This window comes from Eleutherodactylus coqui, chromosome 8 (assembly GCF_035609145.1).
Source record: "Eleutherodactylus coqui strain aEleCoq1 chromosome 8, aEleCoq1.hap1, whole genome shotgun sequence".
Lineage (NCBI taxonomy): Eukaryota > Metazoa > Chordata > Amphibia > Anura > Eleutherodactylidae > Eleutherodactylus > Eleutherodactylus coqui.
In genome coordinates this window covers 60,741,450-60,861,670 of record NC_089844.1, presented here as the reverse complement: position 1 = coordinate 60,861,670, position 120,221 = coordinate 60,741,450, and the positions used below count along the sequence as shown (strand labels likewise).

At 44.6% G+C, this 120,221-nt stretch overlaps 3 protein-coding genes across 5 annotated transcripts; 1 reads left to right on the top strand and 2 right to left on the bottom strand.

Moving 5' to 3' along the window:
* Positions 1–3,275: 3,275 nt before the first annotated feature.
* Positions 3,276–44,060, bottom strand: ICA1L (islet cell autoantigen 1 like). Of its 2 annotated transcripts, none has more exons than XM_066575696.1 (14): positions 43,969–44,060; positions 39,449–39,583; positions 34,321–34,602; positions 32,257–32,329; positions 31,023–31,146; positions 29,218–29,416; positions 24,303–24,428; positions 22,860–22,958; positions 20,803–20,882; positions 19,160–19,209; positions 18,593–18,652; positions 12,292–12,516; positions 8,652–8,732; positions 3,276–3,811 (listed from the first exon to the last, which is right to left on the bottom strand). In XM_066575696.1, exons 3-14 carry the CDS (start codon positions 34,480–34,482, stop codon positions 3,696–3,698), a joined length of 1,395 nt encoding a protein of 464 aa, XP_066431793.1. In that variant the 5' UTR covers positions 34,483–34,602; positions 39,449–39,583; positions 43,969–44,060; the 3' UTR covers positions 3,276–3,695. The 2 variants fall into 2 exon arrangements, with proteins under 2 accessions (XP_066431793.1, XP_066431794.1); XM_066575697.1 differs by having other exon boundaries at positions 34,321–34,489.
* A 4,174-nt stretch (positions 44,061–48,234) lies between these two features.
* On the top strand, positions 48,235–75,313 carry TMEM237 (transmembrane protein 237). Of its 2 annotated transcripts, XR_010786366.1 has the most exons (14): positions 48,235–48,357; positions 59,766–59,797; positions 59,902–59,921; positions 60,011–60,073; positions 63,224–63,316; positions 65,620–65,737; positions 66,126–66,286; positions 67,746–67,869; positions 67,941–68,132; positions 68,237–68,310; positions 70,756–70,849; positions 72,250–72,371; positions 73,206–73,278; positions 75,096–75,313. XR_010786366.1 is itself a non-coding variant. In XM_066575695.1 (13 exons), the coding sequence occupies exons 1-13, from the start codon at positions 48,343–48,345 to the stop codon at positions 75,158–75,160; spliced, it is 1,173 nt and encodes a 390-aa protein (XP_066431792.1). In that variant the 5' UTR covers positions 48,235–48,342; the 3' UTR covers positions 75,161–75,313. The 2 variants fall into 2 exon arrangements, 1 of the variants encoding a protein (XP_066431792.1); XM_066575695.1 differs by lacking the exon at positions 73,206–73,278.
* Positions 75,314–78,985: 3,672 nt separating this feature from the next.
* On the bottom strand, positions 78,986–119,110 carry NME9 (NME/NM23 family member 9). The gene is made up of 16 exons (XM_066575694.1): positions 119,021–119,110; positions 117,082–117,139; positions 114,449–114,552; positions 110,905–110,976; positions 107,895–108,011; positions 105,883–105,958; positions 102,660–102,742; positions 101,394–101,486; positions 93,355–93,506; positions 90,760–90,956; positions 90,109–90,253; positions 89,896–90,003; positions 87,210–87,361; positions 81,628–81,772; positions 80,940–81,172; positions 78,986–79,100 (listed from the first exon to the last, which is right to left on the bottom strand). Exons 1-16 carry the CDS (start codon positions 119,051–119,053, stop codon positions 79,066–79,068), a joined length of 1,803 nt encoding a protein of 600 aa, XP_066431791.1. The 5' UTR covers positions 119,054–119,110; the 3' UTR covers positions 78,986–79,065.
* Positions 119,111–120,221: the final 1,111 nt, after the last annotated feature.

Sequence of the window (120,221 nt, the reverse complement as noted above, 5' to 3'; positions counted from 1 at the left end):
ACACAAGTGTGATGTGAGGTTTTCCATTGGCAAGTGTTTTCCATGGTTTTCAATCTTCTGACGCGGTTCGCTACTTTACTAAAGTGTTGGGAAGCGGTTCTGACAAACTCCTCGTGTCAGCGTGAAAACACCGCTGGCAAGCGTGATATCTGGCAGTTTCTCGGCCCAATGTTGTGATCGCCCGTGTGTAGGTTGCCTAAGGCTAATGTCACATGGGTGAGTGTGATATGGGGCTGTGAATCCTGCCCCCATATCACGTTCCCCACCATGTGAAATACCAAGGCTGTGAGGTGTTTTTATGGGAAAACAGCCTCATCACTTCAGGGATCCTCTGGCACGTCTGTCACTGCTGTGGCAGAGGATCGCAGAGTTTCTCCCATTGCATTCAATGGGGCCGGCGTTGGCTTCGCCGAAGGCCCCATTGAAAATAGTGGTGCTGCAATGCGAGATCACACAGCCAGAACATGCCACGACTTGATTCCCGCATTGCAACACTGTGCCATGCAGGAAAACATTGCTCATGTGTATGACCCCATTCAAAAAGACAGACAAACTGGAGTAAGTTCAGAGAAGAGTTACCAGGATGGCGAGCGGTCTGCAAATCATGTCCTATGAGGAACTGTTAAAGGATCTGGGGATGTTTAGCTTGCAAAAAAGGCTGCGAGGAGACTTAATAGCTGTCTACAAACATCTGAAGGGCTGTCACAGTGCAGAGGGATCATCCCTATTCTCATTTGTACAAGGAAAGACTAGAAGCAATGGGATGAAACTGAAAGGGAGGAGACACTAGATAGTAGAACAAAACTGACAGGGTGATCAATGAGTAGAACATGTTACCACAGGAGGTGGTGAGTTCTCCTTCCATGGAAGTGTTCAAACAGAGGCTGGACAATATCTGTCTGGGACAATTTAGTGATCCTGCACTGAGCAGGGGGTTGGACCCAATGACTCAGGAGGTCTCTTCCAACTCTACCATTCTATGAAATGAATGGGGTTTATATTTGTGCGTCTCAAAACGCACATCTTGCTAGATTTTGTATTGCCTGCGTGAAGCCAGCCTAAGGCTACCTTTTACACAGGGACGCCTGTCGGACCCAGTCTTCTCAAAAACCATTTCTCCTCTGCTTCCACAAAGGAGTGAGTTGCTCAATAAATGGAGGCAGAGCGCTCTAGAGCTCTTCTGACTGTCCACCTTCATTCACTCTGAATATGTAGTCGTTAAAAGACTGAACAACTGTTTGCATTGAGCGAGAAGTTGCTAGTCCCCTCATTACAGCGGGCTGAATCAAAGCACCTACTGAGCGGGTTCTCGCTCGCTGTCCTGTCTGTGTCCACGGTACGAGTCTAGTGCGGTTTCAAGTGATTTGGGAAATAATTGTCTCCATGTAAAGGTAACTTTATTTTCAGCTCTCTTCTCTCCTGTACGTTCTTGGCATCTAATTTATGACAAGCGTTCTTTGTTGTGTTCATACATTAACTGATATGGGATGGCTTTGAGCATTTTTTTTTAATGGCTGATAGTTGTTTAAACAAGCAGTTTGGTTTCATGTTTAAACAGGGCAACCATTGCTGCAGACAGGCGCCTGAGCAAGAAATTGTTTGTCAGCTGAAACCAAAGCGGCCACTGAGCAAAGACTAGCGAAGACCTCGCTCAGTGTAAACAGGCAGTCGTTTTTAGTCCTATTTGAACAACTGCCTGTTCCCAATGAATGGAATTACTATTGACATTGACAGACTTGTCCCGGCCGGCAGGAGAGGCTGCAGCGGCCAAAGGTCCCCGATGTGTTGCGCTTTGCAGTCAGGTGAGATTTCTCCCTACACTCATTCTGTTCCTTACGCTCCAAGATTTCTACATCAGGCCCTTTTTCACAATGACTGGAGGCGGGCGGCCATAAGTTCTCTGGCATTTACTGAACAACAGCACAGGAGTGATAAGTTTTGGGAACAGTTCATCAATTCATGCTCCTTGTGCCAAATTCTGACCCACCAGCATGGTGCAACAGCAATCTAGATTCATTTGACTAGGTGGGTTTTCTCCTGCTCATCGATCCAATTTGTGCTCTTTTGCCCACTGAAGGCTTGCCTGTCTGGCGCTGGAACTGGTAGTTTGCTGTTCTATCCCATCCGTGCTAATAATGGTTGTGCATATGCATACACTAACTCAGGGGCCCCCAACTCCAGTCCTCAGTGCCCCCAACAGGTCGTTTTCAGGATATCCTATGGTAAGAACACCTGTGGCAATGTCTGAGGCACTGACCATAATTACATCACCTGTGCAACACTGAGGAAATCCTGAAAACGTGACCTGTCGGCAGTCCCTGAGGACTGGAGTTGGAGAACACTGGTCTAACTGATGTACCAGCTTTGTATTTGGCTGCACCGTCTGTTCATCAGACAGATACTTGACATCTTGATGTGTCTATGACTGACAATCCATTCCACACCTCTGAACAAGATCCTTTCAGATAAAGGGAGAGACCCAGAAACTTCTGCACCCAATCCATTGTGGGGGGGGGGGGGGGAGGGAATTTTCATTTCCACTTTTAAAGTCTTATTTTTCTGCTAACTGCCATTTGAGGGCTTCTTTTTTGTGTGGCAACCTGTAGTTTTTATTGTTACCTTTTTTTTTCCTTTATTCAAATCCCCCCCCCCCCCTTTTTTTCCCCCTCCCATGGATAGAACTCTATCACGGATTGTTTTTTGCGTGGCGAGCTGCAGTTTTCATTGGTACCATTTTGGGGTACATACAACACTTGATCACTTTTATAAAGTTTATTTTGCCTTTTTTTTTTAGGTGTGCAAAAAAAAAAAAAGCTATTTTACATTTTTCTCTAAAAAAAAAAGAGTATTATTGTCCCTGTAGAGGACTTTAACTATAGCTACTATAATAATGTGCTGCAAGCGATAAGGCACTGCAGTACAAATCATAGGCAATGGCAAGCCAGGACACCAGTATCTGGCGATTACATCCCAGGGCTGATGATGGCATAGACTGTGGCATGGAGCGGTTAACGGTGGATTGCTGTTCTTGTCTCCCCACTATTGTAGCAGGAGGCCAGCTATAAGTATCAACCGCCTCCCACTGCAGGCTCAGCTTCTGTGCCACCCATAGGATGTAAGTTTACGTCCTGTTGCATTATGTCTGGTAGCGGTGAGGAGTTAAAATGAGGACTGCAATCTCTTTGTTATGGCCCTCTGCTCTGTTTTCCTCTGCAAACCCTTTTTTTGTGTGTAAGTGCAATAATGACAAAAAAAAATCACCTCTTACTCTCCTTGAATATTTTATGGACACTGGAACACAGTGACTTCCAGACTTTTCCCTTGAATTCTCACAATTTAACTGTAGTCATAAATATTCTGTTACCGAGTGTAAAATAAGTGATGACGCTGAATAACCACTCTACAAATGCAAGTGAGAGATACAGAAAATAGTGAGGACAGCTTCTGCAAGCATTTCTCTGAAGCTCAAATGCAAACTTGCAGTAATACTTGAGGAATGTCAGGAACACCTGTAACATTAAACCTGCCTTGTAAGATGTGATCAAACTACAGTACTGAATACTGCGGAAGGACAGGAACTTCATTAGAAAGCACTTGAAGTAGTTTGTTAATATCCTACAGAGTTCAAAAAGTATTCTCCTCTCGGAGTTAAAGGCTCCACTGATCCTTCTGTGTCACCTTGATCGGCTCTTCTGTCACGCACTGAAAAGTTCATTGTCTGAGTGGCTGGTGGCACCAAGGCTTGCAAGCGGGTCAAGATCTGCAAACATATTTAGCCATGCTGACATGTCTGAGTTTCCTGCCTTCGGGTCTGTAAGAAAAAGACAAAAAAAAAAATTACCAGCACGATCGCTGCCCATCCACATTCAACAGCCGTGTCCCACGACTGTCCTACACACATTTGACCCAAGTGAATGTTCATGTGTTTAGAGAAGTCAACTGCAGGCAGACTGCTCTGGTGCTGGATTATCTCTTAGGGGTAAAAAGAAAAGAGCCGGGTGTTGAAAGTCAACGTCCCTGATCCCCAACATCAACTGTCAAGGAAAACTTGAGCGGGTCCCATTCATATTGGAGAGTCTTGCAGCCTTGACTTAAAAGGAGTTACCTGGGCAGTGGGCTCTGGCGTCAGGGCAAAAGCACTACTCCGACCCCTATGTAGCGACCGACGCTCATAATTGCAAGGGCAGCTCTCACAGAGATCAATGGTGGCTGCGCTTGTAATTGCAGGAGTAGTTCCCACTGAGAGGTGGGCTTGCATTTATGAGCACCGCCTGCTACACAGGTTGGAACAGTGCTGCCCCTCCGACCCTGGTGGCCGCTGCCTGGATCAACCCCTTTAATGGCTGGTTTGGACAATTAAAGTCAAGTGTGTATAGGAACCCTATAGGAAATAATTGTGCTGTTTGCACTGTCGAGTAGTTACCCACATCCTCAGACAAGATCAAACTGGTGACTGCTTAATCCAGCGATGTAGTAGGTGCATTAACATCTAGTTGCCAACTCCTAGTTCTACCTTTTTTTTTTTGCAAACTCTATTTGTTATATAACTGTAAATTAAAGGTGTTGTCTGGCGAAAGCAAGTGGGGTTCAGCACTTCTGTATGGCCATATAAATGCACTTTGTAATATACATCGTGCATTAAATATGAGCCATACAGAAGTTATTCACTTACCTGCTCCGTTGCTGGCGTCCCCGTTTCCATGGCTCCGTCTAATTTCGGTGTCTTCTTGCTTTTTTAGACGCGCTTGCGCAGATAGATCTTCTCCCTTTGGCTCGGCAGCAGCAGCGTTTTGGCTCAGCCCCTTGTACACGTCATCGTGTAGCTCCACCCCCATCACGTGCCGATTCCAGCCTCCTGATTGGCTGGAAGCGACACATGTGACGGGGCGGAGCTACGCGATGACACGTACAAGGGGGCGGAGCCAAAACGCCACTGCTGCCGAGCTGAGCCGAAGGGAGAAGACCCATCTGCGCAAGCGCGTCTAAAAAAGCAAGAAGACACCGAAATTAGACGGAGCCATGGAGACGGGGACGCCAGCAACGGAGCAGGTAAGTGAATAACTTCTGTATGGCTCATATTTAATGCACGATGTATATTACAAAGTGCATTAATATGGCCATACAGAAGTGCTGAACCCCACTTGCTTTCGCCAGACAACCCCTTTAAATAAATAGATCAATAAATGCATGTTCAAAACATTAAGTCCTCCTGTCCACGGGCGTAGGGATATCGCACGGCAGATCATCACCGCTGGGGAGAGCTGACAGCTCTCCACGCTGAGCCTATCTGACAGATAGGCTCACCACGGCAAATCGCAGCTTGCTGCAATTCGAGTCCCGCGAGTGGAAAATCGCCATGAGTCTCCGCTCATGGACAGCGGGGCTGTGGAAAGCGTTCACTGCGTTACTCGCGGCTGGATTATCGCTGCTGCTAACGCTGTGAACAATCACCTGTGGACAGGAGCCTTAGCATAACTTTTTGCATATTAAATAAATGCTAGGTTGCTCTTAGTGGGGGTGGGGGAGGGAATAGTAAGGGTAAAAAAGGAAAGAATTTCTTTTTTTTTTTTTTTTTTTTTTTTTAGGAAGGAATCCTCCTACAGGGTACACCTTGATGAATCAATATGGATAATTTACACAGGACTGCACATATACGAACTTAGAGATTGTTTAACAAAGAAAGCATTCTATTACTTCTAAAAGCTTGTACAGGATTAGATCAGTTTAGTCTGTAGGTCCCGGGTAACTCTGAATTTTTCATGGGTTCTATTAGCCCAACTTGTTAGTTCAAGTCTCCTACTTTCATTTAGTTTAGCCACCCATTAGTTATATGTAGGCGCCTCGGTCTGCTTCCACATGGTAGGGATCTAGTATTTTGCAGCAGAGATTAAGTGGGTTATGAGGTTAGACTTCGAGGGTCTATAATTTGAAGAGGGTTTACATAATATCACACATTCTTGGGATAGTCTGAAGCTAATATTTGATATGATGCGTATGGCTTTTTCAGTCTGTTCCCAGGGAGGGACATGATTGGGAAAGTGACCATTCTGTTAATTGTGTGTTCCCCTTGTGACACTGTATCCAAATATCACATACCATTTTGGATAGGGAACTTATAATTTGGTTTTTGAAGGTTTTATTAGTTCCAACCGCCTATTGAGTTGGATTGTCTTGCAATATTGAACCTGGTAGATTGATCTCGCCATTCTCCCTCCTCTGAACCAACAAACGATAAGCTATACGGGGTCTCTTATGTTTCCAAATGTGAAGAGTGATTTAATGTTGCTGAAAAAGGAGTAGGGTAAGGGTATCGGAATCATTTGTAGTTTATGGAGTATCTTTGGGACAATGTATGTTTGCAGAAGGTTTTTTGCGTCCAAACCAAGAAATGACTGGGAAGTTGGATGCATTTAATAGAATTTTCACTTTGACCTCCCAGTGTCCCTAGAGGAACGGACCTCAATACTTAATAGCTTCCCACAACATAAAAGCCCAGACCAGATAGTCTCCCGTTAGCCTACCACAAAAAAATGTCAAAGTAATATTAGCTCACCTGGTCCTTTCATTTAATGCTGTAATGGAAGGCAGACACCTACCTGAGCAATCCCAGGAGGCTTATGTCACACTCATCTACAAGAGGGAAAGGATCCACTTCTACGCACCAGTTACATGTCTCTACTAAACTTAGATATTAAGATGGGGACAAAGCTCCTCTCTAGACAGATCAACAAGATTATTCCAAGACTGATAATGAGGAACAATCAGGGTTTGTAGCTTGGAGAGAGGGAAGAGATAACTCCAGGTGTGTTAGGATGGATTAACATAGGCGTATGCATTTTTACGGTGGCCCGCCGGCAACGTAAAAACACAAGAATGGGCACACAAATCTAATGTTTCTGCGCCCATTTAGACAGCAATGGGTCTGGCGCATATACGGCAAGCCCACAATGTTGTTGGGCAGGAAGAGACAGTTTAGTAGAGCTAAACAGTCTCCCCCTTCTCTCGCCGGCTTTCTTCCGGTGGGAGCTAGGGTGCTAAGATCCCACTCCTTGTTGGCAGCCAGCAATGGGAGGGAGCAGGAGCTTAGCAACTAGCTCTGCCCCCACCCATTGCAAACAGCCGGCAAGGGGCAGAGAGGAGGAGGGAAGGGGGTGGGAGTTTAGCAGTCACACTGTTAAACTCCCTCCCACCTCCCTTCTCTGGCTCCCATAGGAGTCTATGCAGCTGCTGTCGTGAAAGCGCACGGCCGAAATGCACTATCTTGGCCGGCCAGGCGCTTTTACACTGCGAGAATATGCCCATGTGAACTGATGCATTGTAAACGAATGCATCAGAGGGGCAGTGTATATAGGCCGGGCGTGAAAGCGCAGCCAATATACGCTCATGTGAATCCAGCCTTACATGCAATAAGACATGCTCAGAAAAAAAAAAAATCACCTATGATACTATTAAGTATAGACGCAGAGAAAGCCTCCGACGGTGGATTGGACCAACCACACCCCAAAATTAAAGTAAATGGCCCTTTCTATATTACGAATGGCACCCGACAAGGTTGCCCTCTCTCTCATAGTCTTTACTCTTTCTCTAGAAATACTCCTCCAAATGGTCAGGCAGGACGGAGACATACGGGGTTTGGAGATAAACAATCGCTCACTCCAAACTATAGCTTTCGCAGACGACATCCTTTTCATTTTATCTAATCCAGAACAAAGCCTTGGAAAGCTTAATAACATCCTAAAATTATATGGCACATTGTCAAACGTTAGGGTAAACTTTTACAAATGTGCAATACTCTATTATTCTTCCATCAGACATTGCAAATAAACTTAATAGTTCTACTTTGGGAAGGACTGTTCTATTGGTATTCTGTTGAGTCTCTGGTTAATTCTTATTTATAGGTTTTAGGCCTCAAGCACTGGGGGGCATATTACGGAGTTGTACAGAGCTGAATACAGCACTCATAGATGTTTATGGTGCCCTACTGTACCTCTGGATGCCTCGAATTTCATATGGAATCCAACAGATTCTGGAGGTATTTTTAAATGTATTTTCCAGGAAAATACTATTGATGATGTGTCCTCAGGATAGGTCATCAAGAGTGAATTGGCTGAGGTCTGCCGCTTGGGCGCCCACTGTCAGTGCGGCAATACACATGTTAGACAAAAAGCTACTGCTCTGACCCCTGCGTAGTTGCCGATGCTTGTAACTGCAGGCACAGCTCCCATTGATTTTAATGAGTGCTGTGCCTGCAGTTACAACGGCCGGCCACTGCACTGGAGTCTGAGCGGCAGCTTCTACTCAGACCCCTGTGTATTGCGTCGCTGACAGCTAAAAAAAAAAATCGGCCAAGGTTCTGAGTGGCAGACCCCAACCAATCAACTCTTGATGACCTATCCTGAGGAAACATCATCAATAGTATTTTCCTAGAAAACCCCTTTAACCAAGAAGCCTTTCTTTTAGAGGTCATCTCTGTAATGTAGTGTGCTGCAGAGGCACCATAAAGCAGCACATGGAGTGCTTATGGCTCCATGATATAGAGACATAGGAATTTGGTATGAGACTGTTTATTTCTTGTAGGGAAGTTCGAGTTCGATGAAACTTTCTGTGGAAGGCCTACCAGTGTTGTGGTAATAATAAAAACTTGTACTTACTCTGGGCTGGAGGGTCAGACGGTTTATGTAGCGGACAGTGAGACTTGCTGCCATTAGAAGGCAAATCTGGGATTGTCCAGTCTAAGATTAGAGAACAAAATCTAAATCAGTTTAAACTAGTAGGAACATTTTACCTGCTGTTATAAATATCAGTATGGCTTACATTAAAAAGGCACCAAGTTAACATTATACATCATATAATGTTATTGGAGGACATGGTTGCGGAAGTACGGGTGGCTGGGACCTTGGGAGGCAGTGATCATGCAATCCTTGAATTTGGGATAAAAAGGGGAGGAAGATCTGAGAAAACTCAGACCTCAAGGTTGGATTTCAGAAAGGCAGATTTTAATAAACTCAGAAAGCGGATAGGAAGAATCCAATGGCGGAATGTTCTTAAGGACAGAAATGTCCAATAAGTTTGGGAAATATTGCGAAATGAGATTCTCAAAGCACAATCGTTAACAATCCCTAAAAGAAGGAAGAATGGGGAGCATTTAGAGACCAGAATGGATGAACACAGAACCTGAATACATGCTAAACGGAAGAAAAATATGTTTAGCAAATGGAAAGAGGGGGGAAATATCTAAAGAAGAATATAATGCGGTCTGCAGAAACTGTAGGGCAAATGTCAGAAAAGCTAAAGCTAATGAATTGAGGCTTGCAACAGAGGCCAAAAGCAATAAAAATGGATTTGGGGGTATGTCAAAAGCAAAAGAAAAGTCAAAGATGCTATTGGATGCTTACAAGATGAAAATGGTGAATTGGTTAAGAATTATGTTGGGAAGGCCGAACTTTTAAATTCCTATTTTGTATCTGTTTTCTCGCAGTAGATGAAACATCAACTGATCTTCCCTATGATACTGGGGGAATAAAAGAATGCAGGCTATCTTTAAGCAGAGAGATGGTGAGGGAACACTTAGCTAACTTAAATGAATTCAAGTCTAAAGGTCCAGATGAATTACATCTTAGGATACTAAAGGAAGCAGCAGCGGTACTTGCTGAGAACATGAGAAGTTCCAGAAGATTGGATAAGGGCAAATGATGTTCCTATCTTAAAAAAAAAAAGAGAAGAAGGTGGATCCAGCAAATTACAGGCCTGTGAGCCTGACTTCTATACCGGGAAAGATCTTTGAACAAATTATTAAACAGCATGTATGCAAGTACTTGGATAAAAATGGAGTAATTAACCAGAGCCAGCATGGGTTTGTGACAAACAAGTTATGCCAGACACAACTAATTTCCTTCTACGACAGAATCACTGACTGGGTTGATCAGGAAAATGCGGTAGATATAGTATATCTTGACTTTAGTAAAGCATTTGACAAAGTATCTCATACCATACGCATTGAAAAAATGACCAAATTTGAGATTGACAAGGGAACTGTTAGGTGGATTCACAACTGACTGAGTGATCGTACTCAAAGCGTGGTCATAAATGGCTGCACATCCAAGTGGGAGAATGTATCAAGTGGGGTACCACAAGGCTCTGTCCTAGGCCCAGTGTTCAACGTTTTTATAAATGATCTGGAGGAGGGAATTAATGGGAAACTGATCAAATTTACCGACGACACAAAGCTAGGAGGGATAGCTAACACTAGGGAAGAGAGAGAGTATTCAAAAAGATCTAGAAAAGCTTGCACAGTGAATAACAGAATGGTATTTAACAAGGAGAAATGCAAAGTCCTACATCTGGGCAAGAAAAATGAAAAAAAGCATATACAAATGGGAGGAATTGGGCTCAGCAGCAGCACATGTGAAAAAGACTTGGGTATACTAATAGATCACAGACTGAACATGAGCCAACAAGGTGATGCAGTAGCCAAAAAGGCAAACATAATTCTGGGATGTATTAAAAAAAGCATAGAGTCTAGATTACGTGAGGTAATTATCTCCCTCTACTCTTCCTTAGTCAGACCTCATCTGGAATACTGTGTCCAGTTCTGGGCACCCCACTTAAAAAAAAAAAAAAGACAGACAAATGAGAGCAAGTTCAGAGAAGAGTTACCAAAGATGGTGGGCGGTCTGCAAATCATGTCCTATGAAGAACGGTTAAACGATCTGGGAATGTTTAGCTTGCAAAAAAAAAAGGCTGAGAGGAGACTTAAAGGGGTTGTCCCGCGCCGAAACGGGTTTGTTTTTTTTTCAATAGCCCCCCCGTTCGGCGTGAGACAAACGCGATGCAGGGGTTTAAAAAGACCGGAGAAGGGAGAAGACCGGACTGCGCAAGCGCGTCTAATCGGGAGATTAGACGCTAAAATTAGACGGCACCATGGAAACGAGGACGCTAGCAACGGAGCAGGTAAGTGAATAACTTCTGTTTGGCTCATATTTAATGCACGATGTATATTACAAAGTGCATTAATATGGCCATACAGAAGTGTATAACCCCACTTGCTTTCGCGGGACAACCCCTTTAATAGCAGTCTACAAATATCTGAAGGGCTGTCACAGTGCAGAGGGATCAGCCCTATTCTCATCTGTACAAGAAAAGACTAGAAGCAATGGGATGAAACTGACAGGGAGGAGACACAAATTAGATAGTAGGGTGATGAATGAGTGGAACAGCTTACCACAGGAGGTGGTGAGTTCTCCTTCAATGGAAGTGTTCAAACAAAGCTGGGCAGACATCTGTCTGGCATGATTTAGTGAATCCTGCACTGAGCAGGGGGTTGGAGCCGATGACCCTGGAGGTCCCTTCCAACTCTACCATTCTATGATTAAACTAGGTTTTTGCATTAAGACATAACGATTATCGTGCATTTTTGTTTGTTTGAACAAATTTTGTGCGATAATAGTCCCATGTAAAGGTCTCTTAAAGGGGTTTTCCAGTGAGATACTATTGATGACCTTTCATCAGGATAGGTCATCAATAGTTGATCGGCTGGGGTCTGCCACTCAGGACCCCGACCGATTAGCTGAGCAGGCGTATGCTGTGAGCCCTGCAACAACACATAGGGCAGACCAGAAGCCTCCGCGCCGACCTCCCATGTAGTGGCCGGCGTTTGTAACTGCAAGCACGGCTCCCATTGATTTCAGTGAGAACTATGCCTGCAGTTACAAGCGCCGGCCACTACACGGAGGTCGGTGCGGAGGCTTCCGCACAGACCTTTGTGTTACTGCAGCGCTGACTGCATGCACTCATTCAGCTGATTGGTCGGGGTCCTGAGCGACGGACCCCGGACGATCAACTATTAAAGAGCTATCCCTAGGTTAGGTCATCTGTGTTATTGCAGTGCTAACAGCAATGCCCTCTCAGCTGATCGGTCAGGTTCTGACTCTACCCTCAACTACTGATGACCTATCCTGATGATAGGTCATCAGTAGTATTTCTCTGGAAAACCCCTTTAAGCTCCTGAGACAGTCTAATAGAAATCTTGCACAGAACGCAGGGTGTTAATTCCCTCCTAATACCAGCCATCTGATGGGAGATCAAGTGTCAATGTGGGAGAGTAGTGGGGGGAGGCTCCTGCTTCAGCCAGCTGCCTTACAGCCAGAGACCGGAGGACCTGAACTCTCAGGAATGGGCAAATAAATTACCTCCTGCAAGAAATAGGAACTATTTCCTTTCAATTTTATTGAAATTGTATATATTAAATATACGAACGCCATTTTAAATGCCACAATGAACACATTTACTCACTGCTGAGTCGGCCCCCAGACTGAAGCCCCATATCAAGCAGCTGTGAAGGAAGATATCCAGACAAATTCTCTGACTGTTTTGTCCATGAACTTGATTCACCACACTCAAAAATATCTGCTTCTTCCTGTGAAAATGCTGGAGACATAGGGGGCTGCAAACTTAGGAAGGAAAACTCCTGATCAAAATCCTCCCCCTCGATACCGTCCAATAATGGGAGCTTCGGGTCTGAAAAGAAAACAGAAAATTACTTTCTTCATCCTGTAATAGGGATGCAAATATGAGATAAACAAAGAGCAAATGGGCAGCAGGTCTTCTTCTACAGACACAGTGGGGCATATGTATTATTTTCTTGCACACCAGTTTCCTGGCATGCAAAAGTTGCAATTTTGGCACTTGCATAAAACTTCACAAAAGTGTCACTTTTCATGCAAGACTGTCACTTTTCCACAACGTGGAAAGTCTAGTGTTAGGGGGCAGAGCTGCACGTAGCCCATCAGATTTACTATAAATTAGTCCAAAATCCATTATAATTTATAGCCGAAACCTACGCCGGCTTGTAACTGGAGTAAGTTTCAGTCAGGAACGCAGAGGTGCCACCAGATGCAACAGAAGTATTACGAAATGTGTGCCTCTTAGTAAATTCATTGCACCGATATCAGCGTATAGTTTAGTTAGATCAGCGTATGAAACAATGGTCTAGGTAAATATATCCTATTGCATGCAGAAAATATGGTCCTGTACAGAGGCTCCACCAGCAGCAGATCAAGTAGTCAAGTACTATGGATTCTAGTAGACTTTTTCCACATTGCAGGTACGTAGAATTGCGTGTGCATTAGCAAAAAAAAAAAAAAATCAGACTTTTTAGGTGAGACAAGGGTCTCTTGACAATAAGATCATAGAGCGTCTTACTGCTGGCACCCTCAGCGACCAGCTAAAATCTGTAAGCACCACAGGGAGAGGGGATTTCCCATGACTTAAAGGGGTTGTCCCGAGGCAGCAAGTGGGTCTGTACACTTCTGCATGGCCATAATAATGCACTTTGTAATGTACATTGTGCATTAATTATGAGCCATGCAGAAGTTATAAAAAGTTTTATACTTACCTGTTCCGTTGCTGGCGTCCTCGTCTCCATGGTGCCGACTAATTTTCGCCCTCCGATGGCCAAATTAGCCGCGCTTGCGCAGTCCGGGTCTTCTGCAGTCTTCTATGGGGCTCCGTGTAGCTCCGTGTAGCTCCGCCCCGTCACGTGCCGATTCCAGCCAATCAGGAGGCTGGAATCGGCAGTGGACCGCACAGAAGAGCTGCGGTCCACGGAGGAAGAGGCCATCTTCAGCGGTGAGTAGAGAAGTCACCGGAGCGCGGGGATTCAGGTAAGCGCTCCGGTGAGCTTTCTTTACCTCCCTGCATCGGGGTTGTCTCGCGCCGAACGGGGGGGGGGGTTGAAAAAAAAAAAAACCCGTTTCGGCGCGGGACAACCCCTTTAATATTGCTACACAACCACTCTGTCCCTCCTGGTTGCTACTAACCAGAACATGTGACTGCTGTAGCCAATCACTGGCTATAGAAATTCGCTGCTGTGGCCAGTGATTGGCTGTAGCAGTCACATGGCCTGGTTAGTAGTAAATTGTTCAAAAAAGTGATATTTCCGGAACTAGTGAATTTCCCATTTCGGTGAGACCGAGCCTTAATCTGTAGTGAAGCTCAACAATCATGCTGAGTGTTTGCCAAAAAAGGGTTGTCTAGTTTAGAAAACTCATTTCTATATACTCTATTAGAGAATTCTGCGTTTATACGGGATCCCTCTGTTCAGATGCCTGATCTCTTGGACAGAGAAGAGAGCGGTTAGAAAGCAGGTCTTTCACTCTGGAGAACTAGCTCAGTTCTAAATTGTACAGAGAACCAATTGATTCCAGTGGGACCTGTATGGTGCGTTAAGGGGTTTTCTCTTTAAACACATTTGAATAGGACTCAAATCAATGAACAAAAAAAAATCAGCGTTTTGCATCTCGATTTACCAGAAATGGTAAAACGGACAGTAGTATGTAAGGATGGGCATCGTTCACATGTTTTTGTGTGTTTCACGAAAACTGTAAAAACTGATCATTTATTGCAACATAAAGTCACTGAAGTTATTTTAGTCATTTCATCCATCTCAGCCGAAGGTAAGGGCTGTAGCAATCCAATAAGCGGGAAGCCTAGTATGCACATTGTCCCTCCGTCCGACGAAGAACCCACCACTTCACCAACAGGAAGAATAACCAGAACGCGCTACAGATTTTGAAAGAAAAAATTATATGTGGCCAAAGCCACACGTGGTTTACAGTTACATAGGGGAGCCTAATGCAAATCACGTAACAGTGACTCCCATGTAAAAGCATGGAAATGCATGGGCCTTCACTTGGCCAGCCAGAGGCTAGTTGAGCTGTCCCCAATGGACTTACCTTCAACCCGCTGTGACCCCAGCTGTGTCCCAACATGGTCCTCTCTTTTTCCTATCAGCTTCCAACTTGCCCCTCATTAACCACAAGTTTAGCATCGGCTCTTCAAGACTCACCCGAACGCCTGCATACCTTTACCTGCAGGTAAAAAGCTCTGCCGCTGACAGCAGTACTGCCCTGTCCTTGTGAGGACCTCTTAGTTGCTTCATCCAGGAAGAAGTACCACAATGCCGCCTCGTGTAAGCACTGCATTACAAATTTGCAGGAAATGCAAATAAGCAAATGCACGCAACCCAGGGGACCTGCAATGATCTGAGCCTCACCAACCCTACCTGCACCACTTTATCTGCCTATGAAGGGTCAGCCTCACTTTCGCACCTTCTATCTTCCTCCCTGGTACATAGCCATTCTGCAATTTGCCCCTCTGCTCCCACACAAAGGTTCATATAAAAGGCTCCTGCCCCTAGGGCTTGTAACCCCTGCCATCTTGGCTGTCTTTTTGTTCCTGCATGCAGAGGGTCTCGCCAATGGCACATTACCCCACATGAGCCTAGCTCAACTTTTGCCTCTGTTTTATCAACCTTTTACAGGTCAATTTTTTTTTTCTTTACAAAAAGTGCCCACATTTTTTATTTTATTTTACAAAAGTGGTAACATTTAGGCCACAAAAAAAAAGTAATGATCCCATTTGGGAACATTGGCATGTAAAAAGGTTTTAATGGCCTATCTGCATGACAGGTCATCAATAGTAGATCAACATGTGTCTACCGCCTGGGACCCCTGGCAATGAGTTGTTTGCGGGGCCAGTGTGCTTCTAAATGGAGTGGATTTCTGCAGGAAGCAGACAGCTCCATTTCTTACTAAAATGGTCAGGCTTGGTATTACAGGCAAAGTTTCCACTGAAGTGAATAGGAGCTTTGCATGTAATACCAAGTCTGGACACTACAGTGAGAATGGAGCTGTCTGCTTCGTACAGAAATCAGCTCAGTGCATAAGTGCGACAGCCAAGCGAGCAGCTGATGCCATATGGCAGAAACTTGCTGATCTTCTATCGATGGCCTATTCTATATCTAGGCCATCAGTAGTTTATAACTGGACAACCCCTTACGTGGGTCACTGAAGGTATGCATTTATTGACTCACCACTGGGGGTAAATCAGCAGCATCCTCCCAAAACCTCTGCACATCTTCATCTCCCACTCAATAAGTTTTATTCAACTTAACGGATACCCGATATGCCCGATGCAATAATCGGCTTCTTCCTTACCGCTCAAGCAATGCCTTTTATTAAATAACCTTCCCAGTGGTAATGCAATTTTCTGCCATAATAGAAACCTGTGGTGAAAGCAATGCGTCCAGTCCAGGCTGTGGTTACAGTGGCTGGTTTCATATTCCCATGTCTGCAATCGGTCTGGTGCTTCATTTAATAGAGGTAATAATGCTTGAATTAGTCAGAGGCATGCTGGAGGATAGGTTTAAGCGCTCGCTGTGAAAACACGGGGATTACCGGACAAAGCCATGAATTTAGACTTCTCAGCAGAGTTAGTAAAATTCTTGCAATTTCAAAGTGAAAAACAACAAATGGTCTGGTAGAAAAGATACAGTCTATGGCCGGCTGCTATGGAGGCACATACACAGTATATCCTCAGGGAACACAAAGGCACTCAGAATGGAGACTCCTCTTTAGTTTCCCACAGCCCGACTCTAGCAAAAGCCGCTTATTACAAATGCATCCCTCAGGTTCCTTTATATGCAACGACCTTTGACACTGCTGTTGAACAATTGGTGGATTGAAAATTTGCAATGAACTGACATTTTGATCATTCCGATATTCGGAGACAGATGACGGACATCATTGCTGACTAGGCAAGGTTCTTGCTAAGCACCGGTGCTTATTCTAAATGTAAATGGCAGTATGGGTAGTGGCACGAGAGATCTGGATCAACCATGAATGAATTTTAGCTTTTCTGCATTTACACAATTGTTGTTATAACTGCTCAGAAAAACAAGAGAATCGGGGCAAATAATTGGCCGGTGTAAAGGATCCTTATACCGGAAGGAGGTTTACCCTTAAAGATGTGGTGCACATTTCCAATGTGGAAAAAACATCTTCCCCAAGCCCAAGTGATTTCTCACATTGACCGTGTCTTATCAAAAGTGAAAAGAAATGGGTTTGGTACTGTGTGGAGGTGCATTTAGACTGCATTTAGGTGCATCTGTTCAGGCAAACGAGAATCGTCCGTGTAAAAGGGGCATTGGCCAGTAAAGCTACGTGGGATTGTTCTCAGTAAGAGAAAGAAGATAATGCTGTGGATATGATGCCTTTAATGACTAATAGAAAGAGATGTTACAGAAAACTTTTGACCCTAATTAGGGTTCTTCCTCAGGCATATAGGAATGATCTGAAGAAGGGTTGGGATTGTTATCTGTAGGTTGCAGGGAGACCCTCAGGTCTGGGCCTTTTCCTTGCCACCCACTTCTGAGGCTTTATCATCTGTGGAGAAATTATTTGCTCTTTTGGGGTTGATTTATGATGACCCCAATGAGATATCTCGGGCCGATATCTTAGGCATAATAAGACTGATCTGAAATGCCATGATTCGAAGAACAGTCTTGCCACCTGGGATCCCACAAGTGGTTCTACTCTTGGCCCAAAAAAGGCTCTCAGAGGCTACTTGTGTCTAGTGGACCTCTTTTTCCGCTTGCGTAGAGCTTGTTGACCACTAGACATGCATCTATGATGTAATTGAAGAGCTTTTCCCTAGTTAGGGTATGAGAGGGGGCGCATTATTGGACTCAGCGAGCTGGGTGGTTGTATTGACGAACTGCCCGCCACCTGGGCCATTCTGATCAGACTGTGAGGAGGTTTTGGGACCACTGGATACGTTAGGGCATGCACACAAGGACGCCCTTGACAGACCACCAGTAGAGAGGATCATCTGATTGTCCGACAAGCATGAGTAGCTCCAACTGTTCAGTTGTCTACCGTACAGAGACAGGGGGTACCATCATTACAGTTCTCTGTCGGAACCATTTCCAGGCAGTTGGCTGAAAGACATTTAGTCTCACGGTGCCCATTACATGTACTGTCTTTGACACCCACCCAGCGTTCCCTCTGTTGCAGAGGTGTCGTGAATGACAAAACTGGACTTCTGCAGAGTGAAACCAGGTTGTCTTCAGCGACAAATCCAGGTTTAGATAGGGTTCTGATGACGGCCATGTTTGTGTTTGCAGATCTATCCTGACGAAGAACCCCAAGCAGGTTCGAAAGCTTTCTGTAACATCATTAGCCAATGAAAGGTATCATATCTACAAGATTACTTTGTTTCTCATATGGAGAACAATCACATTTTTATGAAAAGCAATACATGAATGGTCCATATTTGTTCCACTGCAGATATTCTCTGATGAATTACGAACCCAGTCTTAACTAAAGAAATATATAGACTTAGTACTTAGAGATGGGAAAAAAAGGTTTCCCATTTATTTCACATGCTACTCTCCTTGTTAGGCCAGCTTCACACAACCGTATGCGAGTTGTGCCCAAAGAACTTGGAAACAACAAGCATCAGACAGCACATAGATACCAGTTCATGTACTGTCCAATCCCAAAGGACCCGGCACGTTGCATATGCTATTCTTGTCTGTGAAAAGGACTTGCATGGACTGTTTTCACATGTACCAATAAAAAATCATGCATGTGTATAGCCTCATAGGCTATTAGGGGCTGCGTGCTGTCCGTGGAATACACAGGCCAAATATATGCCCGTGGGAAGGCACCCTTAAATGTGGAATTGCTGCTACAGTTTATTCACAATACAACACATCTATACAATATTATTTACTACCGATAAATACACTTACCATTCTGACTATTATTCTTTTCCGGATCCCTCAAGTCAAATAAGTTGCTATTCATATTATCTGTAGGTGCAGATATATTAGATAGTAAGCATAACATGAAACGCTAGGCTATGATACTGTAGAGTACAATCTGAAGGGTGCGTTCACACATCACTGATTTGCTGCAGATCCGCAGAAGATTTCACCCCTTCAATTTGAATTCAGTCGAAAGGGTGAAATCTGCACCAACATCTGCGACCCAATCTGTAGCAAATCAGCGACATGTGAACGCACCCTGAATGCGATCAGTGACCTTTACATCCTTCTTTCTGTGATTCAGAAGGTGGAGCTGATCGTCTTATATTTTGGGTGTATACATCTCAATAGGACCGTGAAATGGAAATACACACTTGGCTGTATAAACACTGCATTGCAGAGACTACTCATAATCTACGCCCATTAGATCGTGCGTCCAGATCTTATCACCTGGCTGGTCTTATAGAAGAGGAAGTACCCAGTTAGTGCTTCGCCCAACATTGTAAGGATTTCCAAAAGTCAGCAATGAGAAGGCTGATGAGATGCACTCACCGGATATTGCTTCGGAGTTGTTTAGTGTTTCTCCTTGTAATGTAAGCAGCCTACAGGTTAGAACGCAGGGAAGAAAAAGAAAAAATAACCTAAATTAAAATGAAATGGACCTGTCTGTACCCTGCAGAGCTCACAAGATCAAAGACATGATGTATCACATGGACATTGTGTCAAGAGCCTCTTAAAACATTTTATACCTGGGGGTCTCTGAATTGTGCTGCTAGTATAAGGGGGAGAAAGACACAAAAGCCTGAAATATCTCAAAATGTGTGATTGAAAAGGTTACATGCTTAATAGGCAGCACTGGGTATAGAGAACTTGTGCCATGCTTCAAGGACTTTTAAAGGGTTACCCCCATCATAGGCATTTACAGCAAATCTATAGGATATTCCATAAATGCCTGAAAGCTGCAGATCCCACCTACGGCTCAACACTGCTAGAATGTTGCCTGGTTTGTGCTTCTTTAAAGATCCTCATGACACTAGATTAGGACTCCTGACCCTGGCGTATGACAATGACTAATGCCCTTTTTACATGAGCAGAGAATCTCACAATTCTCGTTTGCCCGAGGAACTGAACTGGTGACGTCATCAGGAACGTGTCCGCACTCGGGCGGCCCATTTAGATTGCATGATTCTCGTTGAGAATCGTGTAGTCCTCGTATACTAATCGTTCCTATGTGTAACACTGGCCGATCAGTGTTTAAACTGCATGATAAATGCACAAGCCGGCGCCAATTTTAATGCCGCCTGAAACTGAACTGTGAACAAGAAGCGCAAGATTCTCATTCGTCGTTGGCTGCGTTTAAACTGAATTATCAGTCAATTTTGCTCGTTTGAATGATTTTCTGAACGATAATTGCTCTGTGTAAACGCAGCATAACTTGGGTTTGCCTGGTTTCATAGGACTTAAAGGGGTTGTGCCAACTAACAAAATGCAGGGCCAAGGGGCAAACAGCTGAATTTGTTGAGAGAAGCTACAGCCGGCCAAACATTTCCCCTGCAGAAGCTGCTGCAAGGGAAATGTAGTATTACAAGATGGCCATTCACAAGAATGGCTGCTTCGTGATATAATGACACCATAAGGTGCCCCACATTTCTTTATCAATTTATATCCATTCAATGCAAATGCCCCGTAAGCACACACACTGTGGCACATTGCGGATTGGCCTTTTTATTGACATAGGGTGTGCTTATTTCCTGGAAGATAAAGGCCCATTTACACGCCAAGATAATTGTTCAAACGTTCGAAAGATTGAAAGCTTTAGCGATCTTTTTGCATAAAGTGTTAAGGGACATTTCATTTGCATGTAAAAGGGCCTCCAGGAGCAGTTTGCAGAGCCCAGCCAGTGACTAATCGCACACCCTGCTGTGCAAACAGCTGCATTGTTCTCTTCATGGTTGCCAGCAGAATACAATGTAATAGTCAGGCTCCCGCAGAGAACACAGCATGCGGTTTGTAGAGAGACCTTAAAATCAACGTTCAGACAAAAAGTGCATGATGGGAGCGTTTAGATGTAAAGATTATCGCTCATTTTCGGTCATTTGAACAACTTTTGAGTGAACATACTCAACATGAAATACAGCTTCCCAGCTAAGTGATACAAATAGTGGACATTTTACCCAATGCAAATCTGTACTCACATGTGATTATCCACCAACTGATCATCCCCAGAACTTCCCGTCTTCTCTACATTATCCTGTTCAGAGTTTTCTTTTGGAGCCTGCAGAAGAGTATTTACAATGTAATAGAACTGACCAATCCACCTGATTGGACAGTGGAGTGGCGCTATATACATCATTATAAATACAAGAAAACCTGTTTACCAAGACCAACGCGAGGGACTCAGGCACAGCCAGCTAGGTGAGTACTGAGGGTTTGTTTTTTTCCCATGTAGTTTAGCTAGGGCTTATTTTCAGGGGTGCTTGTATTTCCAGCCCCCCACAAAATCGTGGAGGGCTTATTATCGGGGTAGGTCTTATCTTGGGGAACTACGGTAGTAGAAAAACTCCGTAAATGCCAAGAGACATGGAACCTGAATCTGTGTGAGCAGTTCTCAGTACATTCATTTCTAGCTTTAAAGAGGATTTTCTGAGCAAGAAATGGTGGGGAAAAAAATGCAGTACTTACCTCTTAAATGGTCCTTTGCATCTACTCTGGTCCTCATCTCTCTGGTCCCAGAAGAAGCTGCAGTGGTCCCATGCTGGTAACTGTACCCATGACCACTCAGCTAATCACAGTTTTCAGTAGTAATCCTGCATGTATCCATGAAAGCCAGTCATTACTTGAAATTCTGAAAGCCCATGTTTACAATGAACGGCACATGACCGCTGTGGCTTCTTCTGGGAATTGGCTGTGCTGGACCAGGATACTATTTAAGAGGTGAGTATAGTTTATTTTCCATTTCAAAGCCGCTTAGGCCACTCTTACACATAGCATTGGCAAAACGCTGTGATTTTACTGCTGTTTTCGGATGCATTGTGATGGGTGACGATATGTGTTAAAAAGCGCAAAAATGCAGCAAAATAGAGCAGACAGCGCTGGAAAATTGCAGCATTAAAAAACGCCATGTTCGAGCGCAGGTCTGCACGGCCCCATTGAAATCAATGGGAGCATTCTACCACAGCATTTAAAACACAGTGGTAATCGTGGTAAAAAGCGCATACGTGAGAGCGGCCTTAGGCTGTGTGCAGACAAAAAGCAGCGGAAAGGTTTACTATTAGGGCTCGGTCAGAAAAGCGTGTTTTACACACTGCTGCAGCAGCATGTAAAACCATGCTTCTATAGCAACCAATAGGTTGCTATGGAAGTGCTCACACAGACCCTTTTTAAAAGCACAGACTCTGCGCTTCTAAAAAAGAACAGACAGCGAGTGTAGACTTGCCTGTCAGCTCTGTGGTGTGCGCTGTCCAGGGTGCTTAACATAGGCTCCTATGGGAGCCGTGGAAGCAGGCTGCCCGAACCACGGATGTGTGAACAGACTGCTTCGTGGAACTAGAGACAGCCCGGTTGCGTGATCTTTTCCTGCATGTCAGGAGCATGGTTTCACACGTTGCTTAGCAGCATGTAAACCACGCTCCTCTGACCGGGCCCTTAAAGTGAATAGGATTAAAGCAAATCCTTTTCACGCTGCAGATTTTTTTACTGTAACTGTACTGGAACTCTAACCTGCAGTTTTGCTGCATTTCCACAACAGGTGAACACAGCCTTAGGCCGGGCTCACTCGAGCATATGATTACCGTATATTACGTGCGCGTGTGATATGCAGTAATTTGCAGACAATCAAATACGTTGCCTTAAGCAGTTCTAGTCACATTAGCGTGCAGGAATTGCGTAATACGTGAGCGCAAAAAAGAACAAAGCATGTTCTATCTTGTGGTGTATTACATGTGAGAGAGAGACCATTGTTCTCTATGGGTGTGTAATCAACGCCGCCCATACGCAATAACATTGTGTATGGGCGGTGTGTACACGCGCTGTTGAAAAGTGATGCTGTGGGAAATAAAAGCAAAAAAAAAAAAAATAGGTGGATTGTGCATGACAGTATGCGTGAAATACACTGTCATGCACAGTACAATTTTGCAGTGATAGGCCGAGCCACCGGCGGCTCCACAGCGTTTTATGCTTACGGCCATGTGTTCCCGGCCTTAAGAAGAGGCCATACAATAAAATACAGTATAATACAAAAAATGTGCTAAACCTTTAGATAACATGGGGTATATGGAGGCATCTCATGAAATTCCTTCTGTATTTCAGACATTAGATGGGCTGTCTTCTTCCAAAAGTGCAAAAGTGTAGTCTGTGAAAACAGAGAGAATTTATAGAATGAACTACGACCATACAACAATAATCAAGTATCTAGTAAAGAGATATTAATAGTGGCATCACAGCCATTTTTGGGTCATATGCATGTGTGGATGACATCTGGAGCGAAGGTCTATAAGTGCTGTCACAGACTGCAACGTTCTGATCTGAAGATTAGACAAAAAAATAATTTTATATATATATATATATATATATATATATATATATATATATATATATATATATATATATATATATATAATTGTTGTAATATCATTACTGAGTAGATAGCACTGGACTACATTTCTAATAATAAGCAATAAAACATTAGGCCAATTGCCCATATGTAATGTCATGCTTGTATCTGACATAAGGTCAATGTCATGAGGCCGAATCTCATTTAAACTACAGTATCATTAGTATTACTATTCGGCATCCCTCCAAGAGATAGGTAGTGTAACAATTATGCACAATCACATTTATAGCACACTTAGAAAGTGTCTGCTTGGCAATGGGGTTCAGGGACTCCACCTACAGGGGTGAGAATTAGCTATACTCATCTCCCTTAACTCTTTCCAATCCAATTTGTATCCTGGTTTTCCTAGGGGGCTTGCTCTTTTTCTGCCGTTATACAACGGCGCTATATGCTGGCTAAAGCCAGTACTACATGGGGTGACATGTTGGATAGGCTCTGACAACAGAGAGGCTGGCAATATACAGTAAGAGAACCCCGACGGACGTCTCCCAACATCAGAGCTGTACAGCCTTAAATCGTTATATCTTAAGACGTCAGACAGTGGAATGGAAAGGGTTAGTCACCTCTTCCTTATGGCCCTTTTACACGAGCTGACAATTGAGTAAACGACTGCACGAACGCTGATGTCACCGCTAAGGTCGTTAGCGCTCATGCAGAGCGTCTACACTGACAGACTTCACGCCTGGATCGCGGGCTTCTCACTCAGCGCTTCACCTTGTATGTGTAGGGTTGAGCGGGGAGTGTTTTCACTGAACGACAACCCACGATCCAGCGCTTGTTTTTATGCTGAATGAAAGTTAGCAATAAGAACCTGCGAACGAATAGAGAACGATTTTTGTGCATTTACATGGCATGTATATCACTCTAATTCATTCATTTGAACACATTGTGAGCGATGATCTTCCAGTGTAAATGGTCCATAACACCGACACTCGAGTTGATGCGGAAATCGAGAAGGGACAATATTGATGTCTCCACCAATACAAATGGAAGAGGCCATCAAGGAACATATTACTAGACTGTTAATGTGTGTTTGATCATTCTATACATTTTGGTCCTATTACAAATACCAGAGTGCTTTACCTGATAGGAGGCAAGTGAATGGGATAGCAGATTGCAGCGGCTAGCTCCGAGAAGATCTACTTTCTGGCATACATCCATTTTAGTCTTGTCGAAGTGGCTCTTAGTATTTCTTACTTGAATTTGCACCTAGAGAAAAAGATCAATATGAACTAGGATCTCCTTAAGCTGAATATTGGCACAATTTATGTAAAGTCTACGAAATTCTGTGACAACATATGACAGAAAATGGCCATACTTACTGATACAAGCAGGATGCAGACAGGGCATAATGTTATATGAGGGATGTCACACAGGTGTAAAAACAACAGCATAGGGGGGCTGACAACTTATAGAAACTTTATTTGTGTGCTTCTCATAGGTGACAGGCATACTGTTCTCAATATACTATGTGTGTATATTATAAATTGTATATGCTGTATGTGTAATATATATTATATACATACACAGTATATAGAAAATGAATGGCAGTTCTCAAATTTTATAATGTGCTTTATGCCAGGTCAACATTTCTGAATTGAAAGTGTGGCAGCAAATGGAAACTGATCTATCTGAGTCAGTAATTCGAACTAATGTCACTATAAAAGCTTTTCTACTAGGAGCTAAAAATAAATATGGACTTAGTATTCAATTTCTAGCACAGCCATATGCTGGAGCTCCTGCAGAAGTGCTACCTGGGTGATATATTGATCCTCTACAAATTAGTACCAAACAGAAATTAAAGAATTGCGTCATACGGAAAAGCTCCATCAATAAAAAATTCCAATTATATTATAGATTAATTACATAACAGACCTCAGAAAGACAACAATTACATAGGCCAACAGCGGCCGATACAGTACATTGATAACATCAAGTAGAATTCTCTATTAACCCTTTCCAATCCACTGTCTGACTTCTTTCAACACTCTGATTGAAGGCTGTACAGCTCTGATGTTGGAGGCCTCTCCAGCATGTCCGATACTGCAGTACTGGCTCTAGCCAGCAGATGGCACCATTGTATAATGGCAGAAAGAGAGAACCTCCTAGGAAACCATGATTCCAAAATTGGATTGCAAAGGGTTAATATGCTTGGCAGTACATTTTCATAAATATAGGGTTTCTTGCATAGATTAGCTAGTTTGTGGTTTTCAGTGTTCAATGCAAAAGATACATTCAAATGCTGCAAATTGAAAAACAATGATTGCACATATTTTGCATTCCACATGTGAGTGGCACGCAGACCGACACGCCAGAACTATCATCATGTAGGGCCCCCTCTAGCCCGGGAAAGCACAGCAGCTCAACGTGACATCGATTCCACAAGTGGATGGATGAAGTCTAGAGGGATGTTGAGGCACCAGATAGCCGTGTGGCATTTGTGGGTGCAGGATCTCGGGTGTGAATGGATCTCTCCACCATAGCATCTCTCCTGACCCTCCTATCTATCGCATCTCTAGGAACCTCCAGTCTGTTCGTACTAAACAGTTTGCCGAAACTATTCAGTCCTCCCTATCGCCTATCTCTCGCCTCCCCTGCCCTAACCTGGCAGCCGAATATTACCACACCACCCTCAGCCGTGCCCTGGATGAAGTGGCACCGCCTGTGACGCGAGCCGTCAAACGCAGACCACGGCAACCCTGGCTCACATCCCAAACGCGCTTCATCCGGCGGTGCTCTAGGTGCGCCGAGCGGCTGTGGAGAAAGTCAAAGCTGCCAGCAGACTTCCTCCACTTCAAATTCATGCTTAAAACGTATAACCTAGCCCTTCACCATGCCAAACAAGTTTATTTCACCTCCCTTGTCTCCTCACTATCCCACAACCCCAAAACAACTCTTTGAGACCTTTCACTCCCTCCTCAGCCCCAAGGAACAGGCCCCTGTGACCCACCTGACTGCTGGAGAACTAGCTGCCTACTTCAAAGAAAAAAAAAAAAAAAAAAAAAAAAAAAAATCGGCAACATTCGAAAAGAAATCTCTGAAAGCTGCATGGTTAGCCCTGATCCCAGTTTCATCAGCACTGCACCCAGCACCTACTCACTATCTACGCTAGAACCAACGACAGAGGAAGAAGTCTCCAGGCTCCTTTCCGCTGCTCGCCCCACCACCTGCGCTAGCGACCCTCTCCCCTCTCACCTCCTCCGCTCCCTTTCCCCAGCTCTCATTACTCACCTTACCACAATCTGCAACCTCTCCCTAACCTCTGGCACTTTTCCCTCCTCATTCAAACACTCCATTATATCCCCTCTGCTTACAAAACCAACCCTGGACCCGACTAATGCTGCCAACTACCGACCCGTCTCAAACCTCCCCTTTATCTCCAAATTACTGGAACGCCTGGTCTACTCCCGCCTTACCCGCTTTCTCTCTGACAACTCACTCCTTGATCCCCTCCAGTCTGATTTCCGCTCTCTACACTCGACCGAAACTGCCCTTACAAAAGTAACAAATGACCTGATGACTGCAAAGTCGAGAGGTGATTACTCCCTACTAATCCTCCTTGACCTGTCTGCTGCATTTGACACTGTCGACCATAACCTCCTTCTCACTATGCTCCGCTCTATTGGTTTAAAGGATACTGCTCTCTCCTGGTTCTCTTCCTACCTCTCTGACGGCTCTTTCAGTGTTTCCTTTGCTGGTTCTATCTCTGCTCCACTTCCTCTCGCTGTTGGGGTACCCCAGGGCTCGGTCCTTGGTCCCCTTCTTTTCTCTATCTATACTGCCCCAATTGGACGAACCATCCACAAATTTGGCCTCCAATACCATCTCTATGCTGATGACACCCAACTATACACCTCCTCTCGTGAGATCTCTGGACCATTCCTCCAAAATATCACCGACTGTCTGTCCGCAGTCTCTAACACTATGTCCTTCCTTTTTCTCAAACTAAACCTCTCTAAAACTGACCTCCTTGTCTTTCCACCTTCTAACCGACCTCCCCTCAACATCTCCATTCCAGTGTCTGGCACCATCATAACCCCCAGACGGCATGCCCGATGCCTTGGGGGTCACACTGGACTCTGACCTCTCCTTTGCCCCCCATATCCAATCTCTGGCCCAAACATGCCACATGCACCTCAGAAATATTGCTAAAATACGTCCGTTCCTAACCACGGACACGCTAAAGACGCTCGTGGTTGCGCTCATCCACTCCCGGCTTGACTACTGCAACTCGCTACTCATTGGCCTCCCCCGCACTAGACTCGCTCCACTCCAATCCATACTAAATGCAGCAGCTAGACTCATTTTTCTATCCAGTCGTTATTCAGACGCCTCTGCATTATGCCAGTCGCTGCATTGGCTGCCCATCCACTGCTGAACTAAATTTAAACTGCTATACCTCACCCACAAAGCTCTGTATGGCGCCGCGCCACCATACATCGCCTCCCTACTGTCAGTATACCACCCAGCCCGCTCACTCCGATCGGCTAACACACTCAGACTAAACACCCCTGTAATACGAACCTCACATGCTCACCTACAGGACTTCACCAGAGCAGCACCCATCCTCTGGAATGCTCTACCCCAAGGCATCCGGACAATCCCTGATGCACGAAATTTCAGACGTGCCTTAAAAACGCACCTCTTCAGGGAAGCATACCAAATCTCCTGACCTAGTCCCCCGCCCCTCCCTATGGTGCTCCACCCTGTTTTGCCTTCTGATAAATGATCTGTACATAAAATTTCCTATTGCCTGTGTTCCCCAACCCCTGCACCTCCTGTACCACCCTCAACCCATTTGTGTCTAACCCAATGTATCTCACATTGTAATTGTTGCAATTGTTGTATTGTTTTGCATTTATCCATGCCTGAAAGCGCTGCGGAATAAGTTGGCGCTATACAAATAAAGATTCTTATTATATTATTATTATCCCATAAATGCTCAATTGGGTTCATGTAGGGCTGATGTGCGGGGCACGCCATTCGTAAGAACTTTGCAGAATGCTCCTCGAACCAATTCTGGACAACATGGGCACCAAGTGTATTATCTTGCTGGGATATCCCATCATTGTGGGGGTGTATGAAGTCCATGAAGGGCTGTAAATGTTCACCAAGTAGTGAAATGTATTCCCGGTCCACACATGACACTATGGATAAAGGAATGTTAAATGTCCCCACAACTTTAGAAATGAAATGTCCCATCTGTCTGGCACCCACTACCATGCTTTGTTCGAGCTCTGATAATTCACATCACCTTGCCATGAGCCCGCTGGCCAGTGGTCAATCTCACTCACAAGATAGCACCTCACAACTTAGGGTGGTTTCACAGGGACGAGAAAAAAAAAAAAACGCATGATTTTGACTTAATATGAAAGTCAGTAAAAAAGCAGATCATGAATCCAAAGAGTTACAATGGTTTCCTTCCTATTAGCGATGTTTTCACTCATGCGATGTGGAGTTTTTCCTATCTTCCTGCGTTTCTTTATCTCCCATGTTTCCCTATGAAGCCTCCTTTTTATCGTGTTGCATTGCGCTGCGATGTGATTTTAACATTAGAAAGTTCTCGACTTGCTGGTAATTTTAGAACGGGCTGCAATAGTTAGGACTAGAGATGAGCGAGTATACTCGCTAAAGACAATTGCTCGAGCGAGCATTGCCTTTACAAGTACCTGCCCGCACGAGACGAAAGGTTCAGGTGCCGACGCGGGGGTGTGGTGAGTAGCGGCTGTCAGGAGGAGGGAGGAGAGAGAGAGACAGAGACAGAGAGATTTCCCCTCCGTTCCGCCCCGCAGCTCCCTGCCCGCCACCGGCACCCGAACCTTTTGTCTCGAGCGGGCAGGTACTCGCTCATCTCTAGTTAGGACATTAAATGCTAACTTTTTTTTTCCATATCTAGTACCATATCTAATAACGGTCTGCATTCTTACAATCCGGGGGCACAAAGCCTGTGATTTTTTTTCTTTTTATTTCAGATGCAACACTTTCCTAGTTTTCTAACCTTTCTGAATTTCTCCATCTGCTTATAGGTGTCGGGGTCTAGTTCTTGGGAGACATCCTTCATCCACAGCAAGGCTCCCCTGTACTCAGTCCGTGCTTTTTCCATTTGGTTGATGGTCAATAAGGTATCGGAGACCGCTCGGTTAGTAAAGGTGGCCATTTCCTGCTGAAGCCGTGAAAGCGGAGTACACAGGGCTAACCTGAAAAGGAAAAAATAAGGTGAAATGAGCTTAAAAGGGAATCTGGGACCTAAGAAAAGTTACAGCAAATGTAATGATATAAAAAAAAAGGAAAACCATAGTACTCACTACTTAAAGGGAACCCGTCAGGTCCTGAAAGCACCATGAACTAAGTTATAGTATGTAGAGAGAAACAATATATCTCACACTCATAGGAACCAATGCAATATACACATATGCAGAAAGACTTACCTCCGTGGGAGGTCCCTGTCCTTGAGACCTCCCTAAAACGTCATATAGCAGAACAAGGTAGAGGATTTCCCATAAAGAAATGGAGGATCCCCCAAGTCTAACGGCAGGATTTATTTTCTCCAAAAAAAATACATTTACAAACTTGACAGATGGGTACAGAGGTGCGGTGCAACGCGTTTCGGGGCTCTACTATGGCCCTTTTATCAAGCATGCTACTGGCGACTCTCCACCCTTCATGGATGTACTTACGGTAGTACAGAGGACTTCAAGACATTGATTGGTCTTTGGTACGTTTCCTTGACTTAGAAAACCACAAGCCTCTGGCGAGTCCCCCTTCTGCCTTTTAATTGTGATTTTGCGTTTTACCCTGAGCGTTGCTCCTAAATATTGATAAACTAAGTTATGGTGCTTATATGACAGGGAATGTGGAGTCTGGGGGTGTATTTTTCATACTTACCCGGCACCCCGTTCCCGTTTTTTCAACCCTGGAAGTCGGTGCTCAGTCTATGACTCTTTTCTTCAGTAAATGCGTTTGCACTCCCACTGTCCTCTATGGGAGTGCAAATGCAAGAAAACAGTCATGCTCATAGACCAAGCGCTGACTTCCAAGCGTGACAGAGTGAGAATGGGGAGCCTGGTAAATATAAAAATTAACCCTTGGACTCCATGATCCCTGTCCTATAACACTATAAAGGTGACTATCCACTACAGTTCTTTTTCACAGCGAAATTCGCAGCGTTTTTTTTCCTCCAGGGGTCTATGGGAATTGGTAATGTTAAAATCGCGATCGCGCAAAATCGTGATTTCGCGGTAAATTGCTGGAGCATTCTTTAGCTCCTAAATAGGAAAAGTATAAGGGTCACGACTTGATTATTCAATGCTTAGTGCAAAAGTAAGTGCACTCCTATGTAATGTAACTTCCCAGTGTCGTACAAGTGTGAAATTTGGCATGAGCATTCTTTAGGTCCTAAATAGGAAAAGTGTAGGGGGGGTCACAACTCGATTATTCAATGCCAAGTGTAAAAGTAAGTGCACCCCTTTGTAATGTAACTTCCCGGTGACCTACGAGCGTGAAATTTGATGCGAGCATTCTTTAGGTCCCAAGTGAGGAGAGTGGGAGGGGTGACATATTCTGCAGAGGGACATTGGTACATGCAGTCTGAGGAGAATCTAACGCTCCTCTATGTGTATACATATTTTATTCCTCGGTTCCTCTAATGTAGCCACAACTTCATAAAATTTTCTGTGCCAACAACACATAAACACTTGCATCAAATTAACTCGGGTGAAGCCATGTATATCAGCTAATAAAATATAATTTACAAAGTTTGTTATGCAAAGTATGTTGGAAGAGTAGATAAAAGTAAGGGTATACCTCTGGCCAGCAGATGAGCATAAAGCATTGCCAGTGACTTTCATCATTTTCCCAGCTCGTGTGCTGTTTTGCTGAGCATGTACTTTCAAATGCAAACCAAAGTCATTTTCTTCCAATGATAGCGCTGTAAAACGCATGAGGTTATTAAAATTTACATTGTTAGCTTTAAAGGGTAAGAAAGTTGATTGGTTATATCCATTTCGTATATTACATACACGTGTATAAACATAAATACATACATATACACACATATAACAACCCTGCATACAATATTCTTCCCTCTGATTAAAACATCAATAACAGGTATTATGCATTGCGGTATGGGAGCTTACGGTATCCTGTGCCTGGGTGTGCATCTAGGTCGGTGCTATATATGGTATAAGTAGGTTAAATGTTTATTTTGCGTTGCAACATGTGACTGCTATTAATGCATTCTGATATGATGCTGGTTATACATTGTAACACACATATGGGACATCAATCATTATACTAATGCATATTTGACTGATGTACTGTTTTTGTGTGAGGGGCTTTCAGTAATTAGTGGGTGCTTGAGATGGGTTCAGTGATCTGTGCCCCCTACTCTCTGCTGATTGACCGACATACTCTGTATACGTGTATCCCTTAGTTCTTTTAAGCTGGGTTCCCACAGGTCGTATTCTCGGCAGAACTCTCGCAGTTTTGCCGCAGTGAAAAACCGCGAGATTTCTGCCAGAAAAGGGCAGCTTCAAAACCCGTGGCACGTAGCCGCAGGTTTTGGAGCAACTTCGCCGTATGCTTTTCTGTTGTGGCTGGCTCTCCCTTAGGGAAGAGCGAGGCCGCAGCATAAGAAAAAAAAAAGAATGGACATGCTGCGTCCTGGGAATCCACGCTGCAGCGCCGGCTTCGCCACGCCATGTGGACGAGATTTTTGACAAATCTCGTCCACATGGCTGGCTAATCCCGGAATTAGCGGCCGCAAGTGGATTTGCTGCAGTGAATTTACACATGAAATTACGCGGCAAATCCGCCCCATGTGAACCCAGCCTAACTACGCTCCGTTTCCTTTTTTCTGGATTTTACTGTAATTACGGTATACTATGCTGTCATGAGGTTTTAGCTCCCTTATTATTTGTGTAGGAGTCTGTATCGTTAATGCTTCGGCATGTTGTTTACCTTTCAGTAAAACGAGGTTGAAAAATAAATAAATACAAGGTATTATCCATATGTGATGATAGGCACGCTCTATACATACCATTGAGAGCCTGATGATATTTTTCAATAATTTTAAGCAATTCGGATCCGGTTGTTTGAACTGAATGAAATATCTGGAGATTACAGAGAAAGAACACTTGTAAAGTCATACATCACAAACTACATAAAACACCAGTAAATAACTAAGAAACAGATTATATTGAACAGAAGTCATGATATACATCTGTAATCGTACAGCAAAATTTGGTGACATAATCAAGAATTATGGAAATATCCAAAATGATATTACTGCAACCCTCCGGTTTCAGCACAAAATTCTGTTCTGGGACCGGAGGGGTTGTTGGCATACTACTTGCAGTTGTTCTTCTCTGCCGTCCCTCCGATTCACAAATTCTGGTCCTTGATTTCAGCCGTCCAAGATGGCCACTGCAATTTTTTATCTACCAAACTGCGCACTGTTCTCTGACTGGCTAGTGCTGACCATGTGAACAGCTCTGGCCAATCAAAAAGCATGTATATTGCACTGGTAATCTAACACTACCAATGCACTGTGAGGATTAGGTAGTCTGAAGATCGCATCCACCTACTCTCTTCGGTCCTGGGATAGAATTTTTGCCCAAAACTACGATATGGAACTGAAAGGTCAGGGAATGTGGAGTCCGGGCAGCGCGGTTTTATACTCACCAGGCGCCCCGTTCCTGCGCTGTGTCTCCGTGAAGTCCGTGCGTGCCAGCTGTGTGACTCTGTGCACATGCTCTCTCTATGTTATGGGGCTCAAAGGCCAGGGCAGGTTCCCAGTAAATACTTTGAGGTAAATTAAAAGTAATATAACATGTCTTTAACAATTAGTTACTTTTTAAATATCTCCCTTACTTCATCAGTATACATTATGTAAGTTCTTGTCAAGTTAAACTAAATGAACTTTTAAGTGTTACTTTTTTGTGGATTTTTTTATGCTTCGTGTTTACGCAAAATCTAAATTTTTCGAAACATGAAAAATGGATGTAAATAGATGAGGAGTAATAATAATAGAATAATAATCTTTATTTGTGTAGCGCCAACTTATTTCACAGCGCTTAAGTGCTGAGCTAAGCTAAAAGCAGTCCCCACCAATGGTTTATAACCCTAAGGTCTCAGGCCCACGTCCATGGCGGACTCTGCCAGTGAAATATCGCTGCGGAGTCCGTCACGGCGCTCCCAAAAGACCCCATACTCACCTCTCCAGATTCGCCGCTCGAATCCCGTCCAGTGATGGGTAATCACGCAATACTTCCGCCCTGCTCACAGCAGAAGTATCGCGTGATGGACGGTTTCCATTGACTACAATGGAAGCTGGCCATGTGTTTTCCCAGGGCAATTAGAGCATGCCACAGTTTCTTTCACGCTGCGGAATTCCGCAGCATGAACATTGAGCTATTAGATTCAATAGAACCTAATAGCTGCGGGATAACACCGCGGATTTCCGCCACGTGAGGCGCGGCAGAAATACGGCTGTGGGAATTAGCCCTAAAAAAAAAAAAAAAAAAGTTAATAAGAATGAGAAGGTTGCTGGGCTATGGTGATTGAGGGGACGACAGCCAGAACTGGCAATCCACTGTAGGGAGAAGCAGGACAATATGTCAATATACATGCAAATGGGACAGATCATAGACCAGCAGACATCAGAAACTGATGGAAAAGTGCTTTTGGAGGACTGCAGAGGTCTCTGCTAGAATAACTTTGTAGAGGGATTCCAAAGAACAAAATCTGGTTTTCAACTAGGATCCCATTATGAACCAATGCATTTACTGCACGGGAGAAGCTGGACGTTCTGCTGCAAAAGGCAAATATCTCAAATTGCTATGCCCTTAAAACCCCTTCCCACTCCATGACGTATAGGTACGTCATGGAGCGGCGGGGTATGTATGCAGAGAGGTCGCTGAACGACCTCTCTGCATACAGCGCGGGCGTCAGCTGTTTAATACAGCTGACACCCGCAGCTATTAACCATTTAAATGCCGCTGTGAATTCTGACAGTGGCATTTAAATCTCCCAAACAATGTTCGGGGGTCCCGCACGGCTCCCCCGCGGTGAAAAGAAGAAGGTGACAGCACTATTTCCCTACCTCCAATTTGGCATCCAGCTCAGCATCTGACGCAACCACATGCTCATCTTCTTTCTTCCCCGTAACCTTGATTAACACTTGTTTTGTTTCCCAGAACTTCTTCTGCATGCGGCTGACCATTGATCGGTCCTCTCCTGCCCATAGCTGCCCGCTGCTGTACATGGAAGAGCTGCGAGGAATCCAAGAATGAATTATATCGTCCTCCCCGGGGAATCTCTTTCTGCTTACGCCAGACCACGGGACGCTGCGCTCAGTTTAGTCTTTCTGATGTCACCAAGTAACCTTCATGAATAAATAAGAACCTCATCAAGTGGCAGATTGTGGTCAGAAGCGGATAAATAAAACATTAAAGCAGTTTATGGTTGTAGTGCAATTTGATCAGGATGCCCAATAAGCTCTCCTAACCGTCTGCTATATCTAGCAATCACCTGGCAGAAGACACAAAGAATATGGATAGTTGCTCAATTCATTTACAAGCTGTGATATAGAATAGATTCCAAGTCGCTGCAGGGTCATCGGATACGCACGGGAGCAGAGGCTTCTAAATAGTTCAAGAAATGGGCATCTAATAACAGATACATTACATAGCAGTTGTGGTTTTATGCCGCAGACATTTAACCCCTTCCTGCTGCAGCCCTTTTGCTTTTTTTTCCCCCATTTTCATTCTGTTCTCCGCACTTTCAAAAAAATCATAACTTTTAATTTTTCCTGCCATATAGCTACACGAGGCTTTGTTTTTTTTTTTCACGGGCTGAGTTGTATTTCTAAATGGTACTTTTTAATATACCATATAAGAAAAAAAAACGTTAAAATTTATAAGTGGAACGAAATGAAAAAAAACCCCACAATTGTGACTTTTTTTTTTAAGGGGGTACGGTGTTCAGAGTGCAGTAAAATCGACATGTTCTCTTTATTTTGTGGATCAATATGATTTATGTGAAATGTATATCGTTTATTTAAGGTAGTACTGCTTAAAAGGATAAAACACTTTTTTAAAATTTTTTTATTTGCTTTTCGTTGCCCTTTTTTGACCCCTTAACTTTTTATCATTGCAGCCATGTGAGGGCTTGTTTTTGCGAGGTGACCTGTAATTTTTATAGGTACCATGTTGGGGTACATCCGACTTTTTGTTTGCTGTTTATTAATTTTTTTCTTCGAGACGCAGCGACCGAAAAAATGTGCACCGCTGCATTTTTTGTCTGAAGGCAATGACCATGTGGGATAATTGGGATTTTTATGGACACAGCAGTTCCAATTTCTAAATCTGTAAAAAAAATTAAAAAAAAGTTTGATGCGACGACTTGGAAAATGTTTTTTTCTTTTTGAACTTTTAATAATTATTTTGTGTAACAATCATTTTTTTGTAATCTTAATATTATTTTACTTTTTTTTTTTTTTAGTCCTCTTAACCCCTTGAGTGGCGGGTTTCCTACCACCCTGTCGTGCCCACCAGGGCAGGTTTTTTAAAATGGTCTAATCATTGAATTTCAACTAATTTTGCAGTTGCGTCTCAAGAGCCATAACTTTTTCATTTTTCCATTGACACGGCCATATTAGGGCTTGTTTTTTGCGGGACAAGTTGTGATTTTTTTAAACAGGGGGGAGGAAAAAAAGAAATGGGGAAAAAAGAAAAAAAGGGGCCATGTCATTAAGGGGTTAAATAATGTATTAACTTCCTTCTCTGGGTCATTACGACGCATGGATACCACATGTGTGATTGTATTTTTGATTTTTTACAAAGTAAAGGGAGACAAGTGTTTTTATTACTTTTTTTAATAATTTTTTTCCTTTTTTTTCTTTTTTTTTTTTTCTTTTGTCCCTTTAGGGGACTTCCACAGGGACCCATCAGGACCCCTGATCACATTCCGGGGGTCCGATGGTGACAGCCCTTTACATGCTGCAGTGACAGCCCTTTACATGCTGCAGTCACATAGACTGCAGCATGTAAGGGGTTAACACAGCAGAGATCGGAGGTTTTCTCTGATCTCTGCTGTAAGAGCTAGTACCTAGCTGTCCTCTGACAGCTAACAACCAGCTCTCCCTGCCACAGAGACCATCTGCTTGCTTCTGACAAGCCGATGGTCTCTATGGCAACCTGTAAACAAACCAGTGCAGGAGATTGCAGGCATATCGGCAATATCTTCTGCTGGTTTTTCAAAGCCCTTGCTTTGTTCTCTGTGGGTCTGTGCAAGCAGAGCACACTGTCACAGCTTGTGGCATTGTGCTCTGCAGCTCCCATAGTGATACATAGCCCGGAAATCTTCCGGGCTATGTTGCTATGAGCAGTAGAGCTCGTCCCGGAAAATTTCCGGGCGTGCCACTCAAGGGGTTAAGGGACTTAAACTTGCGATCGTTTGATTGCTTATACAGTAAAATGCAATACTATACTGTAGTACTATAGTATAGTAATATACTATACCATATACTGGTATATGGTATAGTACATTATAATGCAATACTATATTGTTGCCTTATACTGTGTGCTGACTGGCAATCTATTCGGACATGTCACAGGCACGTCTTAATAGGCAGTCATTCATCGCAGCCATAGGTGCCTTCAGAAGGCCCCAGGCAGACATGACGCTCAGATGGCACCCCGCAACCTCATCGCAAGGAGGCCGTCCAGGGCATCAGAATTCCGATAGAGAAATTTAAATGACACTGTCGGAATGACACTGGCATTTAAAGAGTTAACAGCTGCAATCTGTATTCTAACACCCGACGCAAACAGTACATGCACAGCGCACGTCGGCGAAGGGTTCAAGATGAGGCTACCCTAAGGCAAGCGCTCTTATACCTGGCTTGTTCTCCATTCACTTCCATTGCTGTAAGCAGCACATCAACCAATGACACGGGGAGATGTGCTGCCAACAACAATGGATTTCTCATGTTCTCATTCATCCGCCAATCACTGTCCTCCTTACACAGAGCAATGATTGGGTGAAATACAATCCTAGTGAATACTTGTTTATGATCATTCGCCTGTGTAGAAAGGCCCTTGCGGGGCAGAGGGAACTAAAGGTGCTCATACATATTAGACGAAGGTTAATGAAGGATTTCAACCAATCAATCATTTGTCAGGTGAAATTTGACAAGGACGGATGACCTCTGGAAGAAAGTTGGCTGCTAGCCCTAGTTCATCTGCCAGTCCCAGAAAGATTAATTGTCTGCTATATATAGCAATCGTTAGTTGCACAATTGTAGCAGCCAATCTGGACAAAATGTACATTGTTGCTGTTGCCTCTGAAAAAAAATAGTACACGAGGCGAATATTCAATCATCACCCTATCTAATGTGCATTGCCACCATGATAGAGCGATAACCATCTATGTACAACACCACTGAATGTGTTGATGCTGTATAAATATTGCTGTGTATACTCAGAGAAGAAATTAAACAAGGTAGGCAATAAAGCAGTATAGACAGAATCAGTCGCACGTCTTTCAGTTTTACGTCAGGGTGTAAGTCTCAAATAGTCACCGTTTCAAAGAAGTCTGCATAAGGCCTCCTGTCCACGAGCGATTCTTCATTGCGTTATCCGCAGCAATAATGCGCACGTGGATAACACCTGAAATGCTTTCCACAGGATAACTATGGAAAGCGCAGCCTGATGTAAACGAGTGGAAATCTGACACGATTTTTCGCTCGCATATAAAAGTCCCAGCATGCCACGATTTTCTGCAATGGACCCATCATAAGGATAGGTTCATCGCGGAAAATCACAGTGACTGTAAGTGTTCTCCTGCGGCAGAAATCCGCCCATGGACAGGTGGCCTTAATAATAATAATAATAATAATCTTTATTTGTATAGCGCTAACATATTCCACAGCCTTAGGCCCCCTGTCCACAGGCATTGCGAAGTCCCATGGTGAATCTCCGCCACGGGAGCCGCGGCCTGAGAGCAGGACCCGGCAGATGAATCTCCGCGGTCAGCCTATCTGACAGATAGGCTGACCGCGGAGAATCGCGGCAATTCGCATGCTGTGAATTGCCGGCCGAGAGCAGAGAATCGCAATGATTCTCTGCTTGTGGACACGGGGCCCGCGCTTTCCATAGCAACACTATGGAAAGCTTCAGATGGCATGATTCGCCGGCAATTTACTGCCGGTGAAATCACATCCGTGGACAGGGGGCCTTAATCAGTAGAACAAGCGAACAGAAGCAACTTTGAAATATATCTTCCTATACCCAATTCCCTGCGGCACTGATCATTCTCTCTCTCTCTCTCTTTCTCTCATGCTGCTGCTTCTTCTGAGTCTGTGCTACAGAGAGATAGAGGAGCAGGATCCCCTGTACTTTCATTGTGCAGTGTATGGGAGACATTGTAGTAGCTAGTTTCCACCCACCAGCTAAGAGAGAACTGAGAATTAGAGATACAGTCTACAGAGGAAAATAACTGGTGGTACATGCAGAATGTAAGTCATATACTGGTCAGAAATACTGTTAAATCGGAATGTACATGTTGGCTGATTCTTAATTGTCACCTGAAACAACAATTAAACTTTAAATACCGACCCTGTAGTAAATGAGCGTACTTAGATGGCTATTTGCTGAAAATTAAAAACATGTTCCTCTTTGGTTAGCATTATTGCCTTGTACCATGAGGGTTCGGGATTAACAGTGACATCTGCTATATACATCAGGTATGTTGTTAGCATGGTAAAAGGGCTATGTTTGACAACTCGAACTGATTGCCATTGACTTCACATGATGCCATATCTAATTATTGCTGTACAATTAGATAAAGCAATATGCCCGCTTTCCCATCTGGGTGAACACTGGGTCCAAAAGGTGTTGGAGTATAAACTGTACAGGATAAGATTCTAATAACTAGAGATGAGCAAGCACACTCGCTAAGGCAAATTACTCGAGCGAGTAGTGCCTTATTCGAGTACCTGCCCGCTCGTCTCTAAAGATTCGGGTGCCGGCAGGGGGCGGGGAGCGGCGGGGGAGGACCGGGGGGGGGGGTTGGGGGTAGATATCTCCCTCCCCCCCACAACTCACCTCTCACCCGCGCCGGCAGCCGAATCTTTAGAGACGAGCGGGCAGGTACCCAAATAAGGCAATACTCGCTCGAGTAGTTTGCCTTATTGAGTATGCTCGCTCAACTCTACTAATAACGCATACCTTATATATCTTTATAGTAAGTCCAAAATAATCCACGTCTTGTTACAAGGGGCGAGACGATTTATATTTTTCTTGCCATTGCTCCCTTTTCTTTGCTTGTCCTTGAATTAATACTGCTGGATGGACCTTAAAATGCTGCAGACAAGAATAGAAAGTTACTAAGAAATTCAGTCTAATCTACAATATGGTGATAGTAAGCAAAGCATTCCAGACATCTGATTAAACTGAAGCCTATGGGGAAATATAACTATATATATATAATAAATGGAAATTGTACTCCAAGCAGTTCCCTCTCTGGCTTCCTTTATAAGCCGTGTAATAATTTATGTAATACAGCGAGGAAGCCGCAAAGTACATCAGATTCTCCTTGGCTGTCCTTCAAGCAGTGTTCTGTAGAGCAGAGGGGTCTGAGCTGCAGGTTTATAGGGATTGGTCCACAAAAATAAGTTAGTCCCGGTGCACAGGGTGGGATATAACTAGCTGATCGCTGAGTGTCCAATTGCTGGTACCCCTGCTGCTTGGCAGAACGGGGATCTGGAGCATGCCCGACTAAATGTAGAAAGAGTAGCACATGCACACCACTGTTTCATTCATTAAAGGATGCTTCAGACCCCATTCGTCTGATTGGTGGATGAACCAGTGGTCAAATCCCCAATGATCAGTCATCTGTGGATCTGGAATAACTCCATTTAGTGGGACAACCCCTTTAACTGCCATATAATACAAGCCAAGTCTCCCAGTGTACACTAGCTGACCATGGGAGGGAAGGGGTCCCAGTAATGGACTATCTTGTATCACTTGAGCTTTCAGATTGGCTCATCCAAAATAAAGGACTGATTCATTCCTACTGAATTATCACAGAAAAAGGCATCTACCCCAAAATAACCGGTTAATTAAAAATCCCAAAAAGGAAATTACTAGTATATTGTATTATATGTCAGAAGTGAGCAAATTAATGCCCTGGAATAGCTGGGAAAACCGGATGCTGAGCATGGCTGTCTTGGGCCCTATAGAGCGAGAGATTCTCTTTCCCACAATGTTTGCTAATACCTACTGTTCTATACATTTTTTGTCAGATATGTTACCCTCCGACAGTTTTGGAGGAGCTCTAATCGTTCTGCAGGAAAAGGACACTACAGTTTTGGATAAACAGAGCTTGTTTTACTTTAAGAGGCTGTAGATCCAATTCTACGAACAAGCTTTTGGAGTCACTTCAAAGCTAAGATTTTTAGTTTTAAAATGACACCAAAGAAATGCGAGTAGCACCAATAGAACCGGAGCTGCAGCCGTCTGAAGTGGAGCAGCGAACACTGAATTTACAGCTGTCATTTTCAGTCTGTGTGTGCAGAGCAGAGAGGGAGGAGAGACCAGCCGGCAGCAGGGAAGATCTGTGATCCTCCTCCTCTCCCTGTCCCAGAGAGAGGGGGCGACATGGGTATTAGTGTATCTTGACGCCACCAGGAAGTCCTGGTGGAGTCAAGATTAACAGGGAGTGACGACCCCTGTACCTGATTGGCTGCAGAGTTGGTGAGCCTTCAGGTTCTGGAAGCCCACTAACCTTTCTTTGCAAAAGCATACAGCGGTGGACACTTGCGCCCCACAAGGAGGAACCACAGTCACTGAAGAACCGCAGAATGTCCTGGGCACCTTTCCTCTAAATGCCCGCAGCTTTGGTAGCTGTGAGCGGCGGAGCGCCGTCATCACCAACGTTCCAGCACTTAGGCAGTGCCCGGGACGGGCCTACAGATGCAAAGTGGGAGCGCCGGTCATACAGCAGTGATACAGCAGCGGCCGGCACACACAACTTAAAGCACAAAGGCGGCTGGTGAGACAGAGCCTCCACATGGAACGGCATTGGGGTACCAGCGGTGACCTATTACAGAGCCAGTGGATGCCAACTACCTGACAGCAAAGAGCCCTGCAGGCTTCGGGTGAGGGTAACTTTGCTTCTTTGCCTTAAATTATAAAATGTAAATGCTGGCATGTTACAGGCCAAACATGGCAGCATTTACAGCTACTCATGTCAGCTCTTAGGACCTTCTGCTCTTGACCCTATCGGGAGCTGGGGGTGCGACAGGGGCGTTCCTCCTGTCAAACCCCTAGCTTCCGGTGGCGTCAAAATACACTAATACCGGTGACATGAACTCTTGTTAATACTATCACCTACCCCCCCATCAATCAAAAAGCAGATTTTCTCTCTCACTGTCAGGGGTCTTTTCTCTCAGAAAAGAAGTGAAAAGATGAGCACTTACTCATCTAAAAACTTCTCTACATCAGGGGTCCCCAACTCCAGTCCTCAGGGACCCCAACAGGTCATGTTTTCAGGATATCCTATGGTAAGAACACCTGTAGCAATGTCTGAGGCACCGACAATAATTACATCACCTGTGCAATACTGAGGAAATCCTGAAAACATGACCTGTTGGGGGGCCCGACGGCTGGAGTTGAGAAACACCGATCTACACCATTTAGCTTTGAAGATGCCGCAGTCATTGCTGACCGTGCCATCCGAATGGGGTTTTTTTTCAGAAAAAAACCATTATAAAACTTTTTTCCCGCTTACACAAGGCTTTAAATATTGAAAAAATAAACCATAAAAGTTTACATAATTAGTATCGCCACATCCATAACAACCCGACTAGAAATTCTGTTAGAATAGCTGTTTTCTATTCATCATGCTTTCCCAAAACAGGAATAAAAAGTAATCAAAAAAGTCACATATACCCTAAAATGGTCCCAGTAAAAACTACAAGTTGTCCCACAAAAAACAAGCCTGCTCACAACTCCGGTCTTGGAACGTGGCGCTACACAAAAAGTCTTTTGGAAAAAAAAAAAGTGTTTATATTGTGCAAAGTAGAAAAACAGACTAAAATCTCTATAAGGGTGGATTCAGACAACCGTATATCGGCTCGGTTTTCACGCCGAGCCGATATACGGTGTCCTCATCTGCAGGGGGGCGAGGATGGAAGAGCCAGGAGCAGGAACCGAGCTCCCGCCCCTTGCCATTATTTGCAATGGGAGGGGCGAGGCGGGGGCAGAGCTAAGAGATGAGACTTAGCTCCGCCCCCTCCTATTGCAAATAGTGGCAAGGGGCGGGAGCTCGGTTCCTGCTCCTGGCTCTTCCAGCCTCCCCCCCCCCCCCCCCGCAGACAAGGACACTGTATATCGGCTCGGCGTGAAAACCGTGCCGATATATGGTTGTCTGAATCCACCCTAAGGCCGGTCTTAGGCGACCGGATTTCAATTGCAGAATCCGTGATTTGCGTCCGTACGGAGGAACCGCAGCAAATGGCGTGCATTGAAAGGTAGGTTAAAAAAATAAATAATCGCTTTTTCCTTCACATTCGTAAATTAATTGCGCATTCTGTAATTGGAGGAAAATTGCAACATGTCAATTGTAAATGGGCTGTCTGACCCGCAGCTCATCCACAATTAACATTGCAGATAGGCTGCAGTTACCTGGGTCATCGCCTAGCGACGGCATGGGGAAAACAAAAAAATCTGTGAAAACAAGGACAGTGCGTGCCCGCCGTCATCCGCAGTACAGAAATAGAAGGTACGCGGGGTCACAGTCAGATTCTGCTATGGGATCCTGCATGCGGAATCCGGATCATTCGTGTGAGCGCGGCCTACATTTGGTGTTGTGACCCGCAAAATGGACTTTACATAATACTTATATCGCATAGAAATAATTAAAATGATTTAAAAAAAATGTAATTACTACAAGATATTAAAGGGGATTCTGGGACATTTCTGTTTTCTATTGAGGACCGGACGGTCATTAAAATACGATAGGCAGGAATCCCGCTGATCCCTGGAGCCGCTGCCACTACAGTCAGCGCAGGGGCAGAAAGCGCTCACCACAGCGCCGCGGCCAGGCTGGTATGGCCGATGCAGCGCCCGCTGAATTCAGCGGCCCGGGAATTAGCAGAAAGACCAGCAGGCAAAATTAGATCGATCAATCCATATCACTGCTGCCTCGTGCTGATGGGAGGTCGTAATTTGGATGAACCCTCAGAACCTGCATCCGATTTACAGCAGAAGCTTCCTGTCCGCAGGGGCCAATATTCCTGCAGAACGATTTCATCACCTGCTGGCGGTTCTGAAGGTCGAAGGAGGACAAGGCGCGACTATACCGGGCTAATAAAGGGGCCGCTCAGAGTACTTTGTTGCATTATTGTATCTTTTTACTCTTCAGACATGAAGCTCCAGCATATAACAGCAACAAAGTATCAGTCTGACAATGGCGCTACGCATTATGGTATACGGCGCATTCGCCTGTGAGCTGAAGACACCTGGTGTGATGGCCGCCCCTCAGCTATGAGGGTATATACAGGTATATTCCCCTCCACCCTGGTAATAATGGTGACTGCGCCGAGGGAGGGACAACCTTCCTCCATCACCAGCTGCATCCCTCATCAGTTGCCATGACAACCACCCCGAGTACCAGCAGGGGAATGGTCGGCAGCGTACAGCCAGCAATAAGACATATACAGTTAGAGAAGACGAGAGGGTCTCACCGGCGGGTCTGCGGGCAGCCTCTGCTCATCCGAGAAGACACACCTGTCAGCCGCTGCGGGATGAAGGGGAGCGCGGAGACGCAGAACGCGCATGCGCCGCTGTCCCTAGTCGGCCACCGTCCGCTAACAGGAAGTAGCTGAACTGTAGTCCATAGCAACCGGAATGTAACCCTAAACACTGACGGGAGAACCGGAGGAGGGGGTTCAGAGAAACAAAGGGGGTTCGGGTGTGCATTAATATGTAACTATACAAAAATGAAGACGACGTGTGAGGAAGGCATATTCTGCGGCCTATAATCATTAGCAGCCTACATTTCCTATTAACCCCTTAAGGACACAAACCTTTTTTTCCCCGGTATTTCCAAAAAAAAAAATCCTACCTCTTATTTTTTCTTGAGGTAGCAGCCTGAGGTTTGCTTTTTGCAGAGGCGCATTTATAATGTAATATTTAGATTATTTATACATTATATGGCTCTTATTTTTATGGCATAAACACTGCGGCAAAAATGGCTTTATTATGCGAGTTAGTATGATGTACCACAATAATACGAATCAGCTTTAGGCCTAATGCACACGGGCGGATTTTTGCTGCGGAATCCAATGGCGGGCATCTGCACGCGGGTTCCGCAGCAACGTAGGGTGCAATGCAAAAGTGATTGTTCCACGCACGCGAGCAGAAATCAACTAGCGGAGGAAAAATCGCAGCATGCTCCTTTCTGGAGCATTTTCCGCACGGACGGCTCCCATTGAAGTCAATGAAAGACGTCTGATCTACGGCCTCTCCGGGATGATAATTCCTGAAAGGTCGCCGGACCCACATCATCGCCTAGCGCCGGCACTGGGGAATCTGTACTGCGCATGTGCAACGGCAGGCACATCCGCAGAAGAAAGAAGCCATGGACAGATGTGTAGGGTTACCGGCCGCGGGCGGATTCTGTGAAGGATTCCCCATGTGGAATCTGTGCGTGCCTGTGTGCATTCAGCCTTAGGCCGGGCTCACACGAGCGCAATTACACCACATGTTAGGCGGTGAATGGAGTCCATAAGAAGTACATTTATTTTCATTATACATTCACACTTGCGAATATTTATTGCGTATAATATGTACGCAAAAAGAACGCAGCATGTTCTATTTTGCCACGCATTAAGCGCAGTAGAGCTCATTGTTCTTTATGGGATTGTAATAAACGCTGTATGTACGCAATTGTAAAGTGACAGAGTAGGAAATTTAAATGTAAAAAAAAGAAACCAGGAAGATTGCGCATTACAGCGAGCGGTTTACGCTTCGGTCACGTGAGCCCGGCCTTATATAGCGCGTGCATATTACGCAGCACTTTACATCACATGATATCGGGTTCTGTCTCTATTGGGGCTCACAATCTATATTTCTCTATTTGTATGTTTTGGGGGTAAGGGAGGAAATCGGAGTATTCAGAGGAAACGGACACAAACTCAAAGGTTTTGTCCTTCGTGGGATTTCATCCTAGTGCTGCAGTGACAACAGGCTAATCACTGTACTACTTAAAAAAAATTAAATATATTTTAAAAAATTACTCTCTTGTCGCTTTCTTCTGACTGCCATAACTTTTCATCTTCCATCGGTGAGGCTGTGTGAGGGCTTATTTCTACAGGACCACCTGTGGTTCCTATTGGTGCCATTTTAAAGTGCATACAACTTTTTTATCACTTTTAATTACATTTTTTTTCATGGAGACAGGGTGACCAAAAGAAGCGCAATTCTGGCATTGTGTTTTTTTTCTGATGACGTTCGCTGTGTGGGATACTAGCCTAAATACAGGAACATGTTCTTTTTTTAATTTTAATATCCTTTATTTTTTACAGTTACAATTTTTAAAAAACTTTTTTTAATACTCATAGGGGATTAATCGTTTGATCGCTTATACTATATGCTGCAATACTTCAATATTGCATTATATAGTATCTCTGCATGCATTCTATTAAGACAATCCACAGGCCTGTCGTAATGGGCAGAAAAACATGGCAGCCCTGGACTGCCGTGATAACTCAACGACACCTTGCAATCTCATTGTTAGGGGAGCTTTCAGGATTCCCAAATACCAATCAGGGCATTTAAAGGGTTAACAGACATGATCATTACAGCCAGCAGGCAATGTGTATGGAGCATGCTTGGCATGGATCTATAGAAGGTACAGAGGTCTAACTGAAGGCACACCAGGCTGGCGGTGTGGTGACCTGTCCTCAATCCAAGCCAGTCCTCACTACACCAGATGAGTGTTGTTTCTGTCTTTTTTACCCATAAATACTTCACCAATCAGAGCGCAGACCATTTTTCCCCCTTGATTATATATATCTAGACTACATGCGTCAAACCCAAGAGGGTGAATCCAGCCTGCCACGTCACATTATGTGGCCCGCGACAAGGTCTGGACGCAGAAGGACTGACTCTCCACTTTCCCCGAGGACGCAGCCAGTGCTAGACAGAAGGGGCGGCTCCAGCACATGGAGCAGATGCCATCTTAGATTCTGAGCTCCCGCACGTACTGCCACACCGTTCTGTTCAGTAACTCGCAGGTGGTGGCACAGCGCTGACAGCCCTACCCGGGCACCCTAGCCATTCTCCAAGGTAGGAAGATCAGTGATAGAGAGGTAGAAGGGGAGAAACACCATTATAGTGCAAGAGCTCCACAGCCATGTCAACCCCCAGTGACCACCCACACGGTTTCACATCCTGGGTGTCTGGGCTTTATTCTACAGGGCTGTAAAAACATGCTGGCCCTTTAAAATAAAGTCCCGGGGTTGCGGAGTGTGACAGCTCTCTGCTATTGGCTACCGGAAGCAACCAAGAGCCTGGAGCTGTCATCAGGGGCCGTGGTGTGCAGTCCCCCACTCCTTGCATAAAAGTTTTTAAAAAGTTAGGGTTTGATCTCCCCTCACGGATCCGATCTGTGAGGGGAGACGAAACTACTCACCTTTGGTCTTCGCGATGTCCTGCAAGGACCTTTCCCCGGCTTCGGTGCATGTGTGCCAGCGGTAAATTGACAGCGTGCATGCGCAAAAGACTGGAAATCAAAAATCTTCCTACCGAAGGGGGGCGTAATCGTGTAAAAGTAAAAAAAGTTTTAAAAAAGTTAAAGTTTCATCTCCCTCATGGATCTGATCTGTGAGAGGAGATGAATCTACTTCCATAAGGCCTCTGGCGATGTCTCCCGACGTGATCTTCCTTCACGATCCTTCCCTGGCTTCTGTGTATGCGCCCGCAGGCAAAATGGGAGGAATAGGTGAGTATAGAATTTTTATTTTCTTCTAATGACAGAACACCAAAAGGATTGTTTCCATCTCAGCTTTTTATAGCTAAGAAAACCCAGTACTCTGTCTTGAGCACCTGCTGGAAGGAGCTGAGCACTTCAGCAGAGCGCTGTTTCCATAGTTCTCAGTGAAGTGGAGCTATGGGAACAGTGTAGGGTGCTCGGTTATGTTTCCATAGCTCCCATGGGCTTCAATGAGAGCTACGGAAATAGTGCTTGGCTGAAGCGCTCGGCTCTTTCCGCAGGTTCCGGCTGGGTGGCTACAAAAAGCCGTGATGTGAACAATCCTTTAGGCCACTTTCACACGGGCGACAAAATTGCGCGATTTTTTCTCTTTTACAAGGATCCTTTCATATGGTTTGAGTCGTGTAACAAGTGCTGATTGGTGGGTTTGGCGCTTCTTTACATGCGTTTCACACAGGCCAACTCTGAATTACGGGTAGACAATTATTTGCAAGTCTCATCAACAACACACGCCTGTTCATATGGGGGATGTGCTGCGCAAAATATGAGGTCAGCCGCCAAACAAGCGTTTTCTTGTTCACTGGCTGAAGGGGCGCAGCTTCACACTGCCCAATTATTGGCCAACGATCTTGCCCTAGCCTCGGCCATGTAAAAGGACCTTAGGCCAGTGTAGTTGGAAGTAGTTGTGCTGCGATTTGCTGGTCACAGTCGAGGCCATTTACAAGCCGGAATGCAGCTGATTTGTGTTACTTTACAATGTCGCTCGGCTACACTTTGCTCTCTGGTTGTGCAGCCCGTGTCACAGCCAAAGCCGCCATGTAGTTCTAGCCTACGTTGCTATAAACAGCCTCCTGCTGCTCATAAATAAGTTATGATTTAGTCGCTGCGTAAGAGGAGTCCGACAGGGAGATACGGAACTCGGAGCCCCGTGCCACTGTACACCGGGGGCTGATATCTCTGCAGCACAGTCACACAACGCCGGCCAATCACAGCGGAGCGGAAGTGACGTAGACGCCGGAAGTAGTCGCTGTGCTTGCGTTCTCATGACAACGGCTTAAATGCTCCTGTGCTGCAGCCTGTTACCTTCCTCTACCAGCGGCCGGGTGTAGGCAGATCTCCCACTATGGACGGGACCCGGGTGAGCGATGTGCCTGCCCCGTAGTCACCCTACGTGATACCTGACTGCAGTAACCGTTATTGTAGTGGGTTATACAGCAGCAGATAATGGAGCACTCAGTGTATGAGTCCAGCCCCTGCAAGATACGGGATACGTCACCTGTGTCCCATCAGACGGGAGCCCTCCCATACTGTTGGTTACTATCATATTGGTGGGGTTCCCCAGAGGGGCAGCAGCCACAACCCTCACTTCTTCAACAAAGTCCCCCCAATTCTTGCCCATTGGAATGAGCGTCCGTGAACAAATAGTAGTTTGTACACGGACAGATGACGACATGTATGGGGTGACGCTTGTTACCGAGGAGCCCATTGTAACCACATTCAGTGTTTCCTCCATTGCAGCAGAATTACCGCTTCTAGCGCTTCCCTCGCAGGACAATAACTGCATCCAACACCCCGCCTTCCAGTGGAATAACCTCCTTTATCACCCTCCCCCTCACAGGGCTATGGCCTCCCCCCAGCGCCCGTCTCCACAGGCCGCCATGGCCTTCCCCGGCGCCCGTCTCCGCAGGGTGACGGCCTCCCCCTGACACCAGTCTTTGAGGGCGATGGCACCCGTTACCTCAGGGCGATATGGCCCGCCCCCGGCGCCCATCTCTGCAGGGCGATGGCCTCCCCCTAGCACCCTTTACCTCAGGGCGATATGGCCTCCCCCCGGTGCCCATCTCTGCAGGGCAATAGCCTCTATTTTGGCCCAATAAAAACACAATTTTTAAAAAATATTTTCAGGTGTTGCTGCATTCGAAGACCCACAATATTCTGACTTGCCCATCCACGGAGCTGTGCGACGGCCTGTCTTCTGCGTGACAATTTGTAGTCTTGGGTTTTTAGTCACTCTATTAGGTTTTATGGGAGGAAGAATGAGTAGAAAGCAGTATTTTGGCTTTGTTTTTACCGTGTTCACTGTGCAGGATAAATAGTGCTTGTTTTAGTGTTATAATGTGATGAGACCTAATGAGAGAAAAAAATTGGGGGTCTCAAGGACCCACTAGTGTTAAATTGTAAGCAATCTCACCAAAGCCTTTGCTATAAGCTGAAACCCTCAACTTTTATTGATATGTAATAAAATATATTAGAGTAGCAATAAATTAAAAACATCAGAGTCTCAATACCAGGGCCACACCTATAACACTTGCTGCAAAAGGTGCGCGCTACCCTGCAGCAGTACACTGCTATAGACTGAAGATTCAGCAAGTGATTAGATCCCTGCATGAACTGCCAGCATGTGTAATAAATGCTGCCAGGTAAACTAAGGCCTCATGCATGCGGATTTCCGCAGCAGAAGACCTGCGAGTCACTGCAAAAATGTTTTAAATGCTTGCCGGCGATCGCGGATGCACAGCTGATGATCCGTCTGGGAAAAAAAATTTGCAAGCCCAAACTGCCTTCCCCCTCCTCCCTGCTTGGTCTCCAAGCAACCAGAGAGGTATCTGCCGGTACTGGTGTACCTTGTTGACACCGGAAGTGACAGCCAGGTGACGCCCCCTGTTCCTGATTGGCTGGATGGTCCTCAGTGTCTTAGGTCCTGGCACTCCAAGCACTCTGTTCTCCCTTGTCGCTCTTGGCGGTCCTCAGGCTCTCAGGTCTGCCGTCTCGCTCCTCCCGTTCACTGCATCTGTGGCTGAAGGGCTGCGACACCAGAAACAACTGGGGGACGGGGCACACTGCATGGCATCATCGAGCTCTCAGGTCTGCCTTCTCACTCCTCCCGTCCTCTGCCTCTGGGGGACGCTCTCTGCATCTGTGGCTGGAGGGCCGCGGTGGCGGGGGGACCGTACAAGCTGTCTGCATGGCCCCAGTAACAACTTTACGGTGGCTGCCCGGGTGGGGGGCAAGGATCTTACACGGGTGGCTATCTTCTGGCAGCGTGGGGATTCATTTTTGCCTGGGATGGATGGTTAGGATTAGTTTTAGTGTTAGGCTTAAATTATTTGCTGTAAATCCCTCCATGTTACTGCAGCCCCGCTCTCACATGGAAGCATTTACAGCTAGAAATTTAAGCCTAACACTGAAACTAATCCTAACCCTCCATCCCAGACAAACATGAGTCTCCACGCTGCTAGGACCTTGCTGCAGGCAACCAATCAGCAGCTTGGGGGGCGTACACTGGGCGGATACAACCCACACAAGGTCTCCACCCATACTTGTGGTGGAGACAAGATAAACCAGTACCACATCTGCCTACAAATCCGCAATTTAATTGTGAATGCATTTCGGATCACTTGCTTCCATGGGCTTAAAGGGGTTATCCCGAGGCAGCAAGTGGGTCTATACACTTCTGCATGGCCATAATAATGCACTTTGTAATGTACATTGTGCATTAATTATGAGCCATACAGAAGTTATAAAAAGTTTTATATTTACCTGCTCCGTTGCTGGCGTCCTCGTCTCCATGGTGCCGACTAATTTTCGCCCTCCGATGGCCAAATTAGCCGCGCTTGCGCAGTCCGGGTCTTCTTCTTTTCTGAATGGGGCTCCGTGTAGCTCTGTGTAGCTCCGCCCCGTCATGTGCCGATTCCAGCCAATCAGGAGGCTGGAATCGGCAATGGACCGCACAGAAGCCCTGCGGTCCATGGAGACAGAGGATCCCGGCGGCCATCTTCAGCAGGTGAGTATGAAGACGCCGGACCGCCGGGATTCAGGTAAGCGCTGTGCGGGTGGTTTTTTTAACCCCTGCATCGGGGTTGTCTCGCGCCGAACGGGGGGGGGGTTTAAAAAAAAAAAAACCCGTTTCGGCGCGGGACAACCCCTTTAAGTCTTAGATCAGCTTTTGCAGGATAGACTCCATGAGCCTCTGTGCTAAAAGACCAACACCATAACATGTTTCACCAGGACTCTGGCATAATCAGGTGTATAGGAGCTATACTTATAGCCCAGCTTCTGGCAGGAAATAATAAAGCTGGAAGGCGGGTTCAATAGTAGCCAATGAAATGTCATAATGTCATAGTGACTCAGGATTCTTTCTCTGACATACTGCTATCACAGCCAATCACAGCAGATATTTGTGACAGACAATGAGACGACATCTAAGAAACACCATCACAACAGTTGCACGTGTGCAGTAGCAGAAAAGTGTCTGATAGACCACAAAGGCTGCAGAAACCCCCCTGGAAATGTGCTGCAAATACCTGCACAAGGATGTCCGCGTTATGTCCCCACATGCACGCCAAATGCACTTAGTATTATAGAGAGTTAAGAAAGTGCAATAATGCAACGGGCCCTAAATATACCGCAGGGGCTATAGAAACACATTAAAATTTGCCAAAATTGCCTGCATACAAATATGAATGTCATGCTCCCATATTTACCAAATCCTGTCAATATTCCGAACATATAGGTTTGGAATGATGGGAGGTTATAGAGAATAAGGATAACTTCTCTCTCAAGATTGAATATCTCAATTTGGTAATTAAGCGGCATAGAAAAACCAAAACATTGTTTTTGCATATGCAATCAAATGGCAGGCTGACCATATATTTATTTAATTGCCATATCTTTAGCACATAGCGGTGTACTGCTGCATGGTAGTGCCATTTTCAGCAAGTATTGGTCGTGACCCTGATATTTGTGCATAATCAGCAAGGCAGGATATTCTTTCTCTTAGGCCCCCTGTCCACGGGCGTTGTGAAGTCCCGCTGCGAATCTCAGCCACGAGAGCCGCCGCCCGGGAGCAGGAGCCGCTGCCGAATCTCCGCCGGTTAGCCCTATCGAATAGATAGGCTTGCCGCGGAGAATCGGGGCAATTCACAGCATGCTGCGAATTGCCCGCCACGAGCGGAGAATCGCAATGATTCTTCGCTCGTGGACAGGGGCCGGCACTTTCCATAGCAATGCTATGTAAAGTGTCGACCGACATGATTCGCCGGCGGTTTACTGCCGGCGAATACACGTCCGTGGACAGGGGGCCTTAGAGCGGTTTTGCCTATTGTATTACATTCACTCACACTACATTGATACTCTGATCTTTTTAATTCATTGCTACTATAATATATTTTATGACATATCAATAACAGTTACTTTTTAAGGGGACCCAACTGTGGGCTTCAGCTTATGGCAGAGGCTGTGGTGGGATTGGTTACGATACCTAATGAGTCATATTTCTTTTTAATTATTTTTTTCCCCACTAAAATAAGGAACTAAGTTAAAAAGTTGTTTTTTTTTTGTTTTTGGGGTTTTTTTGGCTTCATTTGAAATTTACCATTTCATTTTCAATTGTTCACTTGATTCTGTGATCATTCATATAATACACTGCAATATGTCTGGAGGGCTATGTATTACTGTTACTGCAGATGTGATTGGCTTAGTAGGCTTTGAAGCTGCTGTTAGGTATCTGGAGACCATGGAAGCACATTAACCACCCCCACCACGCTTCCGTGCAATCACATAACAGACGACCGATGGACTGACAGAGGGCCTCCTCCACCTCTGTTAACCACTTAGATGCTGTGGTGAGCATGTAAGCAGTTAAGCAGCCTCGTTTAGGTGATCTGTATCTCATCATTAGAGATGAGCGAACGTACTCGTTTCGAGTACTTACGCACCCGAGTACCGCCATTTTCGAGTACTTCAGTACTCGGGTGAAAAGATTCAAGGGGCGCCGGGGGGCGGGGAGAGGCGTGGCGGTGCGGGGGGTAGCAGCGGGGAACAGGGGGGAGCCCTCTCTCTCTCCCTCTCTCCCCCACTCCCCACTGCTACCCCCCGTGCCGCCACGGCACCCCCCGAATTTTTTCGCCCGAGTACGGAAGTACTCGGAAATCGCGGTATTCGGGCGAAAAAGGGGCGTGGCCGAGCACGTTCGCTCATCTCTACTCATCATGTATCAAGGCTAGAGGCTGTACAACAGGGTACTAGAGCCTCCATGGCCAACTGTATCTCATCATGTATCCAGTATGCGAGAAAGACGAAAAAGATCCCGCGCCGTGGAAGAAACAATTTTCTTTTTAATGTAGCAACGCATTTCGACAATCTCTGTCTTTGTCAAGCTTACATATGTCAAGCTGACAGTTGGCCATGAAGGCTCTAGTACCCTGTTGTACCGCCTCTAGCCTGGATACATGATGAGATACGGTTAGCCATGGAGGCTCTAGTACCCTGTTGGACCGCCTCTAGCCTGGATACATGATGAGATACGGTTAGCCATGGAGACTCTAGCACCCTGTTGGACCGCCTCTAGCCTGGATACATGATGAGACACGGTCAGCTATAGAGTCGTACAGGTTCTGTATGTTATCCTGCAGTACAGTTGATCACAGCTACCATATCCCCTAAACCAAACCCCTCTGTACTCCGCCTGATAACATGCTCCCTGTCCTGCTGACTGCAATCCCTGCTAGCCGTACTCAACCGCCCCCTTCAGTCATACCGATTCAACCACTATTTGGCTCAATTTGACCATTGTCTATCGGGCTTCCCCAAAAATAAGACACTGTCTTATATTATTTTTTTGCCCCAAAAGAGGCACAGTGTCTTATTTTTTTTTTGGGGGGGGGGGGGATCTTATACTCACCTGGCCCGCAGTGTCCCGATGGTCCCCGGTGGCCCTGTGGAAACCTTCAGGGTCCTCCCCGTCTGCCTTTTCAGCTTTATTGGGAACGGGGCTTTGAATACCCCGCCTCCAACAAAGTGAGCGCTGTGATTGGCCAATCACAGCCACTCAGTGAATGTTACCTAGGTCCTATTTTCGGGGGAGGCCTTATATTTTAAGCCTCCCCAAAAACCCAGTAGGTCTTATTATCGGGGTAGGGCCTACTTTCGGGGAAACGCCTCGCTGTACCATGCACATCTCCACTAACTATCTAGCAATTAGGAAGGTGGGGAAAAGGTTGGGAGGCGGGGTTGCGTATTTTTTACGCGTGTATGAGTTGCAGCGCATCCGCTAACCCAATGGTGCCTTTCCCCACCTCCCTGTCTGGTCGCCAAGCAACCTGAAAAGTATCTACCTACAAATCTGAAATGTAATTGCTGATTAAACGCTTCCATAGAGATCAATGGCGCGGTCCGCACGGAACCTGTGCTAAAGTGGGGCATGCTGTGATTTATTTCTTGCTCGCAGAATCCGTAAATCAAATCCGCATGTGTGCTCGGAGGTGAGGACGCTTCATGCTTTCCTATGGGGGACATGAACAGCGGATTCCCCATGTGGGTGCTGATTGCAGATTCTGCAATTGAAATCTGCCCTCGTGCATGAGGCCTGAGGACTATTTCACACCTGCGCCCGGGATTCAGCTTTCCCGCTCCATTTGGGGAGCAGGAAAGGGGAATCCCCGAACGGACTATGATGGGGTCCGTTTGGCTTCTGCTCAGCTGCCCGGATTTTAGATGGAAGTAATGCATCGCTTTTTCTTCCGGTATTTTGAGCTGCGGCGGCACTTCCAACCGGAAGATGTGGACCCGGCCTAATGCACCTGCGCAGCACCATAAGGCTGGGTTCTCACAGGCCGGATTCCCGGCTGAAATCTCGCGGTTTGGCCGCAGCGAGATTTCCGCCAGGAGAAGCGCTGGTTCAAAACCTGCTGGTTTTGAAGCAGCCTGGCCGCTCGCTCTTCCCCTGCGGCCGGCGCTCCCATAGAGGAGAGAAAGAAACATGAATTGTGGTGATGTAGGTATTACTCTGCGAGCGGTCTACTGTGTATTCGGCGGCGGTCCGCAGGCCGTGGCACCTGTACAAGTCATCGGCGTCCCGCAGTCTCTGTCTTGTATATAAGCTCTGACCTATCCGTGAAGGACAGAAGGTTCTATGTACTGTGTATTCGGTGGCGGTCCGCAGGCCGTGGCACCTGTACAAGTCATCGGCGTCCCGCAGTCTCTGTCTTGTATATAAGCTCTGACCTATCCGTGAAGGACAGAAGGTTCTATCTACTGTGTATTCAGCGGTGGTCCGCAGGCCGTGGCACCTGTACAAGTCATCGGCGTCCCGCAGTCTCTGTCTTGTATATAAGCTCTGACCCATCCGTGAAGGACAGAAGGTTCTAACCTTTATAATCCGCCAGTTTATCTGAGGGATATTGCTGTGGGGGAATTAAGGAGATCTGCGTTAGCAGTGTTGTGTAAAGGGACTCTCCTGCGCCCTACATGAACACTGACTTTTGATGATGGGGAAGCGGCAGCGGGTAAGTAACTATATTATTTCATAGATAAGGACCGTGCCGGACAGAAAGTGACCTGATATCACAGTCATTACTATATGAATAATAGGTGTATGTATCATTGGTCACACCGGATGATGATGCCTAGTAGTATCACTGCATATCGTAGTCACACTAGTGTGTGTGTGTATATATATATATATATATATATATACACACATTAGTGCAACTACAGCGAAGCCTGCTCTAGAACGTTGCAGTGGTTTGTGTGGTAACAGCCTTATAATAGATGTGGGTGCTGTATTTACATTCAGTACCAGACTGCGGTACCTTTACACGGAGCAGCAAGCGTCATTCAGATAGTCGCTCAGAAAAGTCATTGAAAAGTACGAACGACAGTCGTTTGTTTTTACACAAAGTGATGATTGTTTATTAGTCATTTGCTGAGATATCATTCGTAGAGGAGATCTCCATGTAAGTTTGTTTGCAGGTTGTTCTAGTAGGAACGACTGACTTTACACCAGATAACTTTTGATCAACCAGCGACTATTTTTTGGTAAGCTGAAAGGAACCGACTAGAGATGAGCGAACGTACTCGTTTCGAGTAATTACTCGATCGAGCACCGTGATTTTCGAGTACTTCCGTACTCGGGTGAAAAGATTCAGGGGGGGGGGGCGGGGGGCGCCGTGGTGGAGCGGGGGGGTAGCAGCGGGGAACAGGGGTGAGCGCTCTCTCTCTCCCTCCCCCCCCCCACTCCCTGCTGCAACCCCCCACTCACCCACGGCGCCCCCTGAATCTTTTCGCCCGAGTACGGAAGTACTCGAAAATTGCGGCGCTCGGGTGAAAAAGGGGCATGACCGAGTATGCTCGCTCATCTCTAGAACCGACTGATCACTCGTCACCGTGTCTGTGGCCATGCTTACACTGAACGACTATCGTTTGACTTTGCTCTTTTAAGTGATTATTCAGCCGATAGGTCCATGTAAAAGTACCTTTATACTGGATCTATACATAGGAAATGTGTCCAGGTAAGTACACACAACTGGTGATCTTTCATTGCCCTTTTAATCTCTACATGGACGCAATGGGCACAAGTTACTCTGTGCGCTGTGTGAGGCAGCCGGCTCAATACATTTTACTTAAAGGCAATGTGTCATGAAAAAGTGACCTATTGTGTTTATCAAGTTTTAATGTTAACCCCTTAGTGACGGAGCTTTTTTGCTTTTTTCCCATTTTCATTTTTTTCCTCCTCCCTTTAAAAAAAAAAAATCATTACTCCTTTATTCATCCATCGATGTCGATGTATGAGGGCTTGTTTTTTGCGGGACCAGTTGTATTTTTCAATGGTACTATATATTGTACCATATAATGTACTGAAAAACTTTTTAAAAATCGTAAGTGGAGAGAAACGAGGAAAAATAATGACATTCCGCCATCTTTCGGTGCCTACTGTCTCCACGGCGCACAAACTGCAACAAAAATGACCTGATAACTTTATTCTATGGGTCATTACGATTACTACAATACCAAACTTATATAGTTTTTTTTGCTGTACTGCTTGTATTTTTTTTTAAAGATATTTAAATTTTTTTAAAATTATTTTCTGTCTCCATTTTCTGCTCACAATAACTTTTTTATTTTTCTGTCGATATAGTTGTGCAGGAGCTCATTTTTTGCAGTATGTCCTGACGTTTCCGATGGTAACTTTGAATACAAACAAATTTTTGATCGCTTTTTATTACATTTTTTGTTGGAGATAGGGTGACCAAAAAAAGCGCATTTCTGGCATTGTTTGTTTTTTTTTTCGGACGTCGTTCACCGTGCGGGGTAAATGATGCATTACCTTGATAGGTCTGACTTTTACTGGCGCAGCGATACCAAATACGTATTTTTGCTTTATCGTTTAGATTTTTTTTATTGCAAATATGGCAAAAGGGTTTTGGTTTTTTTTGGAATTTCTTTTTTTTTTTTTTAATAAGTAAAACTTTATTGCTTTTATTTTTACACTTTCTTTTAGTCCCCAGGGGGGAACACAACCAGCGATGCTTTGATTGCTCCTGCAGTATGATGCAATGCCATAGCATTACATCATACTGCATTCTGACAGGCAGCCTACCAAGCTACCCCACGGAGACGGCTTGATAGGCAGTCTGTCCAGACAGCCATGGGGGCCTTTCAGAAGGCCCTCGGCTGCCACGACACCTGCACGGCTCCCCCGATCTCACTCGGGGGGGGGGCGTACGAGACCCCCAAACATCGGTCGGGGGATTTAAATGCTGCTGTCAGAATTGACAGCGGCATTTGAAGGGTTAACAGCCGCGATCCGCCGTGTGGCCGATTGCAGCTATTGGCTGCGGGTGTCAGCTGTAATAAACAGCTAACGCCTGCACTGTATGGAGGGAGATAGTCGCGCTATTTCACTCCATACACGTCCTGCAATAACAGCACGTAAAAAGACTATTGGACTATATTAATAAAAAATCCTAAAATCCTGCAGTTTTCACACTGACCATAGCCTGACATTTGATGTTGATCACTTTTTGGCAGTCATCTCGTTTTCCTCACAGCCAGGCTTATAATGGAATAAAACCTATATAAATAATCCAGGATCCACCATTCACAATAGATGTTGGTCACAGCGCACCTTCTCCTGCTCCCGCACAGGTCACAGAGCATGCCTAGAACACTCCTATAGAAGTTCATGGGTCCTTTCCTTTCTACTGTGTCTACAATCCATGAGGCTGCTGTAAAGCATCTCTCGAAATGCTCTTATCTACAGCCCATGCACGATGACCGCTCCGATAGTCACGTATAGCCAATAAAGTTAGAATATCTACAATCAGAAAACAAAAATGGAACATCTAGTTTTAATTAGTTAAAAATGTAGGTGGTGCATTCCCTTCAAAGCAACCCTCTGGTTCCAGGAAAAGCTCTATCCCAGCACTGGAGGGAGGGGTGTAATGTATTACCCGTAGTTGATGTTCCTCTAGTCCGTCAGTTCCAGTTCCCGTTTTTGGCCATCCAAGTGGCCAATGTAATGTTCAGACTACCTAATCCCCACAGTGCATTGGTAGTGTTTAGGAGGACATTAGGGCTCATGTCCACTGCGTAGTACATGTGCGATGCACGGCCGCATACTACTTGGTGAATGGAATCAATGAAAGTCAATGGACTTTCATTGATCCATACACATGAGTGTGTAGATAGGCACAAGAAATAGATCACAGCATGCTCTATTTCTCTGCGGACCATGCAGCGTGAGCCCTATACATTGGTATAGGCAGCATATGAAACGCTCTCCATACGTAATACAGGGGATTAAAAAAAATTAGTCACACAGCGTGTGATATGCGTCAATGCGCAGTGCACTCGCACCCATACACGGTCTCTGCCGCCAGACCCGCTGTTTACAAAATCAGTAAAATACAGCGTTTTAGCAACACGGCTGTGGATATGAGGCCTCACTGCGAAAATTAGGTTTATAATAATATGATAATACGATATTGTTCTGTGTTATTACTGCATGATCAATACCAATTAAATCATATGCACAAAACAAAGCAATATGGAAGAAAATCATCTTTATTATCACAAATCAATTAAAACCTCAGGTGGTACATTATCCTAGATAAACCAGCAATACACCGATGGGGCGCGTGTTACTCAATATAAACCTGCCAAATACTGTGGTAAGGGGGGGTACACTTGCCTCGGGATCGCTGACCTCTCGTACCAGATATGGCGCACCACACGGGTAAACACGGCTCAGGGATAGCGTACCTCTTTGTCTGGCTCCTGCCAGCCTTTATTTTACAGCACGTCACATCACGTCAGTAAGCACCCCAACTTGGGTGGGAGTCCAGGGGAGTCATCCCTGTCGGACTCTTGCCTTTTCAGGCCACCAGCCTGCAGCACCTTCCTATGCTGCGCTGGTCCTCTCTCTCCCTTGTCTTTGGCAGGAAACGGCCTTTTATTTGGTTCCTGCTCTACCCCTTGGTTAACCCTCGCACCAGTAGTCCTGTCTCTGGCCCTCTACAGGCCCTTCTGTGCACTGCACTGCTACAATACATACAAATGTTACGATAACCTAAACACTAACCTATACATGTATACAGAGCTCTGAGTCATTGCACCCCAACGTGTGGTTCACCCTCCGCCTCTTCTGGGTTATTTTAATATTTGTACCTATTTGTGTATAAGATATAATTGGTGTTACTTATGAGTACATGCAACATACCGTCTCCTAGTATTTTAACATTTTATTTCTCTTCTTGCCAATCCCAGGCACCACCACGTGCCCTCCCGCCAACACCGAGGTAAATGGCATTATACCAGCATTTGTACTAATGGCATATATTGCCTTTGATTTTGGTTGACTTTATTTTTTTCTTCTTCATGTGTTCGCATGGAAACCTTCTAGTTTTTTAAGCACATATCAAGGTAAGTAGGATTATTTGTTTTACCTATTTAGAATTTACTTGTGAATTTGTTGAAAATGGTTTTCTTTAAAATTGGTATTTTCTCTTCAGAGGATGAAATCCCAATTAGCCGTTCAAAAAAGAAAAAGGTCAAGTCATCTACTAATGCATTAGGTAAGAGCCATGTTCAATTCATACCTAGTTTTACACATACATCTCCTTTCACATCTGCTCCGGCACAAAATGCTGGACAGAATAGTACAGCATGCTGCACTGTCTTGTCCAGGAATATGGCCGAGGGCTGGAGGGAAGCCAGATGGACCCTATTATAGTGAATGTGGGGCCTTCTAGGCGAGCCAATTCCCGTTTGAACTAGCGAGTGACGTCACTGCTAACTCTTTGCACTTGTGCAGTCTGTTCAGACAGGCAAACGCGTCGTTGGCTCGTTCAAACGGGAATCGTTCAGACCCTGTATGAGCAAAGAAACTGACCGCTAAGTGAACGAGCCAACGGTGAACTTTATGTCTGCATGAGATGAACGATGAACGAAAAGCGAATGATTCTTGTCGTCGTTCAGTCATTGGCTGTGTTTAGGCCGAATTATTATCCTTCACTTTCGCTCGTTTGAACAATTTTTTTGAACAATAATCATTCTGTCTAAAAGCACCTTTATACCGCCTTCACACAGGCGAGAAAATTGTGCGAGATTTGTGTGTTGCGCATATATGAACCCCATTCTTTTGAATGGGATCATACACATGAGCGATGTTTTCCCGCATGGCACCGCGATGCTATGCAGGAAACAAATCGCAGCATGTTCTATCTTTTTGCATGCTCTTGCATCGCAACCCCATTGTTTTCAATGGGGCAGCAGCAGCATTGTGAGGTCTCCCATTGAAAACAAAGGAAAAAGCTCAGCCCTGTTGAAGGTTTGCTTCTTCCCCGAAGTGCTGCAAGGCTGTTTTGACATGAAAAAGCCTCGCATCCTCGGGGTGTTCACATGGTGTGAAGCGCGATATGGGGGTGGGAATCATGGCCCCCGAATCGCACTCGCCAGTATGAGGTTAGCCTTAGGCCGCCTGCAGACGGCCTGGTCAGATCCCGCTGTGAGAATTCTCACAGCGGGACCCGACCCAAGCCCCAACAGAGAGCAGCGCGTCACTCACCTGCTCCCACGGCCCCAGATCTTTCAAGTGCCGGCTGCCGCCCAGCCGGCGCATGCGCAGACCAGAGCCGGCGACCGGGGAGTGACATGCTGCGACTTGTTTTCTGCGCGGGATTTCGCGCAGAAAAATCGCAGCTGTCTGCATAGGATTGCATGTTGTAATGCAATCCTATGCAGGCGTGTACGGGCAGAAATTCTGCGGGGGAATCCTGCCGTGGAATTGTCTGATGGCATTTATTTCCATCATAGGACATAATCCGACATTCCCTCTTTTTGCTCCTGTGATAGATTGCCGACTGCTGGTGTGAACAGTCTAAAACGGAAATATCTAATCCTAATGCTTAAAAGTCCTAACTTAATTTCTTAATAAACAGAGTGACTAATTCATAAGACGTATTAAGAAGAATTAATTATCCCGGGAATTAATTTTAGAAGGCGATCCTCTGAGCTCGGATTGGAACATGAAAACATGATCTCATTACAGTAATATAAATTCCGGCTCTTCCCCATAATAAGGGTATCCGTCACCATTTACATGCTAGGATAATGAAATTATATAGCAACAATCCACGAGCCAAACTAATATCTATTGCCAAGGACATGTATGTACATAAATAAAACTCTAGACTAACCTCTAGGGGAAGCATCGTAGAATAATCCTTTACAAAACCCATTTACTTTGGAAATTTCAAAAATGAAATCTGTGAATGGATCAGTGCCATTTTCACAGTAACCTAGCATGTAAGGCCGAAAAAAAGACACATGTCCATCCAGTTCAGCCTATTACATCCCAATGTTGATCCAGAGGAAGGCAAAAAAACAAAACAAACAATGAAGTAGAAGACCATTTTCACCATTTAAGAGCTGATGATCAGTGTATGTATTCAGTGCAGTGTATAGATTGCTTTTATATCACAGGAGCCAATAAACGCCTTGGAAGACCCCCGTTGTGACTTCACAGAGTGCGTTTCTAGCTCAGCCTGCATGTTTGTTTCACAAGGGAGTGAGTGATACGGTCCTGCCAACCACGGATTATCTCCTGGAGCAACAAAGGCTCAGGCTGGTGTAATCTAGCCCGTCCAATCCTTCCTTCTCTCAGTGTCTGCTGCCGTGGAACATTTATGCTGCCTCCACGCACATTAAAAGTGTCTGCCGAACCTGTCGAAATCAGCAGATTGTGCCAGATTTTATCAAATCTGCATGACCGGCTTAACCTTCTCAACGTGTTCTCTAGATCTGAATGACCACAGGAGAATTCTATATCTTGCTACAACTGAATATATCGAGCCAGTATGATGTAGGACTGCGGGTTTTTCCAGATAAGGTCTCCTTCACACAGGCGACACCGCATCACTGCGAGTAAATCACTGACATATCGCATCGCTGCACCGTATGATATGGCTGCGATTTTTTTCGCAGCAATACCGCGATTTTGTAGCGCTACAAAATCGCATGTGACGCTACAAAATCACGCAACTTTGTAGCATCTGCTACTGTCAAAGTCGCATTGCATCCCATGCAAACCGCGTTTTCGTGCAATGCAATGCAACAGAGAGGAAGGCTCCCTAGAGGAACATGGGCTACAAAACCTCGCGTGTCGCGGGCATATCGCCAGACTTGCGAGGTTTGTGTGTCGTTTTGTAGCATGCTACAAAACATCTCATGTGTGAAGGAACCCATAGGAAAGCATGGGCTTCTCATACATGCGATTTGTAGCATCGTAGCAATGATACAAAATCGCTCGACTTAGTCGCCAGTGTGAAGGAGGCCTAAAGGTAAGCAAATAACAGGAAGGTCTAAACATCTATTGGTATTCGTCCACTACTACTGTGTTTGAGCTAATGCTGGATTATTGGAATTTAACCGGTCTTTCCAATCTCCCTGCATACAAGACTGATTTTTTTCTAACAAGATTTAGCCATTTTTTGTATATGTAGGCCAACAAATGAAAACTTTCAAAAGGAAAAAAAATCTATATACTGTGTATCAATTACTATTGCTTTCTTAATTAAAGATATAGCAGTACGTTCAGATATGTGCCGGCTTGTGGTGATAGTGATGGACAGCGGTAACAAATGTTTTATTTTTGCTTTGTACTTAGCCTTGCATTACATGAATGTTTTATCTTTATGTATGTTGACGACCTGCCTTGCTTGCAGATGATGTTGTACAGGAAACAGCTTTAAAAACTTCAGAAAGTAAAGAACCTCTTACACCTGAAAGACGAAAAAGGAAAAGAAAGAAGCCTGCAGGTAAATTGGATAATATGATATAATACGGGACTGTTCAGATATTTAAAGGGTTTGTCTAGTTGTAAACTATTGATGGCCTATCGTCAGGATAGGTCACGAGTAGTAGATCTGAGGCGGTCCGTTGCCAGGTACTCCATCAATCAGCTGTTCTATGGGCCTTTGTGCTCCTGCGCTATGATGATTTTTGCAGGAAGTAGACAGCTCCGTTCCCACTGCAGTGGCCCAGCTTGGTATTGCATGCCAAGCTCCCATTGAAATCAATGGGGGAAAAAAAAGAAAAAGGAGGGAGATAAGTGTAGGGATCCCAAATTCAATCTCCTCTCATATGATGCAAAGGATGAGAGAGATAAGGTCAAAGAGTAACGACTCACGTGACAACCGCAACACGTCTAATTCAAGCGAGTCTCTCCTAGTCCTAATGCTGAAAAACAAGGAGACCTGATGTGATGTTTCAGTGCAGGATCTCCCTCTATAGGTTAGATTAAATCGCCCAATAATCCAAGGCCGTATAGGAGAAGTGTAGTTCATATGAATTTAGGTAGAAGGTAAGGATCCTCTAACTCACTAATCAACGTATGTGAAAGAGTACTATCACCCTCTGTGGTACAATCACACTCTATTAATTCGATCTAAAATCAATGGATCTTCTAAAATATAGTCTCAATTGATTCTATATTGGTTCTATTATTCACAGAGGCAGAGGGATACAAAGGAAAGGCTTTTCAACAAATATTCACTGGGTGTATCCCTTAAAATATAACTTTTATTGACAAATATATATAAAATGTTTGGGCCTCACAGATTTTTTATCGGTTCTTTTCCAGGGTTCTATCTACTGCTCTGTTTCTGTTTTGTTTTGTTTTGTCTGTTTTTTGTGAGGCCCAAACATTTTATATATATTTGTCAATAAAAGTTATATTTTAAGGGATACACCCAGTGAATATATATTGGTTCTATTAGTTCAACGTGTTTCCCTGGAGAATAGAGTTTATCAGGAACCAAGTTGCTCCATAAATGGAAAATAGCTCCACTCATCTGTCTGTAGGTGCTTGCAGGCTAGGTCTCATGCTAAAATCCCAGTGCAGCAAATCAAATTATGTCGCAGATGATAAGATAGTATCTGGTTACATGCCTAATCTAAGGGAAATATACCTGCCAAGCCGTTAAAACTCCAGAAAAGCAAAAAATCTATCTAGGTTCCAATCCCTCCGCCTAGAGAACCATATAAAGGTAAATAAAAAAGGAGCAAAACCACCAGACCAGATGGTGGACTGATGGTGAACATTTGTTCTGGTAGCAAGGGGCTGAGCATTGTGCATAACCAGCCAGTCTAATGGGCTTCTTTCTGGTGATTCCAATATCCCCAGCAAGCAGTAGCTTGATGTCCCATGGATAAGGAGGGGCCTGGAACACATCTGTTACCCAAAGGTCTGTACTTGCCTGGCTACAGCCTAGTGAAGCTGAAAGAATTTGGCTACTTATCTCTCTGTTTGGTGACACACTGACCCAACGGAAGTGGTGGTCACTGGGCAGCTCCGTTCCAGCTTCTCTACGGTCAGTCAAAGTCACCTACCCAGCTAAGCTAGATTGACAGGTTATATTTGCATTTAGGCAGAGACTTGCCAGTCAAGCCAAACCATGCAGTAAGAAGTCAAAGGGAAGCCTTTCAGTGCACACCTCACCAAGTGCCGAGCTCTTCTAAAAAAATAAACACATTTTGGTGCATGTCATATTAGTCTCATAATTTGCGACTTTCCTTGCCTCTCCCCACTTTTAAAAAATGGTGGGGAAAAGTGGATGGGTTATTTGGTAGAGGTGTATGGTCTCTACCGGTCCAACAGATTGCCTGTTACTTTCAACAAAAATTGGAGCAAATTCTAGCACAAATCTACTCCATGCCCTATTTGCACATAACGTAAATGTGCGATAATCGTTGCGTCTAAACTCGAAGCCATTGTGCACTATTCGTTTGGTTTTCGTTTGTTGCTTGGTTTCAGCCTGCATAAAAATCATTGTTGGTTTGCTCACTTCTCGCTACGTGTAAACACATAGAATGTGAAGCACTGAGTGAGAAGTTAGCGATTCTCAGCGATGTTCTGCATGAGTGCTATTACCTAGCAGTGACGTCATGTACTCATTCAGACGACAGTTGTCCCATGTAAATGGGGCATTAGCAGGTGTAGATTTCAATTTTTGATATGAGAGCAGCCAAAAATGGGGCCACTGTAATTTTAATAAACTCTGTTCTATAATTCTAATAACTTCATAAAAAGTTTCTTTTTCTTGTATTCTTTTTATTGTAGAAGCTGAGACCTCTTTCATCAAGCAGAACCTTAATACTTCCATTACCCAGAATGGTGGTAATGTAGACTCCCATCCTCCAGATGAAGGAATTGTCCGCAAACCTCGCAGAAGAACAAAGTAAGTTCTGTGGTGGTGTAGTGTACCGTGTAGCTAACTGCGAATACCTAGTTATCTGAAAACCTGTTTAGGTGAGTTCATAGCTATCAAATCACCTTAAAGTCAGTTATTTACATATGATCACCATATTTAGCACAAGGTTTTTACTGTTGATCAAGAAAATAAATTCTTGACTGATCTATTTGCAGTCAATTCAGCACCATAAAATGTATCTTCTCTACTAGGAAAACTAGTTAAAAGTTTCACATATCTGCGGGAGTGCTGGAAGATTTTTGCAACTTTTCTCGTGTCTGCTGTTGGAGCAGCTTTCTCTTTCACTGCACCGTCTTGTAATTCACAAGTTTTGGATCAGGTGGTGGTGAGCCGGTCTGCCTTTTTTTATCACTAGGAAAGCTAGGCCTGTAGAACATGGATTTCCTAATGACCTGGGTGTAGAAGATGAAGATATCGTTCCAGATGGACAAATAAGACTCCCAGAACATCATCCTGTGTTCATCGTACCATCCCTGACAAGTCAACCTGTAGGCAAATTATTTGTGGAGAAGAATAGTAAGTTCAATTTATAAGTACGTTTCCTTAAGAAAAGAGAAGTTAGGGACCATGGCATCTCAGTCGTTGGGGCTCCCTCTATTGCTTATTGCCTACCACACAATGCTTTATCTGTTAATGATGGGACACCACGGCAGCCAATGGCCTCTGTGTCTGCCATGTACATTAGTCTGAGGTTCTGCCCGAGTCAGGATCTAATAGACTAGCTGTCTATATGTAGTAGTGGCATGGTACACTGTAGTACATGAGTAGTGTAGTCTTATTATTCAAGCGATCAAACGATCGCATCTCCAAATGCTGTTATGGGGCTAAAAATATAGTAAAAAATGTTAAACAAACTGCTAGTTTTAAAAATCGCAATCTTTTGCAGTGAGTGCTGTAAAATAAAAACAATTTACAACTAAACCCAAAATTGCTGTTTTTGTTTGTTGACTTCCTTAAAAACAGAAAAAAAAGGAATTAAAGTCTTATATACCCTAAAATGGTACCAAAAAAACTCCCAAAACTCATCTAGTAAAGAACAGGCCATTGTAGAGCTCCATCAACAGAAAAAATAAGATGTTAAAATCTGATATCTCCTTAATTGTATGAATTCTCCGAATAAATTTCTTATTTATGTAAGCACCATAAGAAAAATAGCAGAATTGCTGTTTTTTTTTTCTTAATCTCACCTACGAAAAAAAAAAAGGGATCAAAAAAATTACATGTGTACGAAAATAGTACCATTGAAAACTACGTGTCCCGCAGAAAACAAACCCTCATACAGATCTGTCAACGGAAAGGTAAAAAATGTTATGGGACTTTGAATGGGGTGGCAGGAAAACAAATTTGTTTTGTTTAAGTTTTTTTTTTAAGCGTTTCTTATGCAAAAAGTTGTTGTTAGCTGTTTAGTCATTCACGACCCTCGGCGATCCTAAGGGCTCATGCTCACGGCCATGACGGGCTCCGCAAGCGGAATACCGCAGCGGAGTCCGTCACGGCGCCCCCCTTCACCCCAAAGACCCCATACTCCCCTCCGGATCCACTGCGCATCTCCCGCATCACGCGCCGGTGCGCATGCACAGTACAGCGCATAGCTCAGCCGGCAGTGTCATATGACGCAGACAGCGGTGGGCGGAGCACCTATTCACACTATACTTCCACTGTGCTACAGCAGAAGTTTAGCGTGAAGGCCGGCTTCCATTGACTACAATGGAAGCTGTCCGCACGTATTCCCGCGGCAAATAGGACATGCCGCGGGTTATTTCACGCTGCGGAATTCCGCGGCATTAACATTGAGCTATTAGGTTCAATAGAACCTAGTAGCTGCGGTGAAACGCTGCGGAAACCCGGCCGTGGGCATTAGCCCTAAAGGCGAGCTCCGTCTATGTTATGTGAAGCTTAGCAAATCCTAAACATAACTACATAAATTCGCCTTAATCATAGAGATTCCTATGTTGTCATTTATTGTATGTTTTAGGAAAATTTCAAGCTGCAGATCGTTCTGCGATCATCAAAACCACAGAACATGTGGATGATTTCCTGGATATTAAACCTACATGGAGCAGTATGGATGTATCTCTCACTGTGCATCGCAGCTTTAGGTACACACACACATCAGGAGATATTGCGGGTATGCGGTCTCTTACTTTCTAACATTCCCGCTTCTTTTCAGGATAATCGGGCTGTTCTGCAGTGGCTTCTTATCTGGGTACACATTGTGGAACGTCGTGGTGATTTACATCCTTGCCGGCAGCCAGTTGACTTCTCTACCTAAGCTGCTTGAAGTTTACAAAGATTTGGCATATCCATCTCAGTGCTTCCTGTATTTGCTGTTGGCTCTCAGCACCGTTTCTGCATTTGACAGGTACTACAGTCCATAAATAATTCCAAGTTACCTTTTTGGTTACTTTTATTTCACTGTTTTTTATTGCTACTGCAAATGATTCAGCTTTTTTTTTTTCCTACTAGGATTGACCTAGCTAATGTGGCAAATGCAATTCGAGGTCTTGTTACACTGGACCCATCAGCCGTGGCTTCATTAAGTAAGTAATACTAGTTTATTAATTTAGCGCATCCCTAAGAACACAACTGCTATGCATGCTTCTTCCGTCTTAGGGCTAATGCCCACGGATGGATTTCTGCCGCGGTCCCCACGGTGGAAATCCGCGATGGAATAATGCAGCTATTAGGTTCTATTGAACCTAATAGCTTTTCTGTCTGTCAGTGCTCACATGCGTGAATCTGCCACAGATTTCCACTGCGGGAAAAAAATTGCAGCATGTTCTATTTCACCGCTTTTTTCCACAGTGGAGGTCTCCATTAATATAGTATTAAGGAGAGCACGGAAAAACGCGTGTTTTTCCCGCGATCACAAGCGAGGACTTTTTGTTTACCACCACGGTACTCTGGCAGCGTAAATCCACGGGCGTACCCTGCTCCGTCCGTGGGCATGAGCTCTAAATGTGATGTGATGCAATCACAATGATCCCACCTGAATACAACTTTATACTTTATATTTATAAACAGATGATACTTCTTATCCTAGTTCTTTGAGTATATATCTCATATGCAGACCTATGTGTCTCCATGGTTACATAGTACAAACTGTATAGTAGTTCTTTACTATGTACATGATCAAGAATTGGGAGACAGATGGGAGTATAGAACTATACAGGCTTTGTTTGTAATCCTTGAGACATATAGGCCATATTGGATCTGTAGACATGAAACTTAAGGCAACTTATTGCAAGTTGCTTCATATTTTTCAAGTTTATATGCAATTAGTTATAAAGGTGAGCAGAGTCTTTAACCCTTTGCAATCCAATTTTGGATTCAGGGTTTCCTAGGGGGCTTTCTCTTTCTGTCATTATACAATGGTGCCGTCTGCTGGCTAGAGCCGGTACTGCGGTAAGGGACATGCTGGAGAGGCCCCCGACAACAGAGCAGCCAGTAATATACAGTAAGAATACCCTGCTGTACATCTTCTGACATCGGAGCTGTACAGCCTTCAATCAGAATGTCTTCAGACGTCAGACAGTGGATTGGAAAGGTTTAAAGGGTGGTTCTCCCTTTTTACTTTTGATGGCCTATCCTCAGGATAGGTCATCAGTACAAGATCATCGCTTATTAGCTGATCCTCCGGTCTGCTGTCAGTGAAGCAGAGCTGGACGTCTGCATCAGTGGTCAGGGTCAGAACTGTAACAGGTGGCTTCACACCCATTGAAATTAATAGGACAGCCTCAGGGGTCTCATGCCATTCCTGCTTGCATCACCGCTGAGGCCAGTGATCAGCTGCAGTGGTTATGTAGATATACGCTACATCATCACTGCAGGCAAAAAAGCTAAGATATGTGGGGACCAGACGTGGATTGTACAGGTATGTTATGATTGTTTTTATTTCTTATTTTATAACATTTTCTGCTGTTAGGTCAGTTTCTTCAAACAACTCCTTTAAATGGATGTCTCACCCTGCAGTATCCACCCTTAACAATTTTAACACTTTCTGTCATTAGTAATTATCTGCAGATAGTTGTGATACTGGTGCATCTTGTCTCCACCCGAAATATGGGTGGAGACCTGCAGAGTGACAGGTAACGCCTTGTTAACGCCCTATTAACGCCCCCCTCAGCTCTTGCATCCTTTTGTGACATGGCCCTGGCAGCTAACACACGTCGCCGACGGACTTCCATCTGTGCTTGCTTTACCCCGGCGCCGATGACTTCCATCTGGGCTTGCTTTGCCCCAGCGCCACACTCATACCTCTCCTCCGCTCCGTTCCCCCTGCAGCCGGGCACGCTGTCACTCTCCTCCCCACTTCGATGCCCCGCTCACACCTATGCTTCTCTACTGTTCCCCCTGCTGCCTCTGCAGGTGGGCCGGGCTGTCACTCTCCTTCCCTGTCGTGCCGCTCACTGCAGCTTTTCCCCGCCGGCTGGGACAGAGGGGACATGTGTAAGCTGGCAGGACCATGTCACAGAGGAATGCGGGAGCTGAGGCTGCATACTCCGCCCTTCCCTGTGGCTCTCGCCAGCGGCTGCATACTCCGTCCTCCTCTGTCAGTGTCTCCACACACAGCAGCAGGGACCTCAGCGAACACAGTTACAGCAAGGCCGCCTTCTGATGCTGTGTCGGTGGGGGGGACATGGACGTTGAGAGCGGGGAGTCCGGCTGGGAGATATGTGACCTGGGAAAGGGGAATGGGCTGTGCATGTGGGGAGGTGTGTGTGCGCCAGCCAATCCCCACCTCTGGCTATCACCTAGACGTACTCTCTAACTCGGGACTCCCAACCCATGTCTCCACCCATATTTCTCGTGGAGACAAGATGCACCAGTACCAATAGTTGTTTTCATCTAGAGACTTTTTTATAAACTTAAAGACACTGCTTAAGGTCCTGCCAGAATAATAGACAATCAATATATGCAGCTAATGTATATATTAGTGATTGCTCTTGCTCGTCATCCCTAAATGTAACATCCTCTGTTTTCAGTGTATTTTGTTGCTCTTTTTCTTGCACTGAGTCAACAAATGACAAGTGACAGGATAAATTTCTACACACCTCCAACGCAGAATGGCAGCTTGTGGTAAGATCTTACTTTTGGTATTACTCATTCTGATAAGTACATTTTAAAGATTATTTACTGCCATGGCTTAAACGGCTTTTACCACTAAAGACCCTTTTCCCCTATCCAGTGTATGTTTGTTGGGGTTTCTACCGTTGGAACCCTCCCATAATCCTGAGACTGGTGCACTTGAATACCCCATGTGAATGGAGCGGTCGCACGCATGCTTTCCCTCCACTCCATTCACTTCTGAGGGATGGAAAGAGATTGTCAATCTCCACCTGTTCTATAGAAGTGAATAGAGTGGCGGTTAGCATGCGCACCAACTCTCCATTCACATGGGACATTCAGGTGCGCTGGTCTCAGGATTACGGGAGGGTTCCAGTGCTCAGACTCAAGCAATCAAGCATTTATCCTGTGGATAGGGGATACATGTCTTAATGGTAAAATCTCTTTAAAGGGGTTTTCCAAATAAAAACTATTGGTAACCTAATCTCAGGATAGGTCATCAAAAGTTATTTGCCAGGGACCTGTCACTCTGGTTTCCAAGCGATGAGCTGATAGGCTCGTCCGACTGTCAGTGCAGCGGATCAGACATGTGTCATAGGGGACAAGTGCCGTAGCTGTCTTCATTCCCATTGAAATCAATTGGAGCTAAAGCTGGCTATTACACTTCCGCCTCCAACACCGAGGAAGCACACTGAAGTGAAGCCAGCTAAAGCATTTCCACTTCCGTTCCTTATGACGCAGATCTAGCCTGCTGTTTGACAGCAAATCAAGTGATCATCGGGGAATCCGAAAAGCGGGTCTCCATTGATTAACTATTGATGACCTATCCTGAAGAAAACCCATTTAAATGCATTTATATGAACTTAAAACTATGTTTATCAGATATGTTTTCCGTGTGTGTCTTTAAAGCTGGATTATAATTGGATCTGAAGGGGCTATAGGTCTTGGCCCTGGCTTATCCCAGTCCTTGTGGCCCTGCTGAAAATAGATACACTAAAAAATAGTTATCAGTCCAGCTAGATAATTATATTGGACCTTTTAAACAGGTCGATAATTAAAGCGCTCTGATCAGTATGTGATCACTCCAGCCAATCACTGGCTGCAACAGCCATGTGCTGCAATCCCCGACATTACCACTGGGGCCAGTAATTGGCTGGAGGGGTACGACATGTATATTACTGCACAACTTTAGCCAATGTAAATGCAGACTAGTGCGAGAATATTAACCAACAGTAGTGCTGAGCTGCTAGGTGATTCTGTAGAGAAGACCCCTTTGATTTTTAAGATTTACAATATATGTTGGATGGTTTAAGATATCGTTTCTTCTCGCATTTTGTTTATAGTACAGATTTAATCCTTCTGGATCAACTAAGTAAAAGTCTCCCGTCTGCTTGTTTGTTTTATAATTCTAGGCAGGAAGATACAGAGACTGAGATCCTTCGGCCTTGGATTGTTGTCAATTTGGTGGTAACTTTGCTGGTCGGACTTGCCTGGCTATTTCTTTCATGCCGGCCAGACGTGGATCACAGTGAAGGTACAGTCTTTTTTTTTTTTTTTTTTAAGGAAACGTTTATTGGGTATTCTCATACAATACAAACATGCATAGGAAGAGATATCAGCAGTGTTTTGTAAATTTCAGTAATCAGACCTCTTGTAGTCTTCCTTTGCTTTGTAATTACATATACCCTTTTATTTATTTCCCCTCAAGATTCCGAACCTGGGAAATAGTAACTAAAACATAAAAACAAGGTTTTACCCTCGACACGACCGTCATCACAGCAAGCATTCAATATCCTTGGGCATAGTGAGGAGTAGAAAAAGAAAAACCTCCACACTTCCTCCTGGCCGAGAAGCTAGCCAGATGCGCCTGATGCAGTATTAGGGCAGTCAACCCACTGGCCTAATACTTCTACCTAATATCTTAGCAAATTTGGCAGGGCAGCCTCATGCCATATATGTCATCTTATATAGAGGGATGACCCCATTCACTTCATGCTGCCAAGCAGCCCTAGTAGGCTTTTTTGGATGTTTCCAGTTAAGCAATATAACTTTTTTACTATAAAAGAGCAGCGATTTATATAAAGTACGTGTTACTGCGTCAACCGGAATGTCCTCCACAAGGCCAAAGAGACACATTTTAGGATGCAGGATGTGCAGGGCCCCTAGGTGCGCTTCCATAAACTTGAGGACATCTCTGCAATAGGTCTGCAAAACATGGCATTCCCAAACCATATGCATGATTGTGCCCGCACTCATCAAGCATCTTGGGCAGTCTGCATTGGGGATTAGGCCCATAGTACACAAACAGGTGGGAATAGAGTAGATTCTATGTAGGAACTTGACTTGGATCAACCTGTCTCCTGCACAGATCAAGACCGGCCCTGAGCTGGCCAAAAGGCCATCCGAGTCTAGGTCCGATATGTCCAAGCCCCACTTTTCAGGTACAGTCTCCTTTACAGAACTAGAGAACAAAATAAAATTATGCATGCTAAAAAATATATGATTTATCAGTGTGGTCCTATGTGACTGCATTAAAGGTGTACTCATGGCAGCTGTCATTAAAGGAGAAATCCAGTCAATAGGATTCTCTGATGTCACACATACGTGTGAAAGATTATATACTTTATGGCCAAAACTATATGGACAGCTGTCCACATTATTGAGCTCATGGCACATAGTAAGGGCATGTAGTAATGCCCTATCCTTTGCATCACTCACTACAGAGTTCCAAACTGCCTCTGGCAGAGACATCAGCACAAGAACTGTGTCAGGAGCTCCATGAAATGGGTTTCAATGGCGGAGAAATTGCACATAAGCTTAAGGCTACCGTGTGCATAGTGAATGGTGTAAAGCACGTCACAAGAAGAGGTATTGTATTCTCTATTGTGATCAATCACATTTTACTATCTGATAGATAAATCTGGGTTTGGCAACTTCTGGAAACCGCTAACTACTAGAATGTGCCAACTGTAAAATTTGGTGAAGGAGTAATAATCTATAGGCCTGTTCTTTGTCCCAGTGATGTAGTGCTGAAGCTCCAACAGTGGTCCTGGTTTTGGTTTACAAGTGGGCAGCTCGTGGCCACCACAGCCAAACTACTGGCATCACCTTTCAGTGAAGGGAGCCATGATGCCAGAGGTATGGCACATGATTGCTAAAACCACTGATTGTACTGCAGCCAAAGCCTCACTGTTCAACAGACTGGGGGAAGACCACTGGAGCTGCAGCACTGAATCACCAGGGCAGAGAACAGTGACTATAGTAGAAAACCAATAAATCTTTCAATATAGGTACCGGTCTCATATTCTTTTACATCGATTCTCTTCACTGCTCTATTGTTTATAGCCTGTGCAATACTACCGCCACAAGCAGCAACTAGCCACCTAGTCTCAGGATGTTCCCAAGATCAGTTATTTACTGTATAGGTTCATAGGTATCAGAGCCAGGACCTGAGTCACTGTAGGTAGTGGGAATAAAAGTGAAGTTTGTTTTTCAGTTAATTCCTTTTTAGAGCCTTTTTTTTTAATGGGGCATTCGAGCAGCCGCAAGTGATGGCATATAACTTGCTAATTAGTACAAGTCCCAGCAGTCAAGCCCATACCAATCAGCAAGTGATGACATATCCTAATAATCTGCTGTCACTTGCTGTAGCTGGTATACTCCTTTAAAACTGTTTTCCCAACTTAGTTATAACCACATCATAAGCCACAAACATCCATTAGGTTCCTGTCCCATCTCTGGCACCTATGCGTATATTGATAACAGGGGTTCCCTGACCCATCTGGTGAGGTGGCCATGTGTGCGCATGGATTTCTCGATTCACTTCTAGGATGTTACATATGCTGCTGGGATCTGTTGTTCTAGGCTTCCTAGCAGCACAGACCTCACTTGGTTAATTGATTGAGCTGGATGGGTGTGGTACTTCCTGCTAGCCAATCTCCTGGGTCTGTGCTCACATATAAACCCTGTGAGGTCTGTGCTGCTAGGAAGCTTAGAACAACAGATCCCAGCAGCACACGTAACATAGGAGAGTTATGGCCGACCCTCCATTTGTTCTCCATTTTGATGTGGCAGCTGTTTTACCCAGTGGGTTGACAATGGATCCCAGAGGTGAGAGCAGCACCCATTTGGCATTCATGGTATATATATTATGTGATTATGTCATAAATGTCCCCTTATATAAATATGGACATGGAAATGTTTTCTTGGAGTATTTGTTGTTTTTTTTTAAGGATAACATTTTAATTTATCTTTTTAGATTCCATATTCCTCCCAGAAGAAAACTACCCAGACATGGAGAGGGGGATGACAATTCATGCATGAATTGTGCTCAGACATCATCATCAATGCCTTTGTGTTTTTATACTACTTTGTACACATTTTATACACCTTTTCTATCTTGTTTTTATACTTTTAGAAAATAATATATATTTTTCAATTGTACTTTCAGAATTGTACATTAAATATATTTCGATACGTTCCTTTTCTGTGTACTTGCTTGATGGAACTCAACATTGTGGAAACATTCGCCAAAATATAACAAATGTATCTGAATTGATTAGAGCTCTATAGATTGTACATACGTGGTGTGAAGTGTTACTAAATAGTTAAGTAACGCTGCATTCACATCTACGTCAGAGGTTCAGTTCAGAGGCTTCGGCGCAGACCTGGCATTGAATGGTAGATTAAAAACTTGAGCATGCAGGATTTTTGCGTCCACTAAAAATGCCAGATAGGTGCAGAACCATTATGAGACGGATCCGTTCATCCAAGGGATTCAGTTTTCCTGCTCCGATAACAGAGCAGGGAAGCGGAATCCATAGCGCAGATGTGAATTTAGCGTAAAGTAGGTTCAACCAATGGCTGTAATTACCTAAAGTTTAGTTTAGAGCGGTTTCATATAGAGTTTTTATGTTAGATGCAGATCAACAGGGAAATGCAAATAATGCATTTTTGATGGAGTTTTTTTCTTTTTTTCATTTGTGTATTTTTTTGTAGATGCTGTAGGATTGGTATTTTTTTTTAAGTGTTTTTTTTTTCTATGTGCAAATTTTTCTATAGGTAAATCATTATACTGCTGTAAAATTTCCATTCTGGCTTCCACATGACTCTTCACCTATCCAGTATATACATAATACCTTATGAAATAATGTTAAAATAAAGGGTGCCTTCCCATGGGCTGTAAACCCTACAGAAATTACAGGTTTTACAAAATACTGCAGATTCAAAACCTGCAGCATGTCTATTTATGCTGGAGATCTATGCTGAGAAATTCAACTGTTGAAGTACAAGGGTTAAATCCTGCAGCAGATCTGCAATAAAAAAACGTGGCCAAATCGGCACCATTTGAGTGTGGAGAAGGTCACTGCAGATTTGGTATATATTGCTGCAAATTTTCCGCTGTGAATACGCCACTTGTGAAGGTGGCCAAAAACTTCTAGGGATTTTTAAAAATAGGACAAAGAACTGCCCACTATGAGAAACTTTTAAAGGACCATTCCGGCAAAAAAACATTTTTTCATCCCTGCCCACCTCACATGAATGTCTGTCACACTCTGGGGTCGGGGGATGGGGGAGGAGGATCTCGACTGCACACTGACGTCACAGTGTGCGCCGAGATCAGCGCAGATAGCAGCGCTGTGTGAATGTCGGCAGGGGAGCCATGGCCCCTGCAGGCATTCACTAATGTGGTGAGCGGCTGATGGTGACGCGTGCCAGCAGGGAGGGCGCTGCGTGCCGCAGGTTCGCCACCACTGCTCTATAGGGTCCTCTGTATTCAGTAATGGTCCTGCATGGTGAGAAATATGGTACGGAGTGTTTCTGACATTCACATTTTTACTAAGCACATACTGGCTTCAGTACCAGCGAACAGAGGACACTGGTAAGTCAGAGAGCTACTAAGTTTTACAAGACACATAAATGGTAATTCAAGGGCTTTGTCACTTTACCCTTTTCATTTTTAGTAGCACTAAATAATACATTGTGCTGCAGTAACAAATACAATGCATGTAGATTTAGCCGCTGTGTATAGTATGGTTGTGCACAGAATACAGATCTTAAGATGCTATATACATCTTAGGCTTCTTCACGAATGCTTTTGGTTAGGGCATATTCACATGGCCAAATTCTTTGGGCCTCATGCTGTCTGTGCATTCCATGTACAGCACACTGCACTTTAATAGAATATGAAGGCATTAAGGTGACCAATTTTTTTTTCCACACAGACCGATGGTCCAGGTGAAAGAAAATTGTAACACGCCCTATTATCTGTTTTGACAGACAAGAAGAGATTGGACAGAACACCGATGAGTTGTAGAGGGGCTTGCAACAAATTTGCAATTACTCTACACCAGGATAGAGTAAATACAAACATTTATTGCAGCCTTCTCCCAGACTAATTTACCCCCACGTTTACCCTTCTCCAATTATTAAGTAGTTTCATCAGGGCAAACGATCATAGTGCCACTTTCCATTAGAGGTGCAGAATACGAAATGAAAGCCGCTCTATGATTGGTTGTAAGAAAGACAGTTGACATAAAGCTGACTCATTAACTGCAGGACACAGAGTGTTGTCAGAGTATTGGTCATGAGACCTGGAATCTGGGAGAACTAGTGCAGAATACTCAGACTGGAAGGAATGAGCAACAGAACAGGTCAGTGATATTGCAATGGTTTTCCTCAAAATATAGAAAAAAAATGCAGAGCTCTTCTTTAAGAGAATATGTATATCTCCTCGTGCAGTGATGGCGAACCTTTTAGAGACTGCGTGCCCAAACTTTAACCCAAAACCCACTTATTTATCACAAAGTGCCAACATGTCAGGGGGCGGGGCTTATCACGACGTATGATTTTTACCTCCGTCATTCTTAAAAGGACAAGGCTGTTTCAAAATAGACTGGGTGCAGATTTTGACTGCTTTTGGATGTGGAAATGCTGTGGAATTTGCCACAGAAATTTCCGCTGAGGACATTCTGCAGCATTTCCACCTCGTGTAAACTTATCACAGCAGTTATAGTGACCCCTCCAAAGCGTCCCCAGCAGTAATATTGACCCCCCAGAGTAGCCCCAGCGGTAAGGGTGCCCCCCCAGAGCAGCCCCAGCAGTAATAGTGACCCCTCCAGAGCGGCTTTAACGGTTATAGTGACCCCCCACAGCGGCCCTAGCGGTAATAGTGACATCCCACAGTGGCCCCCCCAGTAGTAATAGTGACACCGCACAGTAGTCCCAGTGGTAATAGTGACATCCCACTGTGGCCGCAGTAGTAATAATGACATCCAACATCAGCCCAGTAGTAATAGTGACGCCCCACAGCGGTCTCCAGTAGTAATAGTGACACTCCACAGCGGTCTCCAGTAGTAATAGTGACACTCCACAGCGGTCTCCAGTAGTAATAGTGACACCCCACAGCGGTCTCCAGTAGTAATAGTGACGCCCCACAGCGGTCTCCAGTAGTAATAGTGACGCCCCACAGCGGTCTCCAGTAGTAATAGTGACGCCCCACAGCGGTCTCCAGTAGTAATAGTGACGCCCCACAGCGGTCTGCAGTAGTAATAGTGACGCCCCACAGCGGTCTGCAGTAGTAATAGTGACGCCCCACAGCGGTCTGCAGTAGTAATAGTGACGCCCCACAGCGGTCTGCAGTAGTAATAGTGACGCCCCACAGCGGTCTGCAGTAGTAATAGTGACGCCCCACAGCGGTCTCCAGTAGTAATAGTGACGCCCCACAGCGGTCTCCAGTAGTAATAGTGACGCCCCACAGCGGTCTCCAGTAGTAATAGTGACCCCCACTCCTCTGCTCAGCACTGCTGCTGCGACTGATCCCAGGAGCACACTGTGACGTGCTGCCGGACGCCTCCCCTGCTCTCATGGAACCAAGTAGGAGATGTCAGGGGGAGGGGTGAGGAGGATCCCGGCCGCACATTGACGTTACAGTATGCGCCGGGGTCAGCGCCTCTAGCAACGCTGCTGAGCAATTACTGGCAGGGGAGCTGCGGCACCCCTGGCAGTATTTACTAATGTAGTGAGCAGCCGACGGCTGGGTGTGCACACAGGGAAGGCTCTGAGTGCCGGCTCTGGCACGCGTGCCATAGGTTCGCCACCACTGTCCTAGTGTATTGTGCATTCATTTCATTTATTGTGCAATATTCATAATTTTTCAATTTGGTTCCTTTTATTTAAAATGATAGGTTGATAGAGATTCACTACGTCGGAAGTAAACCAGTTTTTGATCAGCTGTTTTCTTGAGAAGGTTCTGCTCCACTTTCTGCAAATAGAATTAATTGGAATTAGCACATAGAATGGACAACTGTTGAGAATTTCATGCATCAAATCAAACAATGTGCAGATACTAGAGATGAGCGAGCATACTCAGTAAGGCGATATACTCGAGAGGGCATCGCCTTTTTCGAGTACCTGCTGGCTCATCCCTGAAGATTCAGGGGGGCCACGGGGGTTGGGGGCAGCGAGGGGGAGCAGGGAGGAGAGTGAGAGAGATCCATCTCTCTCTCTCCCTCCCGATCCTCTCTGCAACCACCCACCCCCGCAGCCCCCCCGAATCTTCAGGGACGAGCCAGCAGGTACTCGAAAAAGGCGATGCTCTCTCGAGTATATCGCCTTACCGAGTATGCTAGCTCATCTCTAGCAGATACCATGTGGGGTGCATACAACTTTTGGATCTCTTGATTTCATTTTGTGGAGTTGGGATGATGAAATTCAGTAATACTCGCATTTCTTTCTTATGCTGTGCATTGTGTGGGATAAATAACTTTATAACTATAGTTAGGGCACTACATATGACAATACCAATTTTATAGTTTCATTATGGCAACACTGTAAAAAATGCAATTATGTTTTGGTGAAAAAAAAAATTCTTGGGCATTTTTAATATATAGGAAAAAGTTTTTTGGTTTTTTTTAGTACATTTATTTGTCCCACCAGGGAATTTGAACATGCAATCATTTGATCACTTAGATATCACACTGTACTACTTATGTAGTGTATCACCTCCATCTGTAATTTTACTTAATGACAGCTAGGCCACTGTACATGGAAGACCCAGAGACTACTATTTGGCCTCCAGCTGTCATGGTAACCATTGGCATCTCATGAGCACAATGTAAAGGGGGGCGATGGTGTGAGGGAGAGGGTGCAATCCACTTAGATCATGCAGTCAGAATTGACTGCAGCATCGAAGGAGTTAAAGCGATAACGTTATTAGTTTCCGATCGCTGCCCAAAGTCATGGTCGTTAGTAACAGCCTTAGGTATCCAGCCTGCGCGCTGTGAACTTCTTCTAAAGCGTCATCGTAAAAAGGGAGTGCTATACAAGTACCACCCTTAATGACTGCTGTAAATCACAATAGTACATTTGTTAGGTAGTTACACAGGTAATGGAAGAAGTGACAGAAATACAGTATACAAACAATGCTGACACTAAAACTCTAGCACCAAGCATCCCCCCCCACCTCATCATATCAACAGATACCCCAAGTGGTCGTTTACATTTTTAAATGGGTTTTCCTGCATTAAGATACAGATGATTTTTTCTCAGGATAGGTAATCAAAATTAGGTGAGCACTGCTGTCATTTCACTTTATACCTAGCACAGTGCCATTCATCTCATAGTGGCTGTGGTTTGTATTGCAGTTCAGTCTCATTCACTTGAATGGGACCGAGCTGCTCTCAGGCCACATGACCAGGGAATGTGATGCTACAGGCCTGAGAAGAGGCCATGACGCTCACCCAAATATCGCAGCCTCTTCAATCAGCTGATTGGCGGGGATCCCAAGTAGTGGACTCCTACTGATCTGATAATAATGACCTTTCCTTAGGATAGGTAATCAATATTAGAGTCTGGGAAAACCCCTTTAAAACCAGCATTGTACATTTTAATTATCCCATGTCATTACCTGCTGTACTTTCACTATTCTCTACTATCTGCAGCATCATTTAATAACATTGCTTCTGTAGAAAGAAAAAAAAGTGATTTTTTTTTTTTCCCCCCCAGAGTTTCGGCTGTAGCTAGTCCAGCAGTAGACTAGTGTAGCGAGTCTATCTCTTTGGGTTAGAAAGGAAGAGATGCAACAGTCTATTTTTCACTTTACCATTGTTTGCTTTCTCCAGCTCAATGTCACCAAATATGAACTTGATTTTTTCCTGGGCCTGATTTAGGTTTGAAGAACCATGGACGGCATTCTGCAGCACACTGTTTGCAAAAAGGCTCCTCAGGGAATCAGGTGATGAGGTCTGCGCTTCAGTTGGGTCTGTAGGGCCCATTAGTGCCCGCCACTCCTGCACTGCGTTCTCTTTACTGAGAATCATCATTAAGCAGGGCCCTCTGAAAGCAAATAAAGAAAAACATGCAATGACAGCAATACACAATGAAATACAAATAATGCAAACCTGAATGAACGGGCTTTTACATAAAATTACAGAATTGCGTCATCTCAACAACTCTTTTCTAAATGCCCTATTAGAGCAAATTGATGTCATATAGGGGATCCCACGCTAGGCCCTCTCCATTTATAGCCAGATAGGGGAGGTGCTAACAAAGACCAGCTATTGCGCTAACAGATCTGGCATCCCATGTATTACGGGGTCGGCCATTTATTTGAACGGACAGCGGTTTCTAAAGCTGAACGGAGAGAGGCCACGTACAGAATGCCCCCTATGTTTATATTAATATTGCACTCCATCACCTCGTAGCCATTGATGATAATAATAATCTTTATTTGTATAGCGCCAACTTATTCCGCAGCGCATTAAAATAAACAATGTTCAGTCTGAGCCCACCTGCACATATAGTTAATAAGCTGATCGAAGAATGGCTTCCCTTTGTGTTCTTTGTAAAATTCTTCAGCCATCTCTTGGCTTAATCGAGTCTCCTTTATTTGAGAGATAGTAAAGCCAGCAGCCTGAATCCTTTCCATGATTTCATCTGCAGAAATATAAAAGTAATGTTGCAAAATTTAAATACTATAGAGACATATGGGGACATAGCTAAAGGCTCATAGGTCCTAGTGCAAAAGTTCAGCTTGAGCCAACTTTTCCCCTGTGCAACTTACCGACATGCCTCAGGAAGATTTTTGCTACTTTGCTGGGTCTCCTAAAGGAGTTTTCTCACTACTTAAAATTGTTTCACAGCTACTTTGTACTTCCAGGTTGCTGCTGACGAGGAACAGTGACTGCGGCAGCCAATCACTTGCCACAAAAATGACCTTCTATAGCCCATGATTGGCTGCAGCAGTCACATGTCCTGGTCAGCTGCAACCAGGAAGTATAGAGTGGCTGTAAAGCAATTTTCGATAGCAGGAAAACCCTTTTAAGGAACCTATTGATGTAGCAGTAGAAGCCAAGGGAATTGCTAAAGGTATTATAAAATCGGAGAGGCACAAGTGCTGCTAAAGTCCCTCCCCCTCCCTTTGCCAGCAGCTCCCATAGGCTTTTATGGGAGCTTCTATTGCCAAGATCAGATGGCAAAGTGAGGGGGAGAGACTAAAGTCTCTAGCGCTAAAGTCTCTCCCCCTGGACGATGGAATTCCGGGCTGTGGCGTGTATATACACTGCAGCCCGGCCGTATGAATGGGCGGGAAAATGGGAGATTTAGCTGCGATCTCTCGTTCATGCAATTTTCATCATGGCCGAAAATTGCAATGCCCGCGTGAAAGAGCCCTGAAAAATGTAATTGTTACCAGCAAGCGAAACCATGTAATCTTGTAGATAGGATACCTTTTAATGGCTAACAAAAATACATGATGTAATAATAGCGAGCTTCCGAACCAACGCAGGGTTCTTCTTCAGGCTTAATGGATTGGATCTGAAGAGGCATGAATATTTATACACACTTATAACATACATACTTATGACAAGGCACAGATATGGATGTGATTGGATCGCACTTAAAAGGAATTCTGCAACAGCAAACAAACTTTTTTTTGTCTAGGCACTGATAGCGGAGTGAAAGTTTTATGGTCCCTGAATTACTGTTGGGGGGTGGGGGGGAATAACACATTGTTTACTGCTAGCATGAGTAAAAAAGTACTAAAGAAAGGTGATTGTTTGCCTTTCTGTCTTGGAAAAACAAACAATCACCCCCTACCGTCAAGGCTGAAAAAAAACCATATGTCCATCTACTGCAGCCCATTATCCTGCAATGTTGAGTCAGAAAAAGGCAAAAACCCCTATGAGGTAAAAGCCAATTTTCCTCATTTTAGGGGAAAAAAATCCTTCCCGACTCCAATATGGCATCAGAGTAACTGGCTGGATTACAGATCGTTCAGAAGTAATCAGTGACTATAACATGTAATATTGTTACACTCAAGAAAGCCATTTTAGTGAGTTGACCATCACCCCGTCCTCAGTTAGAAAGTTCCAGCCTCACTGCTCTTTACAATAAAGACCCCCTTATACGTTGGTGTAGAAACCTTCTTTCCTCTAGACATAGAGGGCGCCCCCTTGTTACAGTCACAGTTCTTGGTACAAATAGGTCATGGGACGAATCTCTGATTAGCGGAATAATTGATTTGTGTTGGGACTGAACCGATTTCAACTCCCATTAAAGTCAATTGAATTAAAAATCGGGTTCACTAATTTGCCCTCCGGAGGGTTCCTAATGAAGTTAAGGACCCTAATTTGCATGGGAAAACAGCCACACTTTGGGGAAACACTGTGCTCTTCACTCATAGTACAGGGATGTCACTGAAAACAAAAGAAGGCCCACATAAGGACAAACAGCACCTTGAGGGTACATTGTGCTCTTAGATATTGATATAAGCTCAGTTCTATATGCGATTAAAAATTGCTAGTGTGCCAATTAATCAGTGGAATCTGCCATGGGGGTGCAAAAGTCAGGTGAAATCCACGCCTGGTTCATTTTTATAGACGTCAGATTACCCCCTTCTCCTGACTGGACTCTATGTCACAGTAAGAGCTGGGAGCTGGCACCTCTGTTTCCCCATTTTCCTGAGTACAGATTGCCTGTAGAGGGCTGACGGCGCACACTCACCCACATCATCTTCCTCTTTGGAGGAAAAAAAATGGTTGGGCAATCAATATTTTGGTCATCTCTCTATGGTTGTTTGGACTGCCTGGGTGACATCCATGACACTGAATGATCAATCAGCTCCTCAGACTGATCCATGTGGATGGCTTCGGAGTGTGCACGGTGTGAAGTAGGGGGGAATGCTCGTGGCCGACTGGTGCAGACGGATTGCTGTGTGCCTGTGACTGGGAGGAAGAGGAGGTGGTAGTAGTTGAGGCATGCGGTGTCCTTTACTCTACGAACGGTTCTGCGTGCTACGGATTTAATGCACAGACAGAACCACTTCTAAAGAATGGCAGTGGAATTCCCTCACCTACTGTAGAACATGGAGCTGTTGCTTCAGTGGTAGCTGCTTGAAGTGCCAACCTGGCCCATCCTCTACCACCTCTATCAACACGTCCCCTACCCTTTGCTTTCTTCAGATTTCCGCTTTATTTATTTTTTTATTTAGTTCTTTTTCTTTGTTTCATTTTTAGTGTAGCTTTATGTAACTTTTCAACTAACTTTGCAGAAAACCACAGGTAGCTGCGTAAAGCCTGCGAATAATTCGTAGAGCTCAGACTTGCAACTTTGAACAACATCTGAGGCCGCGGACACACACTGTGTATATTAGAAGTTTCGCTGTTTGTGGTTTTTGATGGGTATAAACCAAAAAGAACCCCAGACAACCAACTAGGCTGCAATCCCTGGGCAGCATAATATGCGAGAACAGAAGAATACAGAGTATAGCTTGCATCTTTGTGAACGGTCCCTGTTTTGCGCAGCATAATATATTTCACTCCGCCCAATTGCTAGCTGCCTACGGCCAGCAAATAATTCATAATGGCTGGACTCACGACGTTGAACAATGTCTGAGGCTGCTGACATCTGTGGTTTTTGGTTTATATTTACCAAAAACCACAGACATCTAAAGCCTCTCTCACATGACCGTATGGTCACTGCGTATTACACGCACAGTTTTTGCGTGCATAATATGCAGTACCAATCTCCCATAGACTTTAACTGTGCCTCTCACACACAGTATATTACGTGCACACAGAGGCGTAACTTGAAGCTTCTGGGCCCCAATGCAAAACCTGTAATGGGGCTCCCAACTATAATGCTTTATTCATAGTACTTGACTCCCTAAATAGAGAAGAGGCCTTATGGGCCCCCTAAGGCTCCTGGGCCCAGGTCAACTGCATCCCGTGCATCCTCTATAGTTACGCCCCTGCGTGCACATATACGGCATGATAGTATTTGGGGAGTGTCGGAATGCAGCAACTTATTCCCATGTGGCAGAGGCCTAACTGGGCCACGATATGTGACAACAGGAGGCCACAGAGTATAGCTTGCATCTTTGTGAACAGTCACTGTTTTGTGCAGCATAATTTAATTTCCATCACCTCACTGCTAGTTGCGCAAGGCCTGCAAATTCTGAACAATGTCTGAGGACACAAAGAACTGCAATATTCCCCCCGCCAAAGCATAGTTTGTCTGTCTGCTTTGCTGCTATTTACAGTGACTGCAGCAGAAATGCACACTGCAAAGTATCTCTCCCAATGCACAGACCAAGTTTTGTATAAGCATATAGACGCGATGCAGCTTCTTTCTCTGCTCCCTCCTATACAATCCCATTTAAGTTCTCTGCTTGTATACAAGTTTTCACTCCAGCAGCATTATTTCTTCTGCAGAATATCTTCCTAAGAACAGACCACGTTTTACAGTACATAGGTATATGAATGTGATGCAGCTTCTTTCTCTGGTCCTGCCAATACAAACCCATTTAACTTTGCTGTTGGTATGCAAGTTTTGACAGCAGCAGCAATATATCTTCTGCAGAAAATCTGTCCCTAAAAACGGACTATGTATTTGGGTATAGAAAGGCGATTCAGTTTCTCTGTCCTGTGCTCATCTGCAAAATGGCCACTGGTTACACTGTCCATGTTGTATATGCAGGCATCCAATGACACAGCTGTCCATATGCAAGACAGAAGACACGTTTGGTGACATCATCAAGACACCCTGGCTGCTGATTGGCTGCACTCTAACCTATGTAGCAGGCATTTAGGGAAATTTGTTTTTCCCCAAAAATCAGGTCAGACTTACCCAATCCGATTTGGCAAATATCAGGACAATTTTTCTGCCTGGATGATCAAGGTGAGCAACGCTAGTTATTATTTCACCCCCTAGTCATCTTTTTCTAAACTAAATAACCCAATTTTGATAACCTCTCTGGGTATTGTAGTCCGCCCATTCCATTTATTACTTTAGTTGACCTCCTTTAAACCTGCTCAAGGTGACCAGTGATTTGTAAAAAGGAAGAACAATGTTCTTGTCAAGTGCCTCTATATCTCTTTTGATGCACCCCATAATCCTTGTAGTTTTCACCCAGCACTTCCTGATCAGGGGTTCAAAATCCCTGCCTCCAGGAAGCACTGGCTCTGATTGGTTCTCGAGCACCGCAGCTCAGCCAATTAGAGACGGCACTCGATGAACCAATCACAGCCATCGCATTGAATGGCTGTGATTGGTTCATTGAGCGCTGGCTCCGATTAGCTGAGCTGCAGAGCTCGAAAACCAATCAGAGCCAGCACTTCCTTGAGGTGGGAATTTTGAACACCTGACCAGGAAGCGCTGGGTGAAAACTACAATTAATTCTGCCAGAGCTGCAGAGGAGACGTGCGACGGAGCTGGACAACGCCTGTTAGGTGGTGTGTTTTTTGTGGATTCAGCTATGGCTTATTTTAGGGCTATTACAGTAGGATTTCGTACTATAAAAGTTGCATCGCATGAAAAATGCGTTTTTTGTGCGATGCAACAGAAAAGAAGACTCCATAGGGAAACATGGGCTACAAAGCATAGCATATCACAGCAATATTTAGTAATCAGCAATTTTTTTTCCAGCAATGTAGTAGCCTACGAAACATTGCCAATGTGAAGGAACCCGTTGGAAAGCATGGGCTTCACATACAGGCATCTTGTAGAGCTGTCGCATCACGAGAAACATCACATGATTTTGCCGCCCCTGTGTGAAAGCGGCCTTATTCAAGACCAGTAAAATATCTTTGTGTCTTCTATTGTAGGAATGCAATTAGATATATCCCTGATTATCTAAGTAGAGCTACAGAATTAGTTCTTTCTATGTAATAACTAGCGGAATCAGTGTTAGCATTTGCTTTACCAATTTAGCTTTATCATTTTGTTATGAGCTACATTCTACAAACCTTAATGCACAATATTTGGGTGCGATTCTCCCATAAAAAAGTAGATGTATGAAGGCTGTTGATAAAAAAATTATAGTATGTGAGACATTTCTAGCATAGCAACTTTAATACAGCTTACTGTTTCTTACCTCTATGTTCTTCCAACGCATCTGGTTTAATAGTTGCGAAGGTGTGCTCTACAGGAAAAAAGAAGTTTATCTCATTTTCTGCCTCAGCAGAGTTTAAGCTTCCATGCAGTTGGTTGATTGTAGTTTCTTTGGGAGTAAACCGAGCCCGCAAGCTAAAAGCAGATAGGTAAATGAAATAGCATTAGGCCACTTTCACACAGAAGTATTTTGGTTAGCATTTTGCATCAGTAATTGAAAGCTAAAAATCAGGAGTTGATCTAAAACTTGGAAAAAGAGAAAAGGCCCTTTTACACGCAACAATTATCGCTCAAAATTCTTAAAATCCATTGTTTAGCCACTGAGAGATAAAGCAAACAGATTTATCTTTCAATAGACTGCAGCTGTTATCTCCACTGCATGTTTACACTGGCTTGGAGGAGAATAATGCAATCTGCGGACAGTCACGAGAGAACAAAGGAATATGCTGGCAGCTGTTTGCACAGTTGGGTGTGTTTAGACACATGCTGGGCTCTGCAAATAACTCTTGCAGGCCCTTTTACATTCAAATGAATATAAGGTGTTAATGTCCATTAACACTTTATGCAAATAAATTGCTAAATCTTTCAGTTGTTTGAAAGATTATCTTTGCATGTAAAAGGGTCTTAAATCTTTTCATTGTAGTTTTTAGATGTAGGTTTCATTCTTAGTTTTTGCTTATTAATACGGACGCAAAACTCTGAACAAAATACTGCCATATGAAAGCAAAGCTAAAAGTTGCTGCACAGTCCTGAAATGAGAGGATTCCAATTTTTTTTAAAAGCTGCAGTATCATTGTTTTCTGTTTGACAAAAGACATGCATATGGATGAACTGCTTTAAGGCCTCATGTCCACTTGAAAAATACAATCCGCGCAGAATCTGATTTGGATTCCACGCGGATTTGCTTTAAATGGTATTTTTTTTGCATGCAGATATCCATACACATTGCTATCACATTGCTTAGCCGAGTATCTCCCTGCTCGTCTCTAAAGATTCGGGGGCCGGCGCAGGTGACAGGTGAGTTGCGGCGGGGAGTGGGGGGGAGAGAGGGAGAGAGAGATCTCCCCTCCGTTCCTCCCCGCTCTCCCCCGCCGGCCCCTGAATCTTTAGAGACGAGCGGGGAGATACTCGTCTAAGGCACTACTCGCTCGAGTAATGTGCCTTAGCGAGTATACTCGCTCATCTCCAATAGAGACCTAAGTAGCCTGGAAAGCTTGCATATATAATATAACTGGTTAGCCAATAAAGGTATCACCTCTGTACTACTTTTGACTTTTTTATACAAGGATATTACCATCACATAGGTTTTTCTGTTTAACACAATTCCACACTATTTTTGTTCTACCTTTTATCGTCATCTTTTTAACCTGAGGGCAGCACAAGATAGCGACAGACACGCTAATTGCAGGGTTATGTCTGGTGTTTGGATCTGTGCAGGAATTTGGGAGATACTTTCACTTTATCAGCAGCTGTACATGCATGGAGAACTACAAGTAGTCCTGGATATTCATGAGCTGCAGGCTAGCTCCTCCCACTATGCCCTCCAGTCACCTACTGTCTGCCTATTACTGTGCATAGACAGAGAGCTGCTGATCAGTGGCTGGAGGGCAGGGTGGGTGTGGCTAGTCTGCAGCTCATGAATATGCAGGACTACTTCTGTGTCTGGCTGCTAATAGGAAAATGCAAGTTTCTCAAAAACTACTAGACAGATACACAGACATATCATTGCAATCGGTGTGACAGGGACTACCTTATGGTGCTCTCAATGAGCACTGCAAAAAGATGGTGACAGAAAAAGTTCCAGTTCATAACTACTGCTATTTAATAAAAAAAAAAAAAAATTAACTTTTAAGCGATATTCCCATCTCCGATATTTTTGGCATATCCAAAAGTTATGCCATAAGTGTCTGATAGATAGAGAGGTCACCACTGGAACCCGCACCTTTCTTCAGAACGGTTACCTTCTGGTAACAGGTCCTCAAGCTGCCTCATGCAGTCAGTGACTGAAGACAGAGATAGCCAGGATTACGGAAAGAGTCGGGCCTACGCTGTTTCCACAACTTACAAAATAAGTGAGAATCACATATCAGACATTTACGCTGTAGATATGTCATAAATTTCTAAGATGTGAAATAAACTTACAAGAACTTATTATAAAACTACAAAAAGGACACATACTCTAAATATTGATAATTCCCTAATTTAATATGATCAGAATAGATTCTGTAGCAATTATTCTGATAATACTGTTCCTTGCCAATGGCTAAAACTCTGCTAGCAGACTCAAGGATACCTCGTTGTGTTATTTGGACTCGCCTATTGATTCTACTAGAGATGAGCGAGTAGAGCCTTAGCCGAGTATCTCCCCGCTCGTCTCTAAAGATTCGGGGGCCGGCGGGGGAGAGCGGGGAGGAACGGAGGGGAGATCTCTCTCTCCCTCTCTCCCCCCCGCTCACTGCCGCAACTCACCTGTCACCCGCGCCGGCAGCCGAATCTTTAGAGACGAGCGGAGAGATACTTGGCTAAGGCTCTACTCGCTCGAGTAGTTAGTCTTAGCGAGTATACTCGCTCATCTCTAGATTCTACCCTAAATAAATCAAGAGATGAAGTCAGATGTCATGTATGTTACTGTACAGAAGAATGAATATTGAGCCAAACCTTTTACTAACCTATCTGGTGCTTCGTTCAATGCTTTAGTAAGGTCAGCAGGGCCTAACAAATTCCTCCATTGTGTAACGGCATGATCCTTTACAAGCGCTAGGGCTAGAATGGGGCCACTAACAGAACAATAAGATAAAACAGTGACTTAAAACAATTTTAACAGGCATTTATAATATAAGAAATGAACATGTATGGTTCACGAAGGTTAAACGGTAGTTCACCTAGTCATTTGCTGCTTTAGGGCTGGGAAATACTCCTGATCTAAATGCTCCTTGTAGAACTCTTCAACTTGTTGCTCAGTCAACATGATCTCTTTCTGCATTGCTATGGAGAAACCAGCATCTTGAATACTTTGCAGGACCTCATCTGAAATAAAGACGGGAAGGTGTTTACTGTTCCTAAAATGCAATTGCAAGTGCAATTTACAAAGTATTTCCATCGCTTAAGGCGCTAATGCATCTGACAGTCGTCACACAGGAATGATACTCGTCCAGTGAATGGAGGCGGAGTGGGCCGGAGATCTCTTCCGGCTGCCCACCTTCATCCACTTCAAACGGCAATCATTCAAAAATAGAATTACTCCAGTTTATGTTGTACGAGAAGTTGCTCGCTAGTCGCTTCCTGAAAAGAAGCGACTAAGGAGCAGATTCTTGCTCAGTGTCCTGTTGGTGGCTCTGTGTACTTGGGACGGCTATCGTAGAATAATCGCCCTGTGTAAAGGCACCTTATGATGATGATGTAAAGAAGAGTTCATATTAGTTTGGGATTAACAAATAATCTATATATTATCAGCTGAAAGCATGTTATTGGCAATTAGCAATGTCTTGGTATTTAGGTTCAAGGACTTTGAAAACAAGGTACCCCATTCCTACCTTTCCTGTCCTTTAATACATCAGGTCTGATCAGAGCTAAGGTCCTTTCTGGGGTCCTTGAGGCCGATTCCTCTGTGTGTTGCTGTTGAGATTTAAAATTTGGGAAGAAGAAAGCCAATTCCCTGCTGGCTTGTTCCCTGTCATTACTTCCATGGATTGCATTGTACAGAACTTCAGTGCCATATTGGGCCCGCAAACTAGGAGAAACAAGAATTTCTTATAATAGGTTGAACTGGATGGATGCCTTTCTGCAGCCTTAATTACTACTGTATGTTACTATATTGTGTTATACAATTTTTCTTGTCTTTTCTTTTATAAATCCTTTAGATTGTGTTTAAATATAGAAAAACAATAAATCCATATACAAACGTATCTAGTTTCTCTATCAGTTAGCTGACAAAAGGTTACAGATTAGAGATGAGCGAACGTACTAGTTTAGGGCGATTTCGCAACAGAGCACCACTTTTTTCGAGTAACTGACTACTCGGGGGAAAAGATTCGGGGGGCGCCGGGGGTGAGCGGGGGGGGGGGGGGGGAGAGAGAGAGAGAGAGCTCCCCCCTGTTCCCCACTGCTACCCCCCGCTCCACCACGCCGAGCCCCGAATCTTTTCGCCCGAGTAGTCAGTTACTCGAAAAAAGAGGTGCTCGATTGCGAAATCACCCTCAACGAGTGCGTTCGCTCATCTCTATTACAGATGATAACTTACACAAATATACCACATATAAGACTAAAATTACAAATAGCATTTAACTCTATACAAATTCTGATATTATAATGTAGCCATCTTTTCCATATCGCCATACACAGATTCAATGTCCCTTTCATTTTCTATCTTAGTTTTTCAAGAATGCTAACTGACTTCTAAGTGCCATTCTTTAATAGCTGGGCTGTCCAAGTCTTCATAATACTTAGGTAGAAGAGTTTTTGCTCCCTTAACTAGAAGCAATATCACTGACTAAAAGTACTTTTACTTTCTGGGTCCGATGTAAACGAACTCCGATCAACAAGCATGTTGATTGACTCTTGTTTGCCCTTTTTTACATAGGCCGAGAATCATAGCTATGGGGATGAACAATCATTAGTACAGGCTTTCGCCCCCATAGGCCAACATTTTCATGTTCACTGAAAGTCAACAATTAGCAAGTGAATGAGTGTTTGCTTGTTTGTTGGCGTGTGAATGAATGTTTGGAGGAACGTTCGTGCCCAATACAGTGTAAAAGGGCCTTTATGACTGAGAAATTTATGTGCTACAAGGTTGAATAGGAGCAGTTCTAGAAATAAACATGTATCTAATTGAGAATAATCTTTGATTACTCCATTACACATAGGTTTATACAGAATATAGTATTTACAATGTATATATTAACTGGGAAAAATACTATTGATAATTTATCCTCAGAATAGGTCATCAATAGTTGATTGGCCAGGGTAAGCCACTCAGGACCCAAACTGATCAGCTGATTGTGCGCCCACTGAAAGTGCCGCAAATACACAGTAAATCGGAAGCCCGTGTAATAGTTGCTTGTAACTGCAGGCACGGCTCCCATTGATTTCAATGAGGGCTGCGCTTGCAATTATAAGAGTCTGCCAATGCAAAGGGGTTGGGGCAGCAGCTTCCGCTCTGAACCCTCTATAGTTGCAGCACTGTCAGTGGGTGCATGATCAGTTGATCGGTCAAGGTCTTGAGCGTCGGACCCTGGCTGATACTATACCAATTTATATCCTCAGGAAAGGTCATCAGTAGAGATGAGCGAGTATACTCGCTAAGGCACATTACTCGAGCGAGTAGTGCCTTAGCCGAGTATCTCCCCGCTCGTCTCTAAAGATTCGGGGGCCGGCGGGGGAGAGCGGGGAGGAACAGAGGGGAGATCTCTCTCTCCCTCTCTCCCCCCCGCAACTCACCTGTCACCCGCGCCGGCCCCCAAATCTTTAGAGACGAGCGGGGAGATACTCGGCTAAGGCACTACTCGCTCGAGTAATGTGCCTTAGCGAGTATACTCGCTCATCTCTAGTCATCAATAGTAATTTCCATGGAAAATTCCTTTAATGAAACAATAGTAATTTAACAAAATAGCTGACAGAAAACAGAATGTGAAAAAAAAATCTCGATAAATAGTATTTGCATGCATCATCCTATAACAATGCATAAGTCATGAATAACACTGGTGTTACCGTGAAGGTACTTACACTTTTTTTCCTAATTGAAGATTCAGATTAGAGCCTGGCCAATAGATTAACATTCATTCAAGCCTGATTTTGCCCCTAACCATTAGCATATTAGATAAGAACATATGTCTTGTCCTTTCCATACAGATACGTATCTGGGCAAGGCTACAAATAAACAATGATTACAAAAGATTCAACTCATTACAAGTATCCTGAACCAGTTGTTAACTTATAAATAACTTTAGCAAATGGTATCTGTAATTGCATAACGTCAATCGCTTATAAAAATCTACATTTCTAAATTGTAATTTGAGAATAAGATGCAGCATCGGTGCCATATGGATTGGTTCGGCCAAACTCTCTTCTCTTATTTTCCACAGATCATGTATTCAATTTAATATTCTTATGTTTATTCTGCATCAACTAACCTTTCTGGTTTCTCCTTCTTGGCTACTTCCACATCAGTTGGACCAATGAATTCTCTCCATTCAGGGATCACATCTTCATCTCCTAACTTAGAAATAATGAGCACATGACATGGACCACTGGACATGAACTGCACCAGCTCCTGGAACTTCTCCTGCACATACAGAAATACATAAAAAGAAACAAAATAATATGACAATCAATCAATATGATGCTCCAATGTTACTGATATTAAAGTACCCAAAAGTTTTCAAAAAGTCTAAGGGTGCTTTTACACCGTTCAGGCAGCAGGAAAGGGGAATCGCTGCAGCTGAAGGTTCTTCTGTGGATGGAACCGGACAGCGCCAAGTCAACCACATTGACTATAATGCTGTCCGCTTGCTTTTCACCCAGCTGCCCGGTTTTGGGACGGAAGAAAAAAAACTGCATGTAGCCCTTTTACTTCCAGTATTTGCAGCCACATCTGTGAGGGAACCACTGGAAGGGGAGAGCTCCATGCCAGTGGAGGACCACCACTCCAAGATGGGAAGTATAAAACTTTTATTCAACAGTTGGAATCCAGCTACACATTTTAAGGTCAACCCGGCCTGTGCCTCACTCTTCCTGTATAGAGATTTTTCCTGAGCAAGAGGCCTGACAGGTCTTGAAATGCGTATCTGTATCCCCACTGTTCAACAGAAGTTGTATAGTCCCCTCTCAGAGTGGTGGTCCTGTGCTGGCATGTTCTCTGCATTGTTAGAAGCACAACATAAAGAGTCTAGGGTTCAATTCATAAATCACATAGAAATAGAACTAAGAGGCTACAAAACATTATGTACCTGAGAGTCAGTGGTGTTAAAAGGAAACATGGTGTACAATAGGAAAACTCAGAGTAGGATCGCCACCATAATCGCCTTCAGCACCAAGTTCAAAGTAGGAAAAGATTGGGGGGCGTGGCTAGGCATAGGAGAGTGAGGCCACACATCTCGGAGCTCCGCAGCCACCGACGTTCAGAAAGCCGGGAAAAGCAACAAAAGTGACCAAACCTGATGAAGACCAGAGTGGGGAAGAGGAAGGCAGACCAGCCACAGACTCACGGATCCCCTTTGAGTCGGTTCCTGCACGGAACAAGTGCCGCGGGAGCGGGAAGACGGCTCTCCAACATGGCGCCGAGCCAGCGCGAGAAACCCGCGCTGAAGGGGTAATGCAGGGAGATAACCCAACCCTCGACGCACGACCTCCACATCCACAGAGCAACAACAGCAGAGATATAAATACCTCTCATGACTACAGCTCCCAGCAATTCTCTGAAGCAGAAGCCCCCAGCAACCATACAGCGCCACCTGCAGATGACTCTCAAACACTACAAGCACTCTGGGTCATGATGCGCGCCCTGCCTACCAAAACAGACTTAGAGACGCAGATACGACGTATAGAAGAGAAACACGAGAGGGCCATCGCGACAGTCAATCACTCAGTACAGGCCCTTACAGAACGGGTGACGGCGCTAGAAGAGAGCCCCGAGGTCTCCTATATGGACTTTCAACAACTAACAAGTGTCATAGAAAAACAGCAGAAACAGATCAGCGAGTTAACTTTCCACCTCGACGACGTTGAAAACAGAAGCCGCCGCAACAACCTAAAGCTGAGAGGCCTCCTGGAGGACATACCACCAGATGCGCTCTACGAATGCGTGACAGCTGTTTTCGACAAGCTCCTACGCCGCCCGGAAGACAGGGCAATAGAATTGGACAGAGTTCACAGACTGATGGGCGGAAGAACAAGGAACCCCAATCTGCCAAGGGATGTCATCTGCCGAGTGCATTATTACAGACAAAAGGAGGAAATCCAACGTATGGCATGGGAGAGAGGTCCAGTCAATTTCAACGGAGCTGAAATTACTATCTTACCGGACGTTTCCAGACTGACCCTTAACAGTCGGCGAATGATACGACCACTGCTGGACGCTGCACGCCAGGCGGACGCGACCTACAAGTGGGGCAACCCCTTTCACTTAATACTACGCAAGCGTGGCCGCCTATACACCGTCAGATCACCCGCTGACCTGGACGGAGCTTTCAGATTCCTAGAGGTTCCGACGGTACCCATTCCAGACTGGACTATGCCCATGGACACGACACAGACCGACCCATGATTCGCGGAGGCTCCAGGGAACTTCACCAGCTGACAAGGCAGCAAGGACCGAGACCCATGGCCAATTAAACGAATCGAGACTTATTGTGCCCTGGCAGCAGACACCCCGCGTAGGGCGACGGCGCGCGCCCCAGTCTTCTATTCACCGCACGGGCCAAAAGACGTCTAATTTTGTCGCTCTGCTTCTCCCTGTTTTTTCTTTTTCGCACAGTACTACTCCTAATGATAGTGGCATCCCGGAAATTCCGAGTAAGAATGTTACAGAGGAGCAGAGAAAGGAATCGGTGGTTGTTCTCCTCGTTATCCGATCTCTGAGTTAGACAGCAGCCTTAACAGCCTAAGTGCACTTCTACGTTACCCCGAGTAGGGAATCAGGGGACCTAGCTTCACCCCTTTCACTCGGGGAAGAAACAGGCTCCCTGACTAAAATATAGTAGCTAGCCACTGGGCTAGCCTTAGTTTTGTCTGTCCCCGATTAGTCCTCCTTGTGTGTCGTGTAAGTGTCCTCCCCTCCCTCCTGGTGTTTTTTCTTTCCTCACTTTCACCTCAGTGTCACCACCATCTAACCTCTCTGCAGCCTGACCGCCCTTCTTTCGTAATGTCAAGCGCCGCTAATCTCTCCATAATCTCCATTAATGCGCAGGGCCTGAATGTGCCGGAAAGGAGGTCCTCCATCCTCCACCTCTTCTGGAAAAGAAGAGTGCACGTGGCCTTTATCCAGGAGACACACTTCCGCACGAACAAATGCCCCAGATTTGCAAACGACAGATTCCCGAACGTCTACCACAGCACAAACGCGGAATCCAAATCCAAGGGGGTCTCCATCCTCATCGCAGACTCCGTTCCATGGGAGCAGGAGGAGGTCCGCTGTGATCCGGGAGGTAGATATATCTTCCTCAAGGGGAAGCTCGCCGGCACACAAATCACACTTGCGACTATTTATTCACCCAACTCCAATCAGGTGTCCTTCCTAGAGGAGACCCTGGAGGAGCTGGAGGAATTCCAAGAGGGCACCCTGGTCCTGGGAGGAGACTTTAACGTGCCGCTGGACCCAAGAATAGACACTTCTAAAGGTAGCGGCAACCTCCCCAGATCAGCGTATCGCAGGATCAAAAATACACTCCACAAGTATCAGTTAGTAGATGCCTGGAGAGCCTTACACCCCACCACAAAGGACTACACGTTCTTCTCCCAACCACACAACACATACTCCAGAATAGATTTTTTCCTCCTCCAACACTTATCCCTAGCGAACCTAGTCACAGCAACAATAGACACCATCACATTCTCAGACCACGCAATGATCACAATAGAGCTGAGACTACCTACCTTGCACAACAGAACATGGCATTGGAGACTCAATGAATCGTTTCTTCATGACACGGCATACTCAGACGAAATCCGCACAACATTAAGGGAATACTTCGAACACAATGTCACCCCAGAGGTAGATCCACTAACGGTATGGGAAGCACACAAGTGCGTGGTACGAGGTTTCTGTGTAGGCCTTGGATCACGCATCAAAAAGGAACGTAGCGCACACCTCAGGGGACTCCTGGACCAGATCTAGGCACTAGAGACCTCCCACAAGTCGACACTAGACAGAGAGAAGGGAAAAGAATTGCTACGGCTGAGGGAGCAGGTCCGCTCTCACTGTCTGGGGAAGGCTAAAGCGAGCCGAATGAAATGCAGACGTCATTTCTTTGAATTTGGAGACAACCGAGTCGCACATTGGCCCAGGCCCTCCGTGCAGCAAGAGCTAGGGCCTATGTACCACACATTAACAACTCCGAGGGCCGCACACTACACCTCCCCGAACAAATCTCAGAAGCGTTTCGGGAATATTACCATTCCCTATATAACCTATCCCCACCACAGTCCGAACAGGCCAGAGGACATAAGAAAGCCAGGATCCACGAATACCTGCAACAATCAAGCACTCGCAGATTTCCCCAGGAGGCCATCGACTTGATGGAGGCTCCGATATCCCCGACTGTGCTAGCGGAAGCGCTGACAGACTCTCAGACAGGGAAAGCGCGAGGACCGGACGGGCTAACCCTATCATACTATAAGAAATTCGCTGAGACGCTGACACCCCACTTCACCCAGGCCTTCAATTCCATAACATCCGGAAACAAAATACCCAGAGACACCCTAACAGCACACATAGCGGTCATTCCCAAAGAAGGGAAGGATCCAGCGCAATGCCAGAGCTGCCGTCCCATCTCTTTACTTAACGCAGACCTGAAATTGTTCTCAAAAATTTTGGCAAATAGGATCTCCCCCTACTTAAGTAACATAATCCACAAAGATCAAGTCGGCTTTGTCCCAACTAGAGAGGCGAGGGACAACACAACCAAAGCCATTAACCTAATACACCTAGCGCACAGACTCTCCAAACCGGTATGCCTTTTATCCACAGACGCGGAAAAGGCATTTGACAGGGTGGAGTGGGACTTCCTATTTGTGACCATCACCCATATGGGTATGGGCCCCAACATGCTACACTGGATTACAAGTCTATACTCCAGCCCATCCACGTCCGTTAGAGTAAACGGCCAGTTGTCAGAATCATTCTCCATCTCAAACGGTACAAGGCAGGGCTGCCCTCTATCGTCACTGATCTTTATAACATGCCTGCAACCACTGCTGTCACAAATACGTAACAACCCGAACATTAAAGGGATCGCGGTGGGGGAGGAAGAATACAAGATCGCCGCATATGCGGGCGACCTCCTGTTCTTTGTTTCCGACCCACGTATCTCCCTACCTAACCTATTGGCAGAAATTAACCGCTATTCCAAAATATCAAACTTCAAAATAAATTACCATAAGTCAGCAGCCCTTAACATTTCTCTCCCACAACAATTAATAGAGGAGCTGAAGGACTCGTTCTCATTCGAGTTGGAAAGGAATCATATTCAATACTTGGGGACCAAGCTAACGCCAAACACCGAGGACCTATACCCCGCCAACTTCCCAGCACTCTTAAGCAAAATCTGACAAGACCTCAACTCTTGGACCAAAGGGACTTTCTCATGGTTCGGCAGGGGAGCAATAATCAAAATGAATATACTCCCCAGAGTACTATACCTACTCCAGGCCCTTCCCATACAGATACCTAGACATTTCTTTCAGCACTTACAATCACTCACATCCACATTCATTTGGCCAGGAAAGGCCCCGCGGATAGGAAGAAACACGTTATCTCGGCCAAAAAGCGAGGGGGGCATGGGACTACCAGATTACGTAAAATACCACCAGGCAGCACATTTAGTACGCATTGTGGACTGGCACTGGCACACAGCCCTTAAACAGTGGATAGCAACAGAACAAGCAGCAGCCCTGGCGCCGTTGGCGGCACTCTCATGGTCTGAGGAACAAGTCCCCACAGAATTAACATGCCACCCTACAATCGGCCCCACGCTAACGATCGCCACCAAATTATTAGCCAGGAAAGACATCTCTCCCAGGCCCTCACCTATGTTCCTGTTTCTGGGCAACCCGAGATTCCCCCCAGGCAGTGAGAACAAAGTGTTCCGGGCAAGGATCACAGAAGGCAGATTCCGGGCAGAGCACTTTATGCAAGACGGACAGTGGCTCCCACTGGAAACGCTCAGAGGAAATACTGACTCAACCCAACTCTCATTATGACAGGCACTGCAACTAAGACATTTCCTATTGTCGCTGCCCCGCACCTTCGCCCGCCCAAAAACACAATTTGAAGTCATCTGTAGTGAGAAGGGACCCTTCAGGCACACACTTTCCAAAATGTACAACATACTAAATACACAATCTGAGGCCTCACCACCTAAGTACATGAATAAATGGGAAGAAGAGTTAGGAGTCACATTTACACCGGAGGAAAGAGATAGAATTTTCACCATCACACACTCGGTCTCAATATCTAGCAAAATACAAGAATCCGGATACAAGGTCCTCACCAGGTGGTATAGGGTGCCCTCCCATTTGCACAAAATATTCCCGACAGTCCCCCCCTTATGTTGGAGATGCGGGGCGGAGCAAGGGACAATGCTACACGTCTTTTGGGACTGCCCGGTCCTGGCGAGCTTTTGGTCAGAGGTGTGGCAGATAACATCTAGATTCATCCACTACTCTCTGCCAAAATCCCCGGCGTTCTTCCTCCTGCATCACAGCGATATACCACTGGCGACCTACAAAAAAAAAATCGGTAGTACGTTTCCTAGTGAGTGCGGCAAGGTCGTGCATTCCCAAACTCTAGAGGCAGACAACCTCACCAACAATGGCTCTATGGCTCAGCACAGTAGGAGGAATTATGGAGATGGAGGACCTCACTGCGGCACTAAAGGGCACACAGGAAAGGTTCAGGAAAGTATGGTATCACTGGATGGTGTCCCAGGAAACCGAGGAACACCGCTCGTTAATGGATCACTAAAAGATAGAAGCGAAACCCGACCACACAGCCTTATCCTGCGCAATGTAACAATGGAGTCTTTTATCCCCCCCCCCCCCCCAAGGTGTCCCCCCGGTCAACCCCCCTTGTGTCACGTCCGTTTAACTGGTTATGTTAGTTTCTACTGTATAGAAAGAAAAGAAGCACAGTTGACGAATAGAAGGACACTAAGCCTAGAATGTTGCAATAAATTAAGTCTCTTCTTTATTTACAACAAAGAAAAAACGTTTGAACTCTTTAACACTGTTATATTCATAACGTTTGCATGACGGTACGCAACAAACACACTATGTAAACTGTAATCAAATATAATCTGTAAAAATTAAAAATAAAGAATAAAAAAAAAAAAAGTAGGAAAGGATTATTACTACTTTAGTTTCAACTTCCGGTTTTCCCCAAAAATAAGCCCTACTCTGAATTTTTAGGAGGCTTGAAATATAAGTCCTACCCTGAATATAAGCCCTATCTGCATTACATAAAGAAAATAGAAAAAAAAACAAAACAGGGATACGTTACCTACCGTTTCCCTGAAAATAAGACATACCCTGAGAATAAGGCATAGCATGATTTTCCAAAATTTTTAAGGATGCAAAATGATTTTTCAGGCTTTTTGAGGATGCTTGAAATATAAGCCTTACTCCAAAATTAAGCCCTGCTAACAGTTAATTTAAAAAGTCAATTTAAATAGTGTCCAGGCAGCTGTACATGTAAAAAAGTTAAACCTTTTTGAACAAAAATTAATATAAGACACTGTCTTATTTTCTAGGAAACACGGTAGCAGGCTCGTACCAGGTCCCTCCCGCTGCTGGGGAAACACGGTAGCAGGCTCGGTCCAGGTCCCTCCTGCTGCTATCCGGAGCTCCAACGCGCTTCTTGTAGTCCACGGCTGCCCACAGATGAATCCTGTAACCAGGAGGTGATCTTAAATCACGCGTCCAGGAAGCGATGGCTCCGACTGATTCTTGAGCTCTGCTCTGCCAGTCAATGCAGCGCTCGATGAACCAATGCGACGTCTGTGATTGGTTCATCGAGCACTGCACTGAATGGCTGAGCAGCGGTCAAAGAACTAAATCACAGCCATCGTGTAGTGAAGGCGGGATTTATGAATCCTGTAACCAGGAAGTGATCTAATGTAGGCGGCCAAGGACTGCAATAAGCGCTGGAGCCCATCTGACGGCTGCAACCAGTCAGTGGCTGCAGCGTCACCACCTGTTCTCGTGGCATCAGCGTTCACATCCTAGGCACCATGATGCCAAGGCTTCAGAATGGTGATGCTGCGGCCTGTGATTGCCTGCAGTGGTCAGGTAACTTCCTGTGACATCTTCTATAACAAAAAAATGATAAGGACAGTAGAGCTACAGCGCAGGATTACCGTGGCAGGAGGGGTAAGTACTGCTCTTTTTGTTAATTAACACATTTAGTGGTGTAGAGGCAATGCTGTTCGGTAACCAGGCACGTCCTTTAAGAACTTACCTCTCCTGCTCTGTGTTTATAAAAATCTCTGGCTTCAGACTCTGTCATACTTCTTTCTTCACTGGCCAAAATTTCAAATCCAGCTTCTTGTATCTGGAGATTGCAAAACAATCATTTTATAACTCCACACAATGTGATTGTTCTCAGCAATAGAAACCAAGTAATCTTGTAGATATACCTTTTAATGGCTAACAAAAGCACATGCTGTTATAGCGAACTTTTGATCCTATTTAGGATTCTTCCTCAGGCTTAATGAAATAGAGCCGAAGATATATATATATATATATATATATATATATATAGTGAGAAGTCAGGGTTCACTTACCTCTGGATCACCGTCCACACGGTTAGGAAGTGGCGCACCTCACACGAAAATGGGATGAAGTCAAAAATTTTCTTTAAATCTGGCTCCTGCCAGCCTTTATTTGCAGCACATCAAACATCATATACAGTCCATATAAGCATTGGGGTTCATAAACCACAGGGTGCTGTCACTAACACCTCCTGGGGCATCTGGAGGACGTCTTCCTCCGTCAGACAGGGGGACAGACCCAACTGGTCCACACCAGACCTAAGGCTCCAAGTCCCTGATGCGGCTCCCTTCACCGCCTCGCTGGCTCTCTCAGCCAGCGTCTTCCTGACTTGGGTGTGAGTCCAGGATTGTTGTCCCTGTCTGACTTGGGCCTTTGTTGGTCCTCACTGCACCCCAGCTTGCAGCCTGTCCTGCACTGCCAAGCTATAACTGGCTCTTTTGTAGCCATTTCCTGCTACACCCATCAGGTGTTAACCCTTACCTCTCCTTTTGCAGGTGTCAGAATGCCTATCTAGCACCCTCCAGAGGCTAGTCTGACACTGCCCTGCTACAATATAAATAAATAAATAAATATATATATATATATATATATATATATATATATATATACACACACACACACACACATATGGTGTAATTAATTTGCACTTGAAACAATACCAGAACTTGTATTTTATTGATCTAAATCTGTGCTCTCTCTCAGCTGAGAGGTCCAGTGGGCGGTCCTATCATTGATTGACAGCCTTTTCTTTATTACAGTGCATAGGAAATCACTGATAGGGCCGCCCACTGGACCTCTCAGGTCAGAGAGAGCAAAGATTTAGATCAATAATATACAAATTATACCTAATCTTTTTTCACAAAACCATGCATTAATGTACTCAGCTCCTCCTGCTCTATAACACGCTGCCTGTAGAATGACTTATCAATGCAGCATTTTATACAATCCTTACCTTCATAATGATTTCATCTGCCTTCCCATGAGCCACAGCATCAGGTTTAATGATGGCTACTGTGTACGATTTTCCTGATGGAACTACAATAGGACAAAGAAAAAGAGACAAATAACGAGGGCAGTGAAAGGGTTAATGTATTGCCATTGATACCTTTACTACCCTAGAACATCAGGGATGCCAACACTGACACTTCTACTACCACAGACTTGTAAGTTGTGAAAAAACATAGCACTTTACCCCATAAGTGACACACCCCTGGAAGGTGATGGGTTGCCTTTAACCCATTAAGGACCAAGCACTGTAAATATATGGTGCTTGGTCCTGGGATTTAATTCCGGACGATAGTAAAAAAATACGGCACAGGATTAAAACTTTTGCAATTTAGCTGGAGCAGATCGGGTTCTTGCTTGTCAGACAGCAGAGAACACAAAAGAGAAGACAGAAGCCTTTTTCAACCTCTTCTGCCTTCTCTTTTACTGGCTACATAGTGTTCAAAGAATGGCACTGCCATTTCCTGAACGGGATCAGCGATCACGTGATCACTCGTGAACCCTGGCATATCAGAGCTGCGGGATCTGAGCAGACTGCTGACCAGCTCTACCAATGACTACTGTAATGCTAGGGGGGATGTTATCTCCTGTTACTAGGGCTCCCATGGATGCTCCAGTTACAGTGGAAATGTTCCCCAGAAGTCCTATGTGATACAGAGATTGAACAGGAAATATAATTTTGACAGGTCAGGAAAGAAGAAGAATAGGGTCATAAAACCAGCACATGGGTGAAATCACTATAAATTGTCTGGTCCTTTAAGACCTAAACACTCTAGTCTTTAACCCCTTAAGGACATGGCCTATTTTGGGCTTAAGCACGCAACAGTTTTTGGCGGATTTTCATTTCCATCCTTCAAAAGCCATAAATTTTTTATTTTTTCATCGACACGGCAGTATTTTTTGTGTGGCGAACTGTAGTTTTTATTGGTGTCATTTTTGAGTACATAGACTATATTGTAAAACTTTTATTAATTTTTTTATGATCGCAGGGAGAGAAAACACAGCAATTCTGCCATAGATTTTTTTGGTTTTTTTTTTACAGCGTTAATCATGCAGCAAAAATGACAATACATGGACTAAATGGACTTTATTTTTTTTTTACTCTTTTTATGTACAATCACTCCTATAATCGCTATGATAAAGCATTGCAGGACTTATTGCTTGTTATAGTGATCATAGGCATTGACAATGCAGGGCGCCTGTATCTGGCATCCTGTTGCCATGGCATTCTGTCGGGCTTTCCGTGATTTCATCGCGACAGTCCGATGATATCACCGAGGGAGTGTGCTGTACATATGCTGTCCCAAAGTACATATGTTGCCTGTCAGCTACTACACAGCCAAATAAACTAAAGGCCCATTTACACTGGACGAATGTCGGGCAAACGATGCCCGACACTCGTCCCCGCACATACTCGCTCCTTTGCTGCTGCACAACAGCGAGTACTGCTGGCTCGCTCAGCAGGGGAGCGGTGCAGCTGGAGGAGATTTCTCTCCTCACTCTCCCCCGCCCCTCACTATTCACTTAACACAGTGGCCATTCAGTACTGTATGGCTGCTGTTTACACTGAATGATCAGCTTTCAGAATTTTAAGCTACATAAACGATGGACGATGAACTGAACGTTGATTGTTCAGTGTAAACAGCAGCCTTCAGTATTTAATGACTGCTATGTTAGTGAATGGAGAGGGTTGGGGGAGAGAGGAGTGAAATCTCCTCCAGCCGCCCTGGGCCCCCTGCTGGCTGCTCTGTGAGCACGAAAGCGATTCTCGCTCCTGTGTAACAGCAGTGGGAGCAAGTATGTGCGGGAACGAGTGTTGGGCATCGTATGCCTGACATTCATCCAGTATAAAAGGGCCTTTAATTTCTGAGTTTATAGGAGCTGAAACGCTGAATCCCAGGCTGTATTATACTTGCCCTCCTCAGAGTTCCCAGCAGATTACATAGGCATGTGCATAGGATGAGAGGACTAGTTCTCACGTTCTATGAACACCTAAGTTGTCCACCAAATGCATGCAATAATAGGAGGAGACAGCGGTGAAGGTAAGTATAATCCTCACATTTCAGCTCCTGCGAGCACACAAGTTTAGTTTAACTGGCTTATAGGAGCTGACAGACTCCCTTTAAAGTCCTTAAACACAGGCTGATTCTCAGCCGGAAGTAACTAGTGTCGGTTGTCAAAGCATGTCTTAACTATGATCATTCGTCCCTACAGAGCCGTCATTGCTGGGCTGTATATCTTCCTGTGCGGAGGGGTGATGTATAGCCAACCAGCGAACATTTTTATGCTTACTAAAAAGCCATGATCAGCTAATGAACAAGTGTTCACTCAGTGATTATTTTCCTTTTTTTGTGGCCCGATGATCGTGTGAACGAAGATGCTGGCAAACATTTGTGCCCATTAATCAAGTCGTATAAAAGTGCTTTTGGTGTAAGTCTAGTGCTCTGATGTTTATATGCTCCATATGTATTGCTAAAGTAAGTAACTAATCTTCTCCTAATATCCTGGGACTATCTCGGATATATGTAAAAGGAATCCTTGATAAAAGAAAAGTGTGAAATGTCATCTTGGAATACCAAATTATGACTAAAGTAATGGAACATCATAGTGGCAAGTATCAATTAGCGGTTGTGATCATGTGACTTGTCACGGTAAACAGCTGGTAAGCGAAATGGAATCACTAAAGTAGATATACTGCCACTTGTTTTGTTTTCCAATGTACAGATAACACCACAGCAGTCCAGAAACCAGGGCTGTGGTGGAGTGAAGCAATATAAGGACAGGTCGGATTCCGCATGCAGGAGCCCGCAGCAGAGTCTGACCCGGTCTGCAGCCAAGTACCCTGCTTACCTGTCTGGGTCTTCTTTTTTCTGTACTGCGGACGGGTGCGGTAGTGCCGACCGGCACACATTTTTAAAAAATTTCAAACTCCTGCTTTCCTGCGGAATCCACGGCTGTGGACGGGCCACGAATCGGACTGCTTCCATTGACTCCATCAAAATGGAGCATGCTGCGACTGGTTTCCGCTCGTGGACATGAGATTTCCGCTTGTTTCAACATAGCATGCCATGTGGGTGTATTGCTGCAGAATCCGTAGCGGAACGCCCGCTCCGGGTTCCGCAGCAAAAATTTGCCTTACTGCATTGAGCCTTACTGTATATTTTACTCACCCAGTTCGTCATCTTCAATCTGAGTAGGGAGGGAAGAGGTCTCTTCGTCTTCCTCCAGAAGCGACTCATCTTTTACCTAGACAGTCGTCAATAGTATAGTGAGTAATCAACATAATTTTTAGGTTTGGTTTTCATCGTACGTCATGCTACGTACAATGTATATCATATATGTGCTATGACTAGCTCCCTTGAACCTTCATTTGTCAAGAATGTATTTAGAACCTACAGCAATCTATAGCATATTTAATGATATTAAAGGGAGACGACCCATTTAAAAATGCAGCCACTGGGACGCTCAGCTACCCATCACGGGTCCTGCTGCAGCTACTCCAGGAAAACAGCGGGTATGCAGTCAGCCAGGCATTTCTTCTGCAACTACTGTTGCAGGGGGAATGTAGTAATACATGGCGGCCATTCATGTAACATGAGGGCAGCTCGAGTCTGCCAGAACAGGAGCTACAAGTACAACGCAGCTCTTTGTTGTGGCTCATAGAGCTGTGTTTGGAGCAGGGAAGCCTTCTTTAAGGTCCATATACCCTAATAGAGCATATGGACAGTGCTTGTTTCATGTGTTTAATGTATGTAACTCAACTGGCCAATGAGTGGTGTCATCATTTTACCTACTGGGAAATTTAATACCAAATTGGACATAAAAAGATATTTCACATGATGTGAATGACTTTCCCTTTGGAAAAATGTTTGCATGCATTACCCAACATGTTCAAGAAGTGATCTGCCTGGTGCTTTTATGCCACAGACAGTGATTATGGTTAAGCGTACCTACATCCCGATTTATTATTTGATTGTTTAAAATAAATCAGTAGTACATGTGGATATAGGAAAGCTTGTAATATATAGAATATAGCCGCTAGTAGTTCCTCTTTCCCTGCCTGCAGGCTCTGTGTAAGCGTCCAGAAACCTCACCAGTCACCAACAAATCCTTCTAATGTAATGAAGCAGAACAATGTGCAGATTTTCAATACGGGAAAATCCACACCAAGTTCTGTATCAAAACCGCAACAATGGCGCAGATTTCAATTGAAGGGGTGAAATTTGCTGCAAATTTGCATCAAAAACTGCATCAAAATGCGGACTTTGGTGTCTTTTTTTATGTGGATTTTGGTGCCGATTTTCCACTGCAGAAGATTCACACCATTTTCTGCTTAAGTACCCTAAGATAAAATAGCAAAGTGAGATATAGCTACAGGTAATTTGACAGCTTTTTTTTTTATTGCTTTTATTGTTTTAACACGGATACAAACATGATTAAAAAAAAAAAAATCCGCCACACCGGGGCAATGCCTTTTAGGTCTGTTGGCTGTTGCTTATGTTTCGGTCTTACTTGGGTGGGCTATATTCTCTACAAGTTGTATTTTCTTTGGCTACACAAATGGACTCCCTCACACGGTTTAAAGGCTCCCTCACACTGGCGATCGCTATATCGTCATGAGAAAATCACAGTAAAATTGCGACTTTTTTCACTTGATTTTTTAGCATCTAGACCTCTTTTTTTTGCAAAAACATCCCTGTCACTTGCGATGTTATCGCACTTTTTAATGGGATTTTGCAGCAATTTTTTAATGCAAAAGTCAATAGGACTTTCTAATGTTAAAAACGCATCGCACGAAAAACGCAAGTTTGTGCTTTGCGATGAGATAAAAAGGAGGCGCCATAGCGGAACATGGTAGATAAAAAAAAACGCAAAAGGCAGAAAGATAGTGAATGCCGTGATTTTTTTCTGTCGCAACACCACATGAGTGAAAACATTGCAAAGGTGAAGGAAACCATTGAAAAGAATGGGTTTCATAAGTGTCATTTTCACTCACTCCTCCATCGCGCATAAATCACGTGATTTTATCGCCAGTGTGAAGGCGCCCTAAGGAGTCCGGACTCTTGAATTTTTTTCTATTTTAATGCTGTCTGTCTGCTGGAGACGGATCCTTTGTGCTTGGTATGTTCTTTTGTTGAAAACTTTACTAAAATTAGTCTGACTAAAATAAAAGACCTCTTACCACATTACGCTCCAGGCCATGATTTAAAACTTTCTTCTCCGTTTCCAGCTGTTCAAGGATCGTTTTTTGCAGCAACGGAGCATTCGCACCTCTGACTACTGCAACCAGATCTCCTCCCTTCCAAGACAAAATACTAGTTAATAAAGAGGAAGAGAGACAAGTGGGATATCCTATCACATGAAGGCGCTGCATGTATGCTATTTTCTGTGGTTACATTTCATTAGAAGACTACTACACACAAGGGCTCATTCACACAAACGCATTTGCAGTGCGTATTACATGTGCAAAATTTGCGCGCAATATGCAATGAATAGAACCTATTGATTTCAATGCGTTCGGTTATATGTGCATTTTCTGTGCACACATTAGACTAATTAAACTCAAATGCCCATAGAAATCTATGGGAGCATGCTGGCATGTTTTTTTAAGAGCGCAAATACAAAAGCATGCGAGCGCAAAAAAAAAACCAACAAACAGTAAAATACGCACATGCACGCAAAAACTTCTCAAGCAGCTTGCCGCACCACCGGGAAGACCATCGCGCCAGGGACACAGATGCAGGCTGGGAGGTGAGTATTGTGTTTTTTTTACCCAGTATATACTCGAGTATAGCTTGGCTTATACTTGAGTATATACGGTAATTAATTTTATCAATAAATTCTCGTCATGTGGGAGGAGATTCCTGTATCCACCTTTGAGTGCAAAGCTTTCCTGCCATATACATAGCAGCCCAGCCTTACTATCTTAACCCCTTTCCGTCATACATACGACTATCTATGCCTTACTAGTGTAGAGCGTTAATGAAATATTCAGATCAGGAGTGACCAACCCGATTTTAAAAAATAATTATGAATCAGGACTCACAATTCCAACTTCCATTAAAATCAATAGGAATAAAAATTGGGTTCCCTAGCTAGACCTCCTGAAGCAACAATGGAAGTGGTCCAGTGGTTAACACTGCTGCCTTGCTGTGGTGAGGTCCCAGGTGCAAATTCTGATCAAGAGAAGATTGAAACCTAGAACTCCAGCACTACAAGGCAGCAGTGGTAAGTCAGTCAACACACTCTTCCTTTCTACTCAAAGTAGAGAGCTAATATTTAGCAGATTTTTCATAAAAATCAGGTCGAGATGATCAGATCCGATTCAGCAAAAATCAGCTTGATTTTATCGCCTGGCCAATCACTACAAGAACATGGGGGGAGCGTCCTGTTGTCATGGCAGCCTTATGAAGGTCCCAAGGGCTGCTATGATCACAGGCACGTCTATTAATAGGCAGCCTATTAAAATATAGCATGATGGAAAACCATAGTATTGCATTATACTGTATAAGTGATCAAACAAATGCAAGTTCAAGTCCCCTATGGGGACTATTTAAAAAATAAAGAATAAGTAGAATAAAGAATTTTTAATTATTATAAAAATAAAAAAAATTTAAAAAAGGAAAACAAAAAACAAACAAACTTTTTTTCCAGTCATCACATCAAAAAACTAAAAAAAAAAAGAAAAATCTAAAAATTTGTATGGCTACATCTGTAAAAGTCTGATTTATTAAAATATCACATTATTAATTCTGCTAAAATAATGCAGTGTCAGAATTTTGGGGTTTTGTTTACTCCGTCTCCAAGGCAAAAATTGAATTAAAAGGGTTCAAAAAGTCTTATATTACCCAAATTGGTAAGATTATAAACTATAGCCCTATCGATTGGTAAAATTAAAAGAAAAAAAGTTATGGTGGTCAAAATATGAAGACAGAAAGCTTTTTTTTTTTTAAGCGTTACCATATAAAAAAAACTATATAAATTTGGTATAATTAAAATCATACTGACCCACAGAATACCCAAAAGCATGTAGTTTTTACTGCACCATGAATGCCATATACATAACCCCCCCAAATAAAAAGCAGTTTTTCTCAGAGCACCCCACTTAGAAGTCTTCTAATACATTAAATGGTACAGTAAATAGTACAATTGAAAAATACAACTCGTTCCGCAAAAAACAAGCGCGAATGGCAGAACTTCAGAATGTGACCTGAATGCAGGAGCATTAGAGATGAGCGAACCTACTCGGCCACGCCCCTTTTTCCTCCGAGCGCCGCGATTTTCGAGTACTTCCGTACTCGGGCGAAAAGATTCGTATGGCGCCGTGGGTGAGTGGGGGGTTGCAGCGGCGAGTGAGAGGGGGAGGGAAAGAGAGAGGGCTCCCCCCTGTTCCCCGCTGCTACCCTCCGCTCCGCCACACCTCCCCCCGCCCCCCGGCGCCCCCCGAATCTTTTCACCTGAGTACGGAAGTACTCGAAAATCGCGGTGCTCGATCGAGTAATTACTCGAAACGAGTATGTTCGCTCATCTCTAAGGAGCATCAATGACTTTTGGTCATGAAAGTGTTTAAAGAGCAGAACATCCACATATTCCAGGAGACATACAAGCTGTGCTGTTTATATGCAGCATATTACGGGGACCATTTAATGCAGTCATTAAATTATGAATGGCTGAGCGCTGCCTCTGGTTGGCTGAGCGCAGTGACCAAACACATGCAGCACTCAGCTGTCATTCCAGTCATGCCTGTGATTGGCTGACTGCTTAGTCAATCAGAGCAGTGCTTTCTGGGTGCGGGGATTTTTCAATCCCCAGCCTCCAGAAGACGACTGCCAGGTCGGAGAGAAGAGCCGGACGGCTCTTCTAGGGGAGTAAAAAAAATTCTTCTAACTTTTTTTCCCCGCTAGGGATGATTTTCAGGGAAGGGCTTCTATTTCAAGCCCTTCCCCAAAAATCATTGCTGCTGGGGATACCTACAACCCCCTGCTTTCAATGGGGCCGCAGCAGCGCCAGCCCCATTGAAAGTAATGGGATAGCATCGCGGAATTCTGCCACAGTTGTCACAGGCACCCTAAATTCGATCCTGCGCCCAGCTAAGCAGTGTGGAATGAAGTGAGGAGGGTTTTATGTGGCTAGTAGAATTTATAATTTTTTTTGAGAGTCCGGAACTCTATAAAAAACAAAAAATAACTCACCGCATAGAAAAGGAAGGTGGGTTCACATTTGCCTCTGTATTTCTCAAGGGCATCAATGTTATCAGCTTCAGCCTAGTCAACAGAACACAGAAATCATCACAAGGAACTAAAAAATTCTACAACAAAGATATAAAGACGTTTGAGATCGCGTGTGATTCAGTAATAATTGTATCTGATATATATTGAAAAAAACGAACAGAATCTGATATACTGTATATAAAACAGGATTATTTACAACACTAGAAAATCTGGAATATTTCTAGCTGGGATATCCTGCCATGATTATCCTGTGAAAGGTAGAATCACTCCTCTGCAAATGTAGATGTATATTAGATGCGAGATAAAGAACTCCAACTGCATCCCCCCTTTTACTTTTCGCTGACTGAGGAGAATTATGACCACTAAGACCCAATGTCCACGGGCGGGTTCGATTTGCGGAATCAAGCCGCCCATAGGGATACATGGGCATCCGCAAATGAAATAAATCATGCGGATTTGATTTGCAGACATTTCGGTCCTGGAAAATAAAAAACGCAGCATGTTCCATTTCAGTGCAGATCCCGCATGGACGGCTTCCATTAAGGTCAATTGAATTTCGGACGGCCCGCATATTATGTGGGAAAGCAGGAGTTAAAAAAGTACTGCACATGCGCGCCAGCTGGTGCTTCTGTGCGCATCCACAGACCAGAAAATAGAAGACCCGGACAGGTAATACAGTGTCCTTAACTGCGAGCAAGGTCGGTTTCCGCTACGGGCTCCCGCATGTGGAATCCGATACACCTGTGGACATGAGGCCCAAGGCTGGGTTATCACACTACGGTATGTGCATACATTCAATACCCATCCCACCCGTGGCAGCCAATGGTTCTATGATCTTGCAAGTATACCCAACAAGATGGCCTGGCCACCGACCATCATGGGTGGGTGGTTACTGATGTGTGGAAACCCAGCTTAATGGTGCCTTTATTATGGACATGCTGCAGGCCTCTTGCAGTAGAAAATACACTACAAATCTGCAATGGCCAAATCTGCACCTAAATGGTACAGATTTTGCTACGGGTTTTAACCCTTGTATCTCAAGGGTTGAAATCTAGAGCATAAATAGATATGCTGTGGATTTACAATCTGCAGTGTATTTCAAAAATGCTGCGGATTCTGTGCAGAAATATTCAGCTCCAAATGAATGAGATTTTTGAAATCTCCACCACATGGCTTGTACCAGGAGGGTATGCTCACATGGCTTGTACTATGAGGGTATGCTCACATGGCTTGTACTATGAGGGTATGCTCACATGGCTTGTACTATGAGGGTATGCTCACATGGCTTGTACTAGGTGGGTATGCTCACATGGCTTGTACTATGAGGGTATGCTCACATGGCTTGTACTAGGAGGGTATGCTCACATGGCTTGTACTAGGAGGGTATGCTCACATGGCTTGTACTAGGAGGGTATGCTCACATGGCTTGTACTAGGAGGGTATGCTCACATGGCTTGTACTAGGAGGGTATGCTCACATGGCTTGTACCAGGAGGGTATGCTCACATGGCTTGTACCAGGAGGGTATGCTCACATGGCTTGTACTATGAGGGTATGCTCACATGGCTTGTACTATGAGGGTATGCTCACATGGCTTGTACCAGGAGGGTATGCTCACATGGCTTGTACCAGGAGGGTATGCTCACATGGCTTGTACCAGGAGGGTATGCTCACATGGCTTGTACCAGGAGGGTATGCTCACATGGCTTGTACTATGAGGGTATGCTCACATGGCTTGTACTATGAGGGTATGCTCACATGGCTTGTACTATGAGGGTATGCTCACATGGCTTGTACCAGGAGGGTATGCTCACATGGCTTGTACCAGGAGGGTATGCTCACATGGCTTGTACCAGGAGGGTATGCTCACATGGCGGAATTGAACATGGAATTTTTCACATGAATTGCACGTCAAAATCCGCGCCTTTTTGGCACGAATCCACACACGGCTTTAGATGTGTCAATGGAAAAAAAAAATCTGTGTTCAGAATTCCGACGGATTTCCGTGTCAAGAAGTAACATATCAATTCTTGACATTGAAATGCCCGTTTGTGTCGGAATTCAGCCCCTTTGATCCCCCTTCCTGTGTGGTATTTGTAATAGATTTGCATTGTTTCCCTTCTTGCTTTGGGCATTAACTTGGCTACTCTGAGATGTTTTTAAATTGACATTCATTTGTTCATCTGTGTAGCCCACAATGTACCTGGATGGTTGGTGCCGACTTAACACGCTATATACTGACTTCTTGAGAGTCATATTTTGTATATTGTATTACATTTAGAGATGAGCGAACACGCTCGGATAAAGCAGTTACTCGAGCGAGCATCGCTCTTCTTGAGTAACTGCTTACTGGTCGAAGCAGGCTTGGGGAGGGGGTGGGCGGGGAGAGTGAGAGAGCTCTCTCTCAAAACCCCCTTCCCCCCCGCTACTCCCCGACGCCCCCCCCCCCCCCTTCCCCGAGCCTGCTTGGACCAGTAAGCAGTTACTCAAGAAGAGCGATGCTCGCTCGAGTAGTTGCTTTAGCCGAACATGCTCACTCATCTCTAATTACATATATTTTCGTATGGCTCTCCGTTTGTGCACTGGTCATCATACTGTTGGTCATTCGATGGTACTAGTCTAATATACAGCGCATTGGGATAGATGGAGCCCATTTCACCCTTTACACATTGTTGGTTTCAGAGTTAGCCATATCTTCATATTCCATCGGTATGCAGAAGCATTCTTAGACTTTCTATGTACAGGTTTTTGTGGATTTGGGCCATCTTCTATTGTGAACGTGGCTCGAATATGTATTTTGAGTCCAACCTTTGAGTTTTTTTAGGTTTTTAAACCGTGCGTTTTGCATGTATTTATATTTGTAAGTAAATTGTGATCTATTGCACATCATCGCTTTGGTTTGTCATATGATTTCACACAACATTTCTTTAGTTGCTTCTATGTGTCAGAATTCTTGGATTGTGCTCATTGACTGGCCTAAATCCGCCTGCGGATCCATGCCAAAAAACGCTGCAAAAAGCCATTGATTTTGAGGCAGTTTTTTGAGGCAGAATTCATGCAGAAAATTCGGCGGTGAATCCCTCAAACCCTATAAATTCTGCAGCATTTACATGATATGTGAAGGCAGCCTATGGATGAACTCACACATAATGGAAATACTCTGGATTACGGATAATCCACAGTGAATACAGTAGTAGATAGTTGGATCACAGTTTAACAAATCTCATCCCTCTCCGTGTACGGCAAATTGTCATTGCACATTGCATGCTTTTGATATTACACATGTGAATGATGCTTTTGAATCCAGTGTAAAGGACTGACATACACAGAAATTATGTGAGAAGGCCGTCTCGGTCTCACGTATTCTCCCCTATGATGCCATCCAGGTTCCATCCCGTTTTCTGTCCTCATGCAGTTTTCACCACTGGATTCACATAACACGAAACCATCCCAAGTTTAAAAATGTGACACATCCCTTTAAATATACCCCATGGGGCAGTTCTTACCACCGCAAATTGCAGCAGGTCATCTCCTAATTCATTTTTGATTTTTCGGAACAGACTCACAGTTGTTTTACACGGACCACACCAGGCCTGATAAACATCTACCACTAAGACAAAAACACAGTAAGTAGAAAAGCAACACATTGAAATCACAAGTTCAGCCTCTCGTTATTGGCAGGGTTGTCCGCTTTGGGTTATCTCTTACGGCCCATTTACACGCAACGATTATTGCTCAACATTTGTTCAAACTATGGCATATAAGCGATAATCGGTGCGTGTAAACGCTGCCATTGTTCACTCTTCAGCTGAACGGTGATTTTAGGGTGAATTTAAAATCCATCGTTCAGCTGGAGAGAGATAACAGGGACCGCATGCTTTTGTTCTGCACGGGAGTCGGAGATTACATTGTATTCTGCCGACAACCCATGTGAGACCAATGCAGCTGTGTGCAGAGACCCACATACTGTGCTCTGCAAACAGCTCCCAAGGGCCCTTTTACACGCAAATGCAGCTGATAAAGTGTTAATGGACATAAGTGTCCATTAACACTTTATGCAAAATGATCACTAAAACTGTCAATCTTCCAATTGTTTGTAAATGGGCCTTTAGACTGCCGGTATATTAACTAACTTTACACTTCTGGTAAGTGAAAAATCACTCATGTGAAAGAACCCATGTAAATGAATGGGTTCAGCTCCCGTGCAAGTTCTGTTCTTAGTGTTCAATTTCCCTGCAGCGCCACCAGAAAATAAAATAAACAGTTTTCTTTAAAATAAATGTGTTCTGCGAACCATGCAGTCACACAGCTTGTAGGAGGACGAATGGAGGCTGGGGACGATTGCCCCCCTTAGGTCTGCCTGGCCAGATGATCTTCCTCCTCAGTGCGCAGGGTCTTGAGGAGCTATATGAATCATCATCCTCCCGTTTGATGTTCCAAGACGCTGCTGTCAACCTATTGATGCACAAACAATACAATCCCTTAGTTCTGGGGCTGCACTTAAGTCGTGAGCTTGGTTCTGGGGCTGCACCTAAGTCATGAGCTTGGTTCTGGGGCTGCCCTTAGGTCATGAGCTTGGTTCTGGGGCTGCCCTTAAGTCATGAGCTTGGTTCTGGGGCTGCCCTTAAGTTATGAGCTTGGTTCTGGGGCTGCCCTTAAGTCATGAGCTTGGTTCTGGGGCTGCCCTTAAGTTACGAGCTTGATTCTGGGGCTGCCCTTAAGTCACGAGCTTGGTTCTGGGGCTGCCCTTAAGTCATGAGCTTGGTTCTGGGGCTGCCCTTAAGTCATGAGCTTGGTTCTGGGGCTGCCCTTAAGTTATGAGCTTGATTCTGGGGCTGCCCTTAAGTCACGAGCTTGGTTCTGGGGCTGCCCTTAAGTCACGAGCTTGGTTCTGGGGCTGCCCTTAAGTCATGAGCTTGGTTCTGGGGCTGCCCTTAAGTCATGAGCTTGGTTCTGGGGCTGCCCTTAAGTCATGAGCTTGGTTCTGGGGCTGCCCTTAAGTCATGAGCTTGGTTCTGGGGCTGCCCTTAAGTCATGAACTTGGTTCTGGGGCTGCCCTTAAGTCATGAGCTTGGTTCTGGGGCTGCCCTTAAGTCATGAGCTTGGTTCTGGGGCTGCCCTTAAGTCATGAGCTTGGTTCTGGGGCTGCCCTTAAGTCATGAGCTTGGTTCTGGGGCTGCCCTTAAGTCATGAGCTTGGTTCTGGGGCTGCCCTTAAGTCATGAGCTTGGTTCTGGGGCTGCCCTTAAGTCATGAGCTTGGTTCTGGGGCTGCCCTTAAGTCATGAGCTTGGTTCTGGGGCTGCCCTTAAGTCATGAGCTTGGTTCTGGGGCTGCCCTTAAGTCATGAGCTTGGTTCTGGGGCTGCCCTTAAGTCATGAGCTTGGTTCTGGGGCTGCCCTTAAGTCATGAGCTTGGTTCTGGGGCTGCCCTTAAGTCATGAGCTTGGTTCTGGGGCTGCCCTTAAGTCATGAGCTTGGTTCTGGGGCTGCCCTTAAGTCATGAGCTTGGTTCTGGGGCTGCCCTTAAGTCATGAGCTTGATTCTTGGGCTGCCCTTAAGTCATGAGCTTGGTTCTGGGGCTGCCCTTAAGTCATGAGCTTGGTTCTGGGGCTGCCCTTAAGTCATGAGATTGGTTCTGGGGCTGCCCTTAAGTCATGAGCTTGGTTCTGGGGCTGCCCTTAAGTCATGAACTTGGTTCTGGGGCTGCCCTTAAGTCATGAGCTTGGTTCTGGGGCTGCCCTTAACTCATGAGCTTGGTTCTGGGGCTGCCCTTAAGTCATGAGCTTGGTTCTGGTTTTCTTTCCATCTACCGAGCTTCATTCTGATGCTTCATTTATTCACGGAGGTGATCGGGTGTGAGCATGCTGCTATCTTGCTGCTTTCTGTACCAGTAAGATACAAGCAGACTGTCTATCAGTGCAATATATTTTAAGGGGAGGGTCACTAAAACTTTACAGACAGGGTGCCTAAAGGCCCTTTTACACGGGATTATTAGTAGTTGTTCAAAACCCCGCGGTTTTAAAGATAGTCGTCCCGTGTAAATGCATGCAGAAAACTGACCGACTCGCCGTTCAGTGTAAAAAACGGACATATATAAAACGGGTGATGTTTCTTTTTTCACGTGTATTCACTCCCTTACCCATTATTCCTTTGGACGACAGCATCTCGTCCCATTGTTCCTGATTATTTATGGTTACCTGAAAATTGCGAAAAATGGATGATATCAGCAAAATGGTCATATTCATGGTTATTAATATTTCATATGTTGCCTGTATTAAAAGTTTATTTCTCTAGTGATGGCATATCAAAAGGTTTTCACACAGCCAAGAAAATCGTGCAAGAATGTCTAAATGTGATCTGAGGCTATCTTCACACAGGCGAGTGCGATATGGGGTCGGGAATCCTGCCCCACCCCTCCCCCCATATCGCGCTCCCCATAATGAATTCCCCAGGGATGCAAGGTGTTTTCATGGAAACACAATCATGCATCACTTTGGGGATGAAGGGATCCTCCGGCGCGCCTGTCACATCCGCGGCAGAGGATTGCGGAGTTCTCCCATTGCTTTCAATTAGCTTCCTGCATCGCATCGCAGTGCCATGCCAGAAAACATCGCTAATGTGTAGGACTCCATTCAAAGGAATTGGGTTCATATTTGTGCGTCTCACAATGCACAAATCTCGCACGATTTTGATGCCCGTGAGAAGCCGACCTTAGGAGAATAAAATGATTATCACATTGGCCATCATATTAACATAAGTTATGTCAACGCGCAGTGACCATTTAACCCCTTCCCCCTGTAGGATCTACAGTTACATCCTGGAGTATCAGGGTATGTATATAAAGACGTCGCGGGACGACGTCTCTTCATACAGCGAGGGCGTCAGATGTTTGTTACAGCTGACACCCACGGGCAATAGCTGCAATCAGCCGTGCGGTTGGTCGGCGCTATTAACCCTTTAAATGCCGCTGTCAATTCTGACAGCGGCATTTAAATCCCCCCCGCAGGGGGCCGTGCAGGTGTCATGGCAGCCAGGGGCCTTCTGAAAGGGCCCAGGGCTGCCTATCAAGCCATCCACGTAAAGGGGTGGCTTGATAGACTGCTTGTCAGATTGCAGTATTATGTAATGCTATGGCATTACATCATACTGCAGGAGCGATCAAAGCATCGGTAGTTGTGGTCCCCTTGGGGACCTAAAAAAAAAGTAAAAATAAAGATCAATAAAGTTTTACTAATTGTTAAAAAAAAAAGTAATAAAAGTTTAAGTCACCCTCTTTTGCTAAATCTATAATAAAAATTCTAAATCATAAAGCAAAAATACATATTTGGTATCGCCTCGTTTGCAAAAGTGTGATCTATCAAAGTAATGCATTATTTACCACGCACGGTGAATGTCGTCCGAAAAAAAAATAAACATCAGAAATGCACTTTTCCGGTAACTCTGTCTCCAAGAAAAAATGCAATAAAAAGCCATCAAAAAGTCGTATACATTCTGAAATAGTAACAGCATAAACTACAGGACATCTCGCAAAAAAATTAGCTCTATGTCGACGGAAAGATCAAAAAGTTATTGCGCGCAGAAGATGGCGGCAGAAAATAATTTTAAAAAAATTGAAGGTTTTTGAACATAAATAAAAGTACTACAGCAAAAAAAAAAAAAAAACTATACAAGTTTGGTATCGTAGCAATCGTACTGACCCATAGAGTAAAGTTATCACCTCATTTTTGTTGCAGCTTGAAAGATGGCAGAATGTTGTTTGTTTTTTTTTTCATTTTACTCCACTTAAAACTTTTTAAAAGTTTCTCAGTCCATTATATGGTACATTAAATAGCACCATCGAAAGATACAACTCGGCCCACAAAAAACAAGTTTTCATACAGCGAAGTCGATGGATAAATAAAGGAGTTACGATTTTTTTTTTAAAGGGGGTGGGGGGAAGCTAAAATGGAAAAAAAAAAAAGGGCAGCGTCCTCAAGGGGTTAACAGGAGGGCAGGAAAAAAACTAAAATGGAAAAAAAAACCGTCCTAAAGGGGTTAATGTCCCCAGCATATGACTCGATTACTTCTGAGGGTCTCACCTGCAAAACGAGGTCTTTCTTCTTACCGGCCATGTCTGCACTATAGAGGTTCTAGCTGTCTCCTAGGAAAAACAACGCTGTTCTACTGTCTCCATGGCAACACAAGCAGGAAGTGAATCCACAGTCTCTACTGAGGACTGACGGAGCGCCGCAGCCAATGGCCGAGAAGCAGAGGCGGGGCCTGTTTCCCGGCCGCGTGACGTCATCGCAGCGTTACTGCAGTGTGGCACAGCGCGCCCTGCTGGTTACTGAGCAGTCATAGACAACAGTGTAGTCTCCGAGGAGTTGTACGTGTATATGGGAGTGGGTGGCGGCGGCACAAGACCGTGTCCTGGGGATGGGGGGGGGTGGGGGGGGGGGATGTTGTGTGAGAAGTGATGGTGGCCATCCCCCATACCATACCTACTAAATTGGTGCGTCCAGGGGTTAAAAGATACTGCATCACGTGACTATATTACCACCAAGTGCCCAAGTAATAATCTATACAGGCATACCTGCGCTCACATCATACATCCCAGGTGTCGGACTGGGGTGAAGCTTTTAGGGGCTTGTTCACACCACCGTGTTTTTGGCGCGTGTTCTGGCTGCGTCACACGCGGTGGACTTCTATTGATCCGTTTACATTAGCGCGTAAACACTGGGTGTAGATGTGTGCGTGGAAGCGAGCGCTATTCTATAGTTCGTATGCAAGACGTATGCAACGCCGCTATGAGACAGCGGGGAAGCTAAAAAAAAAAATATATAAAACACACTGAATGGCCACGTGTGTGAGATTGGCGGTCCTGCGCAGTGCACTCGCTGCTATATGCGGCCATAGTTGGCTCTGCAGCCGCTCATACAGCGCGATCCACGCATGCAGTCGTGTGAATGACCCCCATATGTGTGAGTGTAGCGCTGATATGCGGAGGGTAAAACTTTTATTTTATTTTTTTTGAGAGCAGAGAGAGAAAACATCAATGTTGCCCTTGTTTTTTCACAGTGTTAATCATACGGCATAAATGACACGATACGTTTTTTCTGTCGGTCGGAACGATTACGACTATATAATAAATATATTATAATTTTTTAGGTCTTTCCACTTTGCCCCAATAAAAACCCTTTCTTTTTTTTTTTTCTAAATCGCTTCATTCAAAGTCCTCTAACTTTTATTTTTCCATGGATGGAGCGCTGGGAGGGCTTGTGTTTCGCATGAAGAGCTGTA

Excerpts from the sequence above, each read along its gene's own strand:
- ICA1L (XM_066575696.1), bottom strand. The coding sequence starts at position 34,482 with ATGTACAGCAGCGGGCAGCTATGGGCAGGAGAGGACCGATCAATGGTC. Across the intron at positions 29,417-31,022 it reads TGCTCATCTGCTGGCCAGAG|GTTAGCCCTGTGTACTCCGC; the intron begins GTATACCCTTAC and ends TTTCCTTTTCAG. Across the intron at positions 18,653-19,159 it reads CAACTCCGAAGCAATATCCG|ATAATATGAATAGCAACTTA; the intron begins GTGAGTGCATCT and ends CTGCACCTACAG.
- NME9 (XM_066575694.1), bottom strand. The coding sequence starts at position 119,053 with ATGGCCGGTAAGAAGAAAGACCTCGTTTTGCAG. Across the intron at positions 114,553-117,081 it reads GTCGTCCAAAGGAATAATGG|TGGTAGATGTTTATCAGGCC; the intron begins GTAAGGGAGTGA and ends TTTTTGTCTTAG. Across the intron at positions 93,507-101,393 it reads ATAAACACAGAGCAGGAGAG|GAGAAGTTCCAGGAGCTGGT; the intron begins GTAAGTTCTTAA and ends CTGTATGTGCAG.
- TMEM237 (XM_066575695.1), top strand. Across the intron at positions 63,317-65,619 it reads GAAAAGAAAGAAGCCTGCAG|AAGCTGAGACCTCTTTCATC; the intron begins GTAAATTGGATA and ends TTTTTATTGTAG. Across the intron at positions 68,133-68,236 it reads ACCGTTTCTGCATTTGACAG|GATTGACCTAGCTAATGTGG; the intron begins GTACTACAGTCC and ends TTTTCCTACTAG.